This window comes from Erpetoichthys calabaricus, chromosome 14 (assembly GCF_900747795.2).
Source record: "Erpetoichthys calabaricus chromosome 14, fErpCal1.3, whole genome shotgun sequence".
Taxonomy (NCBI): domain Eukaryota; kingdom Metazoa; phylum Chordata; class Cladistia; order Polypteriformes; family Polypteridae; genus Erpetoichthys; species Erpetoichthys calabaricus.
In genome coordinates, this window is record NC_041407.2 from 76,308,316 (window position 1) to 76,452,494 (window position 144,179).

The window sequence follows — 144,179 nt, forward strand, 5'->3', positions numbered from 1 at the left end:
CATGCAAATATGAAAAGGGATTTAGACCAAAACAATTCTTGACAGCATTTGGATTCAGTATATAGAGAATGCCTACTTGGACCAATTGGCCTCCCCAGTCTTAATTTGTTCTGTTCTTAGTTTCATATCAAGGACACTTTAGCTCACATGAAAACCTTATGAGATAGCCACAAGAAAAAAAAACCATTTTGAATAAATATCTTAATTATTGGCATCAAAGCACACAGAAACCAAATAAAACGTCTTCATGTTAAAACATTTCGGTGCATGCCAAAACTAGCTGACCTGATATTAATATTTAAGGCAGCAAGAGTGTTGAAATTATTAATTATTTAAAAAAAATATATACACACAACACGTCACCCAAAGTATACACTTCTTGAAACTCACGCCAATATAACATCTGCTGAAGCTACATCACAACCAGTCAATATCACAGATGTTATTTCATTTATTATATTTTCTGTACAGACAGGAAAGAGTTAGATTTTAGCAGTCTGTTAAAGCACTACGCCCATCAACCAAGTTTTTAAAATTTTAAATGCACACTTTATGCATACTGTCTTCTGATAACTGAGACTTTAAGTTTTGGTTCTGATTTTTTATTTTTTACTTTACAGTCAGTGAAGCAAATCTTAAACAGTTTTGATTATGCATATATACTAAGAATAAAAGGGTGATATTTGATAAATGGATTGATTTCCCTCACTAACAAGCAAATACAAAAATAAAAATAAGCATTATTTAAAAAATAATTTTAAATATAAGCAAACACGATAACTACAGAAGCATTTAATGGGTTAATTAAACTAGTTCTAAACAAAAAGCATGGTCTTGAATTTTAAAGTTAACGTATTCATTATATTTACAAAATCATCAGGGCCATATGAAAATTTAGGACACCGTTTCCATTTGCACATAGCCTATGTAATTGTTATTGTAATATAAAAACACTGACGAATTTACTTCGCACACACAACTTACAGTCACTTGTGCCAACACTCTCGTCTATTTGGGTGTGGAAGGAAAATAAGAGTGTACCAGTTAAACCCACGTCGGCACAAGGAGAACCTGCAGACTGAACACAGTCTGTGGAAACACATACATATTGTTAGAGTTGCTAGCATGGGACATGGCATTCTGACGTCACAGTCCCATTACCTGTTGTATTTTCTCCGCATTTACTAAAATTGGGCAGTAGGATCGGAACGGGGCGGACTGCAGAATTAGCCAGGCTATCTATCTAGGTGTTCGCTAATCTCTAAGAATGTTTCTCGCTGTCTCCGATTTCACGTAATGCAGAAATTGCTCTCACCTCAGTTTCCATATGAATCAGCTCCATTTTGGGCCAAGGGTCTGCAAGCTGGGCAAGCGGCATTCTGAAATATGGTGAGTGTTGTTTGAAAATGAAACAAAATTGTTATTTTTTGACGTAAGATGCGGATTCAGGCGTTCGCCCTACAGACACCACACTTAAACCGGGGGGAGGGAGCGATGAACTGCTAGCCTCGGCGGCGACCTCCTCAAAGGTGATTTTCTTAGGGTCCGACAAGCTGTTTTGGAAATCCTTAGCGGTGACGTCAGCGTCTCTTCCAGACGTTCGACCAAGTGACCACCAAAAAGGACGGAGAAATAAGGCAAGAAGTAGCGGCGCACCTGAGGAGGTTGGGGGGAGGGCTTTCCGGGTGTGAACAAGGCGCCTTCCAGGGGTTGCAAGTGTGCGAAGCAAGTCGCGAAGTGACAAGCACGGACACCGCCAACTCAGTGCCCGAACGAACACGGCTTCTCCCCTAAGTACCCAGCCGCGCTTGACTGCAGCTGCACGGTTTGGCGCGCACGTCCTGCGGCTTTTCAAGCTTCCTGGAAGTGGCGCACAATGCTGCCAGGTCCGGGGATCCTCGGCTTGCTGCGAGTCCTGTAACCCAAGCACTCCGGTGCAAGGCTCCGCGAGCTGGCAGCCCACCCTCTAGCGTTTCCTCCTCCTTCTTCTCCGCCTCCTCCTCCTACCAGGGTCGGTGGCGTCTCGTGCGCCCTCATGAGGAGCAACCGCAGCTAGACGCCAGTGACATTTGGCTTCGGAGCGCACGGTCTCTTGTTGCCTTTTTTTTAATTCTCGCGAGTCATTTTTCTTTATCAAAAACGGAATCACAGTTATTGCTGTCGGCGAAGACCGTGTAATTAAGATAAGCTTGAATGATCGTGTACTAAGTGCCCCGTATAAACTGAAGGGGGGTCTTTTTAAAACCGCGGGCTTAGTATGATTTAAATAGGATTTTCGTTATCGAATAGGATCGCTTTGTAAACGTACTATCTTGGGGCACAACGTTAATGTAATAGTTCAATGTCGATGTAGGCGTGCATGTTTCACTCGCTACCGTATCGGTAAAAAGCGATTCAGCTCCGAAAATTAAGATGCCCGTTTTTCGGCTCAACGGATCGGCTGAGAATCATCAACGCCTTCGGTTCGAATCCCGATCTGCCCGGTTTAAATATATTAATACATGTTGATTTGTTTACTTAATAATAAAAAAATAAACGCCTTATTAAAATGATGACCGGGTAAGTTCTCGTATTTCAGATTCCAAGAGCTTTATCGACGTGGCTGACAGTATCTGCTGCAATGTAGAATACAGTTAGTGCGATTAGTAGATATGCATATGGGAAGGAAGTAAAAACCGAGTAAAGCCAGACACAGGAAAATGTGCAATATTATCAAAATAATGATGCCATCTCATTCCAGCTGGAGCAGGTAGAGCAGCCCGAGTTTGCAGATGTTGCTGTTCGCTGTTCATTAGTTTGTGGCACTAGGGATGCAAACGGAGATGTTAATGGAGTTTTAGCTGCTTCACTGAGCTGCCTAATATGTGTGAAAGTGAGCGGTAAGCTGGTTGAAGAGAGTGGTCCTTGATAGTTGACGTCTCGGCATCAAATACTATAGTTCGGAATCGGCAGTCTAAGATAAATAAATGTCCCTGCAGTTATTGACTTTCACTATATACATTTTTAATGGTGTATGGAGAAAAATGGAAAACAGTAGCTGCTTTTCTGAGAGCTTTGAAAGCCATCACCATAACAACCAACAATGCATTGAAAAAGTAGGAACCTCAGGGGAATTGCACTTGTATTGTCAGTGTCAATATATGCACATCCATTAAAAATCCAGCATCTACTTCAAACAATATATAGGGGCACAGTTGCATAAATTATTTTTCAGTTATGAACTGCTTCAAAATCATCCACTCTGTTGTACTTTTAGGTCCTTTAACTGAGCAATACAATTTAATTAATGCAAATGGCAGTTACATTTAACATTTTTTTAAGTGTTTATACCGGTATTTAGTGATTCAATTTCTGCATTGGAAACAGAATATACCATATACCTTTTAGGACTGACCTGATTTTATCTGAAGATGTAATTGTATAACATCATTCTCAAACCTGCTTAATCCAGTTCAGGGCTGCAGCTGTGTATTTGTATAAGCTAGGCTTAATTTTTATTTCCTATGCAACAGTTTACATAATACAGCATTTAAGAAAGATCTGTAAGCAAAGAAAAAAACACTAAGCAGTGTCCTGTTTCTCAAGAATTCCATACTGTGATTTAAGGGGGGGTCAGTTTTAGTTTTTAATTGTTGGATTGGAGTATAAATAATTGTATACAAAAAGAATTTGCCACCATCTGTTTAGAAAATTTTTATATAGCTTAGAACTTTCCACATTTTTTTTGAAGAAAGCAGTTTAAATAAAATGTAGTAACAGGTTTATTTCTGTTACGACTTTATAAACAGGCTCTCTGTCTTCTTTAGTGGTGAGTTCACTTCTGTATGCTGCTTCACCTTGTACAGTGCCTTTCAAACATGTCTGCTTGGTTTGCATCTGCTCAATGTTTGTGTGCTTCTCCAGGTTACTTCATCTGCCAAGAGGGCTCCCTATTGTTCTTATATGCTGACACCAACCTCTACTGGAAATTCTCTCCAGGTTGTGAAGCACCCATAGGTAAGTTTACTGTCTGCCTCTGTGACATCCGTATTTGGAGGAATACAAGTTTCAGTCAGTTAAGACTAATGAGACAGAACTGCTTCTCGAGGGACTTGAAACACTACTAAACTCCGCTACTTTTCACTAAATATTGTGTATGTGTTCACCCTGTGATGTTCAGGTGCCCTGTCCAGGGATTGTTTCTGCTTTGTACCATATGCTTGCTGGGATAGGCTCCAGCTTCCCCACAACCCCCTGCAACCCTGCTTAAGATAAAGCAGGGTTGGAAAATGAATTAATCATATTCTATTGAATCCTCTCAATATTGTAAGTAAAAAAACTTTTAATTACTTGAATCTGTAGCAGGGGAGACAGCATATGGACCTAATCCAGGTCTTCCAAACTCTCAAAGGCATTGATGAAGTAGATCTAGCTGAATTCTTTCATCTTTAGGGTGAATCACATACTCAAGGACACCAGTGGAATTTACAGGGAAATGTATTTAGGATAGAAGAGAAGCAGAAATCTTGACAACCTTTGAGGAAAATCTGGATGATATATTGAGGCATCTCAGCTTTTTACTAAAGAAATAAGCTAGAATGGACTACTCTAATTTGTCTTATTTCTTATGTTTTCTTTCATTTATACATCCTTGCTGCAGACAAGACATTATTCTAGCCTTTGTTAGCATTGTCACGATTTTTTATCATTTCTCTTCAGATTTGCTGTAATTCTCTCTTCAAGAGTCTTCCTTTCTGATACGCTATAAGTTGAAAATGCAGAATTCAATTGATTTTCAATGATGAAATTGAATTTCATCATTTTAACAAACCTTTTGCCTCTGTGGATTCAACAGCACTGGTGTTGTGAGACAGAGATGTAAAATCATCTGTAAACCTTCAGTTTTTCAAAGCTGTTAATGTCACCACACTAGTAGAGATATTTAAGCTCTTTAACCCATACTCATCTCGGGAAGAACCAATATCATCAGACTTGGGCTTTACCCCAATTCCAAAGTTTTGCAGCAAAAATCTTGATAAAATTTTAGTTTTATAGTCACTGCACTCTGTTTGCAAAATTCTATCAGCTGCAAATTTCATATCTTCAGTAAAGACCCAAAAAGCATTTTATAATGTTTACCTGTGCTGCATTCATTCCTACAGTGTAATATCATATGCTCCATTCCCAAGATCATGTTCTTTTCAAGATCCTCCTGGTATCTATCAATGCAATTGTTATTTTAATCAGTTCTGCATATTACTTTTAACAAGACCCATTACTTTTTCAGTTTGATACAGTATAGTATATTGAAATCTTATTTGCTCTTCCTTGTGTTGGCTCGTGTTGACTGATAAGTTTCACCTTATTCATTTCTTTTTTATGTAGATATTTATGTATAGTTTTCCGCAGTACAGTCTACTCAATTTGTAATACAGAGATCAAAATTCTAAGATGGAAGTTGTACCATAGCATGTATGGCTATAAATAGGAATTAAATCATTAAGCTTGTACTCCAAACTCCTTTATATACAATGCAGTATCCAATTTCAAAGTTCTTTTAGAGCGACAGACTAATGCAGTACAATGATTTCACCCGAGACTGAATGTTTTTTTTTCTCTGCTTCTTTGGTTATGCCAATCAAAATATCTTCTAGAACCCCATTAAGAGGTTGTTCTGCTGAACAGAACCTGTTATTCCTGAGTGTATTTCTTTCTCCCCCTTGTTGTATGCAGCCTCCTTTCCTGGCCATTAAAGCAGCGCCTTTCATTCTACCTGCTGTGATGTCCCTGCATGTTGTCTACGGCATATACTGTACTGGCTACATGCTAATGGTGCCTAACTGACTGTAGCACGTGAAAGTTGCTTCTGGTTGCATCTTCAGTACATAGTAGGTAGGGCCATAGACTCCCTAAATGATATTGGTGTTGGGATGAATTGTGATCTATTCTAAACTGCCTCTATGTGTTCAGCTCGGGAATACCTGCAGTGTGAACATCATTATGTACAGAATTAGTACCATAATAGAGTCTTTGAAGCACTACACATGTCGGAGAGCATGATATCACTAACAGATAACATCATATCCTTTCTGCCTAAATCAAAGAATGCCATTGCTTAAAAGGGTTGTTGCCACAATGTATTCAGGAATCTTGGGGCTGCTTATTTTACACCGTTAATTTCTTAATCAGAGGTCTTCTCCTATCATTGAACTTCATATTTAATTTGATGCCTATTTTCTCATAGCAACCAACAAAGCCAGAAGTAGTTCATCAGATGTGTTTTGCTGACAAATAATTACATTTCTTTCAAAATGATGTTCTTGAGAATATGAGTTTGCCCTAAAAATGAATACTGTACTTTCTCAATATTTTAAAAGCCAGCCAGTCAGTCGTGTTCCAACCCAGTTAGTCCTGAACAGGTTGCAGAGGGGTGCTAGAGACTATCTCAGCTAGCACAAGTCAGAAACAAACCCTAGACAGGGCTCCAGTTCATCACAGGGCAAACACACACCCCAACCACACACTATGGCCAATTTAGTATCGACAGTCCACCTAATCTGCATGTCTTTGGGAGGAAACCCACACAGACACAGGGAGAACATGCAAAGTCCATGCTGAGAGAACCCAGGACACAAACCCAGGTCACCTTACTGTGAGGCAGCAGCGCTACTGCTGTGCCTTCGAGTATTTTAAAAGTTTTAAAATATTTGAATACTTTTGCAAAGTAATGTACCTTACAGCAGATCATAAAATTAAGTGCAATATAATACATGTGTTTGATTTTAAAAAGATTTACAAATAAAAGTTAAAAGGCCTACATATATTAAAATATAAATATACACTTTATACATTTAATATAAAAGTACAAAGTAGGATTTAAGAGCTGGTAAGAGTCCCACTAAGTAAACAAGAAATTGTATTACTGTATATTCAAAGATTAGTTTGAGAATCAAAACATCCATCCATCCATCATTAAGTTAATCCAGTTAAGGGTCATGAGAGACAGAACTTACCAGAACAACAAAGGAAGCAGAAACCACTCCTGGATGGGAAGCCAGACACCGACCTGTACATACTGTACCCCCATGTTCACCCTCAGAGGACAAAGTTAGTGGTGCCAATAAACCTGCATGTCTTGGGGACACATTAGGAAAACTGGAGAACCCATCTAAAACCTCACACAGATGTGGGCCAAGCATTGTAAACTGCATATGGTGTAGGGCACAGGATGCCGGCTCTGGGATTCAGTCTCCTGGGGCTATAAGGCAGAAGTACAGATAGATCACTATCAGTTACTGGAGATGTTTTTCCAGGTACCATTTTTGCCCAGTTGGTAAAGAACTAAAGTTTAAATCACAAGATTCCCCATTCAGGTTTCATTAATGGCAAACTGTGACTCTGAGTAAGCCATGTAACCTCCAATTATGAAAATGTGAATGTAAACGGATTTAGTAATGGGTCTGTGCTTGTAAATTGCCTTGGTATAGCACTCACTATACACACCTGTTTGGTTCCTGGCCACCTTCTGCATTTAGTTTGCATGTTCTTTTCATGTTTCTGCTTCCTTATGGTTTCTTACCAAATTACATGTCGTTCAGCTACTTGGTAGCTTGGTTTTATGTCAGTATACCCAGTGAGGTAATGATGGTTGCATTCTGCTTCACTTCCTGCTTTGCACATGTTACATCCCTGATAAACTCTTTGTATTATAAAGAGAATGACAAGGAAATGTAAGGAGTTTTGGGGTCCCAGCAGGGAAAACTCCATTGAATCACAAAATTGTTGTTAAGTTAGTTGTAAAGAAATGTACTGCTCTTTTGGAGCTCAACCCTACAACATTGCCATGGTCAGAAGACAATGCTCTGCCAGGCAGGTCTTCTCTTATGGATGCTGGGGCAGAGAAAGTGGAATTAGGAAGGAGCAGAAGGGGTGTCACACATTTCTAGGCCAGACATCCTCTGTCCTGGGAGGGGGAAGAAAAGGAACAGTTATACATGGTGAAACCCTCACTACAGTTAACCTAACGCACAGTTCAATCTGTTGCTGTAGGACACTCACAAAGTCTACATGAGTGGCAGAATTCACAGACTGAAGGGTGGATGGAAACAATGTTTCATTATGCAACAAAAAAAAACTCCTACGAATTTCATGATTCATTGTACTTTTGCTCATGCACTTTACTGTATTATTCAGGTTATGCATCACTCTTGGTGATCCTAAAATTATTGATGATGGTAATTTCTTTTTGAAGCCAATAATGTTTTATTTTAATCAGCTTTGATGAGCACTACTGTGAGTTCCAGGCCCAAATAATGGAGGATTGCTTGTGCATGATTATGACCCATGCTGTATGAGAAACAAATAATTACTGTCAAAATTATTTTTAAAAATCGGTCATCTAAAATCATTTTCTTCTATGAAATATTTTTTCTGTATGTCATTAATAAAATAGTGAAGTAAATTATATTAGTGTTACAATTTGCATCATTAGCATGTTGACCTTCTACTCATAAAAACTCCTCTCCCAGTATTTCTTCTGAAGTTATTCTCCGACGATAAACACTTGCAAACTTAATTAGTACTGGGCTTTATAGTGACTAATATAAAATACTGAGTAATGCTTGGCACAACGAATAATGCTTCAATTTATTCATTACCTGCTTTCAATTTTTTTTGCTATAAAATTTGCATAATAACTTCCTTTCGTCTTGTTTATGTTTGTTGATATTTTGCTGCTTGTGTTTTTAATAAATCGGTTAATTTACTTCCCTTTGCTAAAACTAATGCATTTTAATAAAATATAGCCATGTGAATATATCAAAGAAAAAAAATACTCTTATGAGAAGCAAATAATTTATTTGTATTTGTTTAAACATGTGAGCTGCTTATTTATCTGTTTAAATTATTCTTAAACTAACTTACAGTTTTAAAGATTAAGAGACCCTCTCACCACAAATTAATGGTAAGGAGTAGGGGATCATTTATGTTCCACTCTAAACTATTTATTGAAATGCTCCCATAATAATAAGACATGAAATGTATTCTTTCAGATCAGAATTAATTTCTGTTTGAAAAGTCTTTACTTGTTGAGGTTAGTCCATTTTTGAGCGATACTTCAAGAAACATCGTAAAATTCTCACTTTGTTCACGTTTATGGGGAGCTTCTGCAGTACCAGTAGTAGGTAAACGTCATGAGCCACAGCTCTTGATAGGACGCTGCTTAATTACGGGATACGCTCACACAATTAATTTGACTTGGCCAACTCATAGTGACATGTCACACAACACCAGTGTATAAGTGCAAGTCAGTCTAACTCAGGTTTTTAGATCATGGGGTAGACCAGACTCCTGTGCTGCTTATCACAAATTAAACATTTAGACTTCACACAGAGATCACCCTAACCAAGAATAAACCAAGTAGTGCACAACTGTCATTTTAGATAGATAGATAGATAGATAGATAGATAGATAGATAGATAGATAGATAGATACTTTATTAATCCCAATGGGAAATTCACATTTTAGGGTGGTAGAGTGAGAGTGGAGGAGCTGAAACCGGCAGTACAGTACAAAAGATAAAAATCAGACTTGAGAAGACATCTTCATTAAGGAATGTGGTGTCAGTATAAACTTCGAAAACAGAGAATTTATTATTTTTTAACTTAACTAAGTTGTGTATTATTCATATGCACTATTCATATAGGCACTGTAGGTGTGTATACAGTATTCTGCCAGTTGGAAAAAGTATGCATCCGTTTCTTTTTTCTTTGAAACAGACCCATCTTCTCCATATCATGCATTCGTTTTCTAAACCATTCTTTCTTGGTCAAGGTTAAAGATGCCAGTGCTTTTTTTAGTAGCAAGAGGCACAAGGCAAGAAGTGGTGTAATTTGGACTAATGATGAAACCAAGTAAAATATGTAAAGGGAGAAATGCATGCAAAATTCATACAGAAAGTGCCCAGGCTGTTTGAGGAATTCAGGTTATTCAATGTCATTGTGCCCACTAATACTCTCTACTGTTATTAACAAGTGCAAACAGAATAGTGAAAAAGGTGTTATCCCTCTTAAAGGCCTAAAGACCAGGCCAGGACTCTCATCAGCCTGCCTAAGGATAAATTCAACCTTAGGAATCTAGACTGCAAACTCCACAAGCAGGCTTTGGCCTGCACAGGCCCAAAATGGGGAGCTGACTTTAAAAGTTTGAAAATATTTTAAATATTTCAGGGAATATCAGACTCTGAGAAGGAAACCATCAAACCCCTGGCTAGAGAGACAAGTCACATGCAGAATGTTTAAAAAGGACTCCTACATCTTAATGAAGAACTATAATGTCAAAAGGCAAAAATGAGGCAGAGGATTTACCTAAAAAGGCAAGCCACAGCAAACAAAGTCCAAAGCTATAATCCAAGAATCTGGACCCCCCCTGGAAGTTGAGTGTCATTATGAACAATGCTGCACATCCTTTCTGTGACACACTAACACTGAGGACTTTCATCCAATGAATTATTCAGCAAAAGTGCGTCAAGAAACACTACTGGGGGTCCTTTATTCAAACTGCAATACATCTGCATAACACCTCACTGGACTGGGACAGCTAAGTCAGAACTTTTCTTTCTTTTTAATTTGCTTTCTTTATAGTCATTCTGGTGTGTGTTCAGACCAAGTGTGTGTGAATGTTTGCTTACCTGTTTATGTATTTATTTATTTAAAGAGCTTCTGTAAAATCCAGATTTCCCCCTGGGGACAAATAAAGCTCAATGAACCACTTAAGGACCTTCTATACCCACCTGAAATATAAAGGATGAAGATGGTGCTTTAGCAGTGATGCTAGGCCTCTTGGGGTTTCACCGACAAACAAGCCACAGAATGAAAGCAAAAGAATTAACATAATAATTAAATATGGAATAATTACTAAACAAGGGCAGCACGGTGGCGCAGTGGTAGTGCTGCTGCCTCGCACTTAGTAGACCCAGGTTTGCTTCCCGGGTCCTCCCTGCGTGGAGTTTGCATGGTCTCCCCGTGTCTGCATGGGTTTCCTCCGGGTGCTCCGGTTTCCTCCCACAGTCCAAAGACATGCAGGTTAGGTGCATTGGCGATCCTAAATTGTCCCTAGTGTGTGCTTGGTGTGTGTGTGTGCCCTGCGGTGGGCTGGTGTCCTGCCCGGGGTTTGTTTCCTGCCTTGCACCCTGTGTTAGCTGGGATTGGCTCCAGCAGACCCCCTTGACCCTGTAGTTAGGAAATAGCAGGTTGGATAAAGAATGGATAATTACTAAACAAAAAAATTTAAACAAAAATCATGAAATTCCCTCAATTAAAAAACACAAAACCGCAAACTTAGTCAACAACATATAAAGACAAATAGTAATTGAAAAACAAACGCTAAAACCTATATGACTGGGAAATAAGCCTTGGTCAGAACTGAAAATCGAGCTGGTATTCTGTCTGTACCAGAAACACTAATCAAAATCAAAAGGTAGGCACAAGATCAAAAATGTATTAACTGGTGTGTTAATAGCAAAAGATCTTTTAGAAAGTCGTGAAGGATTTTCATTCTTTAACTGTAAAACTGGATAACTCAGCTCAGCCTTTGTAGCATTGCTCCTCTGATTTCAGAAGCATCAGACACCCTGAGCAATTCTGTGTAGTTTACTATGGGAATGGACGATGCAAGAGGTCCACAAATGGCTGCACCCAATTGAAAACAAAGATGCCATTGTAGCAAAACATTAAAAAAAACTATAATGGCTAAAAAAACGAATGGTGAAATTGAGTTCCTTGGGTCAAAAAACTCCAATGCTGATGTGTAGAGTAAGTATATACATTGTGAAACAAGACATGAGAGGGAGATCGTAAAGGGCTGGAGTCCTTTAAGGCATCCTCTTCAATTACAGTGCATTCAAAGGTAAAAAGAAATATTGGGTGTCTGTTGCCCATTTACCGGCTGTGCCCTGTCTCTTCATAAACTTCTTGAATGCAGATTCACTCCTGGCATTGTCGTTCCTTTAACAGCTCCTGGGTAAGAAGAGGCAGGACCGATACCTGAAGTCATCTCAGGACTCATCCTCCAGTCTGCGGATGAAAAAGAAGGAGGCATTAGTGTCCTCAAGCCCTCATGCGCTTGGGGCGATGCCAGGTAGATCCTCCCTGTGCATATACAGGTGACAACATGCAGGAATCACCACAAAAAATGATACAACCAACTAATCATAATACAACTTTGTCTAAACCATAACAGCTGCTGATTCCTAACTTTCATTAAATTGCTGTGGAGATAATTCAACCACTTTTGTTACCACACAGATAGATAATCGTAAGTAAGGATCCACATATGCTGTTGCAAAATACAGTCTATACCCTACTTAAATATATTAAAACATAAATTTTCGAAAGGTTGGACATGTAGCTTTTATAGACCTTAATTTTCAACTTTTGAACCCAGTGCAGATGTTGGAGTGTGGCCATTCACTCCAGGCTATTGCTATTTAAGACATACAGGAATGTGTCTGCCCACTGCTGCCGACTCTTGACCTAAAGTTCTTCTACCAGTGTGCACATTTGTGTTTACAAGCAGTGTATGTCCAGAAACGTAGAACATCTTACTTTAAACAAGTTCCTCAAATAAGTGCATCCTGGGTAAAAAGAATTTTGGATAGAGTATATTTTCAAAAGTAAATAAAATAATACAAACATTTTCCTCCTAACGATGACTTTTTCTGTTCACTTACTCTCAAAAACTCTTTCCATAAGTAGTCCCTGTCTCTCCAGTATTATGAAATGTTTAACCGAACATTTAACACATTTGTCTACTCTAGATCCAGTTTTATTTATAATGGCAAGTAGAAGTAATTTGTACAAATGAGGACTGATTGATGAATTCTCCACTCCTCGTCAGTGCCAAGTGTATTCACATTACATGCTTGTAGCTCGCAGTGTCTTGCGTTCACCGCAGCAGGTCCGGGCAAAACTCAGATATGCGTGGAATTTCTGAGACAGAGCAGAGTCTTAAAGTGGAAGGCTTTAAAACCTCATCGGGCTCATGTTGTTCAGAAACTCATCTGGGTTACTTCATTTCATTCGAGATGAAATGCCTGTCTCTGCATTTTTCTCTAAAATCTATTGTGTGCATACGCCTCGGGGATAAAACTGCAAAGAAATTAAAGGATTTGTGTTTTATCAGCACAGACATAACCAAGTTATTTCCATTATGAATTGTTTTTTTTTAAATAATACTTTAAATGTTCTTATATTTTTAAAAGTGTTATACTCTTCTCAAATGAAAAATCATGCCGAAGGCAAGAAATATACATTTCTAATAAAAATAGATTATGCAAGTTCAAATATTCAGTCAGTGCAAGGAAATTTCTAGCTGTCTTTTTTACATTGACATAAATATTTATTTTTTTAATTGAAATTAAAACAATAAGATCTGTAAAAAGTATAGTCATGTCCTATTCAGTCTTGAATTGCATATGGTATTGGTGTTTATTAAATGCTACATTCATGTACATTATGACCACACCTATTGTAAAATGTGATTTTTAAATAACCTTTGATGGGCTGACTGCTCTGTAGTAACCCTGAATTGGATTAGGTGGGTTACAGAATGCTTATATTCATCACCGATGGGGTACTGAGAGCCTGTCGCACAGAATGGGGTTCATCCTAATGGCCACTGAGTTAACAGGACAATGCGCGTTATCAGGCTGACAATCTGCCTTTGTACCTGAGGGAGTTAACCAGATTCCCAAGGAAAGGATTAGGCTTTTATGTTCCCACAATGTTCCCATCCTTCAGGCAATGTGAAGAACCGGTTAAGAAGGTTAATAAAATTGTAGTTGACATCATAAATGTAACAGAATAAAAATCAAGCAGCTTTATGCTCATATGATACATTGCTGAAAATTAGAACATTGCGTACAATTTTTTCAAAATGCTACAAGAAAGATTCTGCTGCATCCCTTGACGTTTGAGCAAAGAAGGTGTCTTGGTGAATTTTTCAACATCCTTAAAAGCACGGACAGAGTAAGTCCATTTTTTTTTATTTGGAGAGAAGGGTGAAAAACCTAAGGACATGGGAAAGTGAATTGTCTTCCATCCATACATTATCCAACCCGCTATATCCTAACTACAGTGAATTGTCTTTAATATAGAAGTCTCGAAATGCTTCTTTGCATACAAAGAGTTGAATTTTGTTCGGCCACCAGATATGTCCTTGTAGTATGATCCCCAACTTTGCTCATTATCTTGGCGACCTCAATCCTAAAGATGTATTGGACACAGAAACAAATCTGGAAGCTCCTCACTGCTTGGAGAGTGCATGTCCTCAACCTCCTCTACTGCAATGAAGAAACGTGTTGTGGAGAAAACACAATAATGTGCACAATGGAGCACTTTTGTCATAGGTTAATGGGGTTATTATTGTAGCATTTCTTTGTATAGATAATATGCAGAATGTCACATTCTGAAAAAGCACACAGCATTTTGCTATGCTTATGTGAATGAGGGACATAAGCAGACTTGATTTGTCTTCTGTGCGACCGATTACAGGCGCCATACAGCTGCACAATAGGACACAGGTCAATACAGAAGTGCCAACAAAGCTTTATGGAACAGTATTCCATGTTTTCCACCCCAAAGAAACCTTTAAATCCTCCAAAAAACTCTTTTTTAATGAGTTTTGTATTTTGCAATTGCAAAGAGGCCCGCAATATTAATTTTAGCGTAAGTTTTGTAAAACTGAATTCAAATTGAAACGTACTTGTGTTGCTTTTCACTAGTGGTAACAGCAAAGGTATCAAAATATGAAACATCATGATTTCATTGTTGGCTGAACTTCTTAATGCTACTTTTGGCATACAGGATCAAATATGCTTTGCAACTCAAGTAGATTTATATTGCAGAAATTTCAAACAAAATTACTGTCAGTGTCATATTTTCCATTTAGCCAGTCACTACAGCAACACAAATTTCAGAAAGCACATTTTATGTCATGCTATAGAGCTTACCTTCCTTTTACAAATTGTTCAAGGCCAATAATTTTTATTTTTTTAAACTGTCTCTTCACATTGATCCATGGTTTAAAATTGTAAAACTACATTTTAGAAATTAATAAAACCATCAGAAATATACTGTGGACTTCCATTTTCCAACCCGCTGAATCCAAACACAGGGTCATGGGGGTCTGCTGGAGCCAATCCCAGCCAACACAGGGCACAAGGCAGGAAACAATCCCGGGCAGGGTGCCAACCCACCGCAGGACACACACAAACACACCCACACACCAAGCACACACTAGGGCCAATTTAGAATCGCCAATCCACCTAACCAGCATGTCTTTGGACTGTGGGAGGAAACCAGAGCGCCCGGAGGAAACCCACGCAGACACAGGGAGAACATGCAAACTCCACGCAGGGAGGATCCGGGATGCGAACCCAGGTCTCCCAACTGCGAGGCAGCAGCACTACCAACTGCGCCACTCAAATATATAAAACATGAAAGAACCTTTGCATACAAAGACTGTCCAGCAGACAAGCATATTCACCTTCAGGCTGGGCAAAATGGTACTGGTGGGGAAAAAAGCCACAAACTGCAGTTGAGAATGAAACATTCTGTCACTCACACGAGTATTAGGAGTGTCTCATGGGTGCTGGTCAAGGGAAACATGGCAGGGAGATTAAGGATGTAATACAGCCACTAATCACACTGTCAGTCCCCTGTTTAGAATGGAAAAGAAGCCACAAGAAGACTCCTGACATTACTTGCATCCAGGCCTGCTAAGCCCCGCCCCTTCATGTCCAGAACGAAGTTAAGTGGAAGAGGGCATTCATTTTGGAACCACCATCTAGGAAAGATGGGGCTCAGAATTATCACTGTTACTGCTTTTCATCCTTATTTCAACCAGAACATTACATGGAAGTTCCTTCTGGACACCAAAATCTTCATCTGTCTGCTTTGATTATTTTAACAATGCATTGCAGGGAGATACTGGTGGACACTAAAAATTTAGGGAGCATCCAGCTCCTAGAAAAAGATAGATAGATAGATAGATAGATAGATAGATAGATAGATAGATAGATAGATAGATAGATAGATAGATAGATATCACTTAATTTGTCCAGGAGAGGAATATGTTTTTCTATAGAAGCTTGATGTCTAAATAAATAAATAAATATTATGATAAACAACAACCCTCCTTTCAAATATATACCAAAAAACTAAAAAGAAATACAAATTCTTACTTAGCTATCACAGTCCTAGGGAGGCTGTTGTTATAAAGGAGCTCCATCAGTGTTTATGTTTCTTGACACACTTCTGCTGAAGGATTTGTCATCTGAAGTTCCTCAGTGTTGGTGTGTCAGAGAGAGGATGTGCAGCATTGTTCATAATGGCACTCTGTTTTGTTTTAACTCTCTTCTTTGCTACGACCTCCAGCGTGTGTCCCATAATTGAGCCTGCCCTTTCAATTAGCATGTTGATTCCGTGGGCCTCCCTTTGACATGATGTTATCAGCCCATCACACCACAGTGTAGGAAATCCCACTGGCCATCACATAGTTCTAGAAGATGCAAAGGATGTCACTACCCACACTAAAGGAAAGCAGTCTCCTAAGAAAAAAAAAAGTCTTTATTCTTATAGATCAGTCCAGCCTGCCATTGATGTGGACCCCCGAGTATCTGTCGCATTATCAGAATTATACTGTACACACTATATAAAGCTGGGACCACATGGACACCTTCAAGACTGCTTTATACATTTAATAACACATTGGTGATTTTATTACAGATCAAACTCAACATATATACATCACTGCAATCATGATACAAAACAAAGATTATACAATAATCACAAATACTGAAAGATAAAATACAGTGTTGATTGCTCATATTAAAATAACTAAAATGAGCCTTATATGAAGAGCCTTATATTCTTGGCTTCAGATGACTACATTTTTTTCTGATAAAAACTGACGGTATGTTTCAATTTCATTTTCACCTCCCACCACTTTTGCACAATTGCTTCATGTCCTGCTATTTTTGCAAGGAAAACAGTATTTAAATCTTGCTATCTGATTATCAGCTATACAATTATTATATTCCAACATATTTTTTTTCATTTTTCTCACATATATATTAACAAGTCGCAAACTGCAATGTGTTGTGCTATCATAATATAACTGTGCCAGTATGCTGCACAGTCTGGAACTTCACATTGATCTGGAAGTTGTTTTATTTAATAACTACAGTATATCTCTTCTTAAATGTGCATATGGATGTAATCTTCACCATCTGCAGATTTTAAGGACAGACTGTTTACTACTGCATGCTGTATTTTAATTACAATTCTAAAACTTGCATTCTAGGGTAAAGTTCAGAACAGTCAATATTAAGGGAAGCTCTGTTTTCTAGGCTTGCTCTGCATTTGTGAGTGTGCAATGTCAGCACTCATGCATGGAGAGCGTGGAAAAAGTGACAACACAGAGAACGGTAAGATGTGATGGCATTGCTCACATACAGTATGTACTCTTTATCCCCTTAAAATGGAAGAGAAATCCCCAGAAGACCTCCAGAATCACTTCTGCTACATTGCATTGAGCTCTGTCCCTTCAGGTCACCCCAGTATTTAAGTCATTGTCCACCCACCAGCTTCGGACTAGGATGGAGCGCCTTTCTCCACACAGCCATTAGCCATTCTTTTGTTTGCACAAGTTTCACGCTTTCCTTTTTGTCCTACAGACATCCTTATTAAATGGGACCCCAACCTTCCCATGAGAGCGACCTGTGATTGACTGATTATCAGTCCAGGCATGTTTAATGCTGCAAGTCCAGTGCTAGTGGGACAGACTCCAGCTCCCCAGGATCATGAACAGGATAATGATTGGAAAACAAATGCAGCGCAGCAATTTTAGGACCCGGGGTGCAAGATGGTGTGGCAAGCACCGTCATCAAACTAGGAGTCTGCAAACCCATCAGTGTTCCCCCTATATGTCCACAAAAGGTTTCCTCTAATTCTTTTTCTTTCCTAAAATGATAACTAAATTTGCAGGAAATGGTTTGAAGGAGACATGCAGATCTTGAAAAGAACCTGAAGAGGCACTTGGCCACCCTTGTATGCCTTCCATCCATTATTGATTGAACATACTTAACCTGATTATAGGAAAAACAATTAAAGACAATAAGAGAGTACTGCATCGCTTTAAAAACATTTTGGTTATAAAATGTTCCTTTAATACCTTAACAAGTAGGCCATACATGTGATCCACACCTTCAGAAATAGCAGCAGGTGCATAAGAAAACAAATTGTTTAGCGTATTGCATCATGCTGTTCTGTTAGTCCAGCAATCTAGTTGGGGTGCATTTTACAAATTGCAAACAGTACAAAAAGAAGCAACAATAAAGGTGATTTACTTTGCACACTTATGACACAAAATGTCATACGTCATAAGTGTGCACAGTAAATTGCCTTTATTGTTGCTTCTTTTTGTACTGTTTGCACAAAGTGAACCCAGCCACAGGGGATGCACAAACCAGTGTGTTTATTTGTGCCGGTCCCAAGCCAGCATAAATGCTGTGGAAGCATGGAGGTGTTAAGGAGAGATGACAGTGGAGTTTTTAACCAGATTGTTTAATGGAATTTTGGAAAGTGAGAGGATGCCTGAGGAGTGGAGAAGAAGTGTACTGGTGCCGATATTTAAGAATAAGGGGGATGTGCAGGACTGCAGTAACTACAGGGGGATAAAATTGATGAGCCACAGCATGAAGTTATGGGAAAGAGTAGTGGAAGCTTGATTAAGAAGTGAGGTGATGATTAGCGAGCAGCAGTATGGTTTCATGTCAAGAAAGAGCACCACAGATGCAATGTTTGCTCTGAGGATGTTGATGGAGAAGTTTAGAGAAGGCCAGAAGGAGTTGCATTGCGTCTTTGTGGACCTGAAGAAAGCATATGACAGGGTGCCTCGAGAGGAGTTGTGGTATTGTATGAGGAAGTCGGGAGTGGCAGAGAAGTACGTAAGAGTTGTACAGGATATGTACGAGGGAAGTGTGGCAGTGGTGAGGTCTGTGGTAGAAGCGACGGATGCATTCAAGGTGGAGGTGGGATTACATCAGGGATTGGCTCTGAGCCCTTTCTTATTTGCAATGGTGATGGACAGGTTGACAGACGAGATTAGACAGGAGTCCCCGTGGACTATGATGTTTGCTGATGATATGGTGATCTGTAGCGAGATTAGGGAGCAGGTTTAAGGAGACCCTGGAGAGGTGGAAATATGCTCTAGAGAGGAGAGGAATGAAGATCAGTAGGAACAAAAGAGAATACATGTGTGTAAATGAGAGGGAGGTCAGTGAAATGGTGAGGATGCAGGGAGTAGAGTTGGCAAAGGTGTATGAGTTTAAATACTTGGGATCAACAGTACAGAGTAATGGGAATTGTGGAAGAGAGGTGAAAAAGAAAGTGCAGGCAGGGTGGAATGGGTGGAGAAGAGTGTCAGGAGTAATTTGTGACAGACGGTTATTAGCAAGAGTGAAAGGAAAGGTCTACAGAACGGTAGTGAGACCAGCTATGTTATATGGGTTGGAGACGGTGGCACTGACCAGTAAGCAGGAGACAGAGCTGGAGGTGGCAGAGTTAAAGATGCTAAGATTTGCATTAGGTGTGACGAGGATGGACAGGATTAGAAATGAGGACATTAGAGGGTCAGCTCAGGTAGGACGGTTGGGAGACAAAGTCAGAGAGGCGAGATTGCGTTGGTTTGGACATGTGCAGAGGAGAGATGATGAGTATTTTGGGAGAAGGATGCTAAGGATAGAGCTGCCAAGGAAGAGGAAAAGAGGAAGGCCTAAGAGAAGATTTATGGATGTGGTGAGAGAGGACATGCAGGTGATGGGTGTAACAGAGCAAGATGCAGAGGACAGAAAGATATGGAAGAAGATGATCCACTGTGGCAACCCCTAACGGAAGCAGCTGAAAGAAGAAGACTTATGACACAAAATGAAGAGTTTCTTTGGTTGTTTTCCATTCTTCTGGTCAGAAGAAATCTTCATCAATGCAATTTCACAAAATTTGTGACAAACAAACTTTTACAGTAACTTTGAAAAACATACTATGACCTTACACAATGCATTTACATTCTTTCAAAGGCCACAAGAAACATTTACAAAAGAGTTCTGAGCAGCTTACTGCTCTTTTATTAAGACAACCAGCACATGGTGCTGTTATCTACTCTCTCTATATAGAAAGGCCTAAGCCTGAAAGTGCAATGATTTTATGTGACATTTTTATCTGGATTATTTTAAAACCTACATATATATGTTTGGTGTCATCCATCAATCCATCCATTTTCCAACCCGCTGAATCCGAACACAGGGGTCTGCTGGAGCCAATCCCAGCCAACACAGGGCACAAGGCAGGAACCAATTCCAGGCAGGGTGCCAACCCACTGCAGTCAAGAAAGTCATGGTTTTTATTTTTGATCGAGTAAACTTTCTTTCACAGAAACAAACTATTAAAAAAAAGGTCTATTCATAACATCAATGTTTGTATTTAGGTGATTTAGTTAGCTGAAGGTAGAGGCGATGAAGGCACCGGGAGGCTTGCCCCGCTAGTTAAAACAAAGTTAAAACATTAGCCCAGATAAAGAGTATCGGCTTCAATGTACAGTTTGATTTGGTGAACTGTGATCGCAGTCTAATAGAACTTGAGTCTGCATATAATGCTGCCATTTTAGAGATCAATTAGTTCGCTCAAAATAATAATTACTATAATTAATATTTGCTTACATTTATATAATGCTTTTCTAACCTACCCAAAGTGCTTTACATAAACACTTCAAGCACCACCAATGTGTAGCATCCACCTGCGATGGCAGTACAGTATGCTCAGCACACATCAGCTATTAGGTGGTGAAGGGGTGAGAGAGGTAGCTAGCCAGTTACACACAGGGGATGCTTAGGGGGTCACTTTTTGTCAAACAGAGCAAGGACTTCAGCTTTATGTCTCATCCAAAAGACGATGCCAATGTTTAAAGCACAGTGTGCCCATCACTGCACTGGGGCATTGGGGTCTACACACAGACCACAGGGTAAGTGCAGGCCCTCCAATGACCTCACCAATGCCTCTTCCAGCAGCAACCCAAGCTTTCCTTAGATCAGGGGTACTCAATCACAGTCCTGGAGGTCCGCAGGGGCTGCAGGTTTTCACTTTAACTAGTTTCTTAATTAGAACCCTTTTCTTTAATAACAAAGCAATGTATTTTGGGAATTTAGTTTTAGTGAAGTTGTTTTTTACAATTCAGGACCCTTAAGTGCCTATTTTAGTTGTAAACTGCTGCATTAAGATTTTAATTGTTGCCTGTTTTCTTAACTAACCCTCTATTAACAATGGGGTAAAAATGACAGAGGAACCACCAGCTCTCCAGCTAACGTGCTTCCATTTAAACCTATGTACATGCATCACAGATTATCTGTGTCCATCCAAAGTTTTGAAATAAGTGACAGAGAAGGGAAGGACCACAAAACAGGAATAAAGTTCTCATCAAACAAAACATATAAAATATTTGAAAGAATGAAAGCACTAACAAGTGATATCATTAAATAGTAAGTGTCATTATCTGTTAGGCCTGCATAGTGTCTAATTGCAAAACTGGTTGGAATGACAATCTGCAGCTACTACAGACCTGCAGGACTGTAATTTAGTACCCCTGCCCTAGATGGTCTCCCATCCAAGTACTGGCCAGACTCAAATATACTTAGCTTCAGTTGAATTACCTGTTTGGCAGTGTCATTTGGGCAAAGATGTTTTCATCAACATGGTGCAGGAGCACAAACCTGGAAAAGTGAAATACTGGCTCCCCAGAATTACACATCTGACAGCAGCCACAGTCTATCCCAACAATACTACAGGTAGGCACAAGCAGGAATCAGCCCTGGGCACGGCCCCAGTCCAGCAAAAGTTACATCTGCATGGACTAACTGAGACTTTCTGTTAGATGTGGGGGAAATACTGGAGCACCCAGAGAAAAAGCCACTGAGACACTGGGGGCTGATACAGTACAGTTGATTAGACAGCCAATATATGACTGTGCTCATCTCCACAGAAGATTACAATCTTATGGGATTCATTTAGCACAGCCCCAACTCTAATCCCTCTTCTTTAGTTTAGTTTTAAACATGCATCCTCTAACTCACTTAATACAATTCAAGGCACTGAGACGTTTAGCAATAAGATATTTTTTTATTATTAAAACATGTTACACATGCAATTTGAAATATCCAAGATATGAACACAATTCTAAATAGTGTACAAATATACAAAGACTATAAAAATATACAGTATACGTGCAACAGTCCTAGGAGTGCAAGCAAAGAAGTTTCACTTTTCAGCCGACTGCAGAGGTAGGTCTGGTGTGCCCGGTGCGGTTAAGCAGCATTAGGGATTGTCAATAAAGTTGTAATCTTGTGTAAATATGCACACTGCTCAGTAAGACGCATAATTAGCAAGTAACCTTTGCTTTTCCTGATCGGTACCATCAAAGCCATTGCTGTTTACTTATGTTACACGTGTAGGTGTAGGTGTGGGCGTGAGAGGTGGAGGGGCACTGAATTCCATTCGTCAGTCAGTGCAACAGCGCTGTGAAAGCTCCGTCATCAATTACAAACATGAACCAGCCCTCATATTAAACCATCCCTTCCATCTATCTGTTTCGTGCACGCATTGATCCGATTTTTGTATCGCTTCAGTCGAATTCAGCATTGCGGAGAACCAAAGTTTATCGGAGCTATCCTGGGATCGGCCCTGGGCGGGGCATTTCACCAACCTACAAAGCCACGCCCACACATATTAGCCTCATTTGCATGCCCAGATCAACCTAACACGTTTTTAGTAAATGTCGGCGCATACAAAGACAACGTGAAAATTTTATTTTAATACTTTAATTTAATTAGATATACACTTCACATTTAGTGTCAAGAAGAAGGGCATGAGAAGCGCTGAAGTGGCCGACTCGATAATTGCTGTGGAAATAAACGGATCATCATTAGCACGGAGGAGGGAGACCTCAAATGCAACAGTTGGGCTGCCAACCGTCCTCATTTTCCCGGACATGCCCTCATTTTTAACGCGCCATGGACTGTCTGGGAGGAATTTATAAATTTTTGAAAATGTCCGGAATTTTGGCTCCTAAAATTTAAAAATCTCCATATCCTTATCATTGGTAAAAATTGAAAGCCGTACACCAATCAGCATTTGCGGAAGTAGTGCGCACACTTTTCCCCCCAGAATCTTTACTTCTATTCCGGTTGTAAACAACGCATATATTGATGAGAATGGACAATGTCTGTCCAGCTTGGCTTTTTCACTTCACCTTTTAAATTCAGCTTTATCTTCTTGGCGAGTAGACAGTTCATTATAAATGTTATTTTCCTTAATTATTTGTAGTCCTAATTCATCGTAGCTAAGTTTATTTAAAATGTATTCAAAATCGAAATTACAATTTCACGTTTTCTATGCGAGATCTTATTTTCGATTCTTCTGTCAGCTGCTTGGTTAAACAAGAACTTTCATACATCCAAGTACAGTCCGTCGTATTTAAGTGCGACTAAGTACTGCTTTGTAATATTTTCATGGAAAATATTGTTATTACCACCTGTTGTTCCAAAATTGTAAAAGAATGAGTCAACTATTAAAGTTTCAGTTCATTAAAAAAAATCGCACATTTGTTCTGTCATATAAATGCAATTTATTTTTAGGTATCAGTTGATCAAGTAACAAGTCACTTCTTCAAGTAATTTAATAATTTCATAATTCTTTCATTTACATAAATTAAGGAATACTCATTACTGTATACCAGAAAGTAAAGTGCAAGCTCACAGACTACTTGAACAACAAATATCGAAGGGCAGAACAGATTAAATTTTAGTAGCATGTTATGTAAAGATTTCTATTCATTTTTATGCAAGAACCCAGATTTATTGAGAAAAATAGCTTCAGTGGAAAAATATAAAAGAATGTAGATAAATGCAAATAAACTGAATGGAAAAGAGTAAAATTATTTTTATTTTACTAGAAGTGAATTTACCATGTGTATCATTTTTTACGGGTTTATGACAGTTAAGCTATCCAAATAAGTCTGTTAATTTAAGAGGCTTGACATCTTCAAAATATTTGGGGGTCAGGGAACAATCATGAGAGACAATGCATCTCCTAGACAACTTTGCTGCATATATGAACTATAGAAAATGTGGGAGGCTCTCTTGCTATTAATGTCCTTCTACTTCGGGTTACAGTACCCATGTTGTGACGTCATTATGGCCTAGCGTTTTCAAGTTCTCCCATATAATGGGCGTGGTTTATGCTAATTTAAAGCCGGGAGTTTCATTCATTGGCTCGCTTGTTCTAAAGGGTAACCGCGAGCGTGTCAGTGAATTCAATACTGTACGTGTGAACCGCAATTAAAAGCGCCTTGTGCCAAGTCAATTACTTGTGAAGCGAAAAGGGAAAATAACTCTTTCAAAATGGGCTTCTTTTCGTAAAAACAAGCTTTTGAAAACAGTTTAGTTAAAACTTGCAATAAATATGTGTTTTGGAAACCTAAAAAACACAGATTTTAGTAACTTTTTTTGAAATGAAATAGTAAGTTTAATGAAGTTTGTTGAAGTACCGTTCTCCCAAATGTGCAAACACTGTCAAGCATCAGGTGGCGCTAAACCACAGTGAAGGCAGCTAAAAAGTTTCATTCTAACAAAACCAAGTTGCTTCATTTGCTTTGTTAAATGGTCATTACGTGTATTTTTCAAAAATTTTAAAGACATTCATACGAAGTTACAATATTTGTACTGTATATAAAAAGAAGCTTTTTCAGTATGTATTGGCCTTGTTGGTAACGGAGAATTACTAGGAAAATTGGGACTTCTGCCGTCTGCGGTGCCTATAAAAGGTGTTTCAGATTTTACTCTTTTATAACATTGAATTACAGTGGATTTAATTTGCCTTTTTGACATTGGTCAACAGAAAAAGACTCTTTAATGTCAAAGTGAAAACAGATCTCTGCAAAGTGATTTAAATTAAGCACAATTTAGGATGCTGGAGAAGTAGCTGGGAGAAAACCAACAGAGACCTGAGGAGAAGAGGCAAACCCAGACATTGACCAGGTCAGGATTTGAACCCGAGCAGTGCTGACCTCTACAGAACCACACAATTTGTTATGATGACATATTTAGTGCACCCCAGCAGTATTAGTCATATAAACTGGTGTACATGTCTCATGCAGTATGTGTTTTGGTTTCTTTTCTTTCATTCAAAGGATCGCTTTTTGCCTCTGGAAATAAAAGCAGTTATGAATGACAATCGTTATTTTTCACCATAACACTTCCAATGCTTTACAAAAGCACAGATATGCAACTCAAAATGTATTTGACCTTGTATGAAGTCCAACTTGTCAACAAGGTTGAAGCTAAGCTTCTCTTTCAAAAGAGGAACTTAAAATCTGCACATTGCTGACTATTGCTGTATTTAATTTCCCAATACATGGTTTGAAAAAATAAAAAGGAATGTTTTTAAACTAATTTCTTTGAAACCTACAAAACATTAGAGAATGTGTGGGCAGGTTTTAAGTAAATGTTGTGATACTTAGTACTTGTAGACACCGAGTATCTGAACAAACTGCTCAGTGCTGTGCATCCTAAAAAGGGAAGGTGTAAAAAATTAACTGCGCTCATAAATACTGAGCACATGGATTTATAACCTGGTCATTTTCACTCTGATGTACATTACTTCCTGCTGTCACAGTGAAGGTAATGTAGTGCTCAATGAAAATAACCCTTTACTAAATCTAAAACACATAAACAGCTACTGAGAAACCTCCATCGGCAATGTCCAGTAAACTCATAATTCGGTATAATTTCAACACTCAGCCATTCATCCATCTATATGTTATCTCTCCCCCCTTGTCTAGGACAGGGTTGCAGGAAGCCAAAATTATTACATTTTAAGAACATTATTTTAAGTGGTGCTCACTTAATGTAATAAAATTAGTTTATTAAAAATTAAAAATATTTATGTGTATTTAGTGCACCCATAGCTGATTTTGAGACACAGTGAATTTTTACTGACTTTGAATCAGTCAGTTTTGATGGCATAGTATCAGACTGAAAACTAAATTCATAATCTAACAAATTATACATCACGATATTATGATATATGGGTAGATAGGTATGAAAAGCACTATATAATAGATAGATATGAAAGGCACTAAATAATAAGTAGACAGGTATGAAAGGCACTATATGATAGATAGATAGATAGATAGATAGATAGATAGATAGATAGATAGATAGATAGATAGATAGATATGAAAGGCACTATATAATAGAGAGACAGGTATAAAATACACTATGTGATAGATAGATAGATAGATAGATAGATAGATAGATAGATAGATAGATAGATAGATAGATAGATAGATAGATAGATAGATAGATAGGTGGGCAGCATGGTGCCTTAATAATAGCGCTGCTGCTGTCTCACAGTAAGGAGACTCTATGTGGAGTTTGCATGTTCTCCCCATGTCAGCCCCCACACACACAGTCCAAAGACATGTAGATTAGATTGGTGTTGTTAAATTGGCCCCTGGTGGTGTATTCATTTTGTGTCAGACTGATGCCTAGTTCAGGGATTGCTCCTATCCTTGCTGAGATTGGCTCAAGCTTCCTTGTGACCTTGTCCTGGAAAAGTGGGTTTAGAAAATGGATGGATGTATTGAGTGACCTTACTACTAATAATGATGTTTAAAAGTATCAGTTAGAGAGTTTTTTAGATTCTCTTTACAAATAATTGATACATGAAGACAATGCCAGAGAAGTACTGGGAGCACACTGGACATGAACCTTGGTATCCTTGTTGGGAGGCAGCAGCTCTACTGTACTGCTGTGCCATCCCATTCAGTATTTTTCACTCCATACTGAATAACTGTGAAGAGGTGTAAACATCTTGAGCAACTTGGAAGCTTGGAAGGCCACAGTGGACTGCTTTTTGCGGAAAGCTTTCCTCGGAGGAGCTGTGGTGAACTTTAACTGAACTCTGGACTCTATTTTTTTTTTTACCTAGGAATCTGGAATTTTACTCACAGATATTTCATACAGAGAAACATGACAAGAATTTGTTTCACACTTTAGTTCATTATCCTATGTGTTTTGTCTAAGTTTATCCATGTAGAATATGATTTTGTGCTGAGGTGTCACACACTGCACTTGGGTCCAAATCCAGGTGGATCGTCGTGTGGTGGCCGTGCCAATGTGCTATCAGCACTTGCTCCCAACCCTCAGTGTGTAACTCACATTACAGTCTTAGATTAGAGTGGCCAGTCAGTTTATGATTCAAACTCAGGTGAATCACATCCAAAGAGAACTGAAGTCAGCACAGGCAAACAGCCCTGACGTGATGAGGTGCTCACACATTTTTTTAAGGGCAACGCTTCTGAGACAACCTATTCGTCATCAGAGTAGTTGGCCAATTATCTGTATGTAACACCATGGGGTCCAGAACCTCATGTGGTGCTTTTGATGAAGGATGGACCACCAGAGGGAGAGAAAGAGAGAGGGAGCGAGAGGACCATCCACCTGGATGTTGAAGATGCCACCCACGCATCAGCTTGACTTCTGAGTCAAGACAATTCACCTGAAAGACAAACCTTCTCCCTTTTCTTCTCCAGACATTAAGTTTCCTTTGGTGCTGCTCTTCGGTTTTCATATTCCAATAGAAAGTATTGTTTAAGCATTTTGTTTTTGAAACAATTGTGTATTTTATTTAGGGCAGTATATCCAGACATTGCTATTCATTTTTACTGTATATTCTATTATTCATTTCCTTTACATTTTCTGTCATCTTCTATTTTAATAAATCTCTCTTTGCTTTTAAATGTCTGTACTGTGTCTACTCATCTTGCGTGACTGAATTAATAAGATAAATACAGGGGACCTTGTGAGGGCAAACAGAGGCTTCTTTCCAACAGGGAGGGACATCTGCAATAGTGAGCAGTATGTCAGGCAGCAGCTCACCATTGGTAAGTGACAATAGCCAAGGTGTATTGTGGATGTTTTTGGCTCATCCAGAGACCTCCTGTAGGTGTGTCATGTTTAGGAGGCTCAAGCCAAGGCTAGTGAGTCCTTTCCTTGTGTGGCGTACTGAGGAGTGACAGGCTGTGCAGCATCACCGATGAGCAGTGTGTCAGTGAGCAGAGGTCGTGGGTCTGTGTATCTCTATCTACCGATGAATAAGATCGCATGTTAAGGCCACAGCTACATGGATTTCAAGTGGAGAACAACCATAAAAATAGAATGTGTGAAAAATGACGCTTGAAAATAGAACACAACTCTATTCAAGTATAAAATTAGTATTTTTCGTACATAAAAACTAAAACAAAAATAGAATAAGATGCATTTGGTGCCCATCAGAGGTACTCATCAATGTGTGTTGTTTATTGTTAGACTATAATTGTTGTTCTTAGTCAACACTTGCTTGATTTATGGTGAACATATGTAATTATAACGATGTGTGAGTACAAGTGTGTGTGTGTGAGGTAAGGTGGGATGCGGCGTTTGATCATTAAGACCCTTGGTCTTGGCCTTCTTGCCTAAGAATCAGAATGTTTTGTTATTTTCTTTGTTACATTTCTGGAAACAATCCGATTTTTAATAATGTTCCTTTCTGTTGTTCCAATGCCACCATATTGTTGTGCCTCAGGCACCTCCATTATGTTACAATGCTCTTACTCTCCAGTGCTGGTGACCTAATTCCTCAACATGGGTGATGTGACGTCACTCCCACAAAGTCTAATAAGTGGGTGACGCACTGTAGGAGTGTGGATTCAAGATTGTGGATATTGTTTTATTTACTGTATAGTACAGAACTTCCCAACATTAGATTTAGAAAAAGAGTGTTAACTTTGACTTTTAGTTTATATTTTGGTTAGCAGCGCTTAGTTTCTTTTTGACTTCCCAGCTTTGACTGTTGCTTTGTTCTGCAGTTCATGTTCATCTTCTCATCTTTTAATGTATTTCTACCCTAGTTGCCCGCCAAGTTTCATCTTTCTGACTGTACAACAATTTCTTCTTTCTTTTGCTTGCTGTTGTTTTTTTGTTAATTCAGTATTTATCCATCCATCCATTATCCAACCTGCTATATCCTAACTACAGGGTCACGGGGGTCTGCTGGAGCCAATCCCAGCCAACATAGGGCACAAGGCAGGAAACAAACCCTGGGCAGGGTGCCAGCCCATTGCAGTAATTCAGTATTTATTTTTAATGTTATTTTGGTAACCTCACCACGTGACTTTTTTGTGTTTAATTTCTTTGTGGTGGTAGCATGTTGTTTGTAGATATGACACCCATTGCTATTTGCTAGGGTTCGGCACATTAGAAAGTTATTATATTAGATGGCAGTGTGCTTTTTAAAGCTGTCTAAACTTTGAATCTTCTTCTTCTTCTTCTGCTTTTTCCTTAACTGGCATCTGGCCGAGTTTGGCTTCGAAGTCAGTACACTGCTGTAGATGCCATTGGTAGGTGGACTTCTCAAATCACTTTCTTCCAGAAAGTGTGATCTTGTGCTGTTTGTTTTGCATCTGCTAGGCGGAGTCTGTGGTTGTGTAAGTCGTCTTCTATTTGTTTGGCCCAGTTTTTCTGTGGAGATGATTTTTGTATCTTCCATTTCCTCCAAAGTAGACTGTGGGAAGTGTTCATCCATTCTGCAAATAATCTAAATATATCAACTAGTTTAGACTGGGATAGAATTATTAGTTTCAGTCCTCTTTTTGACTTTGAGTATTTGGTTACATTTTGTTTTGCTGCAATGGCAGTGGCATCGCTATGGGATGTAGACTGCACTGGTTGACACTCAAATAGCTGTCTATAAAATGTACTAGGGGGGCTTCGCCCCCTGCTCGCTTCGCTCGCCAACCCCTGGTGTTGGGTAACCCGAAATACATTGATGTATGTATGAGATATATTGAAGTGTAAAGGTGTAGATGACGAACAAAGGAAGTAAAGAACCCATAGCATGGCACATTAGAAAGATATATTGGAATATTTCTTTATACACAACATTTGTAGTAAAGATGGTGTATTGTCCTTGAATGAGTTCTCCTTGGTATGGAGTATCTTTATCTAGGCAGGCTCGTTTTTGTATCTCCGTCAGTTGTGGGCTTTCGTTTTGAATCATTGCCTGCTTTGCTTCTGCAGTTTCAGATGCGCGTTGTAGCCGTCCATGTTCATTGTATTTGTCCATGCTGGTTCACTTTTGTAGCTCCGTTAGTCGAGCTGTTTGGTTTTGGAGCCGAGACAGTTTTGCTTCCGCGGTTTCAGACGCGCATTGTAGGCGCCTACGTATCCATGCGGGCTCGTTTTTGTAGCTCCGTTAGTTGAGCTGGATCATTTTGGAGCCGTGACCGTGACTCCATTAGTTATCCGTTGTCTACCGTTAATAATATGGATAATTGCACTTACTGTTAATATGGAGTGTTTTCTGTGGTTGTACTGTTAATAATGCATCACTGTAATGTGATCCACATATGCTATATGGTTTGGACGTGTGAGGATGCCGTTTGTCTAATACGGAGAGTTTGTTTATTCTTATTACCCGGAACATGGTGTGTAGTGTGAACGTTTAGTTCAGAAGCGCGTTGTAGGCGCCTGCGCCTTTCATACTTTCTCGTGCCTTCCGTACTATCTTTGTGGACCTTTGAGGTCTCTGTAGTGTCTTCCGTTTGACTCTGGGGTGCAGTGCAGAATCCTCAGTTTCTGTCTGGCTGTGTCGTTAGTCGTTAGCTATGGGCGCGTTGTTGCTTCATGTCTTATTTACGCCGTGACTCCTTCGTTCACGGTGGATCAGACTTCGCTTGCGGTTTATGAGACGCACGCTGTAGGCACCTACGCACTATGTCTCCTGGTCCCATCGCCGTGTACCTGCATCCATGCCTTCCATTCTCGGTTAGTAATATGGATATGCAGTGTTTAGGGCTGAATTCACCGAGAGGGATTACACTCACTCAGTCAAATACCCCTGCCCCATTAATAGTGGGAATTATCATGCTGTGTTAAACAGCCGGGTGTCCACGTGCTGTCTTGTTTAAAGCAAGATCAACTCACGGCTAAGGAGCTTCAAGCCACCCAGGGACCTGTGGGAGTCTTAATCCAGCCTTGTTTACCACACTGGGTGACACCGACCCTAGCGATGCCACTGGTGTTAGAACTTTGCATGACTAACACAGAGGAAATCACGTCACTTCTTGGTCCATTTTCTTCTATTTAAAATTACAGTCTTTACAGACTTGCTGTCACCATTTTGGTGATAACATTTTTCTGCTTTGCCCCAGAGGATACAGCAATTGGCTTCAGCACATGGGGGCATTTGACCTTTATTCTATAACAGTGTATTGAGACAGACTGTGCTGCACATTCTGGTGTTCCATTTCAGTACGTTTTTTTCGCATTCTTTCTGTATTCTTTTTTTTTTTTTTTTACCTTTATTAAATTATTCAGCTACACTTGGCTTAATGATATTTGATGAGTTTAGTGTCTTGATAAATATACTGTAAATCTGACTGTGACCTCTTCTACTCCTTGTTTTTGTTCATTTATACCTGTTAGCTACTGACCACATCTCTTCATCCTCCAGCTGTAATTAGAATGAATCCATTCCTAAATCACGTTACAAATGTCTCTTACTCTCGGCTGAGTTCTCACAAGAAAAGGAAAAAGAAGGTTCAAAAGTGCTGAAGATCAGAACGTTGGTCAGCATTCAGCGACATGATTATTCCAGTATGCTTTTAAATTTCATAATATTCTCAGTGAGTCACTCTTCCACTTGAAAGGTGAATGTTGGGACATAGAGAAACTGACATTATTCTCTAGTGGATCAAGCATTTCTTGTTTAATAACAAAACATTTTTTACTGTGTCCTTCTACTTAAAATGTAACTTTTCTTTCTTATTTGGCTTGTTTTGCAAACTGTTTTTACATTTTCTCCATTTTTGTATTTTTATCAATCACTTTCTCTGAATTGCCTTTTTCTAAGTTGTGTCATCTATTGCAGTGTTTCTCAGCCTTTCAGGTGTTGTGACTCGCTTTTTCCAATGTGTCTTCTTTTTGGTGAATCAAGCGACCCACTTCATGACCCACCATCATTGTCAGCAATAGCAACTCATGATCCACAGGCAGCAGCCCAACACAGTGGGTGAGAAACACAGCTCTGTTGTACACGCCAAATTATTCTGCACATCGTGTTCACGGCCTTTGGCAGTATGGCAGTATGGAAGTGTGCGATCAGTTATGTCTGAACTTCGCACAAATGCCACCAATTCTTCAAGTGCAAATCAAGTGCTGTGGAGATGCTTCTCGGTAGGCCCTGAAAGGCTTCTGAGGGTAGAAGGTAAAATTACTTGCAAAACACATGTAGTTCCTGGAGGAGAACCTCATACAGTCTGTAGCCTTGAAAGATTTGTTTTCCGGCAAGACAACAGTTACAAGCATCAGGCCAAAGTTGCACGTGAATGGCTTCAAAACAATAATGTGAAGGTCCTGGAGTGGCCAAGTCAGAGTCCAGATCTCCATCCAAATTGAGAATTTGTGGCTGGACTTGATAAAGGCTGTTCACTCACAATCCCCATCAGAGCTTGAGCAGTTTAGTAAAGAAGAAGGGAAAAAAATTGCAGTGTTGAGATGTGCAAAGCTGAACGAGAGAAACCTGTACACCCAAACTGAAGGCTGTCATGGCTGCCAAAGGTGTATTTACTTAATACTGACTTGAACGGGGTGAAAACTTATATGATCAATTATTTTGTGTTTTATATTTGTAATTTAAGTTAGATCACTTTAAAGAGATCTGTCTTCACTTTGACATTAAAAAGTCTCTTTCTGTTGATCAACGTAAAAAAAATCATATTAAATTCACTGTGGTTCAATGCTGTATGTAAAGTATTGTTTAATATTATTCTTGACTAGCTGTGCTACCCATCTAAGATGGGTTGAGATCTACATAATCAAAGCCTCAGAGTAATCAATGCTAACAATTGTAATGCACCATCTACAGGAATGTATTCTGTAATGCATCAAGTCAAGTCAAGTTGAGGAGCATGCACTGGTTCAGTGCGTTGCCGCACCCACTACATGACGAAACAACTCGGGATCCCGGTTGGCATCCCCCCAGGCAGACACACGGTCCAGTCCCACCCTCTGGAAATGACCCTCTATCTGCCGCAGCTAGGTGTTACGTGGGCGACACCTTGGCCTGGTCCAGCCACTCGGGTCCTCAACAATGACGATCTTATGAGTCGGATGACTCTCAGAGAACTGCACCACATGGCCATAGTGCCGTAACTGACACTCCCTCACAATGCAGGTAATGTGCCTCATTCGGGACTCCATGAGCAACCGCTCATTCTACACAAAGTCAAACCAATGGTACCCAAGGATTTTCCAGAGAGACACAGTACTGAAGGAGTCCAGTCTTCATCTCAGGTCACTGGATAGCGTCCATGTCTCACAAACATATATGCATATAGTAGTAAAATACATTGCACTTTTGTCATTCTAACAGAACGTACATCACAAATATTTATAGTTTTAAAATACATTACTACAAATGTTTGGGATATGCCATCTGTTGGAATACCAAATACAATCCATATATAACTGTTATATTCTATATGGTATGGAATGCATAAAAGCTGTGTTAATATTTGCGATGTGCCATCTGTTGGAATGACAAATGCAATGCATTTTATTACTGAAATGTTTAAGGTGTGCCATCTATTGGAATGTCAGAGATATAGCAACTGGATGGACACACAAATACACAGACACTTGTCTTTTTATTAAGGTGGCTAGATGTAGTTTGACATTATTATGTACTGCAATAATTATTATTAATTCCCAACTTGCTGTTGTGGATAACTAAATTTTACTAGAGGTTTTGGGCTTTTGAAGAGGGAGGTTGTTTTGCTACATGTTGCACTACTCTAGCCATTCAGCTTTGATGAGTGTTGAATAATGATCCACTTTCAGTTGAATGTGAGTACATATAGTTTTATTTTCCACCAGGACCAATCTGGGACATTGTGCAGTCATAGTAGCCCCTCTGTCCTAAAGTCTTCTGTGTCCAGTGAGCATTGTATTTTTGCTGATGTTACGTGTAAAGTTTACAGGTTTGAGAAATCCCGGCCCAGAAGAGTAAGTCTCCAGCTATTTGTATTCATCTATCTATTCCCAACCGACTTTCATGAATATGTTACAGCATTTCTTTTCTCATTTTTAAAGAAAGTTTCCATCTCCATTATAAAGAATTCTACTCCAATTCTAAAACGTTTCGTGGAAATTCCAATAGTTCTGTAACTCGCTGCAAACTAATTTCTTCTGCATGACCATCTGTTCTTCACAGTTTTCTGGAAATGTATCCTTCTTTCATCAATGATTGTTTCTTACTGAAGTACTCTTAGTAGTTCCTTTGAAACAGGTAGATTTGATATTAATAAGTGCGTTTTGGTGCTTTTTCTTGTTTCTGCATCTGCTGCTTACTTTACATTTCCAGGTTTGTATTTTGTTGTACTTCAAGATGGTGTTTATAAGTGGAATAAAAGCAATGGATTAAAGCTGTTTCTCTTTTTTATGACTTCCATTGGTTTATTGTAGGATTTAACTTCCACATCATTTCTAAAAATACAAATGAAAGCTGAACACCATTGATCGCCTCTTTTTCTGCATTTGTGTATGTCGATATCAACTTACACTCACAGGTTAGCAGTACCTTATCTTGGAAGTAAGGCAACATCCATTTAGTTTCTGAAGCTTCTACATCAAAATACCAGAGCAAACCTGCTGTTAGCTTGGGCGGTGATTGAGTAAGTTTATTTACAAATCAGAATTTACTCCATTCAGTTACTCATTTTATAACCTGCTTAAGCAGTCCAGGGCTGTGAAGAGCAGATACCTCTTCTGATAGCACTAAACAAAATGTGGATGTGATGCTAGTCCATTGCACTGAAGCACTCATGTCCACATTCATACTCACTTATTGTATATGGGGTTAGGTCAGAGCACCATATTAATTTAACATCCTTATAACATTGAGGACTGGGTATTTTTGGTCATCGTAATTTCGATTCAATTAATGCTGGTTTATGTTGGAAATAATATGCCTTAAGCATATTACCATTTTAGATTCTTTACCCCTCAAACATACAGTGCTCTCCCAATGCACCACACCATTATTAGGAGCAGGTGCCCGCACTGCCCCAGTCCCTCCCTTACGTTTAGTTGTGGCTGGCCTGCCTATCGCCCTGCCCATCACCTGCTGCTCACCCAATCCCATTCATCTGTGTCTGTTGCTATGCAACCCCTCAGATGTGACATGATGGAAAGGAGCCCTTGAACGATGGGGCTGCTCAAACGCTGCATTGGTTTATTTGTGTGACATTTAACATTTAGAACTCTGGATTTCTAGTGCTGCTTTTCGCTGGATTTTGAATTTTCTCTGGCATTACAGTCCCAGTTTTGTTCTACAGTCAGCAAGCCTGTGATTGTTTTTTGATACCCTTTGTATCTTTGCTTCTTTTGGATTTGTTACTGAATCTCTCTGCCTGTTTGTGACAATCTTTAATGAAGCTTTCTGCATTTCTCAGAATCTTGGATAAATTCTTCATCTTTTTATACAACATCTCTTGTGCTAAGTTTAAACCAAAAGGCAGTTGCAGGAATCAAAACGCCCAAAGATAGTAGTAGTAGCAGTAGAAGGAATATTGTCATGAATACAGTGAAATTTTTACTTGTACATTTCATCAATATGTAACGTTGCCACTCTCTGGTGCCATGATAAAGAGGAATGTATTAAAATTTGACACCTTTTAAATCAGCTCACCTGATGTACAAGTCACTCCTGCTTCTATGATCCCGTCACTTGAAACTGTGCATGAGGGGCCTGGCCTCCAACCCAGGGTTGGTTACCATGTTGCACAGAGTGCTTCTGGGATATGCAACAGCCCACCTTAGCTCTAAGTGTCAGCTGTCAAGCACTGAGAGATATGCTTTTTTCTGGTAAAGTAGTTCATCTTAATTAACCAATTCAGTCCTTGCAGGGTAGGGTAACAGTGACTGCACGAATTCATTATAAACAGCCTCTTTCTGAAAGCCTAAAGCCTAATGTCTGCTTGTGCAGGAGAGCTTGCTTTTCCTTTTAATATTTCTGCAATCACTTTATGAATTTAAAATTAACCAGAGGTTTCACTCTGAACACAGATTTTCATCAATCAAGGTAGCTCATGGGTCAGTCAGTCAGTCATCGTCCAACCTGCTCTATCCTAACACAGGGTCACGGGGGTCTGCTGGAGCCAATTCCAGCCAACACAGGGCGCAAGGCAGGAAACAAATCCCAGGCAGGGCGCCAGCCCACTGCAGGACACACACACACCAAGCACACACTAGGGACAATTTAGGATCGCCAATGCACCTAACCTGCATGTCTTTGGACTGTGGGAGGAAACCCACGTAGACATGGGGAGAACATGCAAACTCCACGCAGGGAGGACCCGGGAAGTGAACCCAGGTCTCCTTACTGCGAGGCAGCAGCGCTACCACTGCGCCACCATGCCACCCCTCATGTGGGTATATTTACCATTTAGTGTGATCTTTATAGTTTTTAATATTAATCTGTTTTTAAACCAAATGTAATACACACCGAACAGATTCAGATATTAGTGACAATGAATTTGCAGCTTTTATCAAGATTAACAACACAAGCCATGTCACTTTCATGGAACTGAACTGAAATCCCCATCAAACTACTTATTGTTTGCAGAGTGATGGGGCCAGTTCTGGCAGCATCAGGCCACAAGCAGCATTCTGCCCTGGATGAAGCACCAGTCTACCACAAGCTGACTTACACACAAACTCCCATTTCTGCAAAGCCAATTTAGAATCAGCAGTTAACATGTCACACACATCTTTGAGTATATAGGAGGAAATCAGAACAAAATCTCCTCAGACAGTGGCAGACAGAATGTCCACACCGATGTGAGATTTGAACTTAGGTTCCTTTTTCAAAATGGTTTAAACAATAAGACAGATGTATCAATCACACAGAATACAGATCTGTTTTGATTACAATTCTGGCCATCTAAATGTCTTAGTAAAAAGAAGAAACTGTGATCTCGGCCTGAATACTAAATCTGAATTCAGAAATTGAAAAAGAGAAACTGAGCTTGATAAGACTCACTCTCAGCGTCTATTTACCTCAGAGTCTGACTGTAATAAAAACCTGCACCCATGACAGGCTTCTTCATACTGAAGTGAGTACCAAGGATCTACATACAGTATGTGATTTCCTTCTCAAAGGCTGGCTGATAATCTTCTTTTGTTGCAGCCAAGTTTAGGTTATGAGGATTTAAACATACCCTTAATCTCTCTTTAGGTTTATTTGCCAAAATGACTGTAGGATTGACCCCATTTTCTCAAATCACAGTAGGATTGACCCCTTTTATTAATTGCTTAATTCTTTTAAATGCATGTACTCATTTCTTTCTGCCTAGCTCTGTTTTTAGACTTACTCTGAACAGGGTAGATGAACGTCTTATGTAATGTCACGGTTCACAAAAATGGTGTCACCTCTGTGTACCTCTAAAGCCTCTGTCTATGTGCAGTTTACCTTTCATGTGTTTGAGTGGTTTTCTCCTACATTGTAAATGTGTAATTTACATGGATTAGTGACTATAAATTGACCCAATCTGGTGCCATCTTAGTTTTGTGTCCACCTTGAATCCTTTACTGCTGGGATACCCAAATCTGTCTTGGATTAATGAATGGAGGCAGGAGTTTGCATCAGTACTGGGCCCTCTCCTCTGCCCTCTATACACCTCTTAGCTAAGCCCTATAATTGTGTCCCATGGCTTCTCTTATCAGAGTAATGCCAATGATATACAGCTGTACCTGTCAGTCCCTCATGGTATCTGCTAGAATCTCGGCATGTATTACTGACGTTGCAACCTGGATTAAGGAACCCCACCACCAGCTCAATCTGGCAAAGAGGGACCTTGCTGTTATCTAATCTATTCAGCACACCATTTCTGTTCAGCTCAGCTCATTATCATTAAAACCAGCCTATTCACCACCTTGGTGAACAATGACCATCTGTCCTTCACTGACCATGCTGCAACTGTCTCTTGGTCTTGCAGATGTACTCTATACAACATCTGCAAAATCAGACGGTACCTGATGAAGTATGCAGCACAGCTTCTGGTCTAGACTTTGGTCATGTCATGGTCTGGACCACTACAACTCTCTGCTGGCTGGAGTACCAGCATGTGTCACCAGGCCACTGCGAATGATTCAAAATCCAGCAGCATGTCTGGTGTTCAAACAACTGAGGTGGATACGTGTCAATCCTCTTTTTAGTCCACTATTTTGGCTCCCTGTAGCAACACATATTAAGTTCAAACCCTTGATGCTTGCCTATGGAGATGTTGAAGGGTGAACACCTATATATACTGTATGGACACACTTGTGAGGTCCTATGCTCCTTCTCAACCACCTGGGTGGCATTAAATCTCAATCCAGACTCTTTTCGTGTGTAGCTCCTAGGTGGTGGAATGAGCTGCCCACCTCCATTCGAAATTCCAACTCCCTTGATGTGTTTAAGAAGTGCCTCAAGATTCTCTTGTTTGGTGAATTTCTGTTAGAGTTTGTAACATAGGAAGTGTAAATCACTTGCATTTTGTTTTAAACTCTTCACTTAGAAAGATCAATTTTTTCACCTTGTCCTGTAAGACTTGTTTCCAAACAGTCCTTCAGATTGATATTTACTCAATTATGTTGACCTCTTTATAAGTCATGTTGAATAAAAGCAAAACAAATAAAATTAAACCTTTTTTGCCTTTTGCTAATTTCACTATAAGGATTGCCAATGCACCTAACCTGCATGTCTTTGGACTGTGGGAGGAAACCCACGCAGACACGGGGAGAACATGCAAACTCCACACAGGGAGGACCCGGGAAGCGAACCCAGGTCTCCTAACTACGAGGCAGCAGTAAGTTTGGATGTTACGTTTATCTCACATATTCATTTCTCAGGTATTGTATTTGCCTTATAGTTTGATCATCTAATATTGGTGTTTTTGAGCACATAATTTGCTCCATGCATTTGTCTGAACACCAGTGTCCAGTTTTAAAGTGGCAAAATTGCTTGCGACTTTCACGTCAATTTTCCACTCCCCTTGGCTTGTCTGTGCTTGTACTGCTCCAAACAAACAGGCTGTTGTTACCATCTAGTACATGCATTTTCATTGTTGGTATGCAGTTTTGCAAAGTACATTTGTTTAAAGTTTAACACAACTACTTCATGCATGTTTTGCCCCATATCTTTAGAAAATGTATTTGCTTACTTTTTCCTTTTTCTTATTTTGTGATTACTGCTCTGGTCATACCTACATGTCTGTTCATGTTTAACTCCATTCACACGCTTGCTCTTAAGGAGGGAGGCCTGTGCATTCCAATCCTTCTCCTCCTCCTCCTGTCTTTGTTGAATGTGTGCCTTGCTAGTTCACATGGAATGCATAGCTCTGTTTTTTGAGTAATGTCCACATCCCTGAAAGTCTTCCTTCTATCTGATGATGTCTCACAAGATTTCCTGTTCCAATTAAGTGAGTCTTAGACCTGTTATTTTTCCATGACTTAAAGAATAAGTGAGAAGTCAAGCAAAATGACACCTTTTATTGGCTAACTAAAAAGATTACAATATGCAAGCTTTTGAGGCAACTCAGGCCCCTTCTTCAGGCAAGATGTAATCACCATTACACCATTACATCTTGACCCTTTTGAACACAATGTCTTTGTACCCTTTGAGAGCTTCGTTCTCAACACCAGAGAGAACTGTGCTGACTTGTTTGAATGACAATGCCAGTGAGACGCAACTAGAAAAACTGCTAAATTTTTTACCATGTTTCCCACATTTTATGGTATTGTAAATCAAGACTCAATCCCTTCCATCCTAACAGATTGTCAGTCAGTCAGTCATTTTCCAACCCGCTATATCCTAACACAGGGTCACGGGGGTCTGGTGGAGCCAATCCCAGCCAGCACGGGGTGCAAGGCAGGAACAAATCCTGGGCAAGGTGCCAGCCCACTGGAGGGCACACACACCTACACACCAAGCACACACTAGGGACAATTTAGGATCGCCAATGCACCTTTGGACTGTGGGAGGAAACTGGAGCACCCAGAGGAAACCCACGCAGGCACGGGGAGAACATGCAAACGCCACGCAGGGAGGACCCAGGAAGCGAACCCAGGTCTCCTTACTGCAAGGCAGCAGCGCTACCACTGCACCGCCCCTAATAGACTGTTAATTTCTTAAATTAAAATGGTTACTTTCTGACACCATGCATTTTTTAACAAGCTACTTGTGTCAGGTTATGTCCTGTTTACCATATGGTTAACCATCTGCTTACTTGATCTCATTGCAATACACAGTTAATTTGTCAGGACACTGCTGGGACTGTGCCTGGGACCTATGGAAAAAATATGATGAATGAATATACAATTCACATAAAATTAATATAAAGAATCTCTCTCAGCAGTACCTACCCTCAATTTCTTAGCTTTGAAATAAAAAAGAGACAAAATTCTTAGTACAGAAGTAGAAAAGAAGAGTTTGCATCATATGTCAAGAAAGATGGATCCTTGGTTTACTGCTCTGACGTAAGTGGCCTTGCGCAGAAACTTGGCAGAGACGACAATGCAGAAGAATGAAGGCTATTTATGGACTCATGTAAAAAAGGCCTAAAAAGAGCACTTATTCATAACAGTAATAAATACACATCAATACCTGTTGCTCATTCTGGGCATTTGAAGCAAAATGTGAGAAATTTGAATATCTTCTCAAGAAAATTAACAACAATTAGCACCATTGGTTCATACCTGAATGTTCTAGGTCAGCAGTCAGGGCATACAAAACTCCTGGGTAGTAGAATTGACATTGGGGTTGAGAAGGAAGGCCAACTAGAAAAGGCTACAGCTTGTTGCCAAAAACACTATCAGATGCGGCTTGGTGGATCCTGAAAAAGTGCTGCTACCACTTCATATTATTTGCTTAGCTTGGTTTAATAAAGCAGTTTGTTAAAGAATTATCAAAAGATGGAGCCTGATTTATATATTTGTGCTGAAAGTTTCCAGGTTTGTTTGAGGATAAATTAAAAGAGGGTATTTTTGGTGGTCCTGTTATTAGAAAACTAATTTTTGATGCAGATTTTAATGGTGCAATAAATGATCTGAAACAAGAGGCTTGGGTATCATTCAAAGAAGTGTTTTTTTAGGTAACAACAAAACTTCAAATTATAAATAAAATCTAATAAAATTATTAGTTAAGTGTAAGGAAATAAGTTGCAAAGTTCACTTTTTGGAATCATATTTGCAATTTTTCCTTGAAAATCTTTGGAGGGTTAAGTGAAGAGAGGGGTGAAAGATTCCATTAGGATGTCAAGGACATGGAAAGAAGGTACCTGGGATATTGGGATGCCAGTATAATGGCGGACTACTGCTGGATGATTCACAGCGACGTGCCAGAAAAAAGTGTAGGAATGATGGGCCACCAAACAAGGTTTGGATAAAAAAAAAATGAAGAACTGACAAAAACTGAAGAAGGTGTATGTAAGTCAATCAGTATGTATTGTCATTATCGGTACATATATGTTTAAAATCATGTTAAATTGAACTAGGACAATATTATATGCATAAATAAATTGTGTAATCTGTTACATTTTTGTAAAATTTGTTCTTAAATGTGACGTGATGGAAACATTCCAGTTATATTTTTTATTGTGTTCGTGAATGAAAGTAAAAATAACTCTCCACAATTAATTTTGCAGAGCTGTGATAAGTTCCCTTGACTTTGTACTTGTTGCTCACCACATTTTAGCTATATAAGCAACTCCCTTTTCAAGCCCTTCTGTGCGCTGGCTGAGAGCTATGACAACTCCCCCAGGACGCCTAAATCAAATCTCAGAGTGCTTCGTTTCTAGCTGCAGACCTTGCCATTGTGTAATTATATGTAATATCTTTTTTTTAAGATCTGTGCGGCTTTCCGTGTATTTGTGTTCCACCTCATTGGTCACCTATTCGTGCATTTATTATGTCCGTTGTGCATGTTTGAATGTAGGATGTGTAAGCCAGTTAAAGGAGATCCCGAGCGGGCAGTGCGACTCGGCGTGGGCGTGGCCATGTCGATCAGTCCACGTGATCATTCACCGAAGGGCGGGATGTTGCACCACACCTGAAGGTAGGCGTTTCTCAAGTTTTTACCGTCTTGAGACGGCGCTGACAAGCACAGAAAGTCTGGGGGGGGTGGGAAAGTGAAAAACGGGGAGGGGGGATTTCGGTTTTAAGAACGGCAGTCCAAGACCTGTCTTCAATGGAGCCTGTTTCATCCTGGAGCCCCGAAAAGGTGACGGAGTGGCTAAGAGGTAACAGTAATATGTTCTCTTCTCGTGTCTTTTTTGTAAAGTATCATGCAAAGGAAGACATGGTGTGAAAGCAAGTAAACAGACCCGGAGCTGATTGGAATGAGGAAGTTCATTGTGTCAGCACTGCCTAAGCGAACACATTTGGCTTCTCCGTAGGGATAGAGGGGTACCACCGCTTGTCGTCGTTTAAACTTAAATGAAGGGCAAGCGTTCTTTGATTTGAGCCTTCACTTCACTACACGGCCTCTTGAAGGATGGTGGCGTTTGCGATCTCGACGCTGCACTGCAGTGACCCCAAGCCCCCCACTGTACGCACCTGTCCTCTACACAGCCCTTCACTTATTTTCTAGTGTCACATATGGCGACGGCTTGTGTAAATATGGTCTGTTATGTCAACAGGGGAAGCGGTCAGTTAATGAAAGCACAGTTAGTGTTGAAAACACAGTTTCGCTTCCCACTTTCGGGGACCGTACATCAGAGATCACGATTGCGGGAAGGAGATCAGTGAATTCGTAGCTGCAATGATGACGAAATCCCATCGGTAATTGGATGCCTTTGACCGATTTATATCAGCAATTTGAACGTATACGTTGCGTTTCACCATAAACATTATAAGCATGTTATTCGAACTGCAAAGAAACTACACCCTTGCTTTACAGTTAAAAAGGAAACAAATAATAAATGCTGCCTTTACTGTTCACTTTAAAAAAGTCCTGGTCGATGAGTAGGAGTGGATACATCGTACATTTTATGGGATCACATCAAACCTGTGAATGTCTTGCCAGGAATATAGGACCTTCACTTTTTCTTTTGATGTTGAACTATTGAAGCCCGAGGTATAGAATTCCGTAGGAAGGGAAGTTACAGAAGGTCCACCAAGGATAGTACAGAGAGGCGTTCGAGAAGTAGAAGTTCGGATCTAGATGGGCTTCAGATGTACAGTATGATTCATAAACTTGCACTCCTCGTCGTTTTTAATTCAGAATGTGGGGCGTGCTTATTAACTACAGAGTTGTGGACACCACTAAAATGCACCCAGTATAAATCAACCCTGAACATTCCAGCTTGTCCCACGCAAGAACTATGTTCATGTGCTCACATTATCTCAGAATTGGTCAGTTTAGGTGTGCCAGTCAACCTAACAAGCACCCTTTTTGACAGTGTAAGGGAAAGCATTTGGGGGCTGGGGGGTGGATTCCACATAACTACAGGAAATACCTGCAATGTCCACATAAGGGACCATGTATTTAAAGTAACTCATTAACCTCAAATGTGACTGTTGATATGTCTAAATACCTATATTAAAGTTTGAAACTGTATAAGTCTATATAGCCTAAATTAATGTATCATTATAAAGTAAATATTTCAATTAACCGTAAAACACGTTTTTAACATTAGGGGTCATCTTAATTTTTGTGTAATGAACATCATAGTAATATTTGAATATTCAATATATCATCAGTGTTGCCATTTTTTTATTAGACCTACCAGTTGGAAGTTAAAATGGCTTGTTAGTACAATGAGACAAAGTGTTAACTGTTGTACCCATCTGTATTTCCAAACATTTTTAATTGTTTACTAATTACTAAAAATATCATAAAATTGGTTCTTGATTTCTTAATCTATCCTTAAATTGCACATTTTTATTCAGAGTGGTACAAATCACTGCCCTTATTGTCAAATATGAGGAGGATACAAACAAAAATTACTAAATATAATGACTATAGTCAATGTCAAATTGACAAATGAGTAATAAGACCAAAAAATGGATACGATTATAGATTTATAGTGTCATTATTGTCACGTGTACTGTACAGTATATGTAGTAGTTATATAATTTACAGAGCCTGATTACCTTGAATTGATTTAAACAGGATTTTTACACACGCTTTTATTATCTAGTACTATAATCTTCTTCCTAACTGGTACCACGTACTGCCTTGTTGGTTATGCCGTCAAGAGATGTACCAAGACCTTGCATTTAAGAAAAATCAATGGGCGTCAAGGTTTTAAAACGTATCTGCATGATAATGCAATTAAGCGAGGGTTTCATTCCATTGCTTAAGTGGTGTTTTTGTCTTTAACTTGTTGTGCCATCAAGGCCATTGTAAACCCAGTTGTTCAAATAATTAGAAACATTGAGTGTATCTGTAACTCAGAAAACCATTTACCTTTCAGTGAGCAGTATTTTTAAAACTGTTATGTACAAGATGTCTGGTTAACAAAATAATTAGATCATTTGGGAGACTGGCCTTCAGTGAAAACCAGAAAACCCTGCAGAACATGCATTTAAGGACCTTCTCAAATTGTTTGAATATTGCTGCGGGCTGATTTGGAGCCAGAGATGCCCAAAATTCCAGGTGTTAATTGTTATGGTCTTTTCCTGAGAAAATTGGAGGCTTTCCTAGTGCTGCATTTTTTAGTCACAGTTAAAAGCTAAATGTTCATTACTTGTACTCTAGTTATTTTTTTTTATTAACCTGAAAACAGAATTAGGTTTTTGTTGGCGTCAGTGTCTTACACATAAACTTATGTTTTGTGTCCTTATGAACACTTAATAAACACATTTTTCTTTATTTATCGGGTGCTTTCAACTAAGAAAGCTTACAAAAAACTAGAATGCATCCATACTAAACCTTTTGTGTTTAGAAGACAATGTGAAATTAGCAGGCAATAGCAGATGCAACACTAAATACAGTACCATGGATTTGGTGTTTTAGCCTTTTCCCAGTGTTTGATGGGTTAGGTTCCACCTCCCTGCAGTCCTGCTCTGGATAAGTGGATGTGGAAGATGGTTGGAGGTATATTTGTATTCAAATTATGGGTAGGATGGCGTGCAGTATATACAGTAGTTTTGCTCTCTATGTGTCGTTTCTGTATTCTCCACGTTTCCTCCAGGTACTCTTGTTTCCCAAAGATAGGTTCATTGCTGATTTTTGAATTGGCCCTTTGTAAGATGAAATACACATGAATGGACACTGATAAACTAAGACTCTGTCTAGAGCAGGCTGTTGTCTTGTGCCTGATACTGCTGGGATAATCTCCAGCCCCCCAGAACTATGAACTAGATTAGGTGGGTTTGAGGGATTTGTGTTATGTTTCAGCTAATATTCTAATTGGATTCATTCTGGCACCCAAATCATCCGCTGTCTCTAATTGGCCAATTATCTCTCACCAGTTCACCACCTATTAGCTAATGTGTGGTGAGCGTACTAGCGCAAAATGGCTGCCATCGTATCATCTAGGTGGATGCTGCACATTAGTGGTGGTTGAAGTGGCTCACCACTCACTATGAAAGCGCTTTAACTAGTGAGAAAAGCCCTATATAAATGTGAAGTTTATTGTTATTATTGTATCTATAAAGCTGTAGTGTTCATCCAGAGTTTTTAGCCAGCAATGAGAAATATCAAGTAAAACATCCATCCATCCACCCATCCATCCATTATCCAACCCGCTATATCCTAACTACAGGGTCACAGGGAGCCAAACCCAGCCAACACAGGGCGTAAGGCAGGAAACAAACCCCGGGCAGGGCGCCAGCCCACCACAGTATGTAAAACATTCACATAAGTAAATTTAAATAAGATTCTGTTTTCTGGGTGGACTTTTTTTCATTTTGACTTTCAATTTAGCTCATATCCCTCACATACAAGAAATGTTGACGTGCTCATGCTCTCTCTCATTACAGATCAGGACAAGGCAAAAACACACTGCCCATTTTACACTTTTTATAATAATATTTCAGACTGCAGTAGGCTGTTGCACAGATTTTTTTTTTTTCCTAGCAGAGTTACTGCATCAAGTGGAGGAGTTTAAATTCCTCTTGAGTCTTGTTCACAAGTGAGGGGAAAGGGACGGTGAGATTGACATACAGATTGGGATGGCGAGCGTAGTTATGCAGTTGCTGCACTGATCTGTAGTGGGAAAGAAGGAGCTGAGTCAGAAGGCGACGCTTTCGATTTACAAGTTGATCCACGTCCCTACCTTCACCTAAGGTCATGAGCTTTGGGTAAGAAATGAGATCGTGGGTACAAGCAGCCAAAGTGAGCTTTCTCCACAGAGTGGCTGGGCTCTCCTTTAGAGACAGGGTGAGAAGTGCAGACATCCGGGGGAGGCTCAGAGTAGATCCGCTGACCCTCCACATTGACAAGAAGCCAATTGAGGTGGTTTAGGCACCTGATATGGATGCATCCTGAATGCCCCGCTTTGGAGGTTTCACAGGCACGACCAGCTGGGAGTAAACCCCGGGGAAGATCCAGGCCTCACTGGGTCTTAGATATATATCTTACAGATGGTCTGGGAATGCCTTGGGATCCCTCAGTATGAGTTGGCAAGTGTGGCTGGGGAAAAGTATGTTTGGGCCTCACTGCTAAGACTGTTGTCCCCATATTCCGGCTTTGCAGTGGGAATGAATGAATGAAACTCTGCAACAAAAAGACTATGTGAAAAGCACAACAGTGTATACATAAGTTGAAAAGGGTAAACAACGCATATGGTGACATGAGTCGACTTGGTTTGTCAACGGTGAAAAACGGTAGGGACATGAGGGAAGAACTTCCTGATACACAGTGTTACACGGTGCAAAAAACAATCTAACATACCTGTGATTATCAAGCAGACGAATTATTATCTCAACAATGTTCATTATCATCACAGTAGGAAAAAAATCTTAGAAAAAGTGATAACTATAATCAGTTGGTCTTCATTTAAAATTTCTTCTTTATTGTATTTGTCATCTCAGCTGTAGGTTTTTAATTAATCAGTAAACTTCACTTTCCTTTTCTTCTCATTTTACACAGCACATGTATCTTAAGTAACATTATTGACCTTGACTTTATTTGAACAAAAGTAAAAAGCAACAAATACAAAAGAGCATTTACTTAGTAATAGAGAAACAACTCCCTTACACTTCATTACAACTGCATACAATTTGATTGGAAATAACATTTGCTAATGTCAGAAAAAAAAGGTAATGTGTACAGTATAAATATAAAAACTTGCAAATACTGTAGTAGCAGCTTTTCAAATCCAATTGACAGAGGTATCCGGATAGCTAAGCTCTTGTTGCAGTCCCAGCTAACGTTGTTTCAGTTAATGCTTTGCTGCAATTCCAAAGAATATTAAGAAGCAGATGTACCCACCAACTTCTGATGATGTACACTTCTCTCCCCATCAGTAACGAGCCTTCCATTAGATAAAGACCAGGCCAAGTTGGGAGAAAGCATGGCCCATGCATGTTCTCCTTATGTTTTTATGTGTAAAGCCGGCCCTGATTCTTGACAAGATTTCTATCAAATATCTGGCTGTTGGATCATATCCTTTTTTTTACTTCTTGGGCTGCTTTTTCTTTTCTTGAAGAGTATCAACATATATGGGAGTCAGAATATTTTTTTACCTAAAACACTGCCTTTTGGCTACAAAACCTGTTTTCTTTATCTCATCAGTAGCATTTGTATAGCACACATACTTGGATGTGATCAGTCTCTGTGCTTCTTTTCAGGTGATAAAACAAAAAACACTGCTCAATGAATGCTGGTTATTTTATGAAATGAAAAGTAGTAATTTATACTTTCAGTGTGTTTTTATGTGAAGGGGCCACTTTCAGTATTGGTCTAATTGATGTGGACAACTTTTAAAAAGAAAATATAGAACGTCTTTAAGGCAAATATTATGTTAGTTACTTTTTTCAATCACTGGTAATATGCGCTCAGTATGAACTTATTGTGTAAAAGTAACCTCAACCCATGCTGTTTGTTATTAAGTGCACTACTCATTATAACCCTAGAGTCTGAAATTTGCCTAACCCAGTTCAGGGTTGATGGGGACTAGAGCCAGCTTCAGCAGCATTAAGCCAGCGACTGACAGGACACCAGTCTGTCACAACCTACCTGGTACAATTAAAGAAAATAAACTTGTAAACTTTATTTGTATGTGGAGCCGACAGATAATATAATTTATCTAGAGCAATGCTCTTGCTAAATAAACTTACTGTAAAAGATAGTTTTCATGTAGTGTGGCAAAAGCGCTTGGTTGGCGCAGACCCAACACAGACTGACACTGGAGGCACAGATGAAAATCAACAAAATTATTTATTTCTTCTTCTTCTTCTGTGGGATATGCCTTCCTCGTACCCACAGACACAACACAGTCCCCAAAAAGACCTCAAAAAATCAGTCCTCTTCCTCCATTCCTCTCAGGCAGCTTTGTCCTGCTCCTCCCGATTCTGGTGCCCTGAGTAGCCCACCTGGAAGTGCTTCAGGTGACAATTAACCTAAATTAGGCTGCACTTTTGGGTGTGGCTGTGTTACCACCCACACGGGCTCAGGAAGCCTTGCAGCTCCCCCAGGCGGTGGCCATGGAGCCCAACAGGGATGACCTCCGGTGTTCCAGGATAGTGGCCCCGATGCAACCCAGGGGGGCTGCCACCAAATGTTCCAGGGAACGTAGAGTGGATCTCATGGCTGCTCCCCTTCATCTAGTGTCAAAGGGGCGTCCCAGCCGGGCATGGGTCTCGGCCATCCGCCACAATAGTCACATTATTTTAAACAAAGGCAAGCATACTGTTGATCTTAATATAAGGGAAATTTTCTATTAATAAGATATGTATATCAGACTTTTTAAACAGTTTGAAGTCTATAAGACTTTACAGCAGCGTTTCTAAACCTTTTTGTTGTTCTGACCCACTTTTTCCCATGTCAGTGTGTTTAAGGCCCACCCTCTCCCCGTGGTTATTCTAGCACAACTGTCATAGAGGGGCTTCTCCAATATCTATTCCAGCAAGATCGTCAAAAGTTTATCCTCCTTGGTGTTTTCTGCTGTGCGTAGGGTGTGAATTGAGCTTGATTATCGGAGATCCGACCCAGTGGTTGGAAAATATTGCTTTAAAGGAATCTTCTCATTTACATCCCCCAGTTTGGACATTTATATCTCTGTAGCAGACCTATTTTCGGTGACTTCATTTGTATTGTTATAGCAGTTGGTTTTGCATAAGTACTAGGTATTATTTTAATATCCTTTAGAAATTATCCCAAATGTATGACCTATAGTAAATATATTTTTATGTTAATAGTAAATTATGATAAAACTGCTGTTTAAACTCGACAGTGGAAGTTTTGTTTTTTGCCCTTGTAGCTAAATAAGTAATTTATCATTTCATTTTTTGTTTAAGGAAATTTTAACAAATGTAGATGAGTACATAAACATTTTTTTATTTAGTGTAAATAGCAGGCTTGATCACTTTAATTGATAAAATGTAACCAGTCTTGCCAGTTCCATTATATATTCCAGTACATCATTATTCTGTTGTTTCAAGCACATTTGTAAGGTCACTGTTTATGTATTTTGTTCTGTTATATTTATTTCCTTTAGTAGTAGATGATTGTAGTTGCTGTCACTGCATTTCCATTTTCAATTCTTTTCAGGCTTGGAGCCAACTGCCAATCAGTATTCATTTGAAGACTGGCATCTCACTGGAGAACAACTACTCAATTTGTCTTACCAAGACCTTGAAAAATTGGGTGTCGGCAAAATTGGCCATCAGGAATTGTTTCTAGAAGCTATTGAGAGCCTTTGCTCTCTGGTAATATATGTTTGAAATATAATATCCTTCACCACGCAGTTGTTATAGATTTCCCACATTTTACATTACTGTCAAGAAAATTTGCTCTGGTCTGTCTTTGTAAAGCCTTGTTGTGTTTTCTTTGTTCCATATTGAAAACTGTATGTTGCTGTTCTTCTTTATGTACATCTAACATGATCCACAGTATACACATGTACAATGGGGTGGAGGGGAGTAAATTTTGATTTGCATTCATTCTCCTTGCACTTTTCTATAACTAAGGCTAATTTTCTAAAATGTAGCTGTAACTAAAAAAAATGGTCACAACAGTAGTTTGGTTTCTTTTGAGTACTCAACTATGCACTTAACAGCCCATTTCAATTTTATAGTTGTTTCTAAGTACAGCCTTATTACTTTCCTAGGCTAGGCCCAAAAAGCCTTTGTTATGTTTTCATATTTAAATGAAGCTGTTGAGTGAGACAGAGAAGGCTGTCTGCTTGTTTGTGTAGTTTTGTCTTGCAAATTTGTACAGCTCCTCATAAGATTCATGAAATCTACTGTGTACTGAGTGATAAAAAGCTTGTATTAACATTAGGTTTTGCTTATACATTTGTGCCTTACCCCCAGAACTATGACATAACCCGGGAGAATATGCGGTCTTTGGTGGAGAAGCTGAAGGGAGTTTCTATAACTCTACAAGGTAAAATTCAAAGCCGCTGGAAGACAAACACCTATAATGGGATGGCAGTGTCGAAGATTGCACCAGACCTTCTACAGTCTATCATAGACCTAATTTTAGCTGCTAAAGCTTTGTTCTCCTGGTTGAACAGGTATGTTGCATATTTCACACATGTTCTTTTATGTGTAATCCTTAAATATTTAGATGGTTTTCTGTACCCAATCAATTGCATATAATCCAGAGCCTAATTGCTGAACAACCAAAGACAAGCCCATGGGCAGGTAGTGCTAATTTGTGGGCTGTAGTTCTTTCCTATGCTAGGTGGAGGCCTGGAATGCAGCAATATTTATAGCCAGCATGATGATGGTTTTTTTTTTTTTTTTTAACCTGGCAGGTATCTTTACACCCATGTAAATGATTACTCAGTCAGCCAAGACATTATCAACCTCTGTACTGAGCTTGGAAATACTGTTCAGAAGGTGAGTTTTTTTTTTTTTACAAATTACAGTAAGTCTGCTTGATTTTATTCAGCACTATTACAAAACACATTGACATTGAAAGAACATTACTGAAATGGAAAAAAGTAGTTAAAATTCATAATATTGGATAAATATTGTTAAACAGAATAGTTATGACCCCAGTTGTTTAAAGGAATATTTAAAGTCCGAATTAGTGAAAATACAGTGAAATGAAAAAACAGAGACTACTTCATTTCTTAAAAAGAATGACAAATTTATACTTGACATTGGAGTTTTTACAAGGCATAGATAAAATGACTATTTGGTTTGTATCTCAGTTTTGAAAGTTTTCTGAAAACCGTTAAATACAATGAAAAATAGAATTTCTCAGTAATTGCAGGGTATTTCAAATGTTATATGTATTTTAATATGAGTATTTACTCCTGTACTTACAGTGATCAAAAATTGAATATGCTTCTAAGGGCCTTCATATACTATCACAATTTTTGACATACTGAGAGTTTTCATGCTTGCTGCACAGTTGTATATACAGCTATCTAAGGGATTTGTGAGTGGAAAACAATGTTTGTTATGCTTATTTGGCTAACCAGCAGTGGTATTTAAAGATCTTCTCAGTGTTAGAGGAGTAAACAACCCTGATGGATAATTTTGGGGATAAGGTTAATTGCTCAGGAACAAGAAAACAAAGAAACAATGTACAGCCAAAGACTGTTAAGGTGTGCAACTGCTAAAGAAGGCCGTGCAATTCTCATGCATTCATATGGTGTACTAAATGTAAGTCACCTATTACAATTTAAATTATTTCAATAAAGTAAATGTACTGAGCCCTGTCTCTTAAAAAGACGAATATGCTACCTGCTTATCATTCATCATATGGGAAAACGCATCTAATTTGTAAAGCAATTTAAAATGGAACCTGTTAATCTTTGTTATGGGGTCCATTTCAAAATAGTTTGCACATATAGAGGCAGTAACAACAGTAGCAAAGCCTTCAGAACAGTGTAAAAGTAAGGTGTTTCAGATTGAATGTAAAAATAATAGTTTAAGAATGCAAAAAGGAGGGTGGTGAGTCACTGTCTTTATGAATAAAATAACACCATCAAGTATTACTTCATAATCTATTTAATTATTTATGTTTTCCCACAATGGTAAAATTAATACAGGCTTTGTTTGTTTTGTTTGGACCAAAGCATATATGAGCTCATGGTCTGTGGGCCTAAAATAGTTCTTGTTTGCAACACCAATCCCATCACTTTTATGTGAGAGCTGTGTCAAAAACATGGTCTTTATACCAGTTGTTGACAGTGTCTCTTGAACAAAATTCAGATTTACATTTTATTCTACTCCAGGGCTGATTCCTGTCCTAGGACTGATGCTACTGGGATGTGCACTGGCTTTTATGACATTGAGATCTTTTTAACTCTGGTCTTTTAGCATTTTTAGAGAAGTCCTTTACTTTTTGTGTCTGATTTTTTTTTTTATTTAAGCAAATTTTGACATACTGGTATAGTGTTCTGCAATTCAGCTGTCTGCTTTTTTTTTTTTTTTTTTTTTTTTTTTTTTCCAAATTTCTTACTGTTTAATGTGAAAGAGTTGCGCTTCAAAAACCTTCATATTGTCATCTGAGGTGTGTGAAAATGGGTGGTGAAGGATACCTCCAGTAAATGGAACACTGCATTATTCAAAAGATAAATTATCTTTCTTGGGCAAGATCTACTTTTATGTGGCAGTTTAACAGTGAATGTTGTTTACTTTACATAGTAGAGTAGCCAGGCTGATGAAGGGTATACCTAATTGCATTATATTGTTTGCCATCTTGGTGTTTCTGCTTCAGCCAGATCATCAGGCACATGTTTATAAGATTCCATATAAAGAATGTGCTAAATTTTAAAAGAATCCGTCACCTGGCAGTGTTAAACCCAGCAGTGCTTCTGGAAAGTAAATCGCTAACTTCTGTTATGAATGTTTTACAGAAATTAAGTATGAGCTGTGAGCAAGGTTAATGAAGCTAAGTAGTTTTGGGGGAGGGGGGTTAATTATGATCCAACTGTCAAGGGTCATAGTTTGCAGCTATTTTGGCAAATGTGAAGGAGTATATTCTCCCATGCTTGCTGTCTTCCCTACATATAACCGGGTGACTCATGGGGACTGATGTCAGTCTCGCACTCACAGGATGAATTTCATCAGATGACATCTGAACTTTGCTTCAGACTCTGGGTTGTGATTTTAAAACTTTTATCTTGCATTGTGATTTATAAATGACCAGATTGTGATTTTAGAGGTTAGAAGAACTCCACTTTCAAATTGTGATGATAATGATCCTCCTAAAGCAATGAAGAGAAAGCAAGCTCAGGGAATAGTGGTAGTGGAAAATGCTGGAATGACTTCAAGCTTCTGTCTAATATTTCACTGCAGTGTTTATTGAGAATGTGCTCGATTTATCTTTAAACTGAATGTTAGCTTAGTTTGATGTTCTTATTCTCCAGAATTACATCTTTGTTTTATTTTTATGTTTTACAAATTCCACTCTAAAATTTGGTTTAGAAATCAATAAGCAGTAACCCAGAAATCACAATTCTTATGTAGATGTTTTATTCCTTATGTATTGTGGACACCAATTTTCAGTATTGAAGATGAGACTTAATCCTGAGATGACATAATTTTTTTTTTTTCTAGTTGTGAGATATGTGTTTAGAGATTATCGATTTAATGTTTTGTTTTCTTTATGTAGAAATAAATATTTACTGATGGTTTTTGATTGGATGGGAGTAATTTCCGAACCAAAATGGTAACCAGACAAAAGGCATAAAAGGAAGACAAAATGTATTACAGAAAAAGTGGTGAATAAGAAGAGAATGCAGAAAGAACAATACGTAAAAGGATAAAATGCAAAGCATATGCCACCTCAAAATATAGTCGGATGTCATCCTATACAAACACTTGACTAAATTGTGAGATGGATGGTCCACCCACTGACAAACCATCTTCCACTGCTCACACTACAAATTCCACTTCTGTCAGATTATCTGACCTTCTTTGCTTCAGCCAATTGAGCCTTCATCATTGGCTATCTCCCAACCTGGAGCCTCAGGTGTACTTTTTGAGTGTGGTGTTTAAACCCGGATCCATGAACATATTCAAGTACATTGCTGGGTACTTACATTAGGAAGTACTTACAAATAACATTAAAAGGTTTGCTGGTGTCCTTGAGGGGTCCCCAAGCAGTACTGGACTTCCCAGCAGGTTCCACATACTATAGGGTACAACTAGGGAGTGCCAAACATGCTGTTCCCCTCATTACTCTTGCAGATTTAAATTACATTGTCCTCTCATGGCCTGGATAGTTTTTTGCACTAAAATCTTTTTTTTTACCAGACGGACGTTATACTGTATATGTTTTTAAATAAATTTATTATTGTCTTGCACTTCTCTAATTTAAACTGTACTTTTATTTATAATCTGAATCATTTTCCCCCCGGGGTTAGATGGTAATGTCATCTTTTTCACATTATATATTGATAAATTTTGTAGGCTATGATACAGAATAGGACACGAATAAAGAGTTTAGAGGTCAGACTTTTCCAGTTTAGTGTCCAACACTGTGCCTTTTGGATTTCTGACAGCATGTTAATTTTAGAGTAGGCTTCTTTTTTTTTTTTTTTTTTCCCCTCCCTCGTATGCAGTTTTCTAGTGGTTATTACTGTATCAGTTTTACAGGTAAAATGAACAGATACTGGAAGCAATATTGCATTAATATTGGCACAAGCTTACACCATGTGCAACACCTATCAACTTTTTAAATAAGTCCATCATATTATTATTATTATTATTAATGTCTCTCTTAAACCAGTGACAATGTCGCAAATCTGTAACACATCTTGTTACCTATTTTATATTTGATGTTTTTTTTTTCTCTATAGAGCACACTGATAATTTAGGTTACGCATTTTTAAACTTATTTTAACATGTTTAGTGTGTAGGATAAATCCACAGTATTTTCTCTTTCTTTTACTTCTGTTTCTCTTCTGTTCTTTTTCCGGTTTTCTATGGTGGCGATCTATGTCACCACCACCACCTAATCAAAGCACTGTGATTATCCCTACATTGATGGATTAAAGGCCAGAAGTCCACTTGACCATCATCAAATTCTTCCATGTGAACCCTGAATACAATAAGGACTGATTGATGTAATTTATGTTCGGTAGAATGCCTAGAGGGGGTTGGGCGGTCTCATGGCCTGGAACCCCTGCAGATTTTTTTTTTTTTTTTTTCTGTCCTACCTGGCCATTGGACCTTACTTTTATTCTATGTTAGTGTTCCCTGATTTTAATTTAATTCTTTTTTTTTTCTTTCTTCTAGCTACATTGTTTATATGAAAATGTGCTATATAAATAAATGTTGTTATTCAGGCAAAACTTACACAGACAAGGGGAAAGGATCAAAACTCCACACAGAGAATGACTGTGCAGAGAACAGAACTCTCGTCCTTTGAACTCGGAGGCAGCATTAGTAAACACTGCGTCAACTATGTCACCTCCTGTACTAACAAACTATTACAAACTCTGCAGCAAGCAGCCTTACTGGACTGTTCAGTCAGATCAAACTTTTTTCATTTGATTCAGGGACTTGGCATTTTAAATGTTTGGTCATTTACTTAACAATCTTCATTTTCTAATTAAAGAGAAGCAATGTTCTTATTTTGATAACTAGTTATTAAAAATGCTTCAGAAGGAAACAAGATGGGTTGATAAGACATTTTTTGTAATGTTTTATTTCAACTTTTTTTTTTTAATTCCACTATCAAAATTAAACCATATTTTTATTTTATTATAATTTTTCAGTATTGAAGTATTTTTTCAAGTAAGACGCAAACATAATCCCCCTGTTATCCTGTGTTTGACGTCACGCTCAGGGATTTATTTTCTTTGGCCAGAAATGGTCCAGTATGTGGTAATAATGATGTAGCAGGTGACCTTATGTCTTCTTAAGATGCACCATTGTTCTTGATTCTGTCACATTTTTACCTAAAACAAGGCTACCATTCTGTTCCTAAAGGCCTCTGGCCTTTTATAACTAGATAAAAATAGGTCCAGCAGCTAGGCTTTTTTTATTTTTATTCATCAGTGGTGGTCAGAACGGGTCTTTGGTTACAGAGAACTAATTTGGGCACTCCAGGCGGTTTGGTTTTTTGTGTGTGTGTGTGTGTGTGTGTGTGCATGCATACCTGTTTTGACACACAGGGAGGTTTTTCCACTAGCTTGACAGAGTTACTAGTCTGTCAGAAAGCATCTGAAAGGTAAGGATATTCCTCTTGTTTTAAATACACCAATTTAAGATAATCTATATAAAACAAAATTATAAATTGATATCAGTTTGTTAGTCTGAATTCCCTCAGTTTAGAAATTGTCTTTTATAAGTCTTTATCTACAGTATGACGAAGCATTCTGTACTGTTATACCTGAACTTTGCAGAGAAGGTGTTGTAGCAGTATCTTTCGTAAAAGTAAATCTAAAGCAGTTAGTAATATAAGTTAATATTTAATTGCTTGACCTAACTTTGAAAGGGCTTACTGCTACACTGAACACCTTCTGTTTTCAACAAGTAAAAACCCAGTTCAAAAAAGGTACTTTAAAGTGTTTGAGATCGTTTTGATGCCACTTTATCCATTTTCATTTATCGGCTTATTTACTCATGATCCTTTCAAGCCTCAGTTACTCATCTGAGAGCTTTTGAAGAAATAAATTTGTAGGTAGATGAGAAATTTATTGGCTTGCTTGCAGTGTGTGTGTTCACAGCAAGAGATTTGCGTATATCTATATGTTGTTTAAAGAATCAGTTTAGCACTATATGCTGAATTACAATTGGTAAGTTCTAGAACTAAAAAGAAGACTTTAAGCTTATTTGGGGTTAAAAAATCTTTTTGTTTTGTTTTCTTACTACAAACTAAATGACTGGCTGCAATTAACTTGAAGTTATTTTGCTTAGTATTATAGGTTGTTTTTCTTCTTGAAGCATTTAGAAAGAGAAAAGTAACCTCATTGGGGGAAAAAAAAATCTACACTTAAAGTGCATTTTTAAGTTTTATGAATTTGTAACTAGATTCAGGAATGCTACTGTAGAATTATTTGGTATTTATACCTGAAACACAGATTTAGACCTGTATATCTACACCTGTGGTTTTTTTTTTTTTTTAATCTCTTACTTTATTCTTTGTTAATCATCCTCCTCCTTATTTTGGCCGCTCCCGTAAGGGATTGCCATAGTGGATCATCTTTTTCCACATCTTCCTGTCCTCTGCATCTTGCTCTGTTACACCTACCAGCTGCATGCCCTCTTGCCACATTCTTAATGAATTTATATTATTCCTCTCACATCCTAAGGGTGTGTTTAGCTTAGGCTTTCTTGGTTCCAACTCACATTTTCAAATGGCACTTGTATTACCTTTATACTGAGGGAAGTTTCTCATCCCAAAAATGAAACCGTCATTTTCACATTAATCACATTTCCTTTAATCACATCTGATAGAGAGATTTTCCCATCAGTAAAACATTTTGGAAAATAAGTTCAGTATATTTATCCTTTGTGGTTTTTGTCATCTTAATGTTACATTTGAAGAAGTAGTTAAAGTACTCTCAAGTCTGCTGCCTTTGTTTCTGTAACCTGTGATAAAACTTTAAAACAGAAATGCATATTTCAGTAAATTTCAATGTAGTCTGTTTTGAATGCTTTTAGTGTATTTTACAAATCCCGTTACATTGAACTAGATGCAAAACAAACAGGAGTTATATCAATATTATTTCCATACTGTTATGTTCCATATCAAATATTGCCACCTCTGCCTTATCCAACTGTGAGCAAAAACACAAATAAGAAAACCGGAGCAGTTTAGTGTAATATGTAGCAATGGGATTTTCTTGGCTGAGTGTTATCTCATCTGATGGTAATCCAAAAGCATCCATCTAATAATCTTCACAATTCATATCTTGTCCTGGATCTATTTTGCACAAAATGAACTTTTTTTTTATTTGCTGTTACCTATCAAGAAGTATTTGAATATTGGGGAAATTGGTGGGTATTTGCTTTCATACTTACATATATCACACATCTTGGTCTTCTGCCTTTACTAAGCAGCTGTTCTGTTTATTTTCAGGAAAACATCGCTTTGGAAAAAGAAAGAGAAATAATATCCACAGTGAGTATTCAGATCTGGTTTCCGACGCATACCTTGGTGTTTCTTGACGGGTTTAATTGGTGCATCACTAGAGAAGCAATATCTTACCAATCCTTGGTCACGGTTTTTGTACTGAAGTAAAAATTAAATTGTGAATATCAAGTGAAAGAAAAAAAAAAGTAATTTTTAAGTTTTTTCTTTTTTAGATTTTTAGAATCTAAATCTAGGCATACTATATAATATTAAATAAAATTTAACAAGTGCATTTAATTAATAGAAATCTGTTTGCTAGAAACAAGTTAAAGCACTTAATATTCATGACTATCGCAAGTGTACAAGCCCTTAGTAGGTATCTCCGCTTTTGTAGAGGATAAAATGAAGATAAATCAAGTCAGACTTTCTTTCAAATTATCATAAATATGTAAATAAAATAATGTAATGAAAAGCAAAAGCATCATTCGGAAAATAGGAAAATATATAAGAAGTAAAAAATCTGCAACTGGGATCAGATTAAACAAGCCACATTTATAATCCAGTACAAAAGAAAACCTGATATCAATGAAAATTGTTCTGATCAGCCATAAATAAAATCGGCTTTTCTTCTTCGAGTTTCATGATAACTATGGCAGAATCTTATTGTTAAAGAGTATAGATAAGGTGAGGGCTTTGAAGGAACATCAAAGGAGTCCTGTATGTCATAGAACACAATGAAGACTATCAAGAAGAATGTGTTTATTAAAGCAGTGTTTTTCAGCCTTTCTTGTGTCACAACCCACTTTTTCCCCCATGTAACTGTCTTCATGACCTACTAAAGGTGACAGTGGCTTCCCCTTTGGTGTATCTAATGTGATTGTCCAAGCCTTGGGAGGGGGTTTCAGAGTGGATCATAGTGGCAACCCACTGCAGGCCACTACCATTATAAACAATAGCGACTCACAGCCCCCTAGTGGTTTGGAAACACGAAGTTAAAGGATACATTAGCAACCAAGGCATTTAACTTTTTTCATTTTAACCCCATTAAAATGATTTTTCCATTTTAATATTGGTGGTTTTAGAGACCTTGTTCAAGAGGCAAAATCTGTAGCATGATTTAACTTTGATTTAACTTAAAACATAAAATGAAATGTTATTGGTGTCTGCAATATTCAATTAAAGAATAGTTGATTTCCAGACTTTGTATTCAGTAGAACTGTATGGTTTTTCTAATAACCAAACATATCCCATCCATCCATTCTCCAACCCGCTATATCCTAACTACACAGGGGGTCTGCTGGAGCCAATCCCAGCCAACACAGGGCACACACACACACAGTGCACCTAACCAGCATGTCTTTGGAGTGTGGGAGGAAACCAGAGTACCTGGAGGAAACCCATGCAGACACGGGGAGAACATGCAAACTCCACTCAGGGAGGACCCAGGAAGCGAACTCGGGTCTCCTAACTGCGAGGCAGCAGCACTACCCACTGCGCCACCGTACCGCCCCCAAACATATCCCATTACATTTAATTTAATGTTTTGTAATTATTATGGTGGTGACCGCTGTATTATTGTAGATGAAATGTTACATTTTAAACGCTTCTCTGAAACAAACCACCTGAATAAATCTTTTGAATTTAAAGTTCAGTCTCCCATATAAAAAGCTTCTCTTTTTGGTTGTTCTTTGTTAGTCCTGAGCACCTAACTGCATAGATGACAACATTGTTTGCAGGCATATATGTGCAAAATGAAAAACAGCTAAGTAATTGGTGTAAAATTCAATGATCTAAACCTCCATTCCTTTGAAAACAACCAGATACAGTTGTCATCAAAACCAGCACAGGCACACCTGTCTAATGTCTGTGAATCCTGTTGGGCCTTCCGTATACAGTATATACTTCAATATTATTTTTTTTTTCTTTTTATTAGTGTGCAGTGTGGTTCAATGTTGGTGTTGTTTTTTTTTTTTTTTTTTTTTTTGAGACAGTGATTTCCTATTCTGTATTTATTACTGTCTTTAGAAGACATATATTTACCTAAATCTTTGAATTTAAAGTATGGTATATTTGAAATTTGAATAAAATGTAGACTAGATGCCGGAGTATTACTGTTAGAGATGTAATCTGGAACACTAACAAGCTAGATAATATAGTTTTTGGTACCCAAAAGGTGTATTTTAACAATTCAGTCTCTTCAGTGCCACGCATTTAAAAAAATTTGTAATCTTATTTCTTTCTCTCTGTTGGCTTTAGTGCAAACGACTAGTATCCATCTGTGACACTATCCTGAACACTCATTCTGAAGAGCTTTTGAAGCAAACTGCACAGCTACATGCTGTGGAGCTCGTCCCACTTTCACCTGGGGATAGTCTGGTATGGAATTGCAGGAAAAAAAATATTTCCTGCTATTAATATTTTCTGTCAGCATTCAGTCTGTTTCAGTGTTTGAAGAGCAGATGAAAGAAAGCAACATAGTCTGAATATAACAAAACATTTTGAATTGTTGGTTATATACAGTAGGTGAAATAGTTTAATCTGCATTTGAACAAAAGTGTTAAGTAATGTGAAATTAATTTGTGCTTTATTTTGTCACACTCCAGAGGAATATTTGAATGTCTGTAAAAGAGCAGTATGCCCCCAACAGTATGGATTTACTTAATCTTACCAGCCATTTTAGTCTCTTGGGTTGCCTTATCTAATCAACATTTGGGGCACCACATGCCACAAGCCAATAGAAACTTTCTTAATCATTATATTTTAAGAGTGACTGCCTATTAATGACCTGCCCTTTATTTGTTGTTTCCTTATAATGTGATCTTGTGCATTGCAAGTGGAAATGATTTGGCAGCCATAAATATGGTTGCAGAAACAACTATCATTCTATTCTGACCACTTTATTTAAAGCAAAGAAATTGTAATTTGTTATGACTTTAAATAAAGCTGTTCAGAACTGATACAAGGATATTTAAAAAGTGCTATTTTTTTTTTTGTTCTCAACAATCCAAAGGTGACTACATAACCATACCTTATCTTAAGTCGTTTACTTAATTTTATTGTATTGTACCCTTTTACTATCTCCATATGTGTTTCTGATTTATCTGTCCTGTGTAAGAAACCTGTTCAGCTATAGTCTTTTATATGTAGATAAATAAGATTTTCTTTTAACAGTGAATATTTTTAATAGTTATACTAGTCATTTAGCCCGTTACAATAATGGGTGCTAGAACAGTAGTGCATAAACATTAGTAGGAACAGTCTATATTAAATGGCAAGGGACTTTGACCTCATTCTTTTTGTTGGTCGTATTTTTCTTTCTTTCAGCCTTTCTTTTGTTGATGTTTACTTGCTGAGCTGACCGTTCTTCGTGGGCTGCCGCCATGTATTGTGTGTCTTTAATTTTCTGTGACAGTAATACTCTCTTGTATGGGTCTATTCAATAAGGGCGCACACAAAAAGGCGAGCTTCAATTGAGCGCAGCGAATAAAGGCGTTCGTAGATAATTTAGTTCAAATGTCTCTGGAATATGTGAAGAGCAACAAAGGTGCAGATCTTTATTTATGAGCGCCTTTATTCACTGCGCCCAATTGAGGTCGCCCTTTTGAGGCTCGCCTTTTTGTGCGCGCCCTTATTGAAGGATACCATCTTGTACGTCCGCTGGCTTGTACGTCCGTAATATACCTTTAATTTTCTCTGGCGGTAATAGAGGCGTGCGCGTCGGTAATATGCCCTTAATCTCCTCTGACAGTAATACTGGCTTGTATGTGGCTGTAATATGCGTCACTGTATTGTGTACCTTTCATTTCCTCTCGCAGTAATACTGGTTTGTATTTTCCGTAAAACACCTCTAACTTTCTCTGACAGTAGTATCGCACCGTGCTCCGCGCATGCGCACTTCATCAGAAGACACCCACACACGGACACCTAGACGCACATAGGGATTTTATATATATAGATTAATTTAGTTGTATTATCCTCAGTAGGCAAAGCTGTATGCTGAAATGCTTACATGCTTACTTATGTCTGCAAATACAGTTAGGTCCATAAATATTTGGACAGAGACAACTTTTTTCTAATTTTGGTTCTGTACATTACCACAATGAATTTTTTAAATGAAACAACTCGGACTTTCAGCTTTAATTCAGTGGGGTGAACAAAACAATTGCATAAAAATGTGAGGCAACTAAAGCATTTTTTAACACAATCCCTTCATTTCAGGGGCTCAAAAGTAATTGGACAAATTAAATAACTGGAAATAAAATGTTCATTTCTAATACTTGGTTGAAAACCCTTTGCTGGCAATGACAGCCTGAAGTCTTGAACTCATGGACATCACCAGATGCTGGTTTTCCTCCTTTTTAATGCTCTCCCAGGCCTTTACTGCAGCAGCTTTCAGTTGCTGTTTGTTTGTGGGCCTTTTTGTCTGAAGTTTAGTCTTCAAGTGAAATGCATGCTCATTTGGGTTAAGATCAGGCGACTGACTTGGCCATTCAAGAATTTGCTTTAATAAACTCCTGGGTTGCTTTGGCTATATGTTTTGGGTCATTGTCCATCTGTATCATGAAATGCCGCCCAATCAATTTGACTGCATTTAGCTGGATTTGAGCAGACAGTATGTCTCTGAACACCTCAGAATTCATTCAGCTGCTTCTGTCCTGTGTCACATCATCAATAAAACACTAGTGTCCCAGTGCCACTGGCAGCCATGCAAGCCCAAGCCATCACACTGCCTCCACCGTGTTTTACAGATGATGTGGTATGCTTTGGATAATGAGTTGTTCCACACCTTCTCCATACTTTTTTCTTGCCTTCATTCTGATAGAGGTTGATCTTGGTTTCATCTGTCCAAAGAATGTTTTTCCAGAACTGTGCTGACTTTTTTAGATGTTCTTTAGCAAAGTCCAATCTAGCCTTTCTATTCTTGAGGCTTATGAGTGGCTTGCACCTTGCAGTGCACCCTCTGTATTTACTTTCATGCAGTCTTCTCTTTATGATAGACTTGGATATCGATACACCTACCCCCTGGAGAGTGTTCTTCACTTGGTTGGCTGTTGTGAAGAGGTTTCTCTTCAGGTTTCTCTTCACCATGGAAATGATTCTGCGATCATCCACCACTGTTGTCTTCCATGGACATCCAGGTCTTTTTGCGTTGCTGAGTTCACCAGTGCTTGCTTTCTTTCTAAGGATGTATCAAACTGTAGATTTTGCCACTCTTTTTCTGTTTTCGCAGCTTAAGGATGGCTTCTTTCACCTGCATGGAGAGCTCCTTTGACCACATGTTGTCTGTTCACAGCAAAATCTTCCACATGCAAGCAACACACCTCAAACCAACTCCAGGCCTTTTATCTGCTTAATTGATAATGACATAACGACAGACTTGCCCACACCTGCCCATGAAATAGCCTTTGAGTCAATTGTCCAATTACTTTTGAGCCCCTGAAATGAAGGGATTGTGTTCAAAAAATGCTTTAGTTGCCTCACATTTTTATGCAATCGTTTTGTTCACCCCACTGAATTAAAGCTGAAAGTCTGCACTTCAACTGCATCTGAGTTGTTTCATTTACAATTCATTGTGGTAATGTACAGAACCAAAACTAGAAAAAAGTTGTCTCTGTCCAAATATTTATGGACCTAACTGTATATATAAAATAAAACCAGTCCAATCAAGTAGTGATACTGGTTACGGTCTATGTATTCCTTTTTTAAGTTTTTGAATAATAATAGTTTACATAATAACACTGAAAGTACTGCACACTGCTGCCCAGGGAGACGTATGATAAGGTGGGTGTTCAGGAGGATCAGTAAAAAAGTGTACAAGACTGGAGGTGTAGACTTTTAAGTTTTAAAGCAAGGACGTTTTATGATCAGCCGCCTGCTGATAGGACTGTGGAGTGCAAACTAAATGCTGATATGACTTGTTTTTTCAGGAACAAGTTATGTACAAAATGAGTTACCACACCCAGCCTATTTCATTCTTTCTTTATTAAAAGAGGAGTGTTAAGTTATTTAGACATTCTGGTAAGGCACCTGTATAATTGTCTATAAAAAAGTGATACTGTACATGAAAACTTTCATTTATGTTTTCTTGACAGGGCATTGAAATCAAATCCACTGGATCAAACCTTCATTTCATAACTGGAACAGAACTGGAGGTAGCTACTATTTATTTGCTTGATTTTTGGGTTGCCCCCCCAGTTGTGAGTGGTGTGTGTGTGTGTGTGTGTGTATATATAGTTTTGTGGAAGAAAGGTTAGAAAAAAAAATTAAATCTTTTCATGAAATGGAATGTTTAGAATACATATAGCATTTTGAAATTTATGCATTTGTTTATGATTCTAATTCATTATTACATTTCATTATTTCACGTGAAAGCCATATTAAATTCATGCAAATGTGTATTTTGGACAATTTAAAAAAAATGTTTAATTACATTATTACAATGATGTTTAACCCACTATAGCGCATCAATTCTACCTTTCTATCCATGTGCTTATGCAAATCTATTTAAAGGAAGAAAATGTTAGATGTATGATTTACGTCCTGAAAATGCTACTTAATATTCAAGGTTATTGTTGTAATAATACAGTATGCTTAAAAGGCATAGGACTATTTAGCGTCATAAACCTTAAATTACATTTTTTTGCATTAGTAAGAACATGTGAAAGTGGATTGGGATGAGTGAGCATATTTTAAAAACAAATGCATAACTGGTCTATTCATCCAATCTTATTTATTTATTTTTTTTAAGCTGACTTCTTCCATTACTAGGTCAAGTGGATCTTAAGATTATAAGAACTAGGTAGGACATAAGCTAGAGTTGGCTGTACATCTATCACAGTGCAAACTAAAGTCTCCTGCCGGACAGTTTGGGAGAAAACCAAGGGGTTTAAAAGAAAATTCTTGTGTTCATCATGGGTAAAGCATGCAAACTCTACTTGTACAGTGACCACATCACCAAATCTACTAGGCAGAATTGCACAAAGTACAAATGTACTATACATATGTGGTGCAGGCACTTTGAGTTTCTTCAGTTTTGCCTGGCAATTGTAGAGGGCCTTTTACTCCTAGTCATACGACTACTCGCCATGCTTAGTGGGTTATGGGAGTGTAAATAGAAAAAACTAAACTCTCCATGTAGAAAAAGTAAACTTTTTTTTTTTCCTTTTCTTTTTACAGAGCAGGAAGTGGGCTTTTTGCTTTGCTAGTTAAGTATTCAAAGTAAACTAAGAAATTTACGTCAAAAAGCATTTACACTCCTTTTATTGGTTTTTCCAGCTTCATGTAACTGCCAACAAACTTGCAAAAATTTAAGAGCAGCTATTGATAGTCAGTGCCGTAGTGTTCTGAAGTTTAAAAAAACTGCAATCCCAACAAATGCTTGTGGTTATAATATATATGGCTTTGAATGAAACTGGGGACATACCCAGGTACACACCCTTTATACAAGTTGTCATTTTTGATTGTATACTAAGAAACGGATCATCAGTAAGAATTTGATAATTGGGGCATTTGTTTGGTTTTTGACACCTAAATGTCTTGTATAAGGTAAATGAGGATCTGGGGCCTCATGTATAAACGGTCCGTACGCGCAGAAATGTTGCGTAAGACCGTTTCCACATTCAAATCGCGATGTATAAAACCTACACTTGGTGTAAAGCTACACACTTTTCCATGGTACCTCGTACTCTGTCGTACGCAAGTTCTCTGTTTGGCAGCACCCAGTGTCAAAGCAGTTCTACTGTTCCTGTGTGGTTACCCTTTCTTAGATCCACATCCATGACGGCGGCTCAAGTTCTCCTTGTAGAACTGTTAGTACTTGCAACTTACCGTGAGGTAATTGTACTTCTGATACAGTTATAATATTGCACAACCTGAGCCACTTTATAAAGCACGTATTTACATATGATGACGATATCATTTTTAAGATGAAATGCAGTAAAATGTTGATTATATTATACTGATAAAACTTTTAATTACACGGTGCCGCAGCGCTAGTGAGCTTGAGCTTTGTTACGGTTTGTTCCTGCCTCGTGCTGTTTTCATGCTGTGGCTGGCGCGACACTGGAAGGATAGATGGATAGAATAATTAAACATGTACTATGAAGATATTTCAATGTTCCTTAAAAATTTTGAAGAATCGCCGTTCTAAGCATACAGATGGCTTAACGTCTATTATAGAGCTGATTGTGTGGCGATTGGGTATTTGGAGAAAGAAAAGTAAGGACAGGAATTGGGGGTTAGTACGTTTTGAAAAAGACAGTACTTCTGTAATAAAGCATTTCATTGAAGGTCGCGCATGGCGCAGCAAGCATCTTGTTGCTGTAAGACATGAACAATCACTGTGCCACTGTGTTCCCATGTTTAATAACATGCTTTAACGCATATCATCATGAAAATGATATCACGTATACTTCTCAGTATTTGAATTACTCAGAGCTGTAATATTACGAACGTAATGGATTCTGTCGGAGGAAGAGCACATAGTGATTCAGGCACATAGAGCAGATATAAGATCAAATACAAAACAAAGCATTTAACTACTACTACTAGTGCTACTTTAGTTATGATGGGATTTGAGAAACTAGTAAATTAAACGATTTTAAGATGAAGTTTCTGATCTACTTTAATGACAAACTACGTGATTAAAGTGGAAATTTTGAGATTAAAGTTGACATTTCGTGCTTTTTTTCACACTGTGTGCTTTTTTTTTTTTTTTTTTCCCCCACTGTACCCTAATAAGCTTTCATATGACACTCAGACGTTGGGTTACGAGTCGCCTTTTCACGTCGACTTTGATATGTGACAACTTTTTTATTTCGGGCACTGTGCGACTTTGTGAACTTAAGCTTTCGAGTTTCTCTGACACGCTATGTCACTCGATCAGCTTCCTTTTCTTGCTTATATAACTGTTTAAACCAACAAATAGTACGTTTTTCTTTGCCTCCATTTGGTATTCACGGAAATTCTTATATTTTTCCTCGTACTTTTGCCATTGCCTTTTCACGGAACGCTGGGCTTAAGAGCTATTTATATTAATTTGCATATTCAAAGAGGCGTAATTCTGGGAGGAGTTGGGGCGGGACAGCAAGCGCGTGCACGTGCGTTTATTTCCACGCTGAGCGGGATTTATGTAGCTGAAGAACGTGGAAGTTGGCGAACGCACAGATTCCTGCATCTGGATTTTTCTGTGCGTAAGCACATTTCGGCTTTTGTGCTTATGTCATGTTATAGTGCGAATTCTATGCATGGCGTTATGCATGAGGCCCCTGGTGTTGAGTTCTGGGCTATTCCGTGTAAACACCTGTAGACTAACAAATGAAAGGAAATGTTCATAATTCTGAATCTAATTTTAAAAGAAGAGATGTTTAAATAGCTTTTGCAAGAATATATATAGCTAAGAAAAACAAAATTCCAACTTCAAAAACTCTAAATCTGTATCTGTAGGAGAAACCAATAGACTTTTTATGCAAAATGTCCACTAAGATGGTTTATTTTTCTGGATAAAATATCAACTATAAAATGTGTTTCTTTTTTTTTTTTCCTTCTTATCTATGAACACACAGTATATAATTTTCTTCATTATGTATGCGCAGTTATATTTGTGCATTACCTTTTATTGCTGATGATAGGTGTTATTAAAAGGTTAGGTTTTATAAGGAAAGCTTCAAGATTGTAATACTGCTATCAAAGGATTTTTTTTTTTTGTTTAACCTGAGGATTAAGAATATTCTGGTCCTTCATCTCAGAAGCCCAACACACAGATAATGAGAGCAATGGACTGTCATTTTCAAAATGCAAAGAATGAATATGTTCTGTTGGTCACGACAAGCCAGTGAGACACTCAAAAAAAAAAAAAAAGCTGCTGCACTATGGCACAACTAATCACTTGACAAAGATAGCTCTTATGAGAGGCACAAACCCTGAAACAGTTCATGTCCACATCACCAAAATTGAGTTAAAAACCCAAAAAAGAACCAATTTGCGTTTGGTCCTTAATTTTACTAGTCTGATCAAATATAATTTCATAACTTAGGGGGGGAGCTGACCATCACTTGGTGTGATGGTCAGCTGCAAAAGTCTGATTTCAGTTTCTAAACAGGTCACATTCTCTGTCTAAATGAGTGTTTTGTTTCAGGTACTCTGTGCTTAATCTCATACACCAGACACAATGTAGTGTATGATTGGCCCTGTCTGAGTCAGTGTGCCCTGACTTGCATCCCATTCCGAGCTGATCCCTGCTTTGTGCATAATGATGAGTGCGGTTGCTGGCCAGGGGTGTGGGGTGTGCTTTGGCCCCTAGTGACTCTGAAACAGTAGAAGCAAGGTCAGAAAATTAGTGCATGAAGTCCCATTCTGTAGCACTGATTTCATATAATGCTGTCTCTTGTAAGATATTTAAGGTTATTTTTCCCAGCAATACTTAAAAGGGAGTTAGTTTAGAATTCTTAGAATTCTTTAGAAGACTTCAGAATATACAGTAGCTGTTTGTAAAGTATGGCTCTTCAGGCAGTAGCAAAAGTAAAGCAAACTAATATGGGTGATAAGTCAAACTACACGTACTTGAAGGCTATTAAAGCTTTTTTTGCAAGGCTCAATGATGGTAACAAATTTAGATATTACATATATTTGAAAAAACACTAGTGTGAATTTTTCAGAAGAATGTTGTTCAATGATTTTAGTAAGTGCTTTTCATTTATTATTTGCAGTTAGTATTTAGATTTTTACATTTGCAAACTTTTTTTTCCCCTGTATTTTTGTTAAGATAGGAAAGAAAATTATACTTAACAAGTTTTGCATAAAAATAACATATTCTTAGTGACTTCAATTTGTAAGAGATAAATTGTTTGTGTGTTTTATGTTTTTTAAAAACCGTTAAATGGCAGTATGGTTTGGCCTTTTTTTAGGATAGGTTTACTTTCTTATGTCACAAAAAAATCCCAGAAAATAGGTCTATAAATGTTTCCTTCTCATCGTAAGAATCCTACTTGCAGAAGAAGTCTGTTAATGGTTAGGATCTTTTTGTCAGAAATTCCAAATGATTTGCTTTTTCTGAAAGCAATGTTATATTCTGTCAGGTTTGTTGATTTTTAAATACCAAAAATCGTAGGCTTATGAACAATGAAGTGTTGGGTTATGCAGGAGGTGTGGAGTATTACATAGTGAAAGTGCTTCCTAATGGGATGAGCACTTGGATGTCATCTTTTTAATTTAAGCTGTCGGGCTGCTTCCATGCATTCTATATAGTTAATTCAGTAGTGCAGGAGATGCTGTTTAAAGTGTTACACATTGCTCAAACTGGACTCTCTCTTTTTCTTCACAGTCACCTGCTGACCTGTGTGAGGAGATTTTGGCAGGAGATGAAGTAATTCAAGTCAACAACCAGGTTGTGGTATGTAGACAACTGATTAAATCCCAAAGCATTCCTCCGTAGCAATCCATGTGTTTTCCCTTGTATAAAGATTCATTAAGATTAGTTTTATAAGAGCTGGAAATGTGTCAATTTAAGCCATTTTTGGAAAAGAGGGAAGTCTTTTTTAAGTGGCAAGTCTAGACAACTGCAATAACATGTTTATTGTGGCGTTATTGTCACATGTACACTGAAGTTCATACTTGCATTTGCTAATCAATATGCAACACATCGACACTCTCTGACACTGTGATTAGTGAATATGACAACCTTACATGAAAAATCTCAGAACAAAGTTTACAACACTGTCTACCACTATATTATAGTAATGTATGGGACATTGCAGTCACACTCCTGACACTTCAGAATATGTATTCTCATTCTTAGGCTTATTACAGTTTAGTAAGACCTAAGAGGAAAAGCATATCTTATTCGAAAAGGCAGCTACAAATGAACCTAAGAATAAATTGAGCAGCAGAGAACTGATATTGTCTTCAAAGGATCAAAGTACAGAAGTCAAGAGAAACTATACACCTAACCAAGAATTTTATTTATTTTTTTGAATAAAAGATTACTGTGGTAAACAAACTAGACCTTAATTGTTCTTTAGCTATTTCATCTGCTTTAGATCTAGTCAGTCTTTGTTTTTCTCCAAATTTTGGACACTTTGCCACGCATGCCACCATATTTTTTTTAGAGGTGATGCTAGGACATTTTATGCTGCATGCCAAACAACAAAAAAATGGTGCAGCAAGAACATCACAAAAATAATAACAATTATTAACAACACTAGTAGCAATACATTTAGTTAAAATAAATATGGTGCAGCAAGAACATCACAAAAATAGCAATTATTAACAACACTAATGGCAATAAATTTAGTTAAATGAAATGGAGCAACCACAATATTAAGTTACTGACATTTAGCAATAAAGGAAAATTACTGAGTTTTACATCTTCAAGTACACAGCACAATGTAAAATCATTATTTTTGCTAAAAAAAACTGATGTTTTTGTGAATAACATATTTGTTCTTAAGTTATTTTTCTTGCATACTAGCATATTTTATCTATAGATCTTTTGAACAAAAACTGAACTGTTCTGCTTGATATTTTGCCTTTTCTTTTGTAATCAACATTTCAAACCACTGTAGCTATGTAAAATATTTTGAAACACAAAAATAAATCTCTAGCCACTGCAGTGAACTGATACTCTGTCCAGGGTTTGTTCCTGCCTTATACCCTATGCTGTTAGAATTATATAACCAACCACAAATTAGACTAAATGCATTTGGGGATATTGTTATGTTAAATTTCTGGGCTCAACATGGTGCGTTTTATGTCAAGTATCATTCCAAAGAGCTTTGCAGAAAATGTACAGTACCATCCACCCCAATACAATACAATATTTATTACAAGTCAGCATTGGCATTTCAAAATTCAGTGTGAGGCATATAGTCCAGCTCCTTAATGCATTTTTCAAACTGTCAGTTATTACTTTGTTTAAATAAAAAAGGGCATTGGCGATGTAACTGATTTTTGGCTCTTCAAGTCAGTAGGTATTTTTGTATAGCACATAGTTTAGAGCACTAACAGACTACTGTGTGTGGCAAAGGCGCTATATAGGCATTGACCCGACACAGACTGACAACAGAGGCACGTGTAGAAATAAAAAAAGGTTTTTTTTTTTTTTTGTTTGTTTTTTTTTTAATTTTTCTTCAGCCGTGGGGCACGTCTTCCCGGTGTCATACAGTCCCAAAACAACACACAAAGTAAATCACCCCAAACCACACTCTTCCTCCTCCACTACTCCCAGGCAGCTTTGTTGTTGTTATCGTTCTCGTTCTCATCGTCGTCATCGTCCTCCTCCTCCCGACTCTGGCTCCCTGAGTAGTGGCCGCAGGCTCTCTTTTTATAGTTCACCCAGAAGTGCTCCAGGTGGCAATTAACCTAGATTAGGCTGCACTTCTGGGTGTGGCTGCGTTGCCACCCACTCGGGCTCAGGAAACCTTGCAGCTCCCCTGGTGGTGGCCACGGAGCCCAACAAGGATGAGCTCCAGTGTTCCAAGATATTTGCCCGATGCAACCCAGGGGGGCTGCCACCAAATGTTCCGGGGAATATAGTGTGCATCCCATGGCTGCTCCCCCCGGATCCAGTATCCAAGGGGCATCCCGGCCGGGACCACCACATGTGCTATTAATCAATATAAAAAGCAAACCTATAAGAACATGCAGTAACATTTAAATTTAATGGCCAAGGAGAAATGGAACACAAAACATCCCAGGATTATTTGTGTCCTGTTTTATATATTTAAAAAAAAAAACACACAATATGGCTATGGCTGATTACTCCGCATATCTATGGGCACTTTTTTATATTACACAGACAAGACTGACAGGAAGATACCTCTTCAATTTTCCTTTGAAATGATTACATTATTGTAATGTCATGAATTATAGGTAGAAACAAAACATGCAAATTTTTTTTTTTTTTTTTTTTTTTTTTTTTTTTAGTAAAATAGGTATATCGAGAACATTATGTCAGAATTTGCTAATAACTGTACTATAGTGTTTAGATATACTGTACTGTGTTTATTATTCATATTGAGATTTCTGGCATATATTTAACATCATCATAAGTTGCACTTTACCTTTTCTCGTTTGGGAGAGTTGATTTTTTTTTTTTTTTTTTTTTTTTTTTTTTTTTTTTAATATGATGCTAGAAATGGAAGGATATCCTTCTTCTGATTTTAGTGGAGCACAGTATTTTGCCCTTCACTCTTCCCAAGCACAACTCATGTTTGATAATATAGTTGCTTTTCTATTACTGTCCTGTTTTGCATGAATACTGAACATATGGAAGCCCGCTGGCTCAGTTTTTTATTTTTTTTAATGCTTATAGCAATTTACAGATGAACATATTGTGTAAAATATTTAAATGTGATCACAAGGGGAGTCTATTTCCACTTAAATAATCACATTTGCAATAAGAGAGTCTTTTTTGACTCTCCTGCAATAGCAGAGGTTGGATTTTATACTTTTAAGTTTCCCTACACAGTAAAACTAGATATACTGTGAGTTAAAATGATATCCATGAAAAGGGACTAAAAAATGAGTGTCGGAGGTTATAATGATACTAGGATTTTTTTTTATATTAACCCATCCATTTGCTGAACTCTGTTGATACAATTTTAAGGTTTTGGGTAACTGGCGCCTATGACAGCATATATGAACAGACATGTACACTCACTCATACTGGGCAAATTTAGAGAAAAATACATGCAGACAGCGACTATGTGATCAACACAATGACTGCGGGAAGTGCCACCTTGCTGCTTAATTTTGAATTGCACTATTCACACTAAATATACATACTATTAATACAGGATAAGTGAATAAGAAATGGCACAATGGATAATATTATTCAGTGTGAGATAGATTGTGTATAAATTTGTTTTCCCATGTTCATATGGTGTGATAGATTAGAGGTCTCCGTGACCCCTTGAACCCTTGGATCAGACGTCAGACACCAGATAAAAGTCCAATTATTATTTATTTGGACAATACAGTGCACAAAGCACCCTCCTCTCCACAATACTCAGTAATAATAACAATAATAATAAACAATACACAATCCTCCACTCCCAGACGCGTTGCCCTCCTTCCACCCAGCTCAGCTCAATGTCTGGGCGTACCCATGAGTCCTTTATATCCCTTGACCCGGAAGTGTTTCTCCCTTCTGTCCATGTGATCATGAACACTTCCGGGTCAGATAAAAACTCCTTTCTTCAACCCGGAAGCACGTCGTTTCCTCTTGTCACATGATCATGACGCTCCTCCGGGTTATAGGGCAAGTAAGAGTCCGGCAGTCTCCCCACAGCGACTCCTGGTGGTCCCCAAGGTATCCAGCAGGGCTGTGCATATAAACTACAAAGTCCATGAGGCCCTGCTGGAATTCGGGGAACATCCACGCTGTTGGGAGAGCTCCATCTGGCGGCCTGGGGGTGAGGGCTGGAATATTTAGCCGGCCACACACCACAATGGGCACTCCTAAGTAGATAGATCTTTTGTCTATTAGAACAAACTTGCAGTTTAATAGGCTTGCAAAACATTGAATACTGTGTTCTTCATTTAAGAAAAATTTAAGAAAAAAAATGTTGTACCCAATTTTTACCAAACTAAAAAAAAATTACTAGTGCACTCATGTGAAATCAAGAAGAATGTAGCATCTATCTTATGTAGTCTTCTCCTTTACCCCTCTGCCCATTCTGTCACGCATGGAGGCCTGTCTCTTGAGTCATAGTATAGGTGATTGCCATAATGCTGGAGGCCACTCTTACTGCAAAATTTCTCATTCTACAGAGTAGACGGAAATGTCAAAATGGCACTTGCCCCTTTCAAGTATTTAACGGTTAAATAACACCCCCACTGCTGCACTGCATGGTATTATACAACAGCATGTTCAAAACGGCAGACAAATAAACCATGACGGTATATTTAGGCTTATGATTATTATCATTACCACATTATATATGAACTTGTGTACATGATCTCAGGCAAAGAGAACGTAATGTGCAGTTTGTGTTTATTCTTTTCAGTTTGTGCTCTGACAGTTGAAATCAATTGTTTTGGGATGGTATTCAGAATAGAAAGCAGATTTTAAAAATTACAGTTGTAAAACATGCTTTGTTCTTATTTTTGCAGAGCATATGCTATAGCAACATTCAGAATTAAGAGTAGTGTCTTATTATAATTCTATTTTTATTTATGACCTGTAGCGTAGCTCATTAAATTGTTAAAATCTAAAATGTATTTGTAAGATAAGGAGCTGATAAGAGCCTAAAAAAAGACCGCATGATTTCTTATACAGAGTTTGTGTGTGAGCGTGCTCATGTGTGTATGTGCACTCGGCAAGTCACATCTGATTACTTGCTAAACAGAGAAGAACAAAAATCTAAAAGTAAATAATTTTTTCCATTTTCCCATACTTAAACACCTGTGCAGATTCAGACGTTTTTGCATTTTTCTATTTAAGCCTGAATGAAGATGCAGTATTGCAGAACAGTTCGATGTTTTGCGTCAGGACATATTAACTAGCTAGAGAATATGGCTATGTTTTGCCTTCAGTCTAGTACCTTAAAGTTTATTAGTCTTTGTTTATAAATCCAATTTATATGTTGAATATTTACTTTTCTAAAAGAGTAATTGAACTGATAAGAATGAGTGGCAGAATAAGAACCTATTACGATGGGTGTAACAGAACAAGATGCAGAGGACAGAAGATATGGAAGGTGATCCACTGTGGCAACCCCTAACGGGAGCAGCCGAAAGAAGATCTCATATATTCTCTTTACCACAGAGGTTTAATTTTGTGTATGTTTAAAAACATGGGAGACATTACACTAGATGGCTTACACCAGATCAAAGAAACATTGCATAATACTGAATTTGTATCAGAATTTTGCAGATTCCTAAGGAGACTAGTGTTTTTTCATGTACTTTTTCAAAAAGAGCACCCAGGAATAAATAAATAGGCTCTTTGTACATTTTTGCATCGGCCAGTCTTCAAAGTAAGCACTGTCAAATTTGTATTTTGATTAGGTGCTCATGGCAAATAAGATTTAAGGATTAATGAATAAAATGTGTATTTTTTTTTTTGATCACATATAAGGAAAAATAAACGGAAAAAGCATTTACTGCATAATGATTAATTTCCCCTCCTTTTTTTTCTTAGGTGGGCTGGAACAGAAAAAAATTAATCGGCAAACTACAGGAAGATCCTAACACAGTAACTCTTGTACTGAAGAAAATTCCCAAATCAACACAGGTAGTTCCACAGCCTGGGTTGCGTAGACTACAAATAAACTGAATTCTATATGGATAGAGCAGTTGTTTGTGGCAGATCAGCCTTTATTTTGTGCCATTGTGTGAGAGAGACGCTATATAACCTAACCAACAAATGACTTTAAATCAAAGAGTCATCATTGTCGGGGTACTATCATGTCAAAATTTCAAGGATGAAATTGTCCATTTTGACTGGTTGTGATTTCAGAAGAACTGTATGCCATAATATTGTACAAAGAGCAAACCAGAGTTTAAAAAGAAAATAGTAAAACATTGTTTTGCTGAGCATTTATTGAAACTGAAATGTTTTTAAGAGGGTAAATGTTAACACATGTGCCCACTCTGAAGCAGTGTGTACATGCATCTTAAATATAAACCAAAGTGAATAAAAATGAGTAAAAACCTGAAAGGTATTTTTGACAATGAAATATCCCCTAGGATAGTAGAAAAGAGTATCAAGATAAATAGAAATAACGCGATGCCAGAAACTAATTTATAATAACAGCATGGGTCTTACTTTTCTTGCCGGACCAAAGACGTCACAGTAGGTGACAAGAACTAAACTAAACCAAAAGACAGATCTTCAGTAGATGTATTTATGAAAATTCACATTCTTTTCTGTTTCTTGAAAAACATGCATGTGTGTAATGTTACTGAAGTAGCTTTTATTCAGCACTGTATATAATGTCAGGCATATTCTCTGGGGTATGTATATAGTGGATATCAAAAGTGCAGACATTCATATTGAAATTTCAGCTTTTGTTCTGGAAGAAATTTTAAGAACTCCTTTCAGACTATTTTCATCATAAATAAGAATTTGTAACAGAAAATGTTTATGTAAAAAAGAATGAAATTTTTAGGCATAAAATTTATGTTCTAATGCCTTGGTTATATAGAATGTGAATAGGGATGGACTAGCCATTGGGGCTACCAGGGCATTTCATGGTGGGTTGCTGTCAGGCCAACAGCTGTGAGACAGGAAGCAAGAGACAGAGCGACATGATGTGAGTGACCCACAGTGCATTCTCAATACACCTCTCCATTCACATGATCTCCCTCCTCCTTAACCTAAACTTCAAAGCAGAAAACCACCAAATAACAAGAAAAGTATGAGGCTTAGATGACTGTGTGAATATGAAATGGGGAGGGGTAGGACCCTGCAAGATTTATTTTGCCAGTGCCACGACTTTAAGCAAAACCATAGGTTTTATATAGTCCCTCACTGTGACTTGCCTATTCTTGGGCTTTGACCTTGGTTTTTATTATGTAAACTCTTGCTTTTGTTGGCCCTCTTTTTCCAATGGTGTTGTGTCCTTTAACTGGGATTTTCTGGCACAGTGCAGCGTATTTACTGCCATATAGTTTGACATTTTGAAGTTTCTAATTTTCCCTCCTCTGTGTTGACCAGATCCCCTATTCATGCTGAACAGAAGTAGCCCCCTAGCTTGATATTACCACCTTCCATGAGAGTAGTTAGTGCGTTGTTTGGGTGACAGGCTGTGTTGGCTTTATGTGAAACATATCTTTTAGAATAAAGGCCACCACATATTAAGACATTTTAATGATAAAGGTTTGGGAAGTTTTGTGTCTGGACAGACTAGGGTGTTTTTTTTTTTTTTTTAATAAATGGCTTCCATTACACCCACCTTACCCCATTGCTTAGACTTTTGGAGAATATATAAAATAGAATAGCTAGTAAGTTGCTTCTCCATTAAGTGTGAAATTGGCCTTGTGTGAAGCCTCGCTGATGAGCTTACATAGTCCGTTTTAGAGAAAATCCTGATGTTTGGGCTGCCCTGAATAAGCCATGCATCCTCCACTTTTGAAAGGGTATACGTGCAGTGTTGGATGATGGAAGTAATGTCATTGACATTCTGGTATATTTCTTTCGTGATTCACATCTTTTCAACAATATCTCATGGATCATATATTAATTCTTTGTGGACCATTGTTATCTTTGCACTAGGCAACCATGAAACCTTTAGAACATCCTAGGGACATAGCTGATGTAATGTAGGGCCAAGCAGGGTCACTTAGGCTGGCATTCTGCTGTGAAAGCAAATTATTTATGTATATGATTTCAAATGTGATTGGTTAAATCTGAACACCGTTACAGTCCCCATTCTAAGTGGAATGTAGAGCAAGGCACAAAAAGTTCAATTTTTTTGATTTTCAGGTAAATATTATTTGTTAGAAAATATTAGAAGTGAAAAAATTCTGCCATTTGTCATGATTTCAGCCCTATAACAACATGTGACATTTTAATTTAGATGTGTAGCATTTTTCATATCTTCTGTATATTTGTTAAGCAGATTTCCAGAATTTTCTCTAATAACAATAATGCCACAACTATGAAAAATAAAATTGATCCTGTATTTTTATAAGTAATTTTACTATTAAAACTTTTTAATCCAATTCAGAGGTAGCAACATATCCAGGCAGTGTTGAGAGCAAGGCAGGAACCAGCCCTGGACAAAACATCAATCCATAAGATGGACTACTCACAAGAAAATACACAGACCCATGTCTCTTACATTTATACATTATACTGAATCACATTTCAAAAGAAAAACTGAAACCTTAGTACCCCAAAAAGTCCTTTTTCTCCAGATTCTAGTGATGTTCTCATAAAATAATACAACCTAAAAAAATGTAGAAAAGGAGGAGAACAAACAGACTCCAAACAGACAACAACCAGGTGCAAGATTCAAACTGCTGAATCCATGCGGTAGTAGCAGTAACCACTAATTCACCATGTTATCTATAATACAGTCACATACATCGTTTTTGTCTGCTCGTTTTCTGTAACAATTTTAGAATTGCAGTCAGATTTTCTTTTACCAGCTGTTTCTGAGGAATTCCCAATAGCGTCTGGGCCAGTTGAATTAATCCCTCCAGCATGTGCTGGATCTCCTCCTAGTGAGCTGTGCTCTATTGACCCTCAATGGGAAGCTGAGAAATTATTTTTACGAGATGCCCCCAGCTTGTGTTTTTTGTTTAAGCCAAGGCCTCTTCCTCATATTGCAATTTCCAAAACTCCTGATAAAGGAAAAACTATGAAATTGCTATTGTCTTCAGTATTTTGATAATAATAATATTAAGAAGAAAGACTACCGAAGATAGTCAGTCAGTCAGTCAGTCAGGTAAACAACCTCTTTACTTGAGTATAAGGCATTCAGTGCCAGTCAAAGCAGGGTAAAGTAAATTGGAGGATATTTAGACTGTGGTGATAATGAAACCTGTCACTGCTAGGAGGGAAACAAAACAGCAAAAGAAAAAAACAAACCCATTAAGTGGTCTTGATTCAGCAGGAAATATGGGTTCCTGCTTTTGTGTTTCTACGACAATTCAACTAAACAGAGAAAATCCTTCTGCAAATGATCTTGCTGTACTGCAACTTCAGATGTGTAACAAGTCATTTCATTGCTGTAGGTTCGTGCAGTTTCAGAATCTTCTACAATATTCAAGAGGCTTACTTCTGTGATTGCAGCTCTTACACAACAGTCCAAGTAAGTACATTTTTAGTTTGTTTCATATTACCTTCCTTACATTTTGTCTAAATGTTTCAGCAATACTGTACTTGCTTAGCACAGTACTTGCATCTTATTGTGTTCATCTGCTTTTCACAACCTCAAAATAACCTAATTTGTTAGGTGTTCTATTTTGCTTCACAGAATTAAACTCTGGAAGATTTCAGATGATAAATCTGCATTTATTCTACGTGCACTATAATTAATAAAAGTGTAAAGCCAGAACAAGACCACTACATCCTCTCAAGGACTAAATTATAAATAAGATATTTTACATCCGAGAAATTTTAAAGGACATTTAAATTCTGGAGAATGAAAAGGGCTAGATGAAGGACCAGAGTTTATTTTACATCACTATTCTACATTGGAGTTCCTGCTTAGAGAGTTTACATGCTCTCAAGTTGTTTACATGCCTTATTTAGGGGTATGTGAGATCACAAAGGTGCAAGGTATGGGTAACTTTTTCATTTTTCATTTAGAGAAGTCTGAGAAGGGTTGCTCCTCCCTTATACAGTACATGCTGTACATGACTTTGCAGATTTTATGAAACTGTATATTTCAACAGACCATCTACATTCTTTGATGTCAAATACTTTAGTTAGCCTGGCAGATATGAGGAAATTACCAGTATAAAATCACTATGCCTTTTTTTTAATATTGGTACATATTTTAAGTGTATTAGTGCCCCTGCTGTCCTAGACTCCTGTTCAATTCCTTAAAAGTGCCATTGCTCATATTCTTACCATGTTTGTAAAAGTCTCCACACACACAACCCCCCCCCCCCCCAACCCGTAGTGTCATAGAGATGCTACATGGTTGATTAGCATATCTGTTGTTACACTGTGAGTGTGTGTGTTGCTGTTTTTGTGAACAGTGCTGTGTACTGGAGTTCCATTTGGAATGGTTTCTTATCTGTAGCTAGATGCTACTGTCATACACTGGCTCCACAGAACCCTAAATTGGATATACAGTATGAGTAATATAAATAGTCTTCTTTTCAAACATTTCACGTTAACCTTCTTTTTACTTTTTATTATGGACATACCATTTAAGTGTTGTTTTTCACTAGTCTTTCACAGGGTACGGGTACTCACATAAATGCAATTTAGAGGTAATATTTAGAAGAATGATTAGAAGTTATTCTCACTTCAGTATCCTGAAACACACAGGATTTAAAATTAGTTAGTTTAGCAGTTAGTTTAATTCTCTCATCTTCGTTTCATAGTGAATTGTTTACAATACAAGAGGATGGTCAAGCAATACTAATAAAATAAATCCTAGCAGACTTTGAGGTCCCCTTTAAACCTAAAATATCATCATTGTGCTCACTGCAAAGAAAGAAAAGCAGCTAATTCACATGGAAAGCAATTGCTGCACAGCACACATTCTTGCATAATGTTACTGATGCTAGTTTGTACTGTAACCTTATTTATGATAGTGCACTTGTACTGAACAAATTCTACTCTCCATGGCCATTACTTTGATCTTCTTTTATCTTCACATAAAAATATCATGAGACATGCTGTCTCAATTTATCCTTAAAAGAACTTTTTCAATCTAAATTCTTCGATCAGAATTGTAACCTCAGTGTCCCCAAAAAATAAATATTTATATTTTAGGCGAGCCTACTTAAATTTGTTCAAAATTCTAGGTTATGTACTTTTTCAGTAGGTTTATTCTCCATTCAAGAATTTTGTAGTGGTACTGAGACACATTTTTTAATTAAAACTTTGTATTAAAAGAGCTAAAAATATTTTTCTTTTTAGCAGTCTGAAGAGAAGAAAGAATAATAATAAAATTTAAAAATGAGCCAGCTACTGAAAAAGCAAAGATAACATTAATATTTGTAATTATGTCTTAGAGCTTGTATAAAAATAATAATAATAATGAAAAGACATTAAGAATATTCAAAATATTTTTGCTAATATTGTGAGTAATTTGTCATGAGCTGCTCCAGGAGGCAACTGAATGTTTGTCTTCAGCTGATAACTTATTTCTTCACTACCTAATAAACATGGGAGTCATTAAAATTCAAACATAAATTGCCTTTCTGTTTTGGATTTCTGTCCAGGTGGTGTAAATTCCTCCTATGCTGTACAGATATGCAGGTTATGCCTGCCATCTTGGCTGTTGGACTATATAATTTTACTTAATGAATGAGAATTTGTAATGTAAGAATGGCTGACTATTTTTACAAATTATTACAGCGTACCCGAAAGCAGGAGCCTTAATTAAGCTAGCATCTGGTGCAAAACAGAAACCAGCCTTAGCTGGGACGCAGTTTCATCACTGGACTACGACTCTCTCTCCTATAGAGCAAATAAGGAGTAGCCAGATAAGGAGAGTAAGTGTGGTAACAGAATGTGAAAACTCCAGAAAGACATTGACCTGTATGGGATTTGCAACCCATGGTCTTGAACCAGTCAGGTAGCAGTGTAAGGATCTGCTGTATCATGCCATACTTTATCATATACTATTTTTTCAAGCAGATTTCATTGCAAACATTCTGTCATTTTTTTTCTAACCATGTTAATTTTTATTATATTGGAATTTAAAGACCAAGCTTTTAATTATTCAGCTTATTAGTTTACAAAAAAACTGAACTTTAGAATCAAAAAATGCCCATATTCTGCATCTTTCTACAAGCTGTGACTCAGTCTCCCTTTCCCTAGCCATCCCACCAACAAATGTATTAAATACTAGCCAGGATCCTGTGAGATTTGTTAGTCAGAAAAACAGAAATGTTTTTCAACTATTTTCCTTAATGAGTAATTTATCAACTAAGAAAAAAAAAAAGAAAAGACGGTAGAATCCTTGACTCATTCACATGCTAGCTTTCAGACAATAGTGACAGATTTGACAGCTATTACACATACTCACTTCAGTTGCAGCCCTGTAATCTTGGACACCATTTACTGGTGAAATGAGTGACAAGCTGCAAAATGGTGTTATGTGCGGGGTCCACAAAAGTAAATGGATTTTAAATAACCCTGTGTCTTTTTTTTTTTTTTTTTTTTTAATGATACTGATTTTTGATGAGTTTCTATCTTTATTTGCAAAGAGGTGAACGTGAGGAACTTGACAACAAAGTAAAGGACACTTCAGAAGTGGGATCACAGACACACTTATTTGAAGAATCCAAGAAAAGTGCCTTGATAATCTCATCCAATGCTGGCTCCCAATCTGAAAAGGACCACTTGAGTGAGCTAGATCTTCATGAACCTGGTAATATTGTGAATCTATGTACTTTTGAATTAAATTTTCTGTTATTCACATGGACAAATATGTGTAGCCATGTTCCAAATTAAAACAATCCGTGTGCAGTGTGTGCAGTATTTACATTCATTATTTACAAGGAAATTGTAATTCATGTTATACATTACTTTGTAATTTTTTATTTTGTTATTGTTGTTTTAAAGTTAGCGTGAATAAAACACAAATGTATGGGATGCAGTACTGACTATATTTTTGATTGTTTTATGTTTCAAATCAGTCTCATCTTTCAACCCTTGCCCAATTTGTTACTGTTGTTGATGACATTGTGGAATGATTAATATAAGTGTCATTCATATTTTTATTGTCTGTGTTTATCTAGTGTTTCAGATTTCTTATTTGTATCAAGTATTCAACATATAGGTAATCAATACCAGGTTGTGCTATAGTTGGTAAGATGCAATTCAAGAAGAATGCCAGGAAAGTCTTGTGAAAGATTCTGCCCTGGATAAAAGAGGCAGTGTGACAGAAAGGCTATAGGCCACCCTACATGAATTGGAGGGGTCAAGGGTCCAATTATGGTTGCTGTGGTTAGGTGCAAGTAAGAATGTCTTGTAATTGGCTGCCTGGTCCTGTTAATGTTGCTGGTTACTTTTTTTTTTTTTTTTTTTTTTTTCCCCCCCCCTGTGTGCCACTAGAATAGCCTCAGGATCCTTACAACACTGTAATGGAAGTTGAATCTTACTAAAATTGACTGACTATATATCAGAATTTTAAGTGATCTCATATGATGCATGTTTCACTTCTTCCTTGTGTAACATACAATCTTGTATTGCCTGCCATTCTTGATATGGTAAAATTTTTCTATAGAATAGACTGATGGGCACTGACTTTTTGTCTTGTAAACCGTAGATATGGAGGCTTGACAGTGATGCAGAGCCAGTTTTAGTTATGATGAAAGAAAGGTAATTTGGAACCTGCATCTGGCAAAAGGCTGTCAGAGAACCTGAAGCAAAAGTGCTACAAACCTTAGCTTTAATGTACTCTGATTATCATGATTAAAAATACTGTACAGCTAATTTACTTGACCTACTGTTTGTCATTAATTACTGACCTAGATTCTTCATAGTATATGCTGCAGTGCAAAATTTGCAGATCATTAAGTTGAGTCAAGTGTTCTCAGTATTGCTACAAAAATAGTGCTTGGTGCCGAAGCCAAAAAGGTAAATTAATCATCTGAGCAGTCTTAATAATCCACTTGGCCTCATAGTCTCTTATAGGCATTCTGGCTATATCAAAATGAAATATTATACAAGTGATTTAATTTTTGTTTTTTATTATTATTATTATTATCATTAGTACTTTGTCATTGAGCACAGTTTTGTGAAGCACGCAAACATCTTTTTCTGTCTATAGAGTTTCTTCCATTCCAACAATGAAAGCCTGTAGTTTCATTTCTTTAGATTTGCCACAAGTCTCTTGGTAGCCTCACTGACTAGTGTCTTGTTCAAAATACATAACTGAGTTACACAATATGCACATTTTTTATAGAGATTAACAACTGTGCAATATTTTCTTTTTTTCTTTCAAATGAAAATTATGCACTTTGGGAAATTTTCAGTATTATTTATTTATTTATTTTTTTAGAACCCCTGATTGGTCCCTATTTCATTTACATTTATCCTGAACTCCTGAGACATACTGTAATTACAAACAGTTGGACATTTCATCTAATCATCTTATGTCCAAGGACTATGTGATTATAGATTGTACTATAGAAAAGGAGGTCAGTCAGTAGATTTGCTATATTTTATTTATTATTTAGATGATTTAGCAAAATATGTCACTTCACCCAATTCTATATACTGTAGTAATCACTAGCTAAAATTCCCAATCAAGTAGTTTATCTATCTTTGTATTAACTGAAAGCTTTTTACGTGATTCACATAACATGACCCAGGAATTAGAGATGCAGGCTACTTCTGCCATGTAATTGGGCTTCAGGTGCCTCTCACAGCAAGTGGTAGCGTGGCCACACAACAAGGTTGATATGAGCATGTGGAATGGCTGTCGGGAAAAGAACCACATTGCACAGGTGGATTACTTGGCAGGACAAAAGTGGCAGGACCCTCTGCATAGTGATCAGGAGTGCTATGTTTCATGAGAAGCATATGAGCCACATTTCTTCAAGCAGCAAAGTTCCAAGTGTTTTGTAGGATTAAAATATGATGAGTTTTGTAGAAAGAGTACACTTTTTTGTGGTCATTGTATTTTTAGTGTCTTATTTATTTATAAACACTTTAGAAAGTCCACGGTCTGAATGCAGCAGTATCGGTTCGATCAGCTCGGAGGTTTCGGATATTTCTGCTCATCATTCAAAAAGTCCTGAATTAATACGCAGAGGAACCTGGCACCAAAGAGACAGCCAACAGTTTTTGCCTTTGGAGCCTGAGGTGGCAGAACAAAGGGTAAATATTTGTGGAGTTTAAGATGTATTTAAATGAAGAACAGTTTTTTATCTCAAATATTCTTTTACAGTATTTTATATTCTCTTTGAATTAAATTTTAATATTGGCCTAACAATAAGTTGCTGTTGGGTGAAAGATATAAGGGATTCATGTTCACTAAAATATTTTAAGAATATTTTTGTGTTTTGTTTCTAAAGCACAACACAACTTCAAGAAAACAGAGTACCAAAGGTGAGAAGCATCTTTTTTTTTTTTTTTTTTTTTTTTGTTCACTTTTTAGCAACTGCTGTAATGTAATGAGTGGAGAAAGTGTCAAGATTTCTGGAGGAAGGTAGTGTGTGTGTGTGTGTGTGTTTTCCTTCTAGCACATCAGCTTTGTAAATCTGCTGAAGAATTCTATTTTAAAAAGAATAACTGAACAGTTCTTAAAAATAGGTTTGGTCAAGTAATGTGGAAGTATGTGATTTTATATTTGGTTGGGGACAAATTTCAATAAACAGTAAGGCAAACAACAAGTGAAATGTGCATGTATTGCCAAAGAAGTAATGAATACAAGTTAATGGTATTAAGAAAACAGTTGTAAAGTAAACCTAAATAACAATGAAATAATGGGGCCAAATATTAGAAGAAAAGTGTTTCATTTAAAATTTAGACCTGAAAAGGAAAGATGCAGAAACTGCCCACCCTATTTACTAACTTCCCCTTTTAATGCTAAGGCTAAGTATCCAGGCTAAGATAACTGTAGTGTTCATTGCTGGCTGTGCCTTTTTAAAACGTTTTGGTGTTATGTCCCTAACGCACCATTCAAGTGTCCATTCTAAAAGATTCTACAGAGATTTAGATTTTAAATAGTGAAAGAGATACAGTACTTTAGTGTTTTTATGTAAACACTAAACCAACGGATCTTTATGAATTTTATTCTGTAGGCATGCGCAGCTCTGCCAGCCGCAGACGTATATCTTGCAGAGAACTGGGGAAACCTGACTGTGATGGCTGGCTCTGGAAGAAGAAGGAAGGTAGCATGTTTGTGACACAGAAGTGGCAGCACTTTTGGTGTGTGCTTAAAGGCCACTCCTTGTACTGGTATGAGAGCCAGCAGGTGAGTCTATAGTTAAGGTGTGAGGAAATACAGAGTGGTCTCCTCATAGACCATATTCCTATAGGTTCTCTGGTGTAAACTTTTTTTTTTTTTTTCATTCTTTATATATTTTAATTCTTCATCATTCAGTCATCAATAGTATCATGAGCCAGCCCTTTTGTTTTCTGTAGACCTTGACTAGAGCTTTTGTAATAGTTGGAAAATGACAGTCCTGTGCACAGTATTTGTCCACAGTAGTGTCCACTTTTTTTCTGTCTTCCAAATTTTTCACTTTCTATTTCTATGCTTTTTCTGTATTTTTCACTCACTTTCTGAAAGTCTCTTTTGGTTTGTTCCTTGTCCTTCTACTTGTCCATGCTTTTTGTGTGTCATTTGCTATAACACTGCAGTTTCCCTTTAGGATTAATACTGCCTCTTTGAAATTACCCATTTCTTTTTGATTTTAGTATGTGTGCATTTTTTTGTAAAGGTCTGTGGCAGTGTCAACTCTGAAAAGTGCTATATAAAGAGTAGCATATAAGTGATTGATAAAATCTTGTTTTTAGTTGTGCTCCTGTGCCCCTTTAGAACAGTCTAACATTACTGAGTCTTCTGCTTTCTCAAACAATGTGGAGACAATGTTTTTGTTTTAATGTTTTTATTGACAGGAGGAAAAAGCAGTGGGTTTTGTAAACTTAGCAACTTATACAATTGAAAGTGCTGGTGAACACAAAAGAAAGTAGTGAGTATTAAAACTTTTATGTCAAGTATTTTAGCCATTATTTTTTTTTTTTAATTGGTTCAGATTTTCACAGCTGCAAACCTCTTTCATATATTTTTACATTTTAGTTTTTACTTTGTAAATATTTTTTGTTTCAAATTGTACCTTTCAATTTGCATTAAATTAATGGTCAGATGCTTATTATTCATGTATTATTCTTGATCTTGAATTACTGATTCAAACATGTCTCTCTTTTTTTAGTGTGTACAGAATTGCCCATGAGAAGTTCAAATCATTTTATTTTGCTGCAGACAATGCCAGTGACATGAGCAAGTAGGTACAAATCTAGAAACAATATACATTTATGCATAGTATTCAATAGGTAGTGATAAATATTTTATAAACCACCAGGTGGCAGGTTCAAATCCCAGATCTGATTCATTGCATTTATCATTTACACAGTTTGATCTCAGTTCTGTAATATTGTAACATAATTGTCTTCTGGTTCAGTTAATATTCTATTTTGTTAGCTTTTATTTCTGTTAGTACCGGCTTTTTTGGCGAGTGCTACATATAATAAGTTAAATTGAGAACAATAAAAAGTAGTAAAAGAAAGTTGGGGGTATTTTCTTTGAATTTATCGGCAGTGCAGTCCCAGTAACTATGAAGACTGATTTGAACCCTGTAGCTTGGTGGTTTTAAGTTAAAGTTGCTTTATTCCATGACTTATGTATCTTAACACACCAGCACTTCAGTTGTATGACATGGTATCTCTGTATGTTGTTGTTTTTTTTTTTGTTTTTTTTTAAACTCATTACTCTAAACCCTTTGAAACGGTGGAATAAAACATGATGTTAAAATATAATCAGATCTCATTTCAGAAAGAAAACTGGAGTAATTTTAAGATTAGGTCAAAATTAATTTCATTTGTAGCTGTCATTGGTGGTATATAAAATTGGCAAATATTTAAGCACTGATTATTTTTACATAATGTCCCTGAACAGTGAATGCAATTACAAAATTGTTTTGCGAATAATTGGCACACACATTTCATGAAAAGTGTATTATACTTGGTGTAGTAAAACTGCAGACTGCAACAGATAAGAAAATGATAAAGATGTGTTGGAATGATTATTTGACTGTTTTTACAACTGCCAGACTTTAAATGTAAGTTTTGAGGTTGGAGGGGGATAATGAACTGATGCAGCATAGAAAGAACGTTGCTTATTTGCTGATCACATGGCCCTGGAGAATGAATTTTATTAGGAATTTTTTAATACTCAATACTGAAGATAAAATTGAGCTTAATCTTCTGCTAAAGGAAAACAAGGCACATGCATCATTTATTACTTAAATCTTCAGTATGAAACAAAAATGATTAATGCTGCTTGCTTTCTACTGTGAAAACCGCAACACCGCCTCAAATAGTTCTGCTCAATATATCGCCTTGTCTTTTTTTTAATGCTGTAATGTGAACAATACACTTTCCTTTAATTTCTATGCAAAAGGACGAATGTCCAAGTCTTTAGAGTCCTGGTGCTTCCTGTCAAGCTATATGGTTGCGAGACATGGACGCTGTTCAGTGACCTGAGACGAAGACTGCACTCCTTTGGTACTGTGTCTCTCTGGAAAAATCTTGGGTACCGTTGGTTTGACTTTGTGACGAATAAGCGGTTGCTCATGGAGTCCCGAATGAGGCACGTTACCTGCATTGTGAGGGAGCGTCGGTTACGGCACTATGGCCATGTGGCACATTTCCCCGAGGGTGATCCGGCTTGTAAGATCCTCATTGTTGGGGACACGAGTGGCCCACATAACACCTGGCTGCTGCAGATAGGGGGTAATTTCCAGAGGATGGGACTGGACTGCGTGTCTGCCTTGGGGGTTGCCAACCGGGATCCCGAGCTATTTTGTCGTGTGGTGGGTGCGAAAATGTGCTGTACCAGTGCATGCTCCCCAACTTGACTTGACTTAATAGTTTTCTTTACGTTCTAGAAACTGCTTTAAGAATGACAAGTGCCGCGTAATTTATATTCCTATTATCTGTAATTGTAAGTTTCAAGGCTACACCCACTTACAAAAATTTTCAGCTGTGAGATCCAGAGGACAATGATATTTACAAATCTGGCAAAAAATTGGTCACAAGCAAGTTTACTTTATTTCACAGGATATTTACCCAGACCTTGATTATTAACACATTGCTTTTTCTTCTGTTTCCTCAGATGGATCAATTGCTTGATAACTGCTATTAAAAACTGTAAGCGCATCAGCAAGAATCTCCCAAATAAGGAAGAAGGTAGTACATTTATGCTATGGTCAATAATTGTACAGTGTGTTGTCATTTTTTGCATCAACAAGTGCATATACACTACAGTGTTTGTTTCGAAAATTTGTCCATGCTCAGTTTTTCACCATTTTTGCCTTTTTCCCTTTAGCTTTTGGAAAGGCATATCTTGATGGAAATATCAAACCTTTTCAATTTCATATTCAGAACCATCATTATGTGTAGAGGTGCATTTCCAAAACTTAATTTTCTAAATCTATTTTTTTATGTTCATCAAGGTAGCATTGGGCAGAAGGCAAAACCAAATGATATGAAACACCATTCCACTACAGAACATTTACGCACAGCACACATACTGTAAACACACACACACACTCTTTCATTCAGCATCTCTTGGGTGCAAATGAAAAATGGAGTGACCAGACTGAAAAACGGAGCCATGTCTCTTCGTTGATGAAACATGGTTGTACTAAAACTAGATGTTTTAGCAATAAAGAATGGCCTAATACTGTAATAATTCACACCAGATGCATTTTCTTTTTTTTTTTTTTTGTCTTAATAATTAATTTACTTAAACCTTGATAGAAAAAGTGATTGTATAAAATGTCAAAACTAACTCAGTTGTTAGATATATATAAATGGTGTGTGTGTGTGTGTGTGTGTGTATGTGTGTGTGTGTGTATATATATATATATATATATATATATATATATACATACACATACAGGTGCTGGTCATAAAATTAGAATATCATGACAAAGTTGATTTATTTCAGTAATTCCATTCAAAAAGTGAAACTTGTATATTAGATTCATTCATTACACACAGACTGATGTGTTTCAAATGTTTGTTTCTTTTAATGTTGATGATTATAACTGACAACTAATGAAAGTCACAAATTCAGTATCTCGGAAAATTAGAATATCAATTAAGACCAATGCAAAAAAAGGATTTTTAGAAATGTTGGCCAACTGAAAGGTATGAACATGAAAAGTATGAGCATGTACAGCACTCAATATTTAGTTGGGGCTCCTTTGGCCTGGATTACTGCAGCAATGCGGCGTGGCATGGAGTCGATCAGTCTGTGGCACTGCTCAGGTGTTATGAGAGCCCATGTTGCTCTGATAGTGGCCTTCAGCTCTTCTGAATTGTTGGGTCTGGCGTATTGCATCTTCCTCTTCACAATACCCCATAGATTTTCTATGGGGTTAAGGTCAGGCGAGTTTGCTGGCCAATCAGGAACAGGGATACCATGGTCCTTAAACCACGTACTGGTAGCTTTGGCACTGTTTGCAGGTGCCAGGTCCTGTTGGAAAATTAAATCTGCATCTCCATAAAGTTAGTCAGCAGAAGGAAGCATGAAGTGCTCTAAAACTTCCTGGTAGATGGCTGCGTTGACCTTGGACCTCAGAAAACACAATGGACCAACACCAGCAGATGACATGGCACCCCAAACCATCACTGACTGTGGAAACTTTACACAGGACCTCAAGCAACGTGGATTCTGTGCCTCTCCTCTCTTCCTCCAGACTCTGGGACCTTGATTTCCAAAGGAAATGCAAAATTTACTTTCATCAGAGAACATAACTTTGGACCACTCAGCAGCAGTCCAAAGGCGAGACGCTTCTGATGCTGTCTCTTGTTCAAGAGTGGCTTGACACAAGGAATGCGACAGCTGAACCCATGTCTTGCATACGTCTGTGCGTGGTGGTTCTTGAAGCACTGACTCCAGCTGCAGTCCACTTTTTGTGAATCTCCCCCACATTTTTGAATGGGTTTTGTTTCACAATCCTCTCCAGGGTGCGGTTATCCCTATTGCTTGTACACTTTTTTCTACCACATCTTGTCCTTCCCTTCGCCTCTCTATTAATGTGCTTGGACACAGAGTTCTGTGAACAGCCAGCCTCTTTAGCAATGACCTTTTGTGTCTTGCCCTCCTTGTGCAAGGTGTCAATGGTCGTCTTTTGGACAACTGTCAAGTCAGCAGTCTTCCCCATGATTGTGTAGCCTACAGAACTAGACTGAGAGACCATTTAAAGGCTTTTGCAGGTGTTTTGAGTTAATTAGCTGATTAGAGTGTGGCACCAGGTGTCTTCAATATTGAACCTTTTCACAATATTCTAATTTTCCGAGATACTGAATTTGGGACTTTCATTAGTTGTCAGTTATAATCATCAACATTAAAAGAAATAAACATTTGATTAAACATCAGTCTGTGTGTAATGAATGAATCTAATATACAAGTTTCACTTTTTGAATGGAATTACTGAAATAAATCAACTTTGTCATGATATTCAAATTTTATGACCAGCACCTGTGTGTGTGTGTGTGTGTGTGTGTGTATTTTATATTTATATATATATATATATATATATATATATATAAAAATATAAATTCATTAAGCCGCCGACAAGTAAGACACCCATGGTGCACGCAGGACGGAGCCACACCCACCAACTGTAAGACCATTGGATACAATGACAACTCTCAAAGTCACGCCCACCAACTCGGATGCGATGACTCGGAAAACATGGTGTGATTTATGTTCGTCTGTGCTAGAGTCCACATGCACCTCTGAGCCACGTTGACTGTTCATAGAGGCATGTTTCTCGCAGATGTGAATCGCTGTATGCAGTGTCTAAAACAGTTTGCGCGGGGTATCTCATGGGATCCTTAAAACAATCCTTTAAAACTGAGGTTAAAACACAATGAAGGAAGCAGTCTTTAAAAACCTATAAGCCCTATGCCTCTTTTTCATTAGCGTCTCACCTGCTTCACCGATGCAGGCCCTGCAACAGTCGAGACGCTCTCTCAGCAGCTGACCTTCTCTGTGCCTGACTCCATTACTGTCAGTCGCCTGATTAAAAATGGCCTTTTGAAGGGGAGCTGTGGACCCGCTATACCACAGGATCACCTGTGACATTGCCTTCACATTGTTTTCCTTTTATTTCTGATCCCGTCGAGCAGATCAGACACCCAGGCAAGCAACACTGAATAATCAATAGTTGCAACTACTTTGCCCGCCCCAACTCCTCACCTGAGTCGGTTTTGTCTGTGTTCAGCAGTGTTTCCCAAACTCGGTCCTGGTGAACCCCTGTGGCTGCAGGGTTTTGTTCCAACCAGGTTCCTAATCATTAATCACTCCTCACTCATCCGGGATAAGTCAGTTTTTCAAACGCAGCTGTGTAGCAGATTAGTGTAGCAGACTAGCTGGATGTAATAATCCGAGATGAATGCGCGCCCCCACGCTGAGTGAAAAGCCAATGTATATTGAGTCTAGAAAACATGATCAGCAAGTCTTTGATAGGCTGCAACAAAATTATGAAAGTACAGGCGCATTTTTTTCACACAAGCTGTGTGGGTGGGTGGGTGTTAGTTAGTTAGTTAATTAGTTACTCGAAGGATTTCAAGATTTAACATGCACAAGCGGTAACACTGCAAAAGCAGCCCAAACCAGAAAAGACGACTGGCAAAAAGTGGCCGACAAATTAAACGCGTGTGCATTGTACTTACTGAAAGCAGCGTTACGGATTTTGCAAATATTCATTTTTTTCCCTCTGCTTAAAAACATAAAAGCAGCGTGATTATGCGGCGTATACTACGCCGCGGGTTGGTATGCAGCGTGTAAAACAGTTTGTTTGTCGCGGATAATTTGCCTTTTATTTTTACACGAAGACAATTTCCTGTTAGATTGGCCTTTGCGATGACAATTAATAAGGCACAGGGCCAAACTTTCAAAAAGATGTGCATGTATCTGCCAAAACCAGTTTTCAGTCACGGACAGTTGTATGTTGCTCTCTCCAGAGTTCCATTTTTTCATTCACTTACTGTTGTATCCTCAAAACCACCCTTTTTAGACAAATGTGTCTTTCCGGAACTGTTCAGCCATCAATAAATGATTATGCAGCGTATGACTGCAGGAACACGAGTGAGCGACACTCACAGGCACGCGCGAGAGAGAGAGCACTGGACGCATAAGAATAATAATACTTCATTACATTGATTACACCAGTGTTTTCAGTACTCAAAGCGCTATCCACACAGGGAGGAACCGGGAAGCGAACCCAAAATCTTCCACAGTCTCCTTACATCTTCCACAGTCTCCTTACTGCAAAGCAGCAACACTACCACTGCGCTACAAGGCAGTTAAAGAATGCACCGGGCTCGATTTTGTTTTCACTTCTGTTTACAGCGATCGGGTCGTAGTCTGCATTATTGCAATGTTACTTTTCTTGGTGCCTTATTACATTACGGATGTTTCACATGTTCAAGTTTTTCCCTGTGCTTAAAAGACATTAAAAAAGTGTTTCTCAACTGTGACTCTGGAACAACTCAGTACGCTAGCTATATATTAAGCGTCAACAACGAAGACTCGCTACACCTTAATGAACAAGTGCTGAAACTTATCCCTACCGATGAAGTGACTTTCACCAGCGTGGCCTCTATCGTCACAGATGATCTTACTTTCAGTCACGGACAATTGTATGTTGCTCTCTCCAGAGGTCCATCTTTTCATTCACTCACAGTGGTATCCACAAACCCACCCCATTTGGACAACTGTGTCGTTCAGGAAGTGTTCACCCATCAATACATAATTATGCAGCGTATGCTACGCCGTGGGTTGGCTATTATATAATAATATTATAATATATAATATATATGGAGCAGTCTGCTATGTTTACACTCAGCCACAGGAGTTGGTGTATATTCTATGGAAGATGTAGAACCTTATGCAAGTGTGACTTGCACTTGGTGAGATGGCGCATGCATGCACTTTTACATTTTTTTCGGTGCTTGCATAAACCTAATTTCTCACTCAACCAAAACGGACAAACTCTGCTGTGTGGTACATGCACATTGTATGTTCACACAATGAGCTACCATATGTTTGCCTGAAATGGGTTCCAGCCTGTCCCGCTAAATTCATACCACAGCTAAAGTTGACTGGTCTCAGCCCACTTGGCTGACGCCTCTGCAAATTCACCAATATGTAAAACTGCTGGGGAGTCTTTTGGGTTGTTTTTTGTCCTGAAGACCACACAAATCTAGTTTAATAATATTCAACAATCTCAAACATGAAAATTCTTCTTTAACAGCACTGTACACCTTACTGGTTCCAATGAACCTTTTTGTAATAAACGGTATATTATACTGATTCAGTTTTTGGATAAACACAATATTGTGCAGCATTTTTTCCTTCTGTTTCTACCCATAATTCCTTACTGTAAATATTACTGCCCTCAAAGGCTGCAGTTTTCAAAGGTGACCTTTTGTACTGTAATGTACAGGCTAGGCAGACAAACCTCTCAAGATGTTACATATTTAGGGAGAAATAAATCTGCTTCATACCCTGGGAAGTAAGAGCAGAGTACCCATACTTTATCTTTGCCTCAGTGTTTGCAGGTTAACATTTTATTTTGACAAGCTACACTAAATCATCAAGATGTTTTTTTTAATTTTTTTTTTTTATTTTTATATTGTGCCTGTCATCTCTTGAGAATAAGACAAAGCATACTAATTCTCTGTTGTAGTGGTTGTCATGGTAATCCATAATAGCCACATCAGTTTTAATTGGCTAGCCACTGTGCTTACTTTGCCCTGTATGGATACATTCACATTACTATACTCCCCCATCTTTTTTTCATTGCATCTTTTTTTTTTTTTTTAAGCAAATGTACAGAAGACAAGGGCATAACTGTAATAAATGATTACTACACGGCACCCCTTTAGCTTGTTAGTTTAGTAACATTCACTTCTTGTTTGTTTAATTTTTGTGTATAAGTAGGACACTCTACATCTGTCGGCGGAAGAGAAGACACAGATGTTAGTAAGCATTAACTCAGAGGAACAACCCAGCATGTGCATTGATTTAAAATCATTCAGAGTCCTCTCTTCAAACAGACGTGCATTTCTGGCAGCAGATTGATCAACAGAGGGGTTAATGGGATGACGCCTTTGCAATCTCGCCTCCGCATGGCTCTGATGCTCGCTTTGAGACCATGCAGTTTGCCCATATATTTGTCAGCCACTGTTTATGGCACTGTTGCATGTTCCTCTTAATCTTGATATGAAGGTCATAAATCTTAAATTATGTGGCTTTCTTTCTGGATTATGTTGGTACTTAGTTTTTCTTTATAAGATTTGTCTTGTGCATCTGTTGTTCTGGACTAGGGCATTTATTTATTTCTTTAATAGACAACCTGACCCTTATCTTATGTTAAACATGATTTTCTTTCGGAACCGATTAGCAGAAATAAAAGTATTACACTTTTGCCACCGTGTGTGTGTGTGCACATTATTAGCATCTTTCAGGACTATCTAAGGACTGTGCAAATTTTCCTTGTTTTTAAATCTACCATTTCATTCTATTTGAATATTTATATTCCATATTAAGATACAGAACAGCAAAAGGTAAAAGTTCACTTATCTGCCCTTAATCTTTAAAGGATGAGTTTGTATGTTCTTACTTGTGAATTATCTTTGTGAATATCTTTTTGTGCAATCAAGGTACTGTCCTTAAAGTACAGGCTATTCATTCCTAATTCCACATTGTCAATACCTTGTCCAGTTCCTGGGAAAATGTATCCCTTCATTTTAAGGCAATTTTGATGTATGGAAATAACAATTACAATACATGTTATATCAAATGATCGTCAACTACAAATTTACATGAGATCCTGGCGCAGTCGAACAGGAGTCAAGGAGCTTGGCTTGAATCTACAAAATAGAAGTAATCCGATCCCACTGCTGTGTCCATGAGTAAGCCTAAGCCTAAACCTTTGATGATGCTTATTAGTGTTTACCATTTTTTTTTTTTCTGCTAAACTGTGAACTGCTTTAGGAATAACATGGGATTATTTATACAGTGGACATTTTCTTTTAGAATTCTGTGTGCTTAGTGGTTGCATTTTCTGATAAAGCTCATACAGAGTAATGCAGCATTTCAGATCACAGATTATTGAGCAGAAGAATCGTGCAGCCTTGTATATTAAAGGGTAAGTTTGGTATTTTTTCAAGTGTAAAACTATTTTTCACAATCATTGTATGCATAAGTTTGGTGTTAAAAATGAAGCATTCGTATAAATTAAAAAAATAAATAAATAAAGTAAGGTCTCCAAAAAAATAAATAAGGTCTCCATTCTTGCTGTGGGGTCTGCTAGGTACAAACATTGGAAAAAACCCTCAAAACATACTAAATGCATTCATGGAGTGTTGATCTGTATCTTGTCATTCCAGGCGTCTTGTAATACAGCACGCCTATTATTGGGAGGAAATAAATGTTTTTGTTAAATTCTGCCATTTTAAAAGGACTCTGGCTTTTGTTCTTCATCTCTTTGCCTGTCTCATTTTTGTGGCAACTTGTCATGCCCCAGTGCATGGTTTCTTCTAGCTAGTTTTGCTATTGCTACAATTGCTGTTTCTGTCATGATTGATTTAAGAGCTTAGGGCATGGCTGGCACAGACCAGGGGCCTCATATATAAACGGTGCGTATGTACAAAAATGTTGCGTAAGCCCATTTCCACGCTCCCATCGCGATGTATAAAACCTAAACTTGGTATAAAGCCACGCACATTTTCATGCCAGCTAAATGCTTGGCGTACGCATGTTCTCCCCTCACTTTTGCAAACTGGCAGCACCCAGTGTCAAAGCAGTGCTTTAGTTCCAGTGTGGTTTCCCTTTCTTTTTTAGATCCACATCTCTGACGTGGCTTTATCATATACACTGAAATTAACCACATTTTGTTTATTAGTTTAATTAAGACATCTGATTATAATTAACCTGTAACAATATAATGGTCCACGGAATGGCCAAACTATTCCAAATACCATAGCTGCTTTAGTGTTGTTACTCTCACTGCACCTTCTTCTTTCTTCTTCTTCTTCCAGCTGCTCCCATTAGGGTTGCCACAGCAGATCATCTTTTTCCATATTACTCTCACTGCACCACTTGGAGAATCAGTGTATCTGAGTGTGGAATCACAGCTCTACAGCAGCTGATCGGAAAGAGAACTATCAGTATACAGCATCAAGCACACACTGCCTCAGCCATGCTGCCTATTTGAACTGCTCTCATGTGACAAATGCTTCAGAGCTTTTCCTGTACTGACCTCGCAGTTCAGAAACAGTTTCATCCCAAGAACCATAAACGCATGCAATCAGTCCATCAAGTGCTCCTCGTAGAACTGTTTGTACTTACAAGTACAATTGCCTCACTGTAAACTTGTGATAGTTATAATATTGCACAACCTGCGCCACTTGATAAAGTGCGTATTTACATATGACAATATTTTTAAGATTAAATGCAGCAAAATGTTTATTACATTATACAGATAAAATGTTAACATCATTTTAAATCTATATTGTTAATAATTAAACATGTGAAGACATGTTGTCACAGCGCTCGTTCAGGGATTGTTCCTGCCTCACGCTGTATTCTTGCTGAGGCTGGCGCGACACTGGAAGGATAGATGGATAGAATAATTAAACATTACGAAGATATTTTGATGTTCCTTAAGTTTTGAAGAATCGGAGTTCTAAGCTTACAGATGGCTTGACATCTATTACAGAGCTGATTGTGTGGCGATTGGGTACTTAGATAAAGAAAAGGAAGGACAGGAATTGGAGGTTAGTACGTTTTGAAAGAGACAGTACTGCTGCAATAAATTATTTCATTGAAGGTCGCACATGACGCAGCAAGCATCTTGCGTGAGGCAGGAACAATCTCTGGATGGGGCGCCAGTTCATCACTATCACTGCGCCACCATGTTCCCGTGTTTAATACATGCTTTAATTGATATGAATACTGAAATGATATCAAGTATACATCTCAGTATTTAAATTATTCAGAGACCTGTAATATCATGAATGTAATGGATTCTGTGTCCTGATGGAGGAAGAGAAAGAACGGAAGCACATAGTGATTCACACACATACAGCACATAGAATAACACATACAAAACAAAGCATTTAATGTGCTACTTTAGTTACGATGGGATTTAAGAAACTAGTAAATTTAAGCAATTTTTTAAGATGAAGTTTATGATCTACTTTAATGACAAACTAAACTACATGATTAAAGTGGAAATTTCGAGATTAAAGTTGACATTCCAAGCTTTGTGTCTCTATTTGTTTTTTTTCTTTTCTCTGTACCCTAATAAGCTTTCATATGACACTCAGATGGTGGGCTATGACTCGCCTTTTCACTGCGACTTTGATATCTGACAACTTTTTTTTATTTCGGGCACTGTGCGACTTTGTGAACTTGAGCTTTCCAGTTTCTCTGACACACTGTCACTTAATCAACTTCCTTTTGTTGTTTACATCACTGTTTTATATGTTTTTCCTTGCCTCCACTTGGTATTCATTGAAATTCTTTTATTTTCCCCCTGTGCTTTTGCCATTGCCTTTTCACAGAACACTAAGGTTAAGGGCTATTTATATTGATTTGCATATTTAAAGAGGTTAATTCTGGAAAGAGTTGGGGAGTGGCAGCAGGCGCATGCACATGCGTTACTTTTCACACTGACTGGGATTTATGGAGCGTAAGAACATCGAAGTTGGCGAACGCACAGATTTATGCATCTGGATTTTTTTTTTTTTGGTGCATACGCACATTTCCGCTTTTGTCCATATGCCATGTTTTAGTGTGAGTTCTACACATGGCGTTATGCATGAGGCCCCAGGTCTGCCAACACAGTAAAACTGGAAAAATACATTTTTATTTACATATGTTATTGATGCATTTGTTTTATATAATAAAAGTTATCATAAAAATAGCCTAACAGTATTGTGCTTCAGGCCTGGTGCAGTTTTACTTTTCCTGTTGTGAAATATTATTCTAGCTAAATATTAAACTCAAGAATGTTTAACAGCATTATTTTGGTTGCCTTGTTGGCTGCATGCAGTTGTAGGCTAAACTGCTGAAAAGTCATTCTTAACTCTGTATACCATCGTCCGGTGTACAAAAATGTATGTGACGCAAGTTGAGTTTTCTGTATGTAAGAAGCCCATGCAGTTACATGAGCCACCTTGTGCATGTTTGATAGATACAATGTGTTTGTTTTGGGTATTTTTGAGCTCTTGCTTAGGCTAATATATTTCTCAGGATTTAGAAAAATAAGTTGTCATTTTATACACACAATAAGACATACCTGTTAATACTCCCACTTAGGCTAATTTAGAATGACCAATTCACCTAGCTTGTGTGTGTTTGGGGATACTCTCACTTGGGGAGAACATGCAAACTCCACATGCGCAATAACCAGGCATGAGATTCAAACAAAGATCCACGAAGCAGCATTACAAAGTCTTCCTACATAAAAGGTACTTCTCTATACAGAATTCAGTTTGCTAATAAGCAACATTTCTGTTTAATTCTGCACAGCTCGATTTTTCAGTGTACTAACCAGTTTCAGACACACGAGTGGTTTTGTGCTAATTTTCTTCCTTATTTACATGAAAACGTCACCCACAATGAAGAATGGGAATGTACCTTCAGCCAGGGAAAAATAGAGTAAATGGAGCAAAAAATTACTGATAAAATGTATTCCTTTTGTTATCATAAACACACCTCAGAAATGTATTTCCTGAAACTGAAAACTTTGCCTTTTCAGTGTATATGGTATGTTTTAAGGCTGTTTTTCACACTTTCACTAGTGCCTTGCATATCCCATTTTAAACTACAGGTGGTGTGTGTGTGTGTGTGAGATTTTATTTTTTTTTATTTTTTTATTATGTATGTGTGTGTGTGTATATATATATATATAATATATATATATATAATAAAAAATAATGCAACATTTAAAAACACCATTCCTTTACAAATGGGCTTTGTTTGTCAAAAAATAACTTTGACTTGAAAAATACCAGACTTGAACTTCACTGTAATGTATACTATTATTAAAGTATGCAATATTATTTTTTTTGTTACTTTTCAGATTGCTACAGTGAAACCGAACCAGAAGATGATGAGACCAGTTCACCTCAGACCTTTCGACGCAACACATTTGTTGTGAGTGTTAAATCTGAAATCCAGCATTTTATTTCTACAGATTTGACTGCACATGTAAAGACTCTGTTGACCAAATAGCTGTGTGCTGTCTTTTGTCCATGGAGTAACTGTTAAAACTGTTTCAATATTTACGTTTCTTTCCTTACAATTGAGAGGGATCCTGTATACAAACGGACACAACGCATAAGAAAGGGATGGCAGTCCTGCTCATAGCAACCTTTTAGAGCAGAAATTCATCTTAGACCACATATATTGTTTACATTGGTAGAAAAAAATAAGAGAACACTCTTGTACAAACAGTAAAAAGTAAAATAAGACAGAGGGTATTATATCATAGCATGTCTGACTGCATTGAGAACCTTTTAATCATGAAGTTTCCTTAGCTTTAAATGTTGGTATTAGCTATGTTCATCAACTTTATGTAATTGATGCAGAATCGCCACCAAATGTGCTAGATTTTTAGAGCACGGGGTGTTCAGTCCTGAGCCTCCCTTGTGGGTCAGGTTTGCAAATGTCTTCTATTATTTGACTACTTCATCACTTAAGCAAGCTGTCCTTTCCCAGTTTCTGTGTTTTCTTGTGCTTTTCCAGAGATCACAAACAAAAAATTACTGGATGTAAAAAGAATTTGTGTTAATCAGGAATTAATTCCTTTTTATCTTGCTGTTTTAATATTTTGATCTTTGTTTTTGTTCAGATTGTTTAAGCATTTATCCTAATAAGCACATATGTCCACACTGTTGTTAAGTAATTGTCAGTATTCATATATAACTTAAGAGAGCAAGTGCCACAGAGCCAAAGTGAATTAAAAAGGAAATTGCATTTCAAACTGTGACAAAAATTCTCAGATTTGTATAAATCTCATATTACTGTACTTCTCTGAAAGCAAAATAAAATAACCTCATTGTTTAATTACCTTATTTGAAAACCCTGGTTTTTATAGATCCAAGACATTGATAGTAAATATAAAAATAGTAATAAGATGATGGCTATAAAGTTAACATAGTTAGCAGATAATATTATTTTGGTCTAAACAGAATCACTATTGTTTAACTATGATACCTGTCTGTTTCGTGAGAATCAAATGGAATAATGAATGCAAACCTCAAAATCAAACCCTTGAATTCTGAATGCGTGTTTCCCCTATGAGGTAAACATTTTCCATTATACTGACTTGTGTTAACTATTATCTAAATTAATATACATGTTAGTCAGTTTGTTTAATTCTAATTCTAGTCACTAATACTAGAGACTGCTAGAGACAAAAATACCCAGCCAATGAAAAGTGTGGTAATTTCAAATATTTTATGCTGCTCACTTTCACTCCACAGAAACATACTCAGACAGCAGCAGCAAGTAACCAATCCAGGTTTCTGGCTAGCAAGTCAAAAAGAAAAGATGTGAAAAACAAGGAAAACTTGCCACAAGTGTCTGAATCTACGGCAGGGGCTACTGGTACAGCGGAAAAGCATGTAACAGGTACAGTAAACCAGCTCCTGCACTGACCAAACCCAAGAGGGTAGCAAGTAGTGCAACTTTAGCAGTTATCCCCCCATTTTTTTTTTTTTTTTGATAGATAGATTATTAATCCCCAAGGGGAAATTCACATACTCAGGAGCAGCATACTGATAAAAACAATATTAATTAAAAAGTGATAAAAACGCAGCGCAAGTTAAAAAATGCAAGATGGAAAGTGCAAGGCAGGTATAATAGACAATAATCTTGTATAATGTTAACCTTTACCCCCCCGGGTGGAATTGAAGAGTCGCATAGTGTGGGGGAGGAACGATCTCCTCAGTCAGTCAGTGGAGCAGGACAGTGACAGCAGTCTGTGCTGAAGCTGCTCCTCTGTCTCGAGATGATACTGTTCAGTGGATTCTCCATGATTGACAAGAGCCTGCTCAGCGCCCTTCGCTCTGCCACGGATGTCAAACTGTTCAGCTCCATGCCTGCAATAGAGCCTGCCTTCCTCACCAGTTTGTCCAGGCGTGAGGCATCCCTCTTTAGTTGCCTCACATTTTTATGCAATCGTTTTGTTCACCCCACTGAATTAAAGCTGAAAGTCTGCACTTCAACTGCATCTGAGTGGTTTCATTTAAAATTCATTGTGGTCATGTACAGAACCAAAATTAGAAAAAAGTTGTCTCTGTCCAAATATTTATGGACCTAACTGTATTCAAAGCATTTACAGTATTGCGTTGAGATTTTCTGCGTTTTTCAAAACCATAACTGTGTCAATGACCAAACAATAGCTTCAAAGAAAGTTATTTTGAAAAAAGATGTGTGATTGAACTTTATAAAGACTTGCATGGTCTTGGAGTTCATTGCATTTCTTCTAGGTATCTAACGTTAAACACATAACATTTGATGTAAGCCGGTTTTGGACCATAACGGGCCAGAGCCTGTTCTGGCAGCATTGGGCACAGGGCAGTAAATTGTCTTGAACAGAACTCCAGTTCTTTGTGGATTTTAAGACTCTATTATAAACATATTGAAATTATTGGCAAGATACTTTAACACAGTGGTTCTTAAAGTGGGGAATGTGATGGAAATTCTGGGGGGGGAAGTGACACTTCTGTAGACATTTTTGTTTCTTCAAATTTGTACCCCCGTTCATTCCTGCAGAAGTCCTTTTTACATGTGCTTGGTTATTATAATCATTACGGTGATCTTAACTGTGATTAAAAAAAAAAATATATACCCTTAACCTTGCTTTCACCACTTTGACTTGTTCTGTCCACTACCGTATACATTTAACATTCATACTAAAAGTTCAGTTTTCCTGATTTTTGATATTGGGACTGCCTTGCTGTTGGTAGACCACACCATTTTCTTTTGTTTTAATTGAAGTGAACACCCTTTTTCAGAATAATAAAGCTTTAGATAAGATAGCAGGTTCAATATTTTTCCTTCTTTGACCTACAGTTGCCTAGGCAACTACTGACATTACTCCGTTAAATGCCAGACCCCATGTGTGTCCAACTAGCAATAGGATGGAAAAGGATCTCTGTTCTTGGGCTTAATGTTTCCTTGCTTTTATTGTGAATGTATAAAAGATTACCCTCTTGCAGGCCACGACGATGAGATGGGGCTCCTCTTTAATCGCATCAAGGAGGGAGGGGTCTCCCTCATTGGCTGCCAACAGCCGTTTACAACAGATCATTTCAGAAGATCTTTCATTAAAAGGAGCAAAAACCCAGCAATTAATGAGAAAGCACTGGAACTGAGGGCACTTCAAAGCACGCTCAAAGTAAGTAGCTTGATTTAGATGTTAGCCGCAGCTACAGCTTCTCACCTGGCTTACAGGCTTACATTTTGTTTTGTATTAACTGCTTTATCAGGCAACAGGGAAAATTTGGAAGTGCTAGTGGTGGCAGTTTAATGAAACTAAACCTTCCATAGGTAATGAGAAAAATGGACTATTTGCTCAATATACTAGTGGAAAGTTAAAATGTACCTGCTTTACAGAAAACGACATGGAACAGATTTGGGTAGTAGAATCAGCTGAGTAATTTAAGAACATGGTCACACACACAAGTTGACACTACATGGCTTATTCAGTATGTGACCACCAGGTTGCTCCAGCCACCCTAAACACCCAACAGAGGCACAAGTGTTGTACAGCACACGCTTATTTCAGTGGGGAAGTACTTTTCCGTCACTCCCCACAGCATCACAGTACAAGCTCCATTCAACACAGTCCTTTCTTCTCTCCTCTCTCATTTTCTCTTTCCGCCTCCACTCCTCCACTGGCAAGCTTCATCCATCTTTCTCCCAACTCTGGCTCCTCGAATAAAGTGAGGTGGCTCCTTTTATGCTGCTCCTGGGAGTGCTCCAGGTGGCTCATTAGCCATATCTGGAATCCCTCCCAGGTGTGGTGGAAGCCTAATGCAATGCAATGCGCCCACAGAACCCAGCAGGGCTGTTCCAAACCGCAACTCCCATGAAGCCCTGTCAAGCCACAGCAACCCAGGGGAGCCAGCGTCCCGGTACATCTGCTCCTCTGTTCCTTCGAGGAAATCGGCCTCTAGGCCAGGCAAGGGCCACAGCCATCCATCACAGTACATGTAGTCTCATGTGTTACATCATACCCAAATTAATTATGGACATATCCTACCCATAGTGCCTGGTCACACAGATGATTGACTTCCAGCAGAATGTCAGTTATTGCTATTTCAACTTGGACTTAGAACTGGCTGAGGTTCATTAGTGGTTGCCACGTGCAGCAAGCCCATCATCCAGTACTATCCATTATATATGCTTGATAAAGAAGAACTGGCCTGGGTAGTTGACAGTCAGTCTCTAGGGTAAGTTGAATTGCAGGGGTGGAATGTGGGCAGTGTTGTGTAGTTGGAAAAACACATCTGCCATGCCATGGAGGAATCGGGACCAATTGGATGACATCCCAAATGTAGGTAGTGCTGGTTAACAGTCATGCCAGTGAAATGTGTGACTGAGTGGGCAGTTCTGGTGTGACAGTGGCTCTAAAGTGTATCGCTGTGGCTCTTCAGTCTTGCACTGCTTTCCTTCACATGTGACAGTCTTGACATGGATCCATACATCTGTGCTGTTCAGAAATACATCTGTACCTTCCTGTTCCTATTGTTGAAAAAACTGATGGACTTGATTCTGCAGTTTGACCAAATGTACCTCCTGCTTTGTGAAGATCCACCTTGACCCTGCTCAGACTCCTTTAATGTCATGAACAATGCATGATGACATCTATGAGGCATTAATAAAACTACAGAACACCGGAAAGCACATGGTAACCTAAACAGGTGTTTCCATAATTCCGTGAGCACCACCTATTGACGGCAGACCTCTGACATACTCTGTATCACCATGGGGTGTTCCACTGACCTTGGGCATTTGATCACAATGCCACCTGCCCTCTGTTTTTATCTTTACCGTATTCGAAGCTGGACTCCTGCTGGGTTTTTGTTTTTCACTTTCCACTAGTGTATTTTCATAATTGTTGCAGCATATGACTGTACAAAAGGTATGGGATGTTTTTGAAGACTAAATTGCATGAATTATACTGTATACTCTTTAACAAGATGAACATATGCATGGCATGATCTACCTGTAAATAATAAAGTGAGGTAAAACCAATTATGCAAGCCAACATGTTGTTTCTGTATGTTTTGGAAAATATTTTTTTCATTCTACATTTAAATGCCCCAGATTGTTACATTTGCAATAAGTTACAATGTTCTGATGATAATTTACTTCATTTGGTCGCTATCTGCCATTTGTACATAACTGGTAACAGGCTGTATTTATTTAATTACATTAAAGCATAAATCCTTGCTACAAAGATTGGTGACAGCCACGTAATACGAAATGTGTTTATTGATGCAGAGTGAGAAAATACAAGAACCAAGAAGGTGTCCTACTTGTATTTAAGTGTGAACTAGCTGTGGATTGTCACCACCTCCTCGCCCCCTGATATGATGCACACCTGCCCTTCCTGTTAGTTGTTTTTCAGCCTTAATTGCTCTGCTAGGTGGGTTTTACACCCAAGGATGTATCCGGCTTTCAGCTCCCTAGGCTCAACTTTACCTCTGTCCATTAGACAGAATAACGCAGAGTGCTTCACTTTACGTATGGTTGTATTGCTTGATCTTGTGTGGGTTCTTTCTGCCTCATAGTGTTTGAAGGGTTACATACGCTGGACTTTTCATAAGCTGCATGTCCTACTAACAGATCGGCTGTCTTAGTTGCCTTCACCTCTCTAGAGAATTCTCTAAATGAGTGTGGCCTGATGCTGTGTTTGTGAAAGTGGCAAGGACCTTTCAACCATAAGGACATTCATTGTGACCACCCAGCGTTAGAAGTGGCTTTGTAAACCTAAGTGTTGGAGGTTTCCAGGCATTTTGTGTAAATCTGGAATGATGTGTTTTAAATTGTGTGTGTGTTCACAAATGCACCTTAGTGAAAAGGAACAAATCTAGACAAATGTATTTTTGGCAGGGGTGGTGTAAAACCGGTATGTTTTTAAATCACAAGTTTGGTTGACTCCATATTTAGGAAAGTATAAAGATAACTACATGTTTAATTCCACAGTGAATAAAACAAATTTTGTGTTTTTATTATCTGCATGTTTTGTAATCTTACAGTAAGCAATATAGGATCAAGCTAGTTTACATTGACTAGTTAAAGGTAAAATGTGAGCATGATTTATCTGGTTAGTTTAGATCAGTGCTATTTAATGTGTTGGATTCGTCATGCAAAGAGAAGGAAGAAACTCTGTAAGTAACACACAGCAGTCGGATTTACTTGGAGCAGCTCACAGATTTCTGGCTTGATGGTGAGAGTGTTGCCTGCCCGTCTCTCTGTCCTTTGAACTAGCTTTGGGTTTGGTACCTGCTTTGCATCCATGGCTGGAACAGGTTCCATAACCAGGTTCAGTAAATGATGCTTGATGCTGCTAATAATTATTTTGCAAAAATTAATACATTTTATTTATAATTTCAGATGCAAGTAACACTAAATCAGGGAGTAACAGGAGAACACAGTAACCTACAGGTTTTTTGTTTTGTTCAAGTCACGTTCTTAATTGAAAACCCGTTCTTGGTGTTAATAAAAGTGGCATTCAGCTAAGTGGCTTGTTCCTTTAATTGTATTTTTACTGTGATAGGAAAAAAGCAAGATGTCTGGTTAAGTAATATGAAACTCTACCCCTTGACCTTTCTTTCTGTCTGTCTGTATGGTTAGCTATTCTATGTCTATCTCGTATTAGGAGCCAGTTGTTTTTAGTAGCCAGTGAATTATAGTTGAGCAATAATTTTAAAAAATAGAGGAGTGTAAGGATCAGTTTGTCTCCTTTGCGCCAGCCAGGTGTGTGTCTTATTAGAATGGCATGATCCAGTAGCAGCAAGAATACATTTGTAATTCAAAAAAATGGTTGCCATTAAAACCTGCACCTGCCACTGTCCTCCATATTCAGGACAGGGGACTCCTCTTCAAAATAAACAGAGAACTCTGCCATACATTTGTTTTACAGTTGCATGTGATTTATTTAGATTAAATCTTTTTATTTCTGCCTGTTGTAGGCCAAAGAACTGGAACTGCAAGTCCTCAACAAAATCCTAGATGACCCTGAACTGACTGCTCAGAAGTTTAGACTTTGGAAAGGCAAACATGAAGAACTTGTCAGTGAAATTGAAAAGATGGGAAAAGCTAAACTGCCAGGTCATAAGGAAAGCATCACCTCCAAGTGCAGCAGCACATCAAGTACGGAGAGTGATCTGCTGAGTCCAACACACAGTTCCGTGCCAGCCTTACCTGCAGTAGACCGAGGTGAAATGCTGGTAGATTCAGAACCAGAGGCTTTTGAACAGGTACAAAGCCATGTCACACAGGACAATGTGCCACACACTGCTGGCTTACAAGGGGCTGCCAGCATATCACAGGAGGATTACTTTTTTATTTGATCAAGATTGTACACCGCATTACTGACTATCCTAAAATTTTCTTTTTGCCTAAGCAAAATCATTGGAAAAAACTGATGCTGGGAATATGCATGCCTATGACTGTCAACTTTTTATAGCATAAAACAAGGATGGGGAAGTTTAAATATGCTGTAAAATGATAGATGTATTTACATCTAGGTTATTAGGGAATGGTTTTATTTTGTATATAATCTTAAAACAGTTTTGAGGAGTTTTTAAATTTGTATATACAGTGTGTATAAATTATTAGTAGAAACATTTTTAAAGATGTTTTATGTCGGGTCATTTTCACTGCGAAGGAGCTCCGTCAGTCAGGCTTTATTATTTTGTGCTGTGCCTTTAAAAATACAATTCAGGGAGCTTCTTACAAATCTCGTAGACTTTGTGCACTTCAGGCTCATAGAGGTGAAGAGACCTGCACAGTGGGAGCCACGCTGTGATTTCAAACTCCAACCTTGTTTTACTGAAGGTACCAATTGTTTGCCAGTAATAAATAGTTGACCTCCAGAAAACAAGATCTGTAGGAGTTTCTCGCATGGATCTCACTGAATCCTTTTTGTTGATTGGTCTTGTTAAACGTAAATGCCAAAGCTGAATTATTAAAACAGTAATGAAAGACATTCCACTGTCAAAATAAGAACTGCTAACTCTGTGGCTGGGGTAAAAGCAAGCCAAAAAAAGGCAAATGAGTCAGACAGTGTATTGAATGACCAACCGTCATATACCATTGTGTGAAATGTCATTACAGCGTCTCCCTTGAACAACGTAAACCAGACACTACTGTCCTCAGCTAGCATTGAAGTGCATGTGGTGTTTACTGCTTATATGAACTGGCATTATTAAACTTTTAATTTTTCCATGTATATAAACATATCTGTCTGTACACTTTCTGTATGCAGTAAATCTTAACATAGAGGCTGCAAGGCAAATGAAGTCTGTACTGGTTTAGTTAAAATGTTGTAACAAGCCATACTGTAAACCAAGTGAAGGTAAACTATCAATCAAAAAGAAAGAGTGCAGACCATCTCACCAGCCAGGACAGTCCAGCCATTGGTGCGGCAGATGGCTTCTGCACTGCTTAGTACTTGATGAAAACACAAGGCTGTGTACGTGTGCTGTCTGTGGTAGTGTCTAAAGAAAGACTTTCCAGTGAGTCAAAGTGTACAAATCTCAAACGAAATGGCATGAGATGGCCATATCATGATCAGGTACTGTATACACACGGGCCGCAAGGGAAACGACTTCACATTAGGCAGGCAGCCATGAGCATTACAACAGACACTTTTTCTTGGAAGACTAAAGCTGCAGACCTCACAGGGATTTATAAAAAGCAACCAGTCCAGAACTCGATGTACACATACTACTTGGAGCTACTCACGGAATACAGTAATCCCTCCTCCATCGCGGGGGTTGCGTTCCAGAGCCACCCGCGAAATAAGAAAATCCGCGAAGTAGAAACCATATGTTTATATGGTTATTTTTATATTGTCATGCTTGGGTCACAGATTTGCGCAGAAACACAGGAGGTTGTAGAGAGACAGGAACGTTATTCAAACACTGCAAACAAACATTTGTCTCTTTTTCAAAAGTTTAAACTGTGCTCCATGACAAGACAGAGATGACAGTTCAGTCTCACAATTAAAAGAATGCAAACATATCTTCCTCTTCAAAGAAGTGCGCATCAGGAGCAGAGACTGTCAGAAAGAGAGAGGAAAGCAAACAAATCAATAGGGCTGTTTGGCTTTTAAGTATGCGAAGCACCGCGGCACAAAGCTGTTGAAGGCGGCAGCTCACACCCCCTCCGTCAGGAGCAGAGAGAGAGAGAGACAGAAAAACAAACAATCGAAAATCAATACGTGCCCTTCGAGCTTTTAAGTATGCGAAGCACCCTGCAGCATGTCGCTTCACGAAGCAGCTGCACAGAAGGGAGCAACATGAAGATAATCTTTCAGCATTTTTAGACGAGCGTCCGTATCGTCTAGGTGTGCGAACAGCCCCCCTGCTCACACCTCCTACGTCAGGATCAGAGAAAGTCAGCGCAAGAGAGAGAGAGAGAGAAAAGTAAGTTGGGTAGCTTCTCAGCCATCTGCCAATAGCGTCCCTTGTATGAAATCAACTGGGCAAGCCAACTGAGGAAGCATGTACCAGAAATTAAAAGACCCATTGTCCGCAGAAATCCGCGAACCAGCAAAAAATCCGCGATATATATTTAAATATGCTTACATATAAAATCTGCGATACAGTGAAGCCGCGAATCGCGATATAGTGAGGGATTACTGTACAAAATCCCATGTCATTGTAAAAAGTGGCCAGAGGGTAAAAAAATAAACCATACAGATGTAAACAGATAATAGCAAAGCAGTGTGAGCTCGACTATCAAGGGGGCATGAGACGGACGGTTGTGGACATTCTTTGTAAGGCAAAACATTTGTCTGACAGTAGTAGGCCGACTGACATCTCTTCACAATAAGAGATTGGCCTTCTTGTACTGAACTGATCGCCCCTGGTGTTTGAGGTTATAAAGTGCAAGAAGTGATTGGTCAAATTAAACACGTATGGTCAGTTACTAAATCCCCAAACCGTTTCTAAGCATTACTTATTATATTTCATACGCGTGCTTGCGAATGTAAACATAGTATACATTATCCAACCTGCTATATCCTATCTACATGGTCACGGGGTCTGATGGAGCCAGTCCCAGCCAACACAGGGCAGGGCGCAAGCCCACCGTAGTAGTATACATTACGTCATTGTATTTGTTTCAAAAATATTTTCCCTATTCTTTATTTTAAAAGGTCTTATACGTGGCTACAAACATGCATATTAAGCGGTTTAGCGTTGCCTCATGGCTTTTCATTTTTTAATTCTTGGACTGTCCGTATGCAGTTTTCATGTTCATCCCATGTTTTCTTTAAGGGGACTCAAATTTCCTCTTGCCTCGAAAAAGACATAATGTTAATTGGTGTTTGTATATTGGCCTGCTGTATGAGTGGGTGCGCAGTACGATTGACTGGTGTCTCTATTACCCGCTTGTACATGTGGCTCAATGCTCCTGGGATATACAGGTCTTGTTCCCCGAGTGTCTGCTGTCTGGAGGCATACTGTGCACGTCTAGACAGGCTGCCTTTAATTCTCTGTACCTATTCTGTGGCATCTTCTACAATTAGATGATGTATTGCCTGCAAATCCTTTCCCTTTTCAGACACCCATCACACTGCAGATTGCAGAACAGTTACCAGCTAGTGATTAGATTATAATGTTTCATGGAGTTCTACCAGAGTGAATCTGGTAAGATTGTTAGATGTACATTTCACAAAGGTCAAATTTAATCAAGTATGTCAAAGCCATAATGAAATTCCCTGAGAGAAGTTTTAGAGTAGATCTTGATAACTTTAATGAGCAGTGCTTAGTATACTGAAAAACACAAGTGATGGGGAACCTGAGAGATCTGTTCAGCGGATGAGTATGTCGAGAAAGAAACTGAAGGCAACACAAGAACTAGACTGTAGGGCTCATGAAAGCAAATACATTTTATCTAATGATTCCTTTAACAAAACTCTACTGCTGGATGGGTTAACTGGTGACTGAGAATTGACCTAGTGGTGGTGAACATGGATACCATAAGGGACTGGTCTCCTGCCCAGTCTGGATTTCTTCTTCATACCTTGTGCTTGTTGGACATACCAATGGGGCCCTACGTTGCGTAAAGCTGCTTTAAGAATATTATGTTCTGCTTTTATGTGGTGGACTATCAGTGAGCAGATTACAAGCCAATGGAGGTCATTCTTAAGATGTACAGCAAGCGTGTGACATCTCGGCTAGAGCACTGTGTGCAGACTTTCCATGTTACAAGAAGAATGTAACAAGACAGAGAAATGAGGTTCTTAATAGGAACATGGGGGGAGGAATGGTGGAATTGATTACAAAGTAGAGTAATGAATGGTATGACCTTGAGAGCATTGAAGAATACTTAAGGAAATCACAAGCTTTCTTTTTTGAATGTCATATCTTCATTAGAATTGTTCTCATGGTCCTCAAATTCAAAAGTTTCAAGGGCATCCTTGGTAAAGTTATTACATTTTTTCCATTTTTGGAAATTATTACCAAAAACATTACTACTTACTCTAATTTAAAAATGCGGCTTTCTCCTATTGCAGAGTACAAATATTTGTAGTTCCACAATCAACCAAGAGATGGTGCTGAAGAGGCAGCCACACTGACTCCTCCAAGGCTGCACAAATTCAGTCCCAGAAAGCCATAGTGGTTGCAGATTTTCTTTTTTAACCCAATTTCTTAATTATAATTTGTCAAAAACAGAACTTATTTAGTTTTTATTGTTTTCGTTTTGCCATGCCAGATCAGCTTCAACATTTCTCATGGTTAATTTGCAGCTGGTTAAGAATATAAGACACGATTACAGAGAACGGTGCTGGTATCAGCTTCCCTGCGAATCTGCTATGGACAAGGAAATTTGTAAGATGGGTGAATAGATGGGACTGTTTAAGACTAAAAGAAGCAATTAAGGGTTCAGACTTAAAAACTGAGTTGAAACAAAAACCTACAGCTCCTGGGGCTCTCCAGGACTGACCCAGAAAATTCCACTCTACACATTCATACATAAGCCGACTCCCCATGATCCAATTCAAAACTGCTTACCCCAGTACAATCAAGGACTTGGTCCTAGCCAGACTTGCTTACCCTGTTCAGGGTCACTGAAGGCAGCACTGGGCGCAAACCAGGAACCATCCCAGGATGACGCATCAGTTCATTTTAAGGTTCACACCCAAACCGCCCTAGGAAATGGTTTAAGATGCATGTTGCAGAAATTTTGAGTCAGTGTTATTAGGGGAAGAACAGAGGTCTTAAAAGGCCAGGCAAATCTGCTGGTCAGAAACTGGCAAGGATGAGAACCAGAAAAGACAAAAAAACAGAAAACTAATTCATTCAGGGAAGAGAAAAATCATTGTTAAATAGGACAGTGCAGAATCAAGAACTGATAGCTAAACCAAAATAAACATGAGATTCTGCAAAGATGGTTGAGAAAGAGCCACCGAGAAATGGTGAGAAGGTGCAAAATCCACTCACGCAGTGCCAAGTCTGAACCCAGGAGTCAGAACACGAGAGGTAGTGACACTAACTTTCCAGATGCAATCATTCAGATACATTGATGAGATGGGGAGTCTGAGGCTGGACCGGACCTGCACAGGATGCCAGTCCATAGCGGGGCACACTCACTCAGAGCAGGCCAATTTAAAGCTGTCAGTCAGCCTAACTACCTAGCAAATGGAGTGGCACTAGCAAAACAGGCCTGACCACCAGGGATCTATGCCTTCCTCAGTTAGTCAGTTCTGACAATTAAAACGTGTGTCACTGTGAAAGCCATTTTGTAGCATGCAATGCTTTATTCTGACCTGCAGTATGAGATGCCAAGGCCATTCCACTAGATTAGGGTTTGGGCACTGCCAGCAGTAATGTAACTGGACTAGTTGCATACATTAAGCTCTTGATTGATTCCAGAAGAAAGAACAATGCCATTTGAACCATCAAAAGGTTCTCAGTGAAGTTATTGTGCCATTTCTGGCATTCTTCTCAGCCTCCCTGATATGGACTGCATAGAAAAAGAATTCTGAAGAACATCCAGAAGAGCTTGATTTTAGGGGCTCTTTAACACCTTCAAACAAACTCTGCTGCTTTGCTGTCAGGTGGTGGAATTCCACCAGGGCTTTACTACCCTTTGGTCCTTGAGCAGTTGGCAGTGAAAACTGCCTTTCTGCACCTGAGTGTCATGTCTTGGTCTCTCACACTGTCCTGCCATATTGCCTAATTTTGCAACTCTTCTAAAAAAATCAACAACTGAATTTATGATGATCCCTACAGACGTTGGTCTCGCCGCACGACAACTCACAGTCTTTACTGTGCAGCTAATGGCTGAGTGCTTGACCAGGGGTTTAGTCCAAAGGCTTAGGTCCAGCCATACCCTGCCTGGTTAGTACTTAAACAGGCTCATTACAATCTGCCAGGGCTCACTCATGGATACTCTCAAATCCCGTAGCATCTCATCTTTTAAATCTTCACGTATTCCACCTGTTGCTTTTCGTTTTCAACGTTCTGTTTGTTTTGTGTGCAGTGCAGTAGTTAGCACCAGTGAATCATAGCTCTGTGGTCCTGAGTTCAAATCCCATGCCTGATTGTTAGCCTTGTGGAGTTTGCAAGTTTGAGTTTTCTTCTGGGTACTCTGCTGTACCTCCCACATGCCCAAAGACATGCAGGTCAAGTTAACTGGCACCATGTCCCAGTACTGGTGCTCCTTTGAGGGATGTGCTATGGGACTGGCTCTGGCCCGGCATTTGATTTAGCATATTCTATAATGTATGAACTTTGCTTCGTGCCTTTGCCTATAATTGCTGTCTGTTAGTTGACTTTTCTTGCCTCTTGCTTCATTTGACCTGATTGTCTGTCATACTGACCTCTTCTTGTTCTTGACCTTGTAATCTCATTATTTGACTGCCACTCACATATAGGAATTCATCTTTTAATAATGTTAGCAGCTGCTTCCATCCTCCTCCCACACACAGTTAAGACCTCCATGCTTTCAAGTAACGCTCTGTTCAAATGAGGTGACATATACTGTAGCTTGAATCTGACGACTGCAACTCCATCCCCATTCTTACAATATAAGACATATAGATAAATAGGCAGAACTTTATTTGTCTTCAGTGGGAAATGTGGCTTTTTTACTGCAGCTCTTTAAATAATAATAATAATAATTTTTTGCATTTATATAGCGCTTTTCTCACTACTCAAAGCGCTTAAATACATACATACTGTACATAGGCTGATAAATAAATAAACACACACACACTTTGGTCTGAACACACACCAGAATGACTATAACGCAAGAAACTTAAAAAGAAACAAAAGTCCTGACATGGCTGTAAGCTCAGTATTGACTTAGTAAAACTGAGTAATATCAAATACTAAAAATACCATCATCTCTCTTCAAAGCTTTGACTAATTGATTTGCGTTGCCTCCATATGCCTTGCTACTTAATAAAGAACACCAGTACAAATAATGTCACATTTCTACTAAAATATCCCACAACAGGCCAGAAAAAGGAACTGCACTGGAACAACTTCTTAAACGGCCAAAAATATGTGTACGTAAAGGGAGACGCAGACATCACAAAGACACAAAGATATCGTACTATTATAGACTTCGTTCTTGAGGGAACAAAAGAGAAATGCCTGGTGACAAAACTACATCTCTGCATCTTCAAGCTATCAATTACAGCTTTTCTTGGAGCCTGACTAGTTTGTCTACAAACTTTTCTTACCACACAATAATCTTAGTCTGGTGTTTTGGAATATACTGTACAATAAATTAGTTATGGAGAACGTCATCTACTGGGATATGCATAGTGTGTAGTGTACTTGTAAAAATGGGCAAGATATACATTTTTAAATTATCTTTTTATTATTCAACAGTATACTGTTTGTTCAGTGTTCTAAATATACATTTTATTTCCCCCTCAACACCAATCCTAAGTAATTAATAATAAGGGTGCCTCATAATGTTTGCCACCTCACAATGTAAATTAGATGTAGGACGCCGTCTCTACTGGAGCCACGTGCTTACTTTAAACACCCGCGTCCATCCTGCCCTTTTAGGCTTCTACTAGCCAGGTAGGCAGGCTTACGCATATCAAGTGTCACCATCATGTATTGCTACTTGTAGTTTAACTATTTAAGTTATTTGTGTGCTGATGGTCACTTGATACTTTCAACATAGACAGCAGTATTTGTTGCATTACTACATCATGTATACTTTTCTGTGTTTTTGTGAGTGTGTCTGCCGGTGTTGTATTATTGTCAAACTGTTCTGCAGAGACATACAAGAATTAAATCATCTTTTTATTATTGCTGTTATTGACCTGATTGGATCATTTTCTGATTTTCGGATTATATGCTTTCATTTAAAATCTCTAACATCCCACTTTTTAAAGAAATCACTTTTGCCATTGGACAGAAAATGTTTCTGATCAGCTCGCTGTACATTTATTAAAGACAATCAGACCGACAGGCAGGCACTTTGTCTCTTTGCCTGCTCTGCCACTGGAGTCTCATTTGTGAACACATCAGTGAGTGAAATCTGCCCTCTAGAGTTGAGAACTCAAATGGCACCAGTGCTACACTTGCACTGTTATGTTTATAAAGTTTTTTTTTATTCTTGTCATTTGCTTATACAGACTGACTGTGAATTGAGTTGTTCTCCATGTTGAACTAATCTGAAACTCAATCTCCTCCAATGTAATAAGGTGAGCGACACACTCACTGTATCGTAATTCTTCACACTTTTCAGCTGTAACAGCAATGGCAGCTATTTATCTATTTAGTAAGTCCATCAGGTGGGTCCATCCATTATCAAACCCATTTAATCCAAATTGGGATTGTGAACAGGACAATACTTCTACACAAGGCACACACATTCACACTCACTCATGCAGGGCAATCTAAAATTGCCAGTGGGCAATGTTAGGATGTGAGAAGAAAACCAGAATACCAGTAGAAAATAGAATATGCCAACGCTACACAGACGGTGATCAGGGTCAGGATTCAAATCTGGTTACCTGGAACTGTGAGGCAGCAACAGCACTTTAACTCCTGAACTACATGCCACCCTAGTCACTATCCATCCATCCATCCATTTTCCAACCCGCTGAATCCGAACACAGGGTCATGGGGGTCTGCTGGAGCCAATCCCAGGGCAGAAGGCAGGAACCAATCCCGGGCAGGGTGCCAACCCACCGCAGGACACACACAAACACACCCACACACCAAGCACACACTAGGGCCAATTTAGAATCACCAATCCACCTAACCTGCATGTCTTTGGACTGTGGGAGGAAACCCACGCAGACACGGGGAGAACATGCAAACTCCACGCAGGGAGGACCCAGGACGTGAACCCAGGTCCTCAGGTCTCCCAACTGCGAGGCAGCAGCGCTACCCACTGTGTCACCGTGCCGCCCCCTAGTCACTATTAATCCTTTAAAACCAGTGTCATATTGAGACCCAGTCTGTATACTCTAATAGAGGCGCCATCAAACTAGAAATGATTCCAAGGGAGACACGGAGAAAGAGCCGTTGAAGACCATGTCGTACTTATAGTTATGAAATACGGACAAGATGAGAAACCGTTATAGTCAATAAGGACCTACTAGAGGGGCAGACGTGTTCCTGCTCTAAATTATAAGGATGTGCTACAGATTGGTATCTCATCTACATAAAATGGATTTCCTCAGAGGTGCCTGGCTAAAATGATGATCCAGAAAGCTATACGGGACAGCTGACTCTTTAAACAGGGATTGTGTCTCAGAGGCAGAGCAATATGTGGCAGCAAGGGGCACTCAATTGAGCAGGACCCTGGACTTTGTGAGGCATAAGATAGATGTGACTCCTGGAATGTCCTTAAAATGATAATAGAAAACCTCTCACCTCAGATACTCATATCTCAAAGTTTGAAACTGCATTTGTCAAAGCTGTTACTTAAATGCAGTTTCTATGGAAAATGTAAACAGTGCATTAATGTTTGAAAGGTCTTTTTATTTTTACAGAAATAATGATAGTGTACCTGCTGTAAGTGTCATTCCAGTTCCAGATATTGGGGTCTTCATCAATAACATTTTATCTTCCACTTTGACTCACTGTACAAGAGCCTGAATTTACACAGAGGTGAACCAAATACTATAGTGAAAAAATGCAGGATTTTGTGAAAAAGCATATAGCATGTTAGATAAATAAGAACAACTGGAGGTATGAGTTATATAGGCAAGGGCAGACATAGACAATGGCAAATGAGAACCAAAGGACAAAACTAAACTGTTCTTGTAAACAACTGAGGAGCTGCAACCAGCATGAGCAAGCCAGAGCAAAAGAATACAGGAAACAAAAATTAGACAAGGAGTCGAGAATGATGGCAGAAAAGAGACAAGGAAATGCTACAATAGACATAATGGGGAAGCTCAAAAATCTTAGGATCCATTGGTGACTGTCTTAAGACTGAAATATGTAAACCACATATGCTGTTTCTAAGCAACAGGAGACACCACTAGTGAAAAAAGAAGTGGCCATGAAAACGACAGTGGTACATGACATGACAAAATGTGTGTTAGAAGTTCACAAAGCTAGTGCTAATTCTTCTATCTATCTATCTATCTATCTATCTATCTATCTATCTATCTATCTATCTATCTATCTATCTATCTATCTATCTATCTATCTATCTATCTATCTAATATTGTGCCCTTCATATCTATCTATCAATGTATCTATGTGAAAAAGTGTGTAATCTATTTGAAAATAGTACATAATAAAGATTCAGTAAGAAAATAATTAGTGAAAATACAGTTAGGGCTTAACATGTTTGTGACACTCATACTGGCCACATGCAAGTGTGAGTTCATTTTTGTGCAGGAGTGGGCCCTGTGATTGACTGATGCTCTGACCAAAGCCGTTTCTCCCTTTGAAATTGGATATGCTGCTGTAAAGGCTCTAACAACCTCCCAGATTAAGCATGTTTGAGGAAGTGATGCTATTTAATAAGTGCATATAAAGCTTGATAGTAAGAATGTAACCTCACTACCAGGCATCTGTAAAGTAAATTCTTAAAATTTACATTTTGCATTTTTCACATACTATTTCATATAATCACATCACAAAACAATTGTACACACTGCCATGAATGCATAAGAAATGGTAACAATTTAAAGGGGAAGGAAAACCAAATTTTGTAAAACATAAAATAACTAATAATAGTAACTTTGTGTTAGCAGTAGCAGGCCTTAGCCTTTTGGTCACAATACCTATCAGTTCCTTCAGATTCATTCAGAATAAAAATGTACTAAATGAAAAACCTGCAGTGCATTCCAAGAGTAAAAGATATTTTTCCTATATGTAATATTGCTGAATTACATTACAAACGGCAGTTTGATAAGGTGGCATGGTGGTGCAGTGGTAGCGCTGCTGCCTCGCAGTTGGGAGACCTGGGGACCTGGGTTTGCTTCCCGGGTCCTCCCTGCGTGGAGTTTGCATGTTCTCCCCGTGTCTGCGTGGGTTTCCTCCCACAGTCCAAAGACATGCTGGTTAGGTGGATTGGCGATTCTAAATTGGCCTTGGTGTGTGGGTGTGTTTGTGTGTGTCCTGTGGTGGGTTGGCACCCTGCCCGGGATTGGTTCCTGCGTTGTGCCCAGTTTTGGCTGGGATTGGCTCCAGCAGACCCCCGTGACCCTGTGTTCGGATTCAGCAGGTTGGATGATGGATGGAAGGTAGTTTGATATTTAAGCCCCTTCCACATATCTGAACATTGTCAGATTAACTTTTCAGGCACTGCTTGCTGTTTTCCCCTTTCACACTATCAGCCCATTGTGTAAGCATTGTCCAAAGAGAGTGTTATTATTTTTTAATTAACAAGATTCTGTAAAAAAAACTCAAATTTATCACTGGGGACAAAATCTATCTATCTATCTATCTATCTATCTATCTATCTATCTATCTATCTATCTATCTATCTATCTATCTATCTATCATATAGTGCCTTACATATCTATCTATCTATCTATCTATCTATCTATCTATCTATCTATCTATCTATCTATCTATCTATCTATCTATCATATAGTGCCTTACATATCTATCTATCTATCTATCTATCTATCTATCTATCTATCTATCTATCTATCTATCTATCTATCTATCTATCATATAGTGCCTTACATATCTATCTATCTATCTATCTATCTATCTATCTATCTATCTATCTATCTATCTATCTATCTATCTATCTATCTATCGGATAAACATCACCAACACTGAGAGGAGTCAGAACATTCAGTGTACTTTACTGTTGAATTTTCACAGGCCAGTGGCCCATCCTAATGGGGAAATTAAGTTGTCTTGCATCACAGGCCACTGGTCTGCCTATACCCACTACACAGGGATAGAGGGCTAAGACACAGTATCGCCCCAATGTCCCAGAATTACTGTATAAATAACCCCAAGATACCTCTACAGTGCAGTTCTATGTATTATAGCTTAATTGGAAGAGCATTACAACATAATATTTAACATTTGCTAATAATTACAATCAAATCAGACTTAATGTTATTTTTTCTGCAAATGCATATGTGAAATATGGTATTTTATTCTGGATAGCACATTTTCATAACAAAGAATTTTTGAACAGAGGGATTTCAAATAGCACGGGATAGGTGTAAAGGTAAGCAGTAAAGGCCAAAAGGCAACTGACTGACATTTTCAAAACAAAAAGAAAGTTGAAAATGCAATATAATTCATGGTTTTTCCTCTCCAACTCTATTAGGGTAAAGAGCCCCATACCCATAAAGGTAAACGTCAGGGAGGAACTTCCTGCTGGTCTGCTCAATAACAAGACTCTGGTTTATGAATGGCTGTTGATGGCAAGGCTGACTTGTGTGGCTAGCCAGGAGAGTTTATCAATAAAATATTGCAGTTTTGTGCATTAGCCACCACTTGGCTCCAATTTCAGGAATGACATTCACATACCCATGGGTCTGGTGACCATGGAGTCACACATGTATTTGACATAATGTTGATTATATTTTTGAATATTTTTGAATAGTACCCCAACAGAACAGCAGATTGAATGGTTGGGGGCAACTTCCCCAATGATAGCTGGTCACCTGTTCTGCATGCAACAATATGTTGGAGAGATCCTGTCACTCGGCAGAACTGCCTGGAGCTACAGTATTTCTCAATAGGATATTACTTGACCACCCTTGTCTGTCATTCCCCAGGACTTGCTTGCATTTCATCAGTATCACATTTTTTTCACATTTAACCTTTAATGATAATTTCTTATTTTTTTTTGCTTAACCTGTAATAGTATAGTTACCATTATTCTGAGAGGAACTGTTGTCCTATCCAAGTTTAGAATGAATAGATAAATGAGTTTTAAACTTAACTCTTGTAAGAGACACTTTTGCCACATACATCAGATTTTTGAAATTATGCAGGGATGTTTGTATTAAATTGAAGACAAATCAATGGGCGAGAAGTCATAGTTTGGAATACTGTAAATGTGTTAAATAATCTCCAAAGATGTAAGCACCCCAAGGTTGTTTCTAACTGAAAGGCTATTACAGTAGTATTGTTGTGGACTCCGGTATATGAATGGGGCATTGCTAAATTGCTCTTGCTCATCCATTGCTAAATGTCTTGCTCATCCTCTATGTTGTGGATAAAAGCCTTGTTCTTCTTTTGTGTTGTTGATGAAAGCCAGTGAACATGTGAAAAATACAAATAGACCACCTGAAGCTTGTGGACTGTGGGGTGTGGGAGGCTAATATGGTAAATATGTAATTGTATTTGTGTATTATTTAATACTTTGTGTTTTATAATATTACTGTCTTGATTCCTGGTCAAACCTAACAGTGGGTTTAATTAAGTGAAGGGCTTGATTTGTTTTGAAGTTACTATGACAAATGGGCTCTGGAAAAAAAAGTTTTTGGACAGAGAAAGAGGTTTGTAGCCTTTATATGACAGAGCATAGAGGTGAGTCGGGCTAATGCTACACCATTATCATCTGTATATCTGGCTAGCATTGTAAATTCTCCTTCTCCCACACTTATTTATGCTATCCAGATGATATAACACATTAATTTTGTGTCTTTGCTGAAGGAAAGTTGAAAATAAAATAGCCATATAACTGGGAAATGAGAACACATAAAAAATTGTACAGCATGTCTTGACTGTACCAACAGGACTTTTCCCCAGTCACTCCATCTAGTAATGAGACTTTCAATGTGAAGCACCTTTATACCCTTTCTTCTGAGGCCACCTCTGTGTCAGGAGTGGGATTTCTTTTTCCACAGGAGCAGCAGGTTACAATTATATGTAGTGGCTACCAGTCTTCCTGCATTATCCTAATGTAGCCCTTGAAGAGACGCATCTCAAAGCCAGTTCATTCACTTAAAAGTGCTGGTTTTCCCAGTAATCTTCTATGATACTTGCCACAATGGAGGTACATGGCACCACCCAATCATTCTGGTCAGGGACTGTGTGTTGCCACTTTGTAAGCTGAAGGCTAATGACTAACCTCTTGCTAGTCCTCGCAGATCCATCCATCCATCCATCCATCCATCCATCCATTTTCCAACCCGCTGAATCCAAACACAGGGTCACGGGGTTCTGCTGGAGCCAATCCCAGCCAACACAGGGCACAAGGCAGGAACCAATCCCGGGCAGGGTGCCAACCCACCGCAGGACACACACAAACACACCCACACACCAAGCACACACTAGGGCCAATTTAGAATCGCCAATCCACCTAACCAGCATGTCTTTGGACTGTGGGAGGAAACCAGAGCGCCCGGAGGAAACCCACGCAGACACGGGGAGAACATGCAAACTCCACGCAGGGAGGACCCGGGAAGCGAACCCTGGTCTCCAGGTCACCCAACTGCGAGGCAGCAGTGCTACCCACCGCGCCACCGTGCCGCCCCCTCCCAGATCTCACTCATGAAAAAGGGACACATGATTCCAATTATAAAGCATGTGCAACACCTATTGGTTAGGAGGTATTCTGGATTTTTGCCAGCTCTATCTGTTTCTCTGTCTTAGAACTGTCAGTCAAAAATCTCTGGCAGCCTGGGACACCTGCCCTCTGTTAACCTAAAACACTTTCCCTATCTCGCGGCTGCCTCAGCATATTTACTTCTAGCACACTGAGCATAGTAACTGGTTTTATTTGCCTATTCAATGCCTCTATTCCCACATTAACATGTCAATTTCCATGTTCCTGCCAGTTCAAGTTCGGCACTCTAAGTGATAAATGATGCACTGCTACTAACCTATGCCAAATCCATTGGAATCTGCAGTTTTGTTTGTGCTTTGCCTCTAAAGCAAAATATTTGTGCAGTCAGTGTCATCATTTTAAAAAGCGAGTGAATCTGCTAGATTTTTGTTTTCTATGACATGATGAAGGATGTGACTAATTAAATTAGTGATGACATCTTTAAACATCATTTTTCCTGGTTATGTCTTAGGGTGTCTTCATTATTGAGAGCCTCTTCCAGTCTCTCAAATGTCTCCCGATCAGTTATGCCAGGTCATGCAGAGGACAGCTCCTGATGTTTAGGGTATAAGATACAGTATCTGTGGCCATTTAAGATGAAATGACAGGCACATTTTTAAGTATAGTGGCCTTTTGGCTAAGGTCCTGAACTGTAAATCATAAGGGTGCACAGTCCATCCCAACCAGTGACTCACTGTATGACCCTGAGGGAGCCAATTCACCTAACTATGCTGCAATTGTAAAAACATGGAAACAATCAGAGTGGATCTGCATAGACCCCGTGATCATCAGAGGTGACTGTGTGCAGATGGTGCAGACCTATAAATATCTGGGAGTGCAGCTGGATGATAAATTAGACTGGACTGCCAATACTGATGCGCTGTGCAAGAAAGGACAGAGCCGACTATACTTCCTTAGAAGGCTGGCATCCTTCAACATCTGCAATAAGATGCTGCAGATGTTCTATCAGACGGTTGTGGCGAGCGCCCTCTTCTACGCGGTGGTGCAGCATTAAGAGGAAAGACGTCTCACGCCTGGACAAACTGGTGAGGAAGGCAGGCTCTATTGTTGGCATGGAGCTGGACAGTTTAACATCTGTGGCAGAGCGAAGGGCACTCAACAGGCTCCTATCAATTATGGAGAATCCACTGCATCCACTAAATAGTGTCATCTCCAGACAGAGGAGCAGCTTCAGCGACAGACTGCTGTCACTGTCCTGCTCCACTGACAGACTGAGGAGATCGCTCCTCCCCCAAACTATGTGACTCTTCAACTCCACCCGGAGGGGTAAACATTAACATTTAACATTATACAAAGTTATTGTCTGTTTTTCACCTGCATTATTATCATTCTTTAATTTAATATTATTTATTGTATCAGTATGCTGCTGCTGGAGAATGTGAATTTCCCATTGGGATTAATAAAGTATCTATCTATCTATCTATCTATCTATCTATCTATCTATCTATCTATCTATCTATCTATCTATCTATCTATCTATCTATCTATCTATCTATCTATCTATCTATCTATCTATCAGAGCACCTTGCAATGATCTTCACTATTGATAGATACTATGTAAAATCAGATTTAGCATTTTGTATAATCTATAATGAAACCAATTATTTTTTTCAACTAATTGTTGAATAAAACGTACATTTACATAATGAAAAATGGCACAAAGAACCTGAGGGGCATCAATTAATGACATCTGCACCAGTGCTTTGAACTTTACTACCAGCTCTTTTTCACTTTGCTTTGCACAAAAAATTCCACCAAGAGGTGCTGTAGTACTGTTGCTTAAACAGTTCTTGTAATTTCAAGACTTGCTTGAAAGCTCCTTCTATAATAATGTGAATTATTATTCCATTGCGGCATCTGTCAACTCACATTGGCTTAGGAGAGTCTCTAGTTTTACCTGAGCAGGTCTTGCTCTTTGTGCATGCTCTTATAAGACATTTGCTATTTCCCATGTCTTCTTACTGCTCCTTCAGCTCCAGGCTATTTGATGCTTAATTAACGGCCACTGATGCATAGGTTTAAATGTTCTATAATGTTCTTAAATGGCATGAAGCATTCTAATATTGTTATAACCTCCTTGACTGAGGTCATCTTTCTTGCCATCTTATACACTTTCTTTTGATCATCATAACAAATGTGTTTAATGTATATTCAAATTCAGAAATTCTCATTTGTTTAACTTGATTATAAATCTTACATTTTGTCTAAATTCTTCTGCCATTTTCATCAATAAACCATTGTATTGTTTTTTCCCAATCTTAATTAACTAGTTTGTCATCATGATATTCATTTTCAGAATCTGCTCTCTCCACTACAATGTTGTTCACCACTAATTAGTTTTTTGGATGCGCACAATAAAGTGATTCCTCATTGCCTTACTTGCATGATAACGCTCAGATACCAAAACATTCATACATTATATTAAAAACCTTACATGGCATATCCCCTGATATTTTCCATGTGAAAGCAAAGAATTTGAACATTGCATTCTGATTATCTGGTAACTTTAAATGTCATCATGTGTGCCCTGTGCTCATCAGCATATCTTATAATTTGTTTACACACTAGCCTTAAAGCTTGTTTGTATATAAGCTTAACATATTTGTAAATAATTTCATATTTTGGCACTTTCTAGTAATTCATGCCTACTTTCTAGCTTAGTTAAACTTCATGTGAGTTAACATTTCTAATGAACTAACAAAACAGCTACACGTTACGGCTGTTTTCATGCAATGTAGACAAACAGATATGAACCTGTTGCATATTTAGTCTGGCACTCATATACTACTGGAACCAAATGCCTGATGCACACCTTGCTCTTGTTTCTATGCTCCTCTAAATGATAGGATGTATTCATGATGTTAATACAAATTACATTAAGTGAAACAAATATTGTACTATTTTGATCAAGTGTTCAGAATACTGAAAAAGTCTTAACTTGCATGTTCAATCATGCAACATGTAAATTCTCTCCAGAACAACGATACACAAGAATGTATTAAAACACAGAACTTAATTTTATTGAAACACAAATATGATGAGACAAATTAAAAATAAAACTCAAAACAGCAATAATGAGTTGACTAAAAGGCATTCTAAGGTAATCAAGTCCAAACACAATCGAAGGAAAGAATCCAAGGCAGAAGGAGAAATAAAGCCAGAAAATCCACATGAAAAAAATCAATACTTACAGACTGCAATAACAATCAAATTTGCTCAATCAACAGCTAGTGAGATTGCTTCCCTAACTCAATAAATACCTGGAGTGGGGTTCTCAGCAGCAGTGATGCCAAGTTGGCCTTGTCTTTTGGGGTACTACTGACAAACTACAAGGATAAAAGAAAACAATACATTACTCTAAATTGTATTTTTAACATAAATATAATAACATTAACAAGCAATACATAAGCAAATGAAAAATACATTAGAATAAACAGGGAATACATAGACAAAAATGAAAACCTAAGCCAGGGAAAACCCCCTGATTAAAACAACACAAAAATAACATCAGATATGTAATCTGGTGTCACACATTGACTGTTTTATTGTGATCAGATAAGAGATAAGGAAGTTAAACAACTTATTACTCAATGAAGCAAGCTGTTAAAAGATGAACAGCAGTGAAAAGCAGTGGAAACTAGTCCCAGGTAAGGAAAGGATTCATAACTTGTATAAAATAAATATTGTTTGACATTAAGTAGCTCATGCCAAACTAAAAATTATTTGAGTTGAATTCTTTAAGTATTTCAAATAAACTACAATAGCAGTATTGGTTGCTAAGCATCATACATACAAAAATACTACAATTACCTAAATTATATGAACTTTAGTGAATTACATAAGGATCTACTTCAGTGTGCTTGAGCAGTGAGTTAATAAAAAAAGCACAGTAGCTGCATCTATATTTACTTTATAAGGTACACATTTTAATTTCCCTTTGTTGATAAATAAAGTATAATCTATCTATCTGTACAGCATGAATTCTGCAAAGTACGATTGTGTTCAATAATTTAACATTTGCAATAAGTCATAAGTATATGAGTCGATTGCACCTTCAATTTCGTTGTTCCTTTGTAAAAGTGACAATGACAATAAAGATCTGTCTATCTATCTATCTATCTATCTATCTATCTATCTATCTATCTATCTATCTATCTATCTATCTATCTATCTATCTATCTATCTATCTATCTATCTATCTATCTATATACTTTATATTAGGCCATTTATGCTAGAAATTACAAGTGTGAATTTAATGTATTATGTAACTGCAGTTTCATGGTTCAACCCAGATTAGTTTTTGGAACATTAAATAGTTAAAAAAATCAAATATTACACCAAATTACACTGATTTAATATCAGTTTTAAAAACTATTATGCCTAAATATTGGTACCTTATGACAGTTTGATCCCATGTATATAAAAACAATTAAACACCAAAAGTATATTTTAAGACAGAATTGCAGAGTCAGCTGACTCTGTACCCTTAAGTAGTTTAGATAGCCTTAGAGCTTATGAGAGGAAGACTAAATATGAAAACAATGTATATACCTTTGGTTTGGCTGTAACCTCTTTTGACTAAGGTACAGTATACTGGAACCCCTCAGTGTCTGTGTAAAAGATGTTACTTAAGAGTAGGTGAGGACTCTGGAGAAGGAATCACCGTAGCTCTAGAATAATATAGAGTGGGAGTCTATGGGTTTACTTGATTTGAGGATTAGCTGATTGATTTTTCCTCTAAGTTGTCTGCCCCTTGTGTAACTTTTCACAAAGCAACCAACATAAAGAAGATAAATACATATGATGGCATATGAAGATAAATACTGTACATATATCAGGTTTATCCTTTTCTTAAATAAACATTGAATGGACCACCTTGTCTGCTGGATCACTTTCATCATATCCGGTGTTTAAATTAATCAAAACATTTTGCCATGGAAAAAAAAAACAAACAAAAAATATAATAAATTCACATGGCAATATTTCAAACAGGCAATTTAACCTTTCAATTCAAAGGATTGTTTTAGCAGCACACTTTATGACAGATTCATCCATTTTCTGAACCTGCTCCTTCTACTGTAGGTTTGTAGAGAGTTGGGGCCAGTCCCAACAGCACTGGACTTTAAGCAATGCCAGTCACCAGACAGTCTCACACTAACCACTCATTAAATATCTTTATCTTCACTCTGAGGCTTTCTGACGACTGAAGCTGAACAATAGAACAATTCCACCTAACATCTCAAAACAACTTCCTATCCAGGCAAAATACAAGGAGCTGCATACTCTATACTCTGTTCAGATCTGGCTGAAACATTGGTTGTATCCATCCAACAGCATATTCCAATGCTAGCCAATACAATCCCCACTCAATACAGAAACAAAGAGCTCAGAATCAATGCTCGTGTCCACTTAATGCTCACATATCTCTGAAAGGTCAACACTGTTTGAAGTTCGATTCCAAAACCTTCAGGCATGACTCTCAGCATGGCTACACTCCTTCCTACTGCAATGTGGTTCTGCCTTCACTGAGGAGTGGTGACTGCTGTAAATACAAATATCAGTCCAACAGGTGCACAAACTGTCCCATTTATCATCTGAGTGGGTATCTGCATTGTGTGAACACTTTGCAGAGAGCACAGCTGTAAAATAATAAAATCAAAAATGGATCAAGATTATTATCTTCAAAAATACTTATTTGAATTTAGCAGGCTGAACTACATTCATCACAAATTTTAAGCTGAGCCTGAAATATATTAAAGATTTAAGTCACCCCCTTACAAAAATGAAATTCTTTTAAAATATACCTAAGGGATAAATAAATTAAAATATCTTGTAGTATACTGAAATGTATTGTAATGTATATTATTTTCTTTAATATGTAAATTATTACAATTTTTGTACATTGCAAAAATATAAAAATATACTTGTGAATATATTTTAAAATAGTAGGAATAATATACCGTAAAACATATACTTTACAACATATTTTAAATATACTGTAAATTCTAGTTTTGATATACTCTACAATATATTTTAGTATACTTTATATATTTATTTTATATACTCTAAATATATTGTATGATATTTCAAAATATTTTGATATATAATTGTCTTTTTTTTTGCGTTTTAATCCTCCACTAATAGAAAATTTGATTAACAGAACAGATGCTCTAATACATTATTCCAGATGTATTTATAGTTAAAATGTTTGCCTGACAGTAGATTTATTCATTTCTGGAAAGTAATATTAAAGAGATACTGTCTGCATTCAACAAATTAGTAACACTATAACTTTTAACATTTTTCTTGAAATGTCATAAAACATCAAGCTTATGGTACATGTTTTAAAGTGATATACCTCACATGCTACATTCTTTGTTAGTTGTGGTGATCATACTGTACTTTGGAGACCCATAATGTTGTATACAGTGCACCACAAGGATCTATTCTGGGTCCGCTGCTCTTTTAGATCTATATGCTTCTGTTAGGTCAGATTATCTCACAGCATAAGGTGAGCTACTGCAGCTATGCAAACAACCTACAGCTGTATTTATCGATAGCGCCTGATGACCCTGATGCTCTTGGTTCTCTGATCCTGTGTCTTACTTGTCTTTCCGAATGGATGAGTAGTAACTTTCTCAAACTAAATAAGGAGAAAACAGAAATCTTAGTTATTGGCAAAACTGAACATAATGAGGATATTAGAAATAAACTTGATCCCTTAGGCTTAAAAGTCAAGTCAGAGGTGAAGAATTTAGGGTAAACTATTGACTTAACTAGAAAAAGAAGATCTGGGCACATTTCAGTAATTTTAGTGTTGTTACATTGGTTACCCGTGTCATTTAGAATAGACTTTAAAATACTACCAATGGTTTACAAAGCCTTAAATAATAATCTTGCCCTGTCCTATATTTTGGAATGCCTGTCCCCTTACACTCCAAGTCGTAATCTCAGATCTTCAGATGAAGGTCTGCTTATAATTCCAAGAGCCAACCTGAAAAGAAATGGTGAGGCAGCCTTTTGATGTTATATACATAAAATTTGGAATACTTTACCTATAGAAATTCACTTGGCTTTTTATTGCTACATTTTAGTTGTTATCCCTATTAGTCTATATGGGCATTGAATTATCATTTTCTTCTTGGTTCTGCAATTCCGTACTAACTTGTACTGTTCTCTGCTGTATTTTCAGGTTCTTCTGTGGGGATTATCTGTGCCACCACCACCTGATCAAGATGCCATGCTTCCCTCCAGCATTTATGGATTGAATGGTGGGTATCCCAGAATGTCCACATGATCATCATCATCATCAGATTCTACCATGTGAAACCTGTAACTCATGAGGACTGATTTAGACCATTTATGTTTGGTATAATGCCCAGTGGGGGGCTGGGCAGTCTTTTGGCCTTGGAACCCCAGTAGATTTTGTTTTTTTTTTCTTCAGCATAACTGGAGTTTTTTTTTTTTTTCTGTCCTCATGGCCATCCTAATCAATGCTGACAAGATAAATATGCTTCCCAAGCTTCTGCTTCTATTTCAAAGCATCCCCTTATACATTAACAAATAATTTTCTAAGAAATTAGATTCAATGATATCCTCATTTATTTGTAATTCAAAACATCCACACATCCAAAGGTCAACCCAACAAAAACCTAAACCAGAAGGTGGCATAGCAGTACCTAACTTTCAATTTTATTACAGGGTTGCAAATATACAAGCTATAAAAACCTCGACATTGACACAAATTGATGAACACACACAAGTTTGGTCCGAAATAGGAACAAACTCCTGCAGTATTTCTTTATATTCCTTGCTTTGTACTCCAGTAAATACACGTTATCATCAATATACTAACAACCCAATTGTCCTTCATTCATCAGAACATGGAACCAATGTAGGAAGCATTTCAAGACAGAGAAGCTTTTACCTGTGGCACCTCTACACAATAACCACCTTTTTCCACCCTTCCAAACTTACACAGTTTTTAATGTTTGGAAAAAGAACGGGATTAAATCATTTAGAGATAATATCTTTGCAGCCTAAGAACAATTACACTTCAAATTGAACTTCCCATCAAATTAGAAATTTTGCTAAACGGAGTCTGCCCAATTTGCCTCATCTCCCACCTTTTGCTATTCCCAAAGAAATATTGATTAGTCTTGAAGACTCAGATAGCATTTCTGTAATATATAAAAACATTTTTAAGTCCCTTCCTTTCAAAGATACCAGAGTACAGTTGCAAAAGGATTCACAGAATTCACTTTAGTTCCATATGCACAAAGCATAAAATTATTCAACTTTAAAATCTTTTATCATGCACAACTATCTCATTGAAAATTGTCCAAAATATTTCCAGGGCAAGATACAACCTGCAAACATTGCAGCTCCAGCCTCACTGGGCCGTATGTTTTGGGCATGCACCAAATTAACATCATTCTAGACTGAAATCTTTAAATGCCTATCAGACAGCCTTGGTGTCACAATCCCTCCTAATCCATTAACAGCTGTGTTTGGTGTACTCCCAGATGGGAGTGGAGAAGGACAAACAAACTGTAATTGCCTTTACTCCTAGCATGTAGACTTATCTTGCTCAACTGGAAGAATCCTAGCTCACCTCTTTTAAGTCATTAGGTAACTAATGTTACTATTTGAAATTGGAAAAACTCAAATTCTCACTTACAGGATCTGTTCAAAATATTTTTAAAACCTGGAAGGATCTAATCAATAATATTTTAGAATAAGCCTTTATATTGGGGAAAAGGATTCTCTTTCTTCTTTTCTGCTTTTAAAGTTTTACTCTCTTTCTCTTGGGTGAGGGCTGAATTTAGTTTTGTTAAACTTTTAATAAAATCAATAAAAAATACATACTTCATAATATTATTGCCTAGTCTTGTTTGTTTATATTTTATACAAGGGGGCTCTGCCCCCTGCTCGCTTTGTTCGCCAACCCCTGGCCCAGCCACTTCATGGCTCTGCCAGTCGCATATGGGTCAGCAGATGTACAATTTAAACAGATTGTTATTTTCATGGGAAATGTTACATATGCATAATAGAACTATTTTACATTACAGAGTAATTAACCATAGAAAAAAATTGTCAAACGTCATAAATTGAAAGAAAACGTATATGCTTTTGCATTTACGTCATTTTACTTAAGTTCAAAATAAGCCAATTTTTTTTTTCACTACCTGTAAAGCTTGTACTTCTTATCCTTCTCTAAATTGAATCATATTCTGACCTGTTAAATAAATTGGTAATATTTCAACAGAATGACTTTGACCATGCATTGGCAATTCCATTAAATACCACCCGCTTTCCATTGCACTGATATACCGAGTATCTAAATATGCTTGAACTCCGTCCTGAGACTGTTCTTTGGATACATTTACGCATACTTTATCGTGCCCTTTATGAATGTACTTGTAGATGTACTTAATATTCATAACCGATATACAATACTCAACATTAATATGACCATCAAATCATTTGAGCATATACGGGTTATACGGTGCAATCATTGAATTATCGATCATCACAATTTTAACATCTTTCTTTCCGTGATAAGTGGGTTGTTCATGATGATTATCTCTGCGTCGATAATCAGGAAAGCCAGCCTTAGTCATATCTGTTGAATTAATGAAAGCTTTAGGAAATTTCTTTAAACACTTTTTTTTTGGAGACCCAACATACTGAATCTTTTAAATGAGGTCCGTGAGACATATGTTTAATGACTTTGTACCATAATTCAGGATAGGTTTCTCTGTTTGGAATTTCAGCACAGACAAAACGATCTACATCATCAGGAGTTAATAACTTATTTTGCAAAGTAACCAATAAATGCATGTGAGGGATTTGCAGATACCCCTTCTTGGATTGAGGCCTTGCCATGGCAGAAGGGCTTGCACGGTCGAGTGATCCTCGGAGCTATGTTGTTGGCAGCTACATGCTCCTGATAGGGCTTCCCAAGGCAAACAGGTCTGAGGTGAAGATCCAGACTAACTCGATCCTGTGACCCTACATGTATTTAAATCAAGGATCAGCGTTTCCCTTGCCCGGGAAAGGGTACCCAGGGCCCCACCCTGGAGCCAGACCCGGGGGAGGGGCTCACTGGCAAGCACCTGGTGGCTGGACTTCTGACCACAGGGCCCAGCCGGGCTCAGCCCAAAGAAGCAACGTGGTTCCGCTCTCTCGTGAGCCCACCACCTGCTAGAGAGGCCATAGGGGTCGGGTGCAATGTGATATGGGTGGTGGCCGAAGGCGGGAGCCCTGGCATTCCAACCCTTCGTTACCGAAACTGGCTCTTGGGACACAAAATGTTACCTCTCTGGCGGGGAAGGAGCCTGAACTGGTGCAAGAGGTTGAGAAGTACCGGCTAGATATAGTCGGGCACACCTCTATGCATGGTCAGGGCTCTGGAGCCATTCTTCTTGAGAGAGGCTGGACTTTGTTCCACTCTGGAGTTGCTGTGGGTGAAAGGCGTCGGGCAGGAGCGGGCTTACTTCTGGCCTTTCGAGGCCTGCACGTTGGGCTTCCCTGTGCCTTCGAGTTGGGGGAAGAACTCTGACTGTTGTTTGCGCTTACACGCCGAACGGCAGTTCAGAGTACCCAGTTCAGAGTACCCAGCCTTCTTGGAGTCCCTGGAGGAAGCGCTGCAAAACGCAGCTCCTGGGGACTCTATCGTCCTGCTGAGAGACTTAAACGCTCACATTGGCAATGACAGTGAAACCTGGAGAGGTGTGATTGGGAGGAACGGCCTCCCCAATCTAAACTCGAGTGGTGTTCAGTTGTTGGACTTCTGTGCTGGTTATGGATTGTCCATAACGAACACCATGTTCGATCATAAGGGTGTCCATAAATGCACTTGGCGCCAGGATGCCGAGGTTGCAACTCGATAATCGACTTTGTAATCATGTCATCAGATCTGCGATCTTATGTCTTGGACACTTGGGTGAAGAGAGGGGCTGAGCTGTCAAGTGATCACCACCTGGTGGTAAGTTGGATCAGATGGCGGGAGAGGCTGCCGGACAGACCAGGCAGACCCAAATGTACAGTGAGGGTCTGCTGGGAACGTCTGGCAGAGGAACCAATCAGAAAGATCCTTAACTGCCACCTCCAGCAGAACTTCGATCTCATTCCAAGGGAGGCGAAGGACATTGAGTTTGAATGGGCCATGTTCCGAGCCTCCATTGTCGAAGCAGCAGAAAGGAGCAATGGCCACAAGGTTGTTGTTGCCTCTCGTGGCGGCAATCCACGAACCCGGTGGTGGACATCTAAGGTATGGGAGGCCGTCAAGTTGAAGAAAGAGTCCTATTGGGTCTGGTTGACCAGTGGGACTCCAGAGGCAGCTGAGGGGTACCTCTGGGCCAAGCGTGTGGTGGCATCAGCTGTTGCAGAGGCAAAAACTTGGGCATGGGAGGAGTTTGGGGAAGCCATGGAAAACGATTTTCGGTCGGCACCGAGAAGGTTCTGGCAAAACGTCAAGTGCCTCAGGAGGGGCAAGCAATGCGCCACCAACACTGTGTACAGTGGAGATGGGGCCCTGCTGACTTCAACTGTAGACGTTATTGACCAGTGGAAGGAATATTTTGAGGATCTTCTCAATTCCACCAGCATGTCTTCCTTAGAGGAAGCAGAGCTGGAGGACTCTCAGGGGGGCCTGTCCATATCAGGGGCCAAGGTCATCGAAGTAGTTAAAAAGCTCTGAGGTGGCGGGGCCCTTGGGATGGACAAGGTCCATTCTGGGTTCCTCAAGGCTCTGGATGTTGTGAGGCTGTCATGGTTGACACGTCTCTGCAGCATCGCATGGACATTGGGGGCAGTGCCTCGGGATTGGCAAACCGGGGTGGTAGTCCCCCATTTTAAGAAGGGTGACCAGAGGATGCGCTCCAATTATAGGGGGATCACACTCCTGTCCTTCCCTGATAAGGTCTATTTAGGGGTGCTGGAGAAGAGAGTTCGGTCGATAGTCAAATCTCGGATTCAAGAGGAACAATGCGGATTCTGTCCTGGCCGTGGAACACTGGACCAGCTCTACACCTTGGCAACGATCCTGGAGGGGGCATGGGAGTTTGCCCAACCAGTCCACATGTGCTTTGTGGATCTGGAGAAGGCATTTGACCATGTCCCTCAAAGCATCTTGTGGGGTGTGCTCCAAGAGTATGGGGTACAAGGCTCGTTGTTACGAGCCATTCAGTCCCTGTACAGGAGGAGCAGGAGCTTGGTCTGCATTGCCGGTAATAAGTCAAACTCGTTTCCTGTTGAGGTTGGTCTCCGCCAGGGCTGCCCTTTGCCACTGATTCTGTTCCTAAGTTTAATGGACAGGATTTCTAGGCACAGCCAAGGAGCAGAGGGGGTCTGGTTTGGTGACCTCAGAATCTCATCTCTGCTATTTGCGGATGATGTGGTTCTGTTGGCTTCAACAGACAGTGACCTTCAGCTCTCACTGGAGTGGTTCGCAGCCGAGTGTGAAGCGGCGGAGATGAGAGTCAGCACCGCTAAATCCAAGGCCATGGTTCTCTGCTGGAAAAGGGTGGAATGCTCTCTCCGGGTTGGGAACACATTACTGCCTCAAGTGGAGGAGTTCAAGTCTTGTCAAGTTCAAGTCAAGTCTCGGGGTCTTGTTCACGAGTGAGGGAACAATGGAGCAGGGGGTTGACAAACGGATCGGTACAGCATCCACAGTAATGCGGGCTCTGCAACGGTCCGTCGTGGTGAAGAGAGAGCTAAGCCAAAAGGCGAGGCTGTCAATTTACCAGTCGATCTACATTCCTACCCTCACCTATAGCCATGAGCTTTGGGAAGTGACCGAAAGAGCAAGATTGTGGATACAAGCAGCCAAAATGAGTTTTCTCCACAGGGTGGCTGGACTTTCCCTTAGAGATAGGGTGAGGAGTTCAGTTATCTGGGAGAGGCTCGGAGTAGAATCGCTGCTCTTCCACATTGAGAGGAGTGAGTTGAGGTGGTTCGGGCATCTGGTCAGGATGCCCCCTGGACACCTCCCTAGGGGGGTGTTCCGGGCATGTCCCACTGGGAGAAGGCCACAGGGCAGACCCAGGACACGCTGAAAGGATTATATCTCCTGGCTGGCCTGGGAACGCCTCAGGGTCCCTCCAGAGGAGCTGGAGGAGGTTGCTGGGAGAAGGGGGTGTCTGGGCTTCCCTGCTTAGGATACTGCCCCCGTGACATGACTTCAGATAAGCAGTGGACAATGGATGGATGGATGGATGGATTTGCAGATATATTTTGTGTAGAGTGTGATACTTTTGGATGTATGGATTTGTATCCATTATTGTCTGTAGAATTTCTAATATGTCTGATTATTTAACTCTTTAGATTCTATTTTGCATTGCTTCTCCATGATCATAATGTTAAATTTATGAGCTAAGAGAGCAGAAAATGTGTCTGTCAAAAGCATTCACACAAATGAGGTGAGAATATCGGGTGCGTGGTTGTATATGGTTGAGAAGAGGGCATGACTTGAAAAAATCTCAAGGCCAAGGTCTCAACTCACAGGACTTGAAAAAATCTTCCAAAAAGTCTTGTCTCATCTTAAGAAAAAGTCTTGTCTCATCGCAGGTTTTTTTTATTATAAGAGAGAGATATTAACTTATTTTAATTTCATCTAGTAAAGCACTTTGAGCTACTGTACATTGTTTGTATGAATATGTGCTATATAAATAAATGTTGTTGTTGTTAACATGTGTTAACATAACTACATATATTTTACATTATATTGTAATATATGCTCAGATATCTTTCAGGTATATTGTAATATATTTCATTTTTATCAAATGTTAAAATCAATGATTGTTTTAATAATTTAGGTTGTTAGCTAGTCTATGCAAACTAAATCAGAGAATTTGAAATGCTTGGAAGTAGCTTGTGATGCTGGTGTGGCTGTTGTATGGAGTTTGGCATACATTCATATACCTGATGAGCTAGTTAAGAGAAAGCAGAGTAGTTTTGAAGTTTGGAGAAAAACCTGCCTCTGTGTTTATGTATCCAGCACCTTACAAGGTACCTTTGCCAGGTAATTATTAACTAAAAATGAACAATATATTTAGGCATTGTTATTCTATCTATTATACATTGGCAATGTTCCTTCAAATGACATAAAAAGGTATTTTTTTCTTAACAGATGCACTAGATGCAACTTGTTGGTATACAGCACATATATACTGTAAGCTGTAGAGGGTGCTCATGAGAAAGTTTCAAACCTAAAATAACACACCAAAAACAAAGTTCAAAGCAAAATGGGGTTTATTGAGATCAGTTAGGGTAAATTAACGCAGAATGAACCATATGAGTTAAACAGACTGCAAAAGAAAACTATCCAAACCTCACTATATATATATATATATATATATATATATATATATATAGTGGACAGAAGAAAATCCCATACCTGGCCCGGACGCCATAATGGAGAGATGGTACGCTTATGGACATTAACCAGCTGGGATGCCTTACATTGTATCCAATGATACATATACCCTGCTGTTTTTTCTAAGACTCTGTGAAGCACCTTGAGTATGGGAAAGGTACTATATAAATAAATGTATTATTATTATTATTATAATGCCCGTCCTGATTGGGAAGCCCGTAGAGCCAATGGATTGACAAAGACTGAAAGCAGGGAGCAGTGTCCTCCCCACAATACTAGGTGGCAGTGTCCCTCACATATGGTCCCAGTTTGGACACCTGCAGGGCTGCATGAGAGTTGGAGTCCGGAGGTGCAGTTCTGTAGGGGGTCAGTGGGGGACGATAGAGGGTGCTGCCAGGGGAGAACCTCCCTGGATTCCATATGACCCATAAGTGCTTCTAACAAGATATGCTGCATCACCAGAAGTACTCCTGGGTACACCATAAAAGGAGCCCACTGCAAAGACACTTGGAGTCGGGAGGCAGTGGGTGATACCTCAACTTGTTCGAGGAAAAGAAGAAAAGAAAATCTTTTGCCTTGGACTGCGATTAATTGGCTGTGTTTTGTGTATACTTTGTATGTTCATTGAACTTTGAAGAGCTGTAAATCCTTGTATGTTTTCTCCAGAAGTTGTGGTGGTTCATTTGTGTCTGTAGTTTGGCATAGATAGATAGATAGATAGATAGATAGATAGATAGATAGATAGATAGATAGATAGATAGATAGATAGATAGATAGATAGATAGATAGATAGATAGATAGATAGATAGATAGATAGATAGATAGATAGATAGATAGATCAAAAAATATATGCAATCTATTTAATTAAATGGATACAGAAAAATAATACTGAGTTTACCTGAGTATCATTTTCAGTGATGTGCAATGCTTACATGCTTGTTTGTTCAAACTATGCCACACTCAGTATTGTCAGCTGCAGTGGATGTGGAAGGGCGACCTGAATGTTCTTCTTCTGTGACAGTAATACAGCCATTTTCAATCTGATTTTCAATACATTCATAGATAACTTTACTACGGCAAAATGTTCTTCTATAATGTGCTGCCAACAATGTATCTGTGCCCCCAGAACACTTTCAGCTCACAAATGATGTATAACAGCATGCTGCCCTTTTTTGGGGCATATCAAACAGGGGCCAACCATGTTAACAATGGTATAACACATCAAAAATAAATAAGACAGTTTGGACTTGTGTTATAGTAATTTAGACAAATAAAGCTCACACATGCATGAGCAAATACCACTTAAGGCTTCAAATTTCAACCATTACTGATACTTTTGACTTACTGTTGTATATATAGTGTGAATGATTAGTATTGATCACTTTGGATAAATTCATGGACTATCTGTCTGTCTAAATATACATTTATAAATATAATTACATAATATTATTACATAATACAATTACAAAATAAACATATACAAATTCAGTGACAGATAATTTACAGTATGAAGGTTTTAATTAACTAATCAGAAGACGGGAAAGTAAAACATAGCTTTAATATTTCAAAACATCTAGCACTTGAGCTATAAATTTTGGAAAGTCTATTTGTTTCAGAGGGCTGCTGACTAACCTGCTCATGCTTCATGTCACGTCCAAAAGTTTAGAAACTTTTTTTCTCCCCAAATCTCTCTTTCATTCTTTCTCAATGTACCATGCCATATAGAAGCAATTACAAATCCAGTGGTTTATTTCTGTTCTAGCTATTGAGTTAATTGTGAGATTAAGACAGACATGTAAAGTGTTAGGGCTACCATGCAGTTGTTCCTCTTATGATTTATTTTGTCTCTTTCTACGAAGTTCCCATATTATTTAAAAGGCCATACACTTAGAATGGTTCTTGGGCTGCCTGTCATTATCAGTAGAGAGCTGGAATATGCATTGCTCTCTGAACTCTAAAATCCAGAGCAAAGAGTATAAAATAAGGGACAATCACCACTCACTGAATGTCCACTCATGTAGTTTATTAGTGGCCACTCTGTCCTTGCCTCAAGTATGACATAAATATGAACATGCCCCTTGGAACCACCAATTATAATAGAATAAATACTGGCTATGTTTCTCTTTGCTGGCCTGAAGTTTACATATTGTTTTCGTTTTTTTTCCTCTTGACCAAACATCTACAACCAAGGAACTGCTGTAAAATTCTTTCATTGGAGAAAATAATTAAGCCAGACCTTGCAAATTAATTTGAATTAAATGTTTGTGAAAAACATCTTATGACACCATGATATTAGGGAATAATCATAATTTTTCACACATTATATTGGAATTAATATGAAGAGGTAAAAGCAGATTATCCTTTGTTTAAACATTTGGACCATAATGGAGATCAGTGTCTCTTGCTGGACACTTGCAACTGTAATTACACATAAGTAGGATTCCTGATATCAGCACAACAAATCCCCCACACCATCCAAGGTATAAACAAGTGCCCATTGAAAATTTTTCTGCAACTTCTATGGCTGAGTCCATAATAGCAGATAAGATTTCAAATGCACTGTAGGAGACAACACAAATATACAGAGACCCAGCCAAAGCAATAAACAGTCCTGCAGATCCAGTAAGATTTGGCATAGAATTATCATCCCACCAATGCACCCCTATATGAGCAGCAACATAGCTCAGTGCTCCTATGATCACAGATATAATGGTTAAGAAACGCTGTAGATGGATCCACCAGGAAGCCACAGCTTCTTTCAAAAGTGGCTTGCACTCTCGAATGTTGAAAGTGGTCACCTCTTTGCAAGTCTCCCATAATCCATCATAGAAGAAGAGGTCTAGTGAGTACCCAGGCCTTTGTGCAAATTCTCTCCATTGAGGTGTGACTGTGGCTGTCAGAAGCAAAATCCATCCAAGTGGTGTTAAAATGAGACCAAATATCATGGAACATGTGGCCATGTTCTAATTCTGATTAACTGTGTCTAAAAGAACAAAATATTGTGGTAATTGTCATAATCAATAATATTTGAGGGATAATTAGTTATTTTTAAGGAGAAAATCCCACTGACTTTACATTTAGTCATTGAATGAAACAGAAATGTCTTTGCAGAAGAAATATATGTTCTACTTTCTATTTTTCTTTCTTTCTCATTAACAATTGTTTTCCATAGATTAAATTTGTACATTAAGCTAAATATCTATCTATAGCTTTTCCTTCACATTCCCAGAAGAATCTAAGTCTTGATAAATTTCAAGCAATCTTCTTTTCTTCAGTTTGCACACTGAGAATATGTTAAGGCTCAGGGTTCTTCAAACTAAGTTCCACATTTGTATAGTCCAATTGCAGATTTTCAACAATCAACTGAGTCTTTCATTCTTAAGCATTCATTAGAAATTATTTAAAGTATATTAAGGCAAAGTACACTAATTATAATGTCTTGATTAAGGTTATCCAAAATGACCAACACATTGTACTTTTCTCAAGGAAACAATCTATACCTTTTTTGTCAGTAGAGATCACAGTGCCTTGCATCATTACTGTTACCATTGTACATCCCGCTGTTTTCAAGTTGCAGATATGTCTTACACGGAGCCAATAGAAAGGACGAACTTGCAAGCTGTATTTGTAGTACATACCACACCAATGCTTTCATAGATCTTCTGATGGACTATTGCAGTAGCTCTCGTAGCTGCAGTGATATGGGACATCCAAGAACACATGAGCAACTCTTCTATTTCATGCTTTCTTTTTCATCTTTCGCATGGTACAATATAAAGAGTGCAGTATATATTTGCATTTTGAACTGAAAAATTATGTTAAGTCAAACTTCTTCTTTGCATTGCTTGAAAGAAAAAAATGTATGCACTTAAAAATAACTTGTCACACTCTGAGAAACACACTGATTTTGGCAGTGCAGAGAGGGTTCTAAATCCTCAGTAACTTGTGCTAGAAGGAAGAAATTCTGTTTCCGCTATTTGACATGTGAGTAGCCTTTCTTTTAAACATTAGTGAGCTATTTTAGTACCTAATGATTTCCTGGGGTCACAAGTTAAACGTGTATGTGAATTTTACATGTTTCCTTCCACATCCCAAATAAAGTACACAGAGAAATTTAATGTAATGCTCTATCCAAGGCCACAAAGGACATTAAGCAGTGGGCAGCTGAGAAAGAGATTAAACCTGTACAAGTGAGTGAAGAAGGTGCATGTATAGAAATGCCTTTCACAAACATGCTTTTTCTGATACTGGGTTCCAGAGTGTCAGAGGTTTATTTGGAGAGCACAGGGTGCAAGACAGTACCTAATCGAGGATAAATGCTAATTGTCTACTTCTCTACATAGTAGCCTCACTGGGTGGTTTACAGTCACAAAGTAACTTATCTTTCCATATCTTTTGTACATAGGAGGAAGCTATGAAAACAGAATGAGCAAACCTCATACAGGGCGTGGGAGTCACACCCAGGTCAATGAAGATGTAACAACGTTAACCACTATTGTTGTGGCAGCCACATGTGTCTTAATGTATGTTGGGTACTGAAAATTAAAGAATGTTGCTTGCTGGCTGGTATAGCTTGTACATTTTTTGTTTATGGAATTTTTTGATTAATAGGAAAGTAACTTAAAACATAAAATAAACATAGCATTTAAAACAGCACGCAGCAAGTATTAGACACGTCAGTCACATCTCGCCTGTCATTTACAAAACACCAAAAAACTATAGACTTTCTTTTTGTTGATAGCTGTGGTACATTTAAGGTAATGTCATAAATAGTATTAAGCACTGCAAATTGTGAAAAGGGACTGTTTCTCCATCTAAGACGTAATTTGATGAAGGTTTAATTATCTGGACCTTTACTATTTTTTCTGTTGACATTTCATTAAAAAAATAATGGAAAGCTCTCTGCTTGCAGCATTATTACAAATTAACTAGGGCAAAATAAATTTTCAGGGAAACAAGCAATGCTGCCATGGCAACATGTTCCAGCTGAGTGCTGCAGTTGACTGTGTAAGCTGAACCTTATACACACCATTTGGAAATTTAAAAGCCTGATGCTTTCAGTTAACATATTGTAGAATGTATTACCTTATACCTATTGGGATATGCTTTGCATATAATCTGATACTTAATGAACAGTTTATGTATAAGAAAAAGACATATTAATACACACACAGCATGTACAAAAAATATAAGATGTAAGTTTGATGAAATATAAACATGCTCCATTCTCTTGTATTTTTCCTTTATTATATTTAATACTGTTGGTACATAAAGATTCAATTTGTGTTCTAGGTTTTCTAAGCATCCAAATCAGTATAGTGACTCAGTATATGATTATCAAAACATTACTGATTTCTGCATCTCTAAATCATTATTTAAAAAACATAGACAAGGCACTGGCACAGCAGGTACTGCCTCACAGTGCATGAGCTATAAAAGTGATAGCAGTAAAGGAAAATAAAACTGAGAATAGGTTTAATATTATTTTATTTCACTGAAACCAATTGTCAAGATAATTTGAAATATTAGCAAATACCAAAAGCAATGCAAAAAGTAATACTTTGATTCCCTAAATGTCTGAACTTGCATATTCTGATATACAGAGGCGAAATGTTAACCCAGCTGCCTTGACAGCAATGTCTGCACAACCTTACACAACCTGGTATATATTTAATTTATATAACCTGGTACAACCATGCATATGTACAGGAAACACACTAAATCATACTGGTCCAATCTGTAATCAGAAATTAACTTAAATATCTGTCCTTAGTAACTGATAGGAATCTTGAGTTCCTGAAAATAAAATTCATATAAATATGTAGAGAAAAGCAAAGCAAAATGACACCTTTTATTGGCTAACTAAAAAGATTACAAAATGCAAGCTTTCGAGGCAACTCAGGCCCCTTCTTCATTACATCTTGCCTGAAGAAGGGGCCTGAGTTGCCTCGAAAGCTTGCATATTGTAATCTTTTTAGTTAGCCAATAAAAGGTGTCATTTTGCTTGGCTTTTCTCTACATTCATAATGGCTAACACGGTACAACACCCTAGTACTATAAATATGTAGAAAATGTGCAAATTATATACAGTACTTACTGTGCTGAGCCAGGATTTAAACCCAGTGCTCTAGAGCTATGAGACCATTAACACCATTAACAACTGAGCCATCATGCTGCTGCCTTATCACAATATAATTAATGAAAAATCATAATGGTTTATATTTACACAGTAAAAAAAATAAATAAATGCTAGTAGCCTTTGCTTTTTTTCTTATAACATTTTTACTCGCATTCTTAAAAATGGAAAGTACATGTCAAAACAAACTGTAGAAGTAATAGATTTGTGATACCAGGATAATTACACCATTGTTCCTATTTAGGCTGATAAGTATTTACATAAATATATATTTTTTCTTTAATGTTACTCACAGACAAAATAAAGGACAATCACATAACACCATATTCTGTTTTTTAATATGCTGAACCTCAACACTTGTTGTGTAAGACACCATCTTACACATTGGAGTATGTCCTTTTTTTCTCTGAATGCCATTTGTCTCTTACATTGCTGTGGAGGACGACCCTTAATGGCACCACAGATGCAAACTGCAAACATGAAACAATGTTTAATGGTGGGGCTGAACTCTAACAGTGATTCCTCCTACAAATAACATTAAATCTTGAATGTGTTACAATATTTCACAAGTTTCTTTGAAGCAAAATTACTTCATCAAGAATGATAGCTGTTGGACCAAGAAGAGTCAAGCACCTTACTAGTTCAAAAGATAAATAAATGAAATATTTATGAAACATACACAGATTTTTCCAGATTATGTCTCATGACTTGCCTTGAATACTACGTCCCCAAGCTGTTTAAGAGGGATATCATTTTCTGCATTTTTACAATATAAAAATGAGGCTTTATTGTCAGTAACAGTGCAAATATCATAAAAATGAAATAAAGGTGATCTCATGTTATTTATACAGCAAAACCTTCAGATTTAGTATATATATACTGTATTGTGGATTCTAGAGAGCACTGTTGCTTCTCAAACCCGACAACCAGACACTGAGGACACAAGTTAAAAACACCAAGAATTTCTTTTTATTCTTTTTTCTTCCTTCACAGTGCTTTCCACCACCACAGCCACAAATAAATGCACAATATACAATTATTCTTTCTTTCTCCTTCTTTCTTGTCTTCTCCACATCTCCCAGGAAGCGTTGTCCACCTTCCACCCGACTCTGGCTCACTTCTGTGCGGTCTGTCCTATCCTTTTATGTTGGTCAACTCAAAAGTACTTCTGGGCTTCCGCTCACGTGACCTGCCAGCACTTCCGGGTTGGGCAAAAACCTTGTCTCCTGTATATTCATAACACCCCCTGGCAGCACCCATGGCACCCAACTGACCCCTAAAGACAGTTTCTCCAAATGATGCCATGCATATAGATGAAAGATATACCATGTTCTTAGTAGTAAACATTTTTTATACATGCCACTACTCTACAATGACTTGTATTGTCTCACTTGCTGTCTTTCCATATGTACATAAATGTGTTTAATAGTGAAATTAGGAAGAACATGTAAAAAGTGCCTGAAAACAATGAATCAGCATTAAGGTGAACATATTAGAAAGATTAATTACATTCTGCCTCCTCTAGATTGTTTTGACCCTTTCTCTCAGGGTTGAATAATTTGTCCATGTGCATACTACACAACAATGTCAAGGGCACTGTTGATCACATCTCTTTTTTACCTTTTATCACACTACATCACGACATTCAGAATAGCCACAAGCTTACATCCTATCTCTAAAATCAAACAATATTGAATCAT

General features: G+C 38.2%; 3 protein-coding genes across 4 annotated transcripts in view; 1 reads left to right on the top strand and 2 right to left on the bottom strand.

The window, feature by feature from the left end:
- The window catches only part of LOC114665047 (ribosomal protein S6 kinase 2 alpha), a 254,431-nt gene extending 252,456 nt beyond the window's left edge, over window positions 1-1,975 (bottom strand). Inside the window, exon 1 of one of the 2 annotated variants that reach the window (XM_051919087.1) lies at window positions 1,316-1,975. In XM_051919087.1, coding sequence (XP_051775047.1) covers window positions 1,316-1,378 — 63 coding nt within the window. In that variant the 5' untranslated portion in view covers window positions 1,379-1,975. The remainder of the gene's footprint in view (window positions 1-1,315) is intronic. The other variant, XM_051919088.1, reaches the window with a different exon arrangement.
- A 40,320-nt stretch (window positions 1,976-42,295) lies between these two features.
- Window positions 42,296-108,260, top strand: cnksr1 (connector enhancer of kinase suppressor of Ras 1). Its single transcript, XM_051919083.1, has 21 exons — window positions 42,296-42,462; window positions 49,884-50,041; window positions 50,648-50,850; window positions 51,094-51,178; window positions 58,329-58,370; window positions 60,579-60,698; window positions 64,415-64,474; window positions 69,643-69,711; window positions 75,463-75,555; window positions 79,005-79,081; window positions 82,164-82,327; window positions 84,620-84,783; window positions 84,981-85,014; window positions 85,710-85,882; window positions 86,530-86,603; window positions 86,844-86,915; window positions 88,805-88,878; window positions 99,804-99,877; window positions 101,209-101,356; window positions 102,949-103,127; window positions 106,933-108,260. The coding sequence occupies exons 1-21, from the start codon at window positions 42,411-42,413 to the stop codon at window positions 107,311-107,313; spliced, it is 2,496 nt and encodes an 831-aa protein (XP_051775043.1). The 5' UTR covers window positions 42,296-42,410; the 3' UTR covers window positions 107,314-108,260.
- Window positions 108,261-138,178: 29,918 nt separating this feature from the next.
- cldn23l (claudin 23-like) lies at window positions 138,179-140,193 on the bottom strand. The gene has a single exon (XM_051919108.1). It carries the CDS (start codon window positions 139,301-139,303, stop codon window positions 138,710-138,712), a length of 594 nt encoding a protein of 197 aa, XP_051775068.1. The 5' UTR covers window positions 139,304-140,193; the 3' UTR covers window positions 138,179-138,709.
- Window positions 140,194-144,179: the final 3,986 nt, after the last annotated feature.

Excerpts from the sequence above, each read along its gene's own strand:
- cnksr1 (XM_051919083.1), top strand. The coding sequence starts at position 42,411 with ATGGAGCCTGTTTCATCCTGGAGCCCCGAAAAGGTGACGGAGTGGCTA. Across the intron at positions 50,042-50,647 it reads TTGAGAGCCTTTGCTCTCTG|AACTATGACATAACCCGGGA; the intron begins GTAATATATGTT and ends CCTTACCCCCAG. Across the intron at positions 69,712-75,462 it reads AAGTCAACAACCAGGTTGTG|GTGGGCTGGAACAGAAAAAA; the intron begins GTATGTAGACAA and ends TTTTTTTCTTAG.
- cldn23l (XM_051919108.1), bottom strand. The coding sequence starts at position 139,303 with ATGGCCACATGTTCCATGATATTTGGTCTCATTTTAACACCACTTGGA.